We start from the raw sequence: 121,896 nt of genomic DNA on the forward strand, positions 1-121,896 counted from the left end.
TTTCTTCTCCCTCTCCCTGCTCCTCTCCATCCCTCCTCCCCACTCCTCTCCATACCTCCTCCCCACTCTTCTTTTTCTCTTTCAGCAAGGTCTCAGGTAACCCACAGTGGTTTGGGATTCACCATGAAGCCCGAGGTAGTTCTGCATCCTTGAGCCTCCTGTCTTAGCTTCCAAAGCTCTGGGCTCACAGATGTGAGCCACCACAGCAAGACTTCTCTTTTTCTGAATAATATTTTTTAAAGGAGCATGTCTTTAGTCTCAGCACTTGAGAGGCAGAGGCAGGTAGATCTCTAGGAGTTTGAGGCCAGTCTGGTGTACAGAGCAAGTTCTAGGACAGCCAAGGTCACACAGAGAAATTCTGTCTTGAAAAACAAAACAAAAAGATTGAATTTTTTAAAATGCTGTTGGATTTTTTTTAAGGGGGGGACAAGAGAGGGAGAATTTAGTACTTTACTTTTTTGTCCTTGATAACGTGTTACACTATAGGGATGGTCGCCGTAATACCCACCATGCAAATGCCTTCTGACCCGGCCTGTTGTAGATGGCAAAGCAATTCGACTATTTCCAGTGTGTCCATGGACACTGTGCCAGTGCTGTCACGTGTGTGGAAGTGTGCCTGTGGGAAGGCAGCAGACACTCAGAGGTAGGGCTGCTGGGCCAAAAGACAGATGCCTCTGTGAATGGGACGAACTTTGTCAAGTTTCTTTCCATTAAGCTTTCGACATGTGGAATTCTGAAATGAGATTTGAGGGATCCTGTTTTCTTATAGCTGTGCTCTTGAATGTCCCACAGACTACACGACTTCATCCAAAAATAGAAACTGTGACCCAGCAGGGAACATTCTTGACTTATCTGATTCCCAGAACCAGACCTGTTTCCCTAGACTTGCCAGAGCAGGCTAGCACAGTTACCATTTATTTAACAGGGACCCAATCATACGCTTAAAAAAAAATGTGTTCATTGACGCTAAGAACTTCCCAAGTTTTCTTGTTGGCCTGACTGATCTTATGTCAATTTGACACATAAACTAGAGTTATCAGAAAGGAGGGAATGTTAATTGAGACAATGTCTCCATAAGATCTGGCTGTAAGGTGATGTTCTCAATTAGTGATTGATATGGGCGGGCACAGCCCACTGTGGGAGGTACCATCCCCTAAGCAGGTGGCCCTGGGTTCTATAAGAAAGCAGGCTGAGCAAACCATGAGGAGCAAGCCAGTCAGCAGCACCCCTCCCTGACCTCTGCACCAGCTCCTGCCGCCACGCTCCTTCCCTGCTTGAGTTCCTGTTCTGACTTCCTTTGGTAATGAACAGCAATGCCACAGAAGTGTACGCTGAATTAACCCTTTCCTCCCCTTGTTGTTTTTCTGGTCATATTGTTTCTTTGCAGCAATACAAACCCTGACTAAGCCACCCATCTTTCCTTCCTTGGTGCCGAATAGTTCTTGATGGTATCTCCCAACCCCCCAGTTGCTACTAAGTACGGACACTTTTCGTTTTTGTTATTATTCTGGAGAACTGGACCTAGGGCCTTATACTTGAAGGGCAGACACGCTAGAACGGAGCTGCTACCCCAGCTAGTAAGACTTCATTACACTGACATTTGCATAAGGCTGTTCACATATGCGACATCACTGTCAAAATGTACACTGGGAGCGCAGCAAGTAGAGAGGGGGCACTAGGGAAGTACGGTCTTGGCTGTCATCACACGTTTCAAACCCTTCTGGCTAATGAGGTAGGATGAGATGATTGTCGACATCCTGTAGTTCAAGTGGCCCTGCTAGAATAAAGGAAATGAGCCCAATAGGATGGTAAAAGTCCCACAGTGTTATTTAGTGAATGAGTGGATATTATCTCTAAACGGGGTGCACGGTCAGCTTGCATCTGAATCATGGAAACAGGTGGATAATTTAGGATGCTCTTGATAACTGCTTGCTTGATTTCTCCTCCCATCTCTGTGTCACTGTTCTGGCTATCAACTTTGACTCTATGGGGAAAGAAAAGTGGAGAAAGCATGGCCTAGCCCATGTATTTCACTAGCCCAGTGAGGGGTCGTACCTGTTAACTTATTTGGTTTTACTATTATATTGGGTGCTGTTACCTCTACCTCCCTTCTAACCCTCATTCACCCTAACCCTTCCAAGCCTCCAATACTAGATAGGAGGGAAAGGTTAGAGGGAAAAGGGGACATAGACCTCTATAGGCTACTTCCTGCTGGTTAGGGCCATTGGGTTCTTTGGGGCAAGTCCAGTCTTCATCATCAGGATATCCAGCAGTCCAGCAAACCAGAAATAGCAAAGACAACACTAAACACAGCAGCAGGAGCCAGCAGGGACACGCAACAGCCACTTTCTTCTTTGGAGCACCTCCCGCCACTCTCTGGGTTCAGGCCTTTATTCCTAACTCTCCAAAGTCCCCAGGATTAAACTATCTGCAGCTGGTAAAAATCACACCCCTCCCAGAGCATGAGGCAATCATAGCCAATGGCTGTGGAGAAACAAAAGCAGCTCATTGTTTCATACCTGGGATTAAAACAAAAGCATATTCACATAATATAATTGGATTATTATTATTATTATTATTATTATTCACGTTGCATGTTGCATCCTGCATATGCTGGTGAGAATGTAAGAAAGAGGAACACTCCTCTATTGCTGGTGGGACTGCAAACTTGCACTGCCACTGTGGGAAATCAATTTGGCAGTTTCTCAGAAAATTAGGAATAGTTCCACCTCAAGACCCAGCTATACCACTCCTGGGCATATACCCAAAAGATGCTCCACCATGCCAAAAAGACACTTGCTCTGCTATGTTTCGTTGCAGCTTTATTTGTAATAGCCAGAAACTGGAAACCACCCAGATGTCCCTCAACTGCAGAATGGATAAAGAAAATGTGATACATCTACACAATGGAATACTACTCGGCTATGAAAAACAAAGACATCACGAATTTTGCCGGCAAATGGATGGATCTTGAGTATATCATCCTGAGTGAGGTAACTCAGTTCCAAAAAGACATAACTGAAATAAAATTCTCACCACAGGTACCTTCTAAGGTCTTTGTGTGCTTAACTATAGAAGGTGTCCTGTCTCTAAGGGGATGTTCCTATTGAGCAGTGCAAAGGCCACACAGGCAGGTCCTTCACTGGGACCATGCACTGACTTTGGAAGAAGATATCTGTGATGTGAACCCCTTTGAACAGATTTTTAGTACAAATGGATACTTTGTTACCCCTTGGATATTGTACTGGATTTTTCTAGTCTTTCACAATTTGGCTTCTTAATGCCATGGACCTTCTGTTCTGATTCCTCTGCCCCGTAGAGCACTTAAGTTCCAAGGAACCCCATCCCTTGACAGTCCTCATTAGCCACCCTGAATTGGAAGATCGTTCCTTTCTTCTTTATTAATTCACTGTACATGCTTTTAGATGCACTTCTGTGATGTGTGTGGGAGGTGTGGATGTATTGGCGTGTGTGTGTGTGTGTGTGTGTGTGTGTGTGTGTGTGTGTGTGAGTGTGTGTATTCCTGTGTATACAGAGGAAGGAGTATGTGAGTACCTGTTGATGAATGTGTGCCTTGCAAGCTGCTGACGGGGAAAAGCAAACCAAAGTCCTACTCAGCTGTGAAGCCTCAGAAACATTGACAAGATAGCCCCAAGGGTGCAATAGTGCTGCTTTCGTCATGAGGGTAACCAACAACTCTCTAAATGGACTTAAGGCCAACTCGCAAGGAGGGAGTCTATACCTGGTATTGTATATCTAGCTGACTACCCATGCCTCACGAGATTATGGACCCTAGAGCAGACCCTATTAGTGTTACTTTCCTAAGACCAGTGTGATTTCTAACTATATTATAAATGCTTATACCCACAGATAAGTGGGGCTCTCACCTCTGGTTTAAGAAGGCATCATTTTTGCAGCAGGAAAGAACCATTATAGAAAGCCATGACTGGTCAAAATGGAGAGGAAAATGCTGGCTGGACTATAGAATGTCCAGCCTTAATTGGTGTACCGACAGCACAACCCCTACACCTATGATGCAGGAATCATCATGAAGTAGGGGGCACAAAGACTGCAAAAGCCAGAGTATCAGGATGTCCACTGTGGAAAGTGTCTTCTGTATATGACAAGGAAACTGCATCCATGAAATCTCAAAATGAGGGTCACCTCAGCTGGACCTGCACAGTTACAACCCAAGCTGACATTCCAATGTGATGGGGGGAAATCTCATAGATCCTATCCTCCAGATGGAGAGCTACAGACAATTAATAACTACTAAGAGAGAATCAGTTGTCTCCAGGCAAGGACACCCTCCCTGATGGATTAGTTAGTCCCTCCCAATGGTCAGCTCTAAAAACATACATATAAAAAAACCCACCTAGTAGACTCAGCAAGATGTGATTATCAGTTTGTGTGTGTGTGTCTAAAACACCAAAGAACAGGTCATGGATTTGAGAGGGAGTATGAGGACATGGGAAGAGTTGGGGAAGAGAAGGAAAGGTGGATATAAACTTAGGTATAAAATTCTCAAAAATTTTAAATAAAGGTAAAAGAACTCTGTTCATGGCTCTCTCTCTCTCTCTCTCTCTCTCTCTCTCTCTCTCTCTCTCTCCAGAGATCAGCGATTTATCTCCACTTCCACTGGATTATAAGTTCACACCACAGTTCCCAGCACTATTAAGTGGTCCTGATGTCAAACTCAGGTCCTCCAGCTTAAGAGAAGCACTCTAGGAGCCCGCCCATCTCCATTTCTCTTACCTTTTAAAGATACAAATGGCTACATGCAATGTAACAATGTTGTTTTATGGAAAGAACACAAGCACTTTATTGTTATAAAATGGCACATCACCATTTTTAAAGTCACATTAAGAAGGAATCTTAATTGGAATCTTCTAACATCCAGACATCCTACAACCTGACTGCTACTGACCTAGCCAAGTGTTGGGGCAAACTTGACAATACTAAGAGCGAGGCATTTTGCCTGAGTAGGTGTGCTCATTACACGCATCTCACAAAGAGACCAAGAAGAAACCTCCAGCCATGGAAGAAAGCTATTCAGCATCACAGAGTCTGTTGTTCCAGATTGAAGATTACGCTCTTGAGTGATCTTTGGCCCAGGAATAGAGGGGGGCCTCTTGGTGTTGGAACTGCTGTTCATGAACTTGGCAATTGCGTAGTCTGATTTCTCCAGACTTGGTCTTCTTTCCAATATGTTCCATTAGCAAAGCCTTTCATCACTAGATGAACTCTGCCTATAGGAGATTGATTTCCTCAGGCTTAAGACACTGTGCTGTCTTGTGAAAGATCGTAGTTTCAAAGCAAGAAGGAAATTCTTGGGCCACAGAGCTCCCGTTTCTCAGCCTGGCCAGCATCTTGCTTTCTATGCACTTGGGTCTCTGACACTCCTGCCGTGCTGGTTAGGCTTTTGTCAAGTTGACACATGCTAGAGTTATTTGAGAAGAGTGATTCTCAATTGGGGAAAATCCTCCATGACACCTGCCTGCAGGGAAGTCCACCAGTGCATTCTCTTTCATGATTCGTATGGGTGGGCTCAGTTTATCGTGGGCAGTAAGCTTCATTCTTCCATGGCTTCCGCCTCAGCTCCTGCATCCCTGCCTTGAGCTCTTGCCCTGACTTCTCTCAGCGACGGAGTATTACCTAAAAGTTATGAGATGAGACAAATGCTTTCCTTCCCAGCAATAGAGAAACCCTAAGACACTTGCCGAACAGAATCAGGCATGGTAGAAGTAGAAGGTACCAAGGCAAAAAGAGACAATGGATTTATTTTCTCTTATTATGTGTTTTTTGTTGTTCATTTGTTTTATACTCTTGTTTTTTGAGACAGGCTCTTCCTACATACCCCAGGCTGACCTCAAACTTGAGAAGCACCTGTCTTAGCTTTCCAACTGTCAGGACTACAGTTGTGCAACACCCTTCCTGGCTTCTTGCTAGCTGCGTCTTTCAAAGCTTTACAGACTGGGGCACAATACATATGAGAAAAATGCAAGCAAAGAAATGTAAATTACAACCGTAACAAATTACTTTGCCACTCATACAGCTGATGAATCTTTCCTTTGGGAGGGTATAGTAGATGTTTTTCTTATTATTGTGACACACAAAAAAGATGAGTGATAAAAGCAAGTTAAAGGAGGAAGGGTTTATTTCCTTCACAATTGGAGAATTTGGGTCATAAGGGCAGGGCATCATAGACGCAGGAGTTTCCAGCAACAGGTCACTGCAACCACAATCAGGATGCAAAGAGGCATGAATGATGGTCACCCACTGGGATGTACCTTTTACTCATTTCAGGACCGCAACAGGTGTGTTTCCATTGTGGTTTAGGTAGGCGAGATCCAGTCTCATGACCTTCAATCACTCAACTCGTCCTTTTTCTCAAAAAATTGATTAACGTGATTCAACTAATTAGTTGATTCGGTATCGCATAGGTAGAATGTGGCCTCTGAATGGGGCACATTGAGACCAAAAGTCAGATCAAAGTCAGGGCGCCTGTGGTGGTTTGAGTGGGAATGGCCCCTGTAGGTTCATAGCTTTACATGCTTGGGATGGATTGGGGGGGGGGTGTGGCCTTGTTAGAGAAGATGTGTCACTGGGAGTGGGCTTTGAAGTTTCAAAGGCCTACACCAGGCTGGCTTGCTCTCTCTCTCTCTCCCCTTTGCTACCTGAAAATCAGAATACAGCTCTCATTTTCCTTTCCTGTTCCATGTCTACCTGTGTGCTGCCATGCCTCCCGCCATGAAGATAATGGACTAAACCTCTGAAACTGCATACAAGCCTGAATTTAAATGCTTTCCTTTGCCAGAGTTTCCTTGATCATTGTGTCTCTTCACAGTATTAGAGCAGTAACTAAGACAGAATCCCAACTATGGTTGTTATTTTAACAGAAAGAATTTGATATAGACTGCTAACCATGTAAATGAAGTAGTCTGTCTTCTATTACTGCAAAAACAAATTATCACAGATTTAGTGACTTAGACAACACAGATTTATTGAGCTCATTTTTAATCATTTCTATGTAATGTGGTAGAGGGGAGAGTCAGGGAGGGGTGTGAATGCAGGTTCCACAGAAGCCAGAGGGTATCAGACCCTCTGGTGCTGTCATTATAGGCAGTTGGGAGCTGCCTGACTCCGGTGTTGGGGACTGAACCCGGGTCCTCAGTAAGAGCAGTGCGTGCATTGAACTGCTGAGCCATCTCTCCAGCTCCCAACACAAATTTCTTACCTTAGAGCTCTGAAGTCAGAAGTCCAAAATAGCCTCACTGGGTTAAATCAGTCCTGACAGAGCTATGTTCCCTTTTGAAGCTAATCCCTAGGGACAAGCTGTTTCCTTGACTTTCCCAGCTCTGAGAAGCCATCTGCATGTCTTCTGTCAGCACCCCACCCCTCCCCGTTGCTCCAACCCATACTCTGTTCCTGCTTCTCTGCCCAACTTCCTTCCCCTCATGACGACCCTTGTGACCAGGCAGGTGAACTAGGAGCCTTCCCATCTCAGATCAACTAATCGTGTCTGCAAAGCACCTTTTGCCATGTCGGTTAACACAGTCACAGGTTTGGAGGATCAGGAGGTGGCTCTCTTTGGGAAAAGGTTATCCTAGAGAAACCCACAAGGCAAAGATAAAAACATTAACATCTTACACTTTATAGAGTAAATGAGCAACTTTGGGGAGCACCAAACTCCCCTAGGACAAGACTAATAGGTATTCTTACAAGCTTTGGATGGAATCCACAGGACAAAAACCCCAACCCTCTGAGGATGGGGTACCAGTGGCTGGTGTTTCTGAAGATGTACAGGGAGACAGGTTCTTCAAAGGGCAGAGGAGCTGCAGCCTTCTGCGCTGGAATAACATCAGCTACGGAGGGACAAAGAGAGGTTTCTGATACTGACCAAACACAGGAAGCCCCAGGGAAACCACACCAAAGGATAATTATCTCTCTCCTCCTCCACCAGATCTCCTGTAGTGATCCTCACTGGCACAGCCTAAGAGGGAACCAGCTGACAAAAAAGAGATGCACAGAAGGATCCCATGCCTTGCATCACCAGGCAGACGACAGAAGATGAGTTTGAACTGTGAGGAATACATAGTTTCAAACTTTCTGTAGGGAAAACTCTGAATTCGGATTAATTTTCTGATAAATTTCACCGGATGTTTAAGAATGAAATAATATTGCTTATACCTAAACTTTTCCAGAGAATAGAAAAAGTGGGATTATCTCTCATCTCTTTTTCTGAGGCCTCAGTTTACCTTCATAGCAAAAGCTAACAAGGCCATTATAAACAAGGAAAGCTACCGACCAGTATAGAATAGTGTTCTATCAGTTACTTTTATTATTGCAAAGAAATGCCTGGCAGAAACCATCGAAGGGAATAAAGGGTTTTGGGTCACGGCTTGAGAGAGCATCATGTTAGTAAGGCATGGCAGCAGGCTCCTGTGCAGTGGTGGGGGCATACAGTCACAGTAGTATCTGATGGAGGCCTGTTCCCCAGCTAGGGACCAAGCATTCAGATCATGAGCCTGTGGGGCCTTGCACAATCAACATGTGACCATGTAATGCATTGATGTAACAACAAAAAGAACCTTAAATCCATCTTACTGATAATGTCATTTAGGAAGCAAATACAGCAATAACTGCAGAAAGAGAATATGCTGTGTCAAAATGGGCCTACTTCAATATGCAAGAATGGTTTAAGATTTGAGCAATCATAAGACCCTTCTTTGTAATTCTACGTAGGGTAAACATGGCATAACCTAGGTAAATGTTTAAAAAGTAATTCGGTGGTGTTTGACACATATTCATGACTAGAATTTCTACAAATAACTAAAACTATTTGAATTTTACAAATGTACCTACAAGGCACATACACCTTGTGACTAAGTGCAGAAATTGTCCCTCTAGGAAGAAGGCGCAAAGAGGAGCAATGAGGGAGGGAGGAAGACAACGTCAAACACACATGGGCCGGAGAGATGGCTCAGCCTGTTGCTCTTGCACAGGACCCAGATTCAGTTTTCAGCACCCGAATGGGGCTCAGAACTATCCTTAAGTCCAGTTCCAGGAGATCCAAGGCCCTCTTCTGACCTCTGAGGACACTAGGTATTCACATGGTAAACATGCATGCAGGCAAATCTCTCATATCCACAAAACAAGATAAATACATCTAAACAATAAATAAAAGACAAATGTTATTTTGTCTTTTTTTTTCCAGAGCTGAGGACGGAACCCAGGGAAAAGACAAATGTTGCATAGTTGCATATCTCTCTGGATGGATGTATGGATGGTTGGATAGATGGATACATACATACATACATACATGATAGATACTACACAGATAGATAGATAGATAGATAGATAGATAGATAGATAGATAGATAGATAGACAGATAAGAAGATAGATGATAGTACTAAATAGAGATATAGATAGTAGATACATACATGATAAATAGATACATGATAGATAGATAGATAGATAGATAGATAGATAGATAGATAGATAGATGATATATAAATGGTAGAGATGATAGATACATGATAGATATATATACAGGATAGATAGATAGACAGACAGACAGACAGACAGACAGACAGATAGGTGATATATAAATGGTAGAGATGATAGATACATGATAGATATATATATACAGGATAGATAGATAGACAGACAGACAGACAGATAGATAGATAGATAGATCTATAGGATCAGAAGTCCAAGGTGAGTTTGAGGACAGCCCGGGCTACCAGAGTCCTGTCTTTAAAAACAACAGCAACAAAACCAAAACAACAAACCAACAAACAAGCACCAGTGGCTGGAGAGACGGCTTGGTGAGTAAGAATTCTTGCTGTGCAAGCAAGAGGAACTGAGCTGAGATCCCAAACCTATGCAAAAAGCTGGGTGTTCCTGCATGTACCTGTAATCCTAGCGTTTAGAGGGCAGAGACATGAGGGTTGCTGGTAGATCCGACGTGTCTACTGCCTTCACCATGCTTTCAACATGAATTCTAAGATGGGTGGATACATACATAAAGAGAGAATATCCTAACACTGTACAGCTCATTTAGGTCTGCTGACCTATTAAAAAACAGTATAAAAATGACGGCTGGAGAGACGACACAGCGGTTAAGAGAAGTCGCTGCTGTTTCAGAAAACCCAAGTTCAGTTCAGTTCCCAGCATCCACAAGGCAACCCACAACCATCTGCAACTGCAGTCTCAGGGAATCCAACACCTCCTGGTCCCCCACGGGCATCAGACATGCATGTGGTGCACATACATACGTGCAGGCAAAACACTCATACATATAAAAACTTGAAAAAATACTATAAAAATGATGTGCCCCATGAAGTAGCAGAAATCAATATTCATTTCTGGGTACCTGACACACATTCACAGCAGTTTTCAAGTGTGGATTCAGGGGCAAAAGGTATGTAGCTAGATAGCCTTAATTCATAGCTTAGTCTTTTGGCTATTTGAGCTTTGATCTTCTTCTTTATGAAAAAGCAAATACTAACCCCAATGGTTGCTGAGCCAAAGGAAGTATATAGGCCTATTAGAATTATATAACCATTTATATTATAATTAATTATATATACTATATATACTCTACAGCTATATAATTAGAATTATAGAATTATATAGCCATTCACAATTCCAGATGAGTTACAACAAACCTGTAAACCCTAAAGACAAAGAAAAGATTCGTCTGTAACGACATGACAGCAGAGGAAGAGACCTGTGCACTACTCAAATGCAGATGGGCTGCAGTTACTAGACCCCAGCCTGACCTAATCATACATACAATGTAATGCTCCCCATTTCTCACTGTGTCCTCTCCTCCCGTCCTCCCAATTGCCTGTCATCTGCCTCTCCCATTGTAAATTCCTCTCCTGTTAGAATCAGACCTGCTGTGTAGATACAAAAGGATATGTTTAAGGGAAATTGAGTAACTGATCTAATACAAGCTAAACCAACAAGAGAATGTTTTGTTCATCCATGGAGCTGGCAAGTGTTTCACCTGGCTTGCTCTGTCCCATGATGACAGTAGTCTATGCAGATGGTCAAATGATTAGGAACCTTCCCTTTGCAATGCCAGCTGCTCTGAATTCCTTAAGCTTGCCTTGCAGCAAGTCATGACTTCTGTAAGTCTCTTTGTGCCTCTGGGTATATTGTATGTGATGCTTATAAAATGTGCCTATGTGTAGGATATGTATGTGATGTATATATATATGTGTTTGTGTAGCTATTGTATGTGATGTATGTGTAATATGTCTGTGTGTAGTGTGTACATGTGTGTGAGATGTGTGTGTATGTGTTTATGTGTCTGAGTATATGTTGAATGTGTGGATATGCATTGTGTATATGTTTATGTGTCTGTATGTTATATGTGTATAATAACAAGTCTGTGTGTATGTATGTGATATGTATGTGTTTATGTGTCTATTTATATTGTATGTGTGTGATAACATGTGTGTTTGTGTATCTATTGTATGTGATGTATGTGTAATATGTCTGTGTGTAGTATGTGCATGTATGTGATGTGTGTGTGTGTATGTGTTGTGTCTCTGTATATGTTGTATGTGTGCAGTGTGTGTATGTATGTGATATGTGGATATGTATGTGTCTGTGTATATGACAGGGCAGGTGCACACATGCTTTGTGGCACATGAGGAGATCAGAGGACAACCTCATATGTTGGTCCATGCCATTTACCTTCTTGCTTGCTGCTGTGTATGCCAAGGTATCTGGGCTGGAAACTTCTGAGGATTCGCTTGTCTTTGCCTCCTGTCTCTCCATGGGAGTGTTAGGATTATGGATGCATACTGCTGCATCTAGCTGTTGTTGTGTTCTAGGGATTTCAATCCATGTCTTCATCTTTGCACAGCGTTTTACCCACTGGGCCATCTTTCTAGCCACCCACTACATTTTTGAAGACTCCCAAAATTTAACTAAAAATACCAGGCAGAGCTTAATGAAGGCACCCAATTCTGTATCTTCCCTCTAAGAAACTGCCAATGTTGGGCTCCTCTTACAGCATAGGAAAACTGAAAATGATTTTAGAATTTTGTAATGTAAGAAGTCCCCAGTGGCTCAGTTTCTACATACCCTCTCTAGCCCCAGATATTTGACACTAAGCGTTTGTTCACTTTTGTCTGATCTTGCCTAAGATTGTGAGTGGTGGGTAATCTGAGCTACTTGAACTAACTCTGCTATTTCTCTCTGTCTCTCTGTCTCTCTCTCTCTCTCATTTATTGTCTGTCTGTTTGTTTTGTTTTTATCCAGACAGGGTTTCTCTGTCTATCCCAGAAATCACTCTGTAGACCAGCCTGGCCCCAAATTCACAGAGATCTGTCTGTCTCTGCCTTCCAGGTGCTAAGATTAAAGGTATGTGCCACTAGCACTCAACTAACTCTGCTTTCTTCATAATGGTATTAAAGAAATCTCACAACTTCTCTGTTCCAAGACACAGAAACTGATTCAACACTGAAGTCCTGCCTGGTCTCTGTCAGTGTTGAACTTCCTGCTGAAAAGCTTTGTGCATTGAGATCCCAGCATCTGGGGCTGAAAGGCTCCGATGATTCCCTGGTCTGTGGCTTGAGGCTTCACTGTGAGAAGGCTCATTCATTATTGAACTAGATTCTGGAGGTGTGGGAACATCTGAAGTTTAGCCTGAGCTAAAATTAAACTAAACACGATAGCATGTTTAATTCAAACTATCCGATGAATTTTTCATTGACTAGAATATGATGAATGAGTAAAACCAGTTTGGATGCCTTCGTTTTAATCACAGTCTCAAGACAAGTTTTCCTCTTTAACTTTCACCATTAAAAAAAATGGATGCTAATTTTGTTGGTGTGCATTCATTTCCGTTCTTTTCATCTTATCTTCTTCCCCAGGTCTCCACCTGTCAGCTCTGCCTTTAGACGTTTCTGTGTCTTTCTTATTTCTTTGTTCATGGCTGAGCGTCTTCCCCTAAGAGACATCCATGCACTTGGTGCTTAAAAATGTTGGCTGCAAAGCTTAGATTCTAGTTCCAGGTCTTGATGGCTGAGACTTCTTTGTGCATCAGTGGCACCATCTGTCAATTGGGCTCATAATTATTTGGGGGAGAGGAACACGCTCATGGAGGATCAATGCCCATGCTTACAGTTCCTCTGCTGTTCTGTCTCCTGTCTGTCTGTCTGTCTATCTATCTATCTATCATCTATCTATTATCTATATATCTATCATCTATTATAATTTATCTTTCTATCTATCTTCTATCAATTATCTGTCAATTTATCATCAATCGATCATCTATCTATCATCTATCTATCTACTTACCTACCTACATCTATCTATAGTTCTACCTATCATCTATCAATATATTATCTCCCTATCTATCTATCTATCTATCTATCTATCTATCTATCATCTATCTATCATCTATCTATCTATCAATCTATCATCTATTTTAGTAACACTGGGGGTAGAGCCTAGGCCCTTGTATATTCCAGCCAAGTACTGTATCACTGAGCTACATATTCAGCCCCCATGTTTAAGAGGCTGTAACTTCCTTTGTCCCTTCTTATGCTTTGAAGGCATAGACACACTGTCAAGCCCAAGCAACCAATTCAGAGGATACTCTGGCATGTGTGGTAGCAACAGTGTTTTTATTTCTTCCAGCTAATCCACCTCTCAGGACCTGATCAATACTCAACTATCACATACCTGGTAGCATTGGAGAATGAACAACCAGCCCAGCCCAGCCCAGCCCAGCCCAGCCCAGCCCAGCCCAAGGGCCCAGGGTCTAATCATGACAGCTTGGCTGGGGTCTTTATATCAGGGGATTTGGCAACCCACATGTCCCCACCCTGGGAATATGAACCAACCCTGCACTGTCAGCTAATGCAATGGAAAGACCATCCTCTTGGGCTCTGCTCTTAAACCTTTGAAGGTTTCCTGAAACCCCTGTTCTCAGACCTTGCCAACTGGGTGCCAGGGTCCTTTCATTAGCTGCTCATGAATCTCTAGATCTTTATAGTGGCCCCACAAGCTCCCCCACTTCCTTCTTACCCCATCACCTCCCTTGTCAAAGTTCATATTTTGTATAAAAGTTGCTTTAGGACTGCAATCTCTTTTTGCCGTGTTTCAGCTGTGACATTGGGTAAATCATTTCAGCAATCTGAGTTAACATGGGCATTAAATTATATTATGTTGCCATGCTATAACATAATTCAAAGTAGGATTAAGGTGTCTTTTCTGAGACATGAACGTCCTGGCATGGGGGGGGGGGGGGCGACAACGAGGAAACAGGGTTATTTGGCCGTCATCATTCAGTGTTTAGGTTAAGTCTGTCTATCCTCAAGGTAGAGGGAAATTTTCTTTCCCACAAGTAAATGCCACAGCCCTTATTTCTAATTTATATCCCTGGTGCTATTAAGAATCACCCTTCTACTTATATAAGCTATGGGATATTGGTCATTTTCTCTTTTTAACCTTAAAATACACTTTTGCAGGAGAGATGGCTCAGTGGGGAAAGTGCTTGCCATACAAGCAGAAGGATCATGATTTGGATCCCCAGAACCCACTTAAATACCTACCAGGCAGGCTTTCCTGTACGTCTTTGTAATCCAGTCTTTATAAAGCAGGACAGGGAATCCCTGGGGCAGGCTGGCCAGCTGGGCCAACTGAGTCAGCGAGCTATAGGTTCCAGTGAGAGAGTAAGCTTCAACACAGAAGGTGAAGAGGGAAGACCATGCCCAAGGTCAACCTCTGGCCTTCATCGGCACGTGCACACACATGCACGCACCACATGGGAATATGCACCAAGGCACTCACACCACATATACATGGGCAAAAATAGACATGCAAACCAAATCAGCCAGGCATGATGGTGCACACCTTTAGTTTCAGCAGGAGCATCGCTTGTGAGTCTGAGGCCATCCTGGTTCACGTAGTAAGTTTAAAGCCACTTGGAATTATGAAATGAGAACCTGTATCTAACTAAATGGATAATAAATCAATACCACCTCTGTAAAGTCTACCACCCCCTCACTTTGTCTTTGTATATTATACCACTAGCTTGAAAGGCTGGATATTTTTCTTCAGTATAAAATGACCCGGAGACCAGAAAATGATGCAAATAGTTTTAAAAGGGAAATGTCACCCTTCAAAGTTTTGGAACTTTGAAGTCATTGAATTTCAACCGTGTCAAGGTTCTGTTTTCTTTGTCCCTCCTTGGATTCTTTGCTTGTCTAAGTGATTGGTTTCACGGCCCTTTCTCATGCTTGCTTCTTGCATTTTAGAGAGAGGAAAAAAGTTGTTTCTTTGGCAGCAGAATTAGTTGCCACCTCTGACTGGGATCTCCTCCCATTCTGGGCTCTAAGAAAAACCTCATAACCTCGGGGATGCGGTCATTTTATCCAGCAATGAGATCCTCTGTGCCCCCATTTATTCATATGCTTTTATGAGGAGAGGGAAGGAGAGAAGGAGAGAGGGAAAGAAGGAGAGGGAGGGAGAGAGATTATATTTGGAGGCTCTTTACAATATGAAGCATTAATATGAAAACATACTGGTGGGCAAATCAGTTGGTAGAGAAATATGAATCATTCCTGGGACATTTTTATCCAGCTGACTCACTGTGCGCTCGCTCCTCTTTTCCTGGAAACAGTCAAGTGAATTTCTCAGTCACTGTTGCCTCTGGCTGGGGCCATGTGACTCATTCTCTGCAGTGCAGTGCAGGGGAGATGAGACGTCCGCTCGAGGGCTAAGGATGCCCTCGTCCCTCTGCCTCCTTCTGCTCTCTGGATGGCATGGCAATGATCTGCAAGCCACACATTAGTGTCAGAAGTGCCTTAGAGTGAGCTCCGCCCTGAGTCTCATGCAGAAGGCCAGTGCTCAGGAGCTCTTCACAGGCCTGGGGGATTTTTCTTTTTAATTGAGCAAATCCGAGACCATTGTACCCACAGGATCTTTACTTGGTTAGACTTTAACCAAGCCTTGCTGTGTGACTTGGTTATAGCTAATGTGTTAGAGATGACCCACTCAGCTCTTATTTGGTAATCTTCCTTTACAGGTGACATAATACAACTGATATCTTCTCAGCTGGGTAAGAAAGGCAACAATACTGTCTCCCTTTCAAGTTATTTTTGCTCCTTGTCCATGGTCAACAGATCCCTCTCCCCCTCCCCTTCCCCCTCCCCCTCCCCTTCCCCCTCCCCCTCCCCCTCCCCTTCCCCCTCCCCGTCCCCTCCCCTTCCCCCTCCCCTTCCCCCTCCCCCTCCCCTCCCCTTCCCCCTCCCCTCCCTCTGTCTCGTCTCTGTCTCTGTCTCTATCTCTCTCTGTGTCTCTCTCTGTCTCTGTCTCTCTCTGCGTTACAGGAATATATTTCTAAAAATGAGCTCTCTTGTATGATTCAGTCTAAGAAACCCAAACAAAACATTTCTACCTAGCTTTCAGTTCTTTCTAATTTCTTACCAATCAGGTTTCTTTCTAAACAACATGGTTATCTGATTTTCTTTATTTGCAGTTTAGCAGTGCTTTATGTAACCCAATTCACTGGCCTCCTGAACTCAAGACTCCCCTTCCTCTGCTTAGAGCACCCACAAGCGCGCCTTTTTTTCTTGTAACCTGTGTCTCCTCTATTTCAACGTGTTCCTTATTTTCTTTTGTGTGGATTTGTTTGTTTGTTTGTTTGTTTTAGATTTCCTTTCCTTCATGTGTATGAGAGGTTTTTGCCTGCTCTGTATCTGTGCACCACATGCATGCCTGGTGCTCAAAGGTATGGAAGGTTCTATGGGTCCTGGGAACCAGACTCAGGTCCTCTGATTTGAGAATACAGATTCACGGCTTCATTTCCACCAGCCCACAGTACCTCTGTATCAATTTGTATTTACTTACTGTGAGTTGTCTCTTACACTGATGGTCCCGGAATGTTTCTAGCCAGCCTTTACCTCCTGGAGCTGTCCCTTCCTTAAGAGAAAGAATTGTGAGATATTATCTCAGTAATACAGAGGTCTGTTTCTCCTTTCCCATAAGAAACTGATACGGTCTCTTTTCCTGGTCTCCCCTCATGACTCGGTTCTATCCCTAGGTACTTTTAGCACATGCACATCATTTGTCAGCTGAAATAAAACAAAGTAATTTTCAATTTGCTCCTTTTCTCTGTCTCTCTAACTTGGCCTAATATTTAAATGTTCCCATCAACGACTAAGTGGATCACTCTTGGACTCTTTGTGAGGAGCTGTGAGGTTAAAAACAGAAAGATAATAACAGGGGAAACGTAAGTGAGCTTGTCAGTAACTCAGGAGACCTGTCTACCGGGAACCGGTAAAAACAGGATAATATGTAATATGGCTTGTCTATTGTTTGTAAAAATTGACTCAGAATTGCAGAGGGGAGTGACCGAATATGTGTTGTAATGTGGAAAGGGTTTTGATAAACGGGGGTGCACTTAAGAGCAGTTATACTGGAGAATTAAGGAATTCAAACATATCCTATGTGGGAAATACCATGAACAGAGCACAGAAGTCAGGGTGTTAGAGGAATCCCAGTGGCTCCTGTTGGTCACACATGCTTTCTAAGCCTGACTATGCCAGGCAAGGGATCCCCAAAGCGGATGCTTCTCTAATTCACAGAATGTTGTGGGGCAGTTGAGAAGGTACCACTCTGGAAAGTCGAGGTGCTGGATAATAGACATGTAAGCCTGGAGGATGTTGACCCAGACTATTATAGTTTGTCATAAGTAGCATGACAGACTTGGCAGTTGGACAAGATCTATCCTTGTGGCCTTACTTCATGGTTTCTGTGTGAGTCTAGAAACTATACTTAAACTTGCTGAGATTTGGTTTTCTTCTTGGTAATACGTGCTTAGCGGTGGCACCAACTTGCAAGGCTGAAAGGTTTAAATGAGATAAAGTCTTTAAGCCTTTTACTTAAGTGTGTGAGATACTGCTGTGACAGTGCCAGCCTGAAGAAAATCTATTTCTTAAAGAGAGTTAATGAGATGTCTTGGGACTCTCAGACTAAGGAGAGAGAAGTCAGGATAGATCTGTAGATGGGTAAAAAAGAAACTACAAGACATGGTGACTGATTAAAGAGCCAAAATAGGGAAAGTCCAGAGATTACACATTTAGGGGAATTTGAGAATAACAACATAACAGAAATCGAGAATGAGGAAGAAAGCTAGTTTGGGGGATATGATGGAGTGAGTTTGGATATTTTGGGTTTTGATCGATAACTATAATAAAGAAGTACATACTAGAAGCCTTGGCAAAAATGTCCAGAGTGAGTGGAAAAGAGGACTCAAACTGAGGTCAAAACTAACTGATAGAGTTGAACTAGAGTCTTGTGTCAAGAGATAAGGCAAGGGTTAGGACTGTCACGTAGGGGTGCGCATGGCTGGAGAACACGATGTGAAAAACAAGCTATTGAGAAAAGAGTGAGCAAGGGGCAAATGCAGATCACATGATCCAGAACAGATAAGGGATGCTCACAGGAGACAGGGCTGCTGTGCTCAGGGTGTAAGGCTGGGAGAAGACTGAGGACCCAGGAAAGACTTCTCTAGGCCACTAAGTGGCATTATGGAGCCCAAAGTGGGAGGAGCCAGGTGGAAATAAATGACAAGAGGTTCTCCCTTTGTTGTTGGAAATAAAGTTACACAATGACTTTTTGTCACTCTGACAAAAATATTTGTATTCAGCTGGACTCTCTAGAGGAACAAAACTGATAGAACAAACATCATAAAAGGAACATGTATTAGATTAGCTTACCCAAGAAAGGCTGGGTAGTCCAATGATGGCTGCCTGGGTACTTCAGAAATCTCAACCCAACAATGAAGACCTGGACGTTTTCTGGAAGAGACTCTGGTATTCATTCTATGTTGGGAGGCTGAAGAAGCTGGAGTCTGATAAGGATGGGCATTGTGAAACCTTCAGGTAAATGGATGGAACTAGAAAATATCATCCTGAGTGAGGTAACCCTGACCCTGAAAGACAAACATGGTATGTACTCACTTATAAGTGGACATTAGCCATAAATTACAGCTAGATAACAGGTAGGGCCCAAGGGAGGATACTTGAATTTCATTAAGAAGGGGAAATAAAATAGACATCTGGGGAGGAGGGAGGGAAAACTCCAATTGGTATGTTAAGTAATTACTTAATTAATTACTGAATTAATTAAATTGCTCCATAAAGAAGAAGGAGGAGAAAGAAAAGGAAGAGGGAGAGGAGGAGAAGAAGGAAGATGAAGAAGAAGAAGAGGGAAAGGAGGAGGAGGAGGCAGCAGGTGCCTTTAAATCTGGGCCACCTGTGGAATAGTGCCATTCATTCTAAGGGTGAGTCTGTATGCCTCCCCCTCCTCCTCCAGTTAATCCATTCTGGAAATGCCAGACATGGCAAATGGCATAACTCATCAGTGGTTCCAGATCCTATCAAGTTGACAGTGAAGATTCATTATCACAATATCCAAGAGAAACTGTATCAGAGGAGAAATTTATTTTGGCTCAGGGCCTCTGAGATTTCACTTCATGGCCAGCTGGCTGCACCGTTTCTGAGCTGGGCTGAAGCAGGAAGTTATGAGGCCATGGCTGAGCAGATTTGCTCATCTCATGGTGGCCAGGTTAGAGACAGAGACAAAAGGAAGGAAAGAGAGAGAAAGGATCCAGGAAAGAAAAGGCTCCTTTCAAAGGGTCTCCTATTTCCCCCAAGTATGCCTTACCTCTTTACAGTCCATTCAGTTATGAATTGATCACTGGGTTAACCTATTGATGAAGTGAGAGTATTATGATGTAATTAACCTTCAACAGTCACGCCAGATGGAAACCAAGCCTTCAACTCATGGGATGTGCATTCAGCCAGCCCTTCACCAGAGCATGACACACACTTGGTGACCATTTTCCATATGTGGACACTTTCTTTCTTTCCACCAAAATGGTCCCAAGCTCCCTAAAAGGAATGTGACCTTAGGTATCACCTCAAACATACTAGTGACTTCCTGAGAGGCAGGATGGGCGGGTGTTAAGGGGAGGAACATACAGGAAACCTCTGCTATATGGAAGTTTTGGTTCTTAAATTTTTCAAAGAGGAGCTGGTTCATGACTCTTGGGGGTGGAGTGGGGAAGACAGGAACTCACTGTGAAGCTCTGGCTGGCCTGAAGCTCACTACATAGACTAAGCTGGCCTCAAACTCTCTGAGATCCCCCCTGCCTCTCTCGGCTTCTTAAGTGTGGGGATTAAAGGTGTGTGCCTGTGTATTTAACCTCATGACTTTTTACACTTGATATTCGCCAAAAGGCCAAGAAGCGATCCTCATGAGTTTTTAAAGGCAGATATTGATTGAGCAGAAGATACTAACTAGAGCTGTAAATGTCTGAAAAATGCTAGAGGAAAGAAAATACCATCACACTTAACAGGATGAGTCTTGGATTTAGATTTACATGAATTCTTTACAGCTTGGTCCTCATGTGGATCCTAATGTTTAGTTCATCACTGGCCAGTTGGAAATAGAAATGGCCACGTAAAACTGTCAAAAACTTGTGCTGTGTTTGATAATAGTAGTAGTAGTAAAAATTACAATAATAATAATAATAATAATGAGAAGTTAACGAGTTTCAGTTAAAAAAAATGTGTTCTGATCAGAAAAGTGATTTACATGGCTTTATCTGACAGTAGCAAGGAGCAGAGCGACAGGGGCATGCTAGCCTTCGTTCAGTAGCTCAACAGTGTCTCAAGAATTTTCTTAGCGATTCCCTCATGCTTAGTCTAGGTCATGAGGTGGCTGTTGTCATGTGGGTGAGTTTAAAGACTCAAGGCACAAGAGAGTGGCACAGGTCATGGCTGTTTGCTTTATAAGTATCCTCAGCAGACATTTCATTGTTTAGAACTGTATCATACAGCCACTCATAGCTGCACAGAGATCAACACACCGGCTTTGCTCTGCCCTCATTGGACACTGCCAAAAATGGGGTTGAGTTTAGTGTTAAGAGATTTTCCTCATCTCTAAACCCCACAGAAACCCTGAAGGGTAGGCATCTCTTATACATACAGCTGTCAGAGTGTATAGCAGAGAGTCTTTAGAAGTTAAGTATATTTGAGGATAGCATTGTAATAAGAATGCATATGACGTAATACATTGTATGTATGCCTAAGAGGCTGAGACAACTTCTTAAAGGCAAAATGACAAAGATTACATAAGTTGTTTTGAACCTTCTTTGAGGGAAGAATCAATTAATAAGGGGTGTGTCAGACCAAGGTTGAATAGGCAGCTGCTAAACAGGTGTTTAAAGAAGTATCATCTGGATTGCACCTCAGTGATCATTGTGTGACATTATATTTCTGACAAAGCCTTTTAGGATAGTTTTGGATATCAGGCATATCTGCATGAACTCACCATCCTTATTCATTATTTCTTGTTAGGCATAGACACAAATGACTCCATATTCACTCTGACTATTCCCATAGATCCAACACTTTATTTATTTGATCTATATTCCCTGCAATAACCTTGCCTCTAACAACATAGTCCAGTTTTGCCTGTTTTCATAGAACTTCATATAAATAGAATTGTGTGAGTTATACAGTACACAGTCCATTGACTTGGCATTTTATAGGATCCGGATGGGAAGTTTATCTTAAGAATGGGATAGAGGTTTCTTATAAGAACTGAGTTAAAGACCTAATCCAGATCAAAATAGAATTGGGAGGTGACTTGCTGTTAAGTCTTGAAATTATAGCTTAACATTCCGAGTCTCTTCCCACTGGCTAAGATCATCTCAGACCATGAACAATGGCTCATTTTAAAAACCTGTAGGATCATCTTTCTATAGAAAAGCATGTAGGCACAAACTAACAAAATCTTGCTTGTCCATCAGGGAGCTCACAAACTCTCTAGGGTAAATCTTAGCATCCCAAAGGGACTTCAGAACATCCAAGTACAAGACTCCGACCTATAAACCTGGAACAGGGCTAAGAGTACGGAGAGATGTCACACTGCCCCAGTCATGGAAAGAGAGGCATAAACTATGCTAGCTAGCCATCTCTCTTTCTTCTTCTTAGAATTAGCTTAGAAGGGGAAGGAAAAGGAGGATGGAGAGGAAGAGAAGGAGAAACATTATACAAAAAAGTAACCTATGAACCCTATTAAAATGGGGTACAGAGCTAAACAAAGAATTCTCAACTGAGGAATACTGAAGGGCTGAGAAGCACTTGAAAAATGTTCAACATCCTTAATCATCAGGGAAATGCAAATCAAAACAACCCTGAGATTCTACCTCACACCAATCAGAATGGCTAGGATCAAAAATTCAGGTGACAGCAGATGCTGTCGAGGATGTGGAGAAAGAGAAACACTCCTCCATTGCTGGTGGGATTGCAAGCTTGTACAACCACTCTGGAAATCAGTCTGGCGGTTCCTCAGAAAATTGGACATAGTATTACTGGAAGATCCAGCAATATCTCTCCTGGGCATATACCCAGAAGATGTTCCAACTGGTAAGAAGGACACATGCTCCACTATGTTCATAGAAGCCTTATTTATAATAGCCAGAAGCTGGAAAGAACCCAGATGTCTCTCAACAGAGGAATGGATACAGAAAATGTGGAACATTTACACAATGGAGTACTACTCAGTTATTAAAAACAAGGAATTTCTGAAATTCTTAGGCAAATGGATATATCTGAAAGATATCATCCTGATTGAGGTAACCCAATCTCAAAAGAATTCACTTGATATGCACTCACTAATAAGTGGATATTAGCCTGGAAACCTATAATACCCAAGATCAATTTGCAAAACACAAGAAAATTAAGCAGAAGGAAGACTTCATTCCTCCCCTAGAACAGGGAACAAAATAGTGGAAGGAGTTACAGAGACAAAGTTTGGAGTTGAGACAAAAAGATGGACCATCCAGAGACTGCCCCAACCAGGGGTCCACCCCACAATCGGCCACCAAACACAGACTCTTGCATATGCCACCAGATTATGCTGAAAGGACCCTGATATAGCTATCTCTTGTGAGGCTATGCCAGGGCCTGGCAAATACAGAAATGGATGCTCACAGTCATCTATTGGATGGAACACAGGGCCCCCAATGGAGGAGCTAGAGAAAATACCCAAGGAGCTAAAGGGGTCTGCAACCATATAGGTGGAACAACAATAGGAACTAACGAGTACCCCCCAGAGCTTGTGTCTCTAGCTGCATATGTAGCAGAAGATGGTCTAGTCAGCCATCATTGGGAAGAGAGGCCCCTTGGTCTTGCAAACTTTATATGCCCCAGTACAGGGGAACGCCAGGGCCAAGAAGTGGGAGTGGGTGGGTAGGGAAGCAGGGTAGGGGGGGTATAGGGGACTTTTGGGATAACATTTGCAATGTAAATGAAGAAGATATCTAATAAAAAAAAATTAAAGAAAAGTAACCAATGATGCGAGCTATAGTCCCAGTATGGTTAAATCTAAAAATGCCCCTTGAAGGCTCGTGTATGAGAGGCTGGGTTGCCAGCTGAAGGGTTCTCAAGAAGCCGTTGGATCATGAGGGCTCTAGATGAACCCATCGATTCATCTGTTGATGACTTCATAACTGAATGGACTGTTGGAAGCTGGAGCCTGATCAAAGGGGTTAAGTAGAACCCTTCGGGTGCACCATGTCCACAGACCCTGTGCATCCCTCTGCTCCGTTGCTTTTGTGAAGCAAGCAGCTTCCTGACCCTATGCCCTTTCCTGGGATGTTCTAACTCACCCCAGTCCTGGACACACAGAGTCAGATGGCCATAAACTGAAATATTGAATTCAAATAAATCCCGCCGCTCTAAAGTTGGCATTCCCAGGTGTTTTGATGCAGTCGTGGGAAAGTAACAAAAGGAATCCCCTACAAAGTCCTGCCTCCTTAATACTGTCACACTTTCTCATGACAAAGGCCAGTTACTCTTTCCTTGTTCGTCCACCCAGAGGTGTTTTCAGACATAGAGTCGCCCTAGTTATTTTATTGGTTTCTATTTCCACCAAGTCATGCCAAAGTTGTTTTCCTGAAATATCCAGATTATAGCACTGCTCTACTTAGAAACATCCGACGGTTCCTTGTTACCAACGTTATAAAGTAAGTACAGACTCCATAATTTGGCAATGTTCTCCATCACAGAAACTTCACGAAACAGAAGAAAGAACGCATGCCATCAGACCCTGCGATCCTCAAGTACTCTGGAATTCCCGTTGAGACGGCTCTCACATCCCTTTCTTTCAAATCGTTCTGGCCTCCCTTTCCCCACAGCCTCTGACCTGAGCCGACTCACTTCAGTCGGGTGCAGGGCACGCCACGTGCTGTAACCATGGTTCCTGTAACCTTCTGAAATCACTCGAGGTCACTGCCTTTCCCTCACAAGTACCTCCAGTAAATCTCATTCAAGCTCTGTTCTCTAAAGAGCTGTGGCAGGGAACTAAGAGGTCAGACTAGAAATCAAAGGACAGCAGACAGAGTACTCTCTTCCAAGGACAGAACCATATCTGTGAACTTTATAATTGGCAGACTTGCTTTAAGAAAAAAAAAAAAAAGAAAGAAAAGAGCGTATTGGAGCTGGAGAGATGGCTCAGCAGTACTGACTGCTCTTCCAGAGGACCCAGGTTCAATTCCCGGCACCCACATGGCAGCTCACAACTGTCTGTACCTCCAGTTCCAGGGGCTCTGATCCCCTCACACACGCAGGCAAAACACCAATGCATGTAAAATAAAATAATAAATAATTTTTTTTAAAAAAAGAAAAGAGTATACACCTACAAATACAACATTAAACGGAATTGACAATTGTTTACAAATGAATTAAAAGCGAGCCTATATGACAAACATAATGCAGGAAAAAAATAACATAATGTTTGAAAATAAGCATCTATCTCAGACTCCTTAATTTTACTTTGACTACATGACAGTTATTTTATAGCATGTCAGGGAGTGTGTAGAAAGATGACTCGGCTTTGTTTCTAACGGGATTGACTAGTCTTATTGACACCAACTTATTGATTATTAATAGTTGGGGGGGTTGTTTGTTTTGGTTTTGGTTTTTCGAGACAGGGTCTCTCTGTATAGCCCTTGCTGTCCTGGAACTCACTCTGTAGACCAGGCTGGCCTCGAACTCAGAAATCCACTGCCTCTGCCTCCCAAGTGCTAGGATTAAAGGCGTGCACCACCACCGCCCTGCAATAGTTGTTTGGTTTTTATTTCAGCTTTATGATATCTTGTGGCTGCTTCTAGGGTGTTGTGAAACTTCAGCTATCTCTTATGTCTTCACAGGATTGAGGGCTCCCTTTTGTAGGGATTAATCTTAAATATTCAGAACTCAGTGCCCTCGTGAGCCAGCTTGCTGTCAGCTCCCTCATTGTGCTTAGTTTTCTGTTAAATTGGTTGGAGCCACCATTCACGATAAATCAAGAAAGCACTGAGATCATTTTTCCAATATATTCTTAAGAATCTTTTGTCTCCTCCACTCATGGGATCATGGCCTAAGCCAAAGACTTTCTAGTTATTTTTACTTAATGTATAATGTAAAATGAATTTCTGATTTTTATATAATCTCACTGTCTGTGTGTGGTGTGGGTCTCCTGTGTATTTGAGGCATATATGTATGTATATGTATGTGTGTGTATTTGCATGTGTACAGGCATGGATTCATGTGCAATGTGTGCATGTACACATGGATAGAAGAGCTCAACACCAGCTGTCTTTCTCAATCACTTTCCATGTGAATTTTTGAGACATGCTCATTCACTGAACCTGGAGTTCACCAATCCAGTTCGACTGGCTCACCAACAAGCCTGCAGGATTCTCCTCTCTCTGCCTTCTGAGAGCTGGGATGCTGGGATTATAGGCATGCAATGCCACATCAGGTTTTTTTTTTTTCTCTGTGAATGCCGAGGATCAAACCCATGGGTGAGAAACAAGTTTTATTTACTGAGCTGTCTCCCTAGCCTTTGACAATTCTTTTCTTGTAATATATACATCTGGAAACAATGGCAAGAATTTGTGTTGTAGGCTTCGTTTATAATTATGCTTTATGTATGATTATAACTATATTCCTGGCAAGAGAAAATTTCGCCCTTGGTTAGGCACTTTCCTCTGCTCACAAAACTCATCCCTGGAAAGGAGTTTTGAACACATGGAAAAATTATAAACATGACATAGCACATGCACATATACCCTTTGCCCCAAATTTACAATTTAAGAAAATTTGCTTAGTCTATTTTTGTTATGTTTTGTGAATGGTGTACGCACACTTATATCTTTTCCTGTATCATTTGAGACTATATTGTGTGTGCCACTTTATCTAAAGATGAGTTTGCATTTTCTAAAAGAAAAGCCTCATAACAGAGCATAACCATTAAATCCAGAAAAATTTTATACTGATATAATATTATCTAATCTAGAGCCTATAGTCCCATTCACCAACTGCACCAGTAATGTTTGCCATAGTAATTTCTTCTTATTATTTACTCTCTGTATTCCTTGTGCATCTGTGACCATCCTGCCTGACAGAAATACACTAAATGGGGAAATATTTACTTTGGTTCATGGTTACAGAGGTTTCCAATTCATCGCGGTAGGGAAGACATGGCAGGCCAGCTCAGTTCTAGGTGGCAGAAGTGTATGACAGAAGCATTTCCAGCACAATGTGTGTCTTAGATAGGGTTTTATTGCTGTGATGAGACACCATAACCAAGGCAAGTCTAATAAAAAAAAATTTAATTGGGGCTGGCTTACAGTTTCAGAGGTTTAGTCCCCTATCATTATCATGGTTTGAATATGCTTGGCCCAGGGAGTGGCACTATTAGAAGGTGTGGCCCTGTTGGAGTAGGTGTGTCATTGTGGGTATGGGCTTTAAGACCTTCATCCTAGCTACCTGGAAGTCAGTATTCTGTTAGCAGCCTTCAGATGAAGATGTAGAACTCTCAGCTCCTGTACCATGCCTGCCTGGAATTTGCCATGTTCCCGCCTTGATGTTAATAGACTGAACCTCTGAACCTGTATGCCAGCCCCAATTAAATGTTGTCCTTATAAGACTTGCCTTCATCATGGTGTCTGACACAGCAGTAAAACCCTAACTAAGACAATCATCATGGAAGGTAGCATGGTAGTATCCAGGCAGACATGGTGCTGGAGGAGGCGAGAGTTTTACATCTTGATCCAAAGGCAGCAGAAGGAGACTGTATATCATACTGTATGCAGTTTGAGCCCGCAAAGCTTGTGAGTCAGTCACACACTTTCTTTATCGAGGCCACACTCATACCTAACAATATCACTCCCCATTACCAAGCACTCAAACACATGAATCTATGGGGGTCATTCCTATTTAAACCATTAAAGTGGGGGGCAGGGGTGGAGAGATGGCTCAGTGGTTAAGAGTACTGACTGCTCTTCCAGAGGTCCTGAGTTCAATTCCCAGCAACCACATGATGGCTCACAACCATCTGTAATGGGATCTGAAGCCCTCTTCTGGTGTGTCTGAAGACAGCTACAGTGTACTCATATAAATAAAATAAATAAAGCCTTTTTTTAAAAAAACCCAAAAGCTTTGTGTTTTCTCATATGAGGCTATTTTTGTAGTATACTGGCTAGTTACCTTCTAGGATGGCCTTCAGTATTGGTTTATGTGACATTTCCTTATGAATATTTGGGTAATGAATTTGGGCAGGAACGATATAGATATTATGCTATGTCCTGAGCTCAGAACACTAGCTCGTGGCTTTTGGGGGCTAGCCTTATTTAAGAATGTGTTTCAAATAGCAAACAATCAGAAAGAGAAAGTGTCTGTGGATTCCCGGAGGATTTGTGGACATCCGGGTAAGAACCTTTGTCCTACAGAAGCACAAGAGGAAACACAAAATGTTGCCGTGTCTACTCCAGCCGTGTTGCCTTTGACCTCGCAGTGAATATGACCTTGGAGGTTCCTTCACATACCTTTGCTCCTAACCCACATCTTAGCTAATATGAGAAAGAATTTCTTCTCTTCCTCCCTTCCATTTTCACGTGTATACCTAACATGGTTGTTACACGTGGAACTGTGTTCACATTGTACCCCTTGACTTACAATCCATTTATGTCGTTATAATCTACAGGGCTCAAACTCACTCAGTGAAGTCCATTTCACTTAGCCCTAGATCCCTTTGGCATGTCTTCTTCTTCTTCTTCTTCTTCTTCTTCTTCTTCTTCTTCTTCTTCTTCTTCTTCTTCTTCTTCTTCTTCTTCTTCTTCCTCCTCCTCCTTTTGATTCTTCATTTCTTTCTTAACCAACACTATCACCTAGAAGTTCAAAGGCCTTCTTGTACTTCCCCCTTTCTGCTATCTCAGCGTTGTCTAGTTCTCTAAGACACATGTGTTCTCCTAGTGGGAAAACAGACTTAGAGACCAACATTGAGATGCTTGTGTACTTTGTGCTGCAGGAGTAGCATCATTTCCCGGGCCCTGCAGCATCCAGAGCTGGGTTACAGGAGCCTCCTGCAGCAGGTGGACACACAGTGTCCTCTCACATTCTCAGTTTAGACTCCTCTTCTACTCCCTTCAAATACTTTTACATTCATTAGTTTTCTGTCTGATAATACATTAGTATAGCTGCAGAATGTAGCAGGTTGTATTCATTATTTAGGTACACTCGTACACATGTGCACACATTTGCACAAGTGCCCATACACACACACACACACACACACACACAAACATACACACACACACTCCTATGTAATAATACTTAATGAAATGGAGTCCACGATTAGAAAGAGTGCAAGGCCAGACAAATGGAAATATTTGGAGAGAAAAAAAAAAGAGAGAAAGTGATTTTAATTTGGTTTGTTTTTGTTTTTCAAGACAGGATTTCTCTATGTAGCCCTAGCTGTCCTAGACTCTCCCTTTGTAGACCAGGCTGGCCTCAAACTCACAGAGATCCACGTGCCTCTGCCTCCTTCCCAAGTGCCAGGATTAAAAAGCAAGTGCCATCATGCCTGGCTTGATTTGATTATTTTATAATCTCAAAAATTACAAAAAGTGTGTTGTTTGTTTGTTTAATAAAAAAGCAAAAAGAAGGCTCAGCAGTTAAGAGCACTCACTGGTCTGTCAGATAACACCCAGGTTCAGCTCCCAGCATCCACATAGCAGCTCAGAACCATCCAAAAGTCCAGAGCCAGGGATCAAACACCCTCTTCTGATCTCTGAAGGCACCAGCCAGCATCTCTGTGGTCTACAGACATACATAAAAGCAAAATACTCCTATATATAAAATAAGCAAATATAAATTAAATGTTTTTAAAAAGTCATGAGGACCCTTTCACTTTACATCTTGAGTTTGTTTCCTAATTTGCAAAATAAGAATAGCATTTGGCATTTGCTTTGTCAAGTCTAGCAACATTTCGACAGAGAATGAAGTTCTAGGAGGACCTTTGTGCATTGATTTGGTAATACTAAGGATTGAACCCAGGCCTTTGCATATGCTTAGCAAACTCTCCTCCACTGAGCTACAATCCCCGGCCCAAATACTATGTGTGTTAAAAAAATGTTATTATTTAATGAACCATTACAGTTTATTCTCATTTACATTTGAGAGGATCGGTGATTTTTTTTTAACTTTCCTGTGTTTTGATGGGTTTGATGTGTAGCCCAAACTAACTTTGATATTGTCATCCTCCCAAGTGCTAGCATTACAGATATGTACCACTCTACCCGGTGCTGTGTGTACTTTCAAGAGTTCCCACAGGAGAATCTCCCTTCCCAATTCACCTTACAGTTATGGCTTCAACATTCAACCTCTGAGAGTTAGACCACCTCTCTTTAAATTTAAGGAGAGTCATGATCACAATGACTCCCAAACTCAGGTGACAAATACTGATATGTCTCTAACATGGGTCTCTTAAAACACTAGACACACATTTCTATGAGGAAGCACGGACTGTAGACAAGTCACATTAGAAGTCATGGCGGCTTCCAACTTCCAGCCCTGTCAGGAAGCTACTTTGAGTGTGGGTCTACACTGAGGGGAAACCAAAACAAGCTGTAAATCCATGAGCAAAGCAAAGAACAGTTGTTAAAGGCCTTTCGACTTTGGTGTGTTACACAGTGGAAGGTAACAGACACTCCATCCCTCTTCCCAACTAAGCCCCTCTCTGCTCGATCCAAACTGAACTTCTTGTTCATGAACACGCTCGGCAAAAATTCTACACAGCTCTATCTTTTCTTGTGTGTTTTTTTTTCTTCCACCAGAATGTCCTCTTACATTGACATTTTATCAGTCCTTTAAAGGGCTCACTCAGATGCCATTACTGCAATGCTCTCCATAATGGTCTTAATCAGTTTTGGTGTCTTCTTTCTCTAAAATGTTAGAGAGCATTGTTCTTGGCATTTGTGATACTTACTGCCGAGGCTGACATTCAATATATTTATCAACTGGCAACGACCAAAAATACTGATGCTCAAAAGAGAAGTTTCCTGGATGACCAGACCTACCCTCTGCCCCGAAGCTGAGCTGGTTTCAAACATTCTCAGCCACTCTGCTAACTCAGAAGCACCCCGGGGTGCTTCTCCAAGACATCTCCAATATTTTAGTGTCCACTTCTTTGGTGGAGATCACGTTGTTGTTTTTCTGAACATAAACTCAATCTATTATCTTATGAATAGTCTGTTGGGAGGCTAAGACAAGAAGATCATGAGTTCATCACTAGCCTGGTTTACATAGTAAATTTGAAGCCAAACCCTGTGGGAGGCAGAGGCAGGCAGATTTCTGAGTTCGAGGCCAGCCTGGTCTACAAAGTGAGTTCCAGGACAGCCAGGGCTACACAGAGAAACTCTGTCTCGAAAAACAAAAAGAAAGAAAGAAAGAAAGAAAGAAAGAAAGAAAGAAAGAAAGAAAGAAAGAAAGGAAGGAAGGAAGGAAGGAAGGAAGGAAGGAAGGAAGGAAGGAAGGAAGGAAGACAAAGAAAGAGCTGTAACTTTCCAAATTGCAGTGACTGAGAAAGATTTCCCGTGGTAGGATCACTGAGTCACAAGACAGCTCTTGGGTTATCTAGTTGCTCCTTACTGTTGTCTGCAAAAGAGTCAGAGAAGACTGGAAAGGAAGGAACACAGACTCTGGATTCCACTCTGGTACATTCTGAGTGAGTGGGTCTGGATGGGTTGATGGAATCTTGAAAGAAAAAAGGAAGGAAGGAAGGAAGGAAGGAAGGAAGGAAGGAAGGAAGGAAGGAAGGAAGGAAGGAAGGAAGGAAGGAAGAAAGGTTTTGTTTTGTGTTTCAGCCTCTCATTACAGGTCTTAGACTCATGGCGATCCTCTTGCCTCTACCTCCCAAGTAGATTGCACCTGAGAACATACACTGAGAATATTTTTGCATTTTTAATTGACAATATTTGCACATACTTAGGTACCACATGATCTTTCAGTGCATGTATATTTTATATAAAGATCAAATAGGTTCGACAGTTCTCTCTTTAAACATTTATTACTTCTTGGTGGTGAAAATATTTAAAGCCACCTTTCTTCTGGTTGTTTTGCAAAAACAAAAGCAAAAACATGTTCCGCTGTGACCTCCAGGCCACCCAACTGTGTTATAGAAAGAATACATCTTCTATTTTGTTTGGTTTTTGCAGTAGCTGGGGGTCCAGCCCAGGGCATCCTGTATATCAGTTGAGCCCTCCACCACTGGGCCACACCCATAACCCAGGGCACTTCCTTCTTACAAGGCTCTCTCAGTAACATTACCCTTTCAGAACCCCTGGGGCCCTGGTCACTGCTCAATTAGTGTCTCCTTTGTTCCTTCAGGCTGTAGACACATGCCCTTTGAACTGGCAAACAGATTGCTGTGGGGTGGTCAAAGTCACATTGCCAAAAGTAAAGAACAAAAGGGAAACCCCACAAATCTGAGGCTGGGAGTGAAGGAGAAATTCCTGCCGTTTCAATCCATGGGTGCTGTCAAAAAATAAATAAATAAATTAAACACTTCATAAGATCAAAAAGGGGGTGGTGTATCCTGGCTGGGCTGGCTTCTGTCTGGGGGGTGTGTCCTCTCAGATGGGGTGATGTATTTCCTCACCGGCAGGTTGTTAATGGTGTGACTCACTGATCTCTTGGGAGCCTCCGCCCTTATCTCCCTGGTTTCTTCTACCAGTGTGACATCTAATTTCTGATTGCATCCTCAGAGCCGCTCTGAGTTTCTAATGAAAGCTCATCTACTCGCCTCCCCTTTTTTTCTCAGCGTCGAATCAAGCCAGTTCTAACCACCTCCTCGGGCCGTTTAGAAATAACCCACAGAGCCATAGGTGCTTTGCTCTGCCAATCTTCTGGAATCTGTCCAGAGTGAGTGAGTCTGTCTGGGAGCTGGGTCTCTGAGGAGAGGCAGCATGGCCTGTTGCTCCCCCCACCCCCCAGGCTTATCCACTCTGCTGCGCTGCGCCTCTCAGCCTTCTGTAATTCCTTGAATAAATACCAAGGGGTGTCTCTGAGCAGAAGTCACCAGTGGCTCCCTTATCTTAGAAGCAGAAACTGCTGACTGGCCACACTGATCACCAGCTGGGACTTACGCACATTCTGCAGAATATGCCTCTTGTAAAGAATTTTAAGCCTTTCCGGAATAATCTTCATCTTCCCCCAATCTTTGTGAATTTTAAAAGTTTTATAAATATCTGCCAAGAGTGTAGTGGATACAGCAAGCAGTAGCTGGGTCACTGAGACCACTGTAGAGTTAGAATACTGAACTAGCTTGCTGGATTGATTGATGATTGATTGATTGATTGAAACAGGGTCTCACTATGTAGTCCTGACTGACCTAGAACCTGCTATATAAACTAGGCTGTCCTCAAACTCATTGAGATTTACCTGTCTCTGCCTTCCAAGTGCAGTGGAATTAAATGTGTGCCACCATGCCTGGCAGCATCAAGTACCGTATAAAACTATAAGGGCCAGGAGATGGGCACATCTCTGTCATTGTCATGGAGGCTCTGTCCTAGTTTGGTTTTAGTTGTTATGATAAACACCATGACCAAGACCAACTTAGGTAAGAAGGGGTTTATTTGGCTCACAGGTTATACTCTGTCATTAAGGGAAACTGAGGTAGGAACCCAAAGCAGGAACTTAAGCGGGAGCCACAGAGGAGTGCTGTGTAATGACGTGCTCTCCAGGGCTTGCTCAGCTTGCTTTCTTAAACAAGCCAATACCACCTGCCCAGGGGCGATCCTGCCCACAGTGGACTGTGGACCGACCCCAGTCAACCATTAATCAAGGAAATGTGGCACAAACAGGTCAGTCTGGTGGAGGTAATTCCTCCACTGAGGTTCTCTCATCGCAGGTGACTCTATTTTGTATTGTTAACAGATTTATAACCAGTAGAGCCTCTTTATAGCAACACACCATTGTCGTTTAATAATTTAATTCTGTCTCTAATAATTGTGCTTTGTGGTGCTGGGATGTAGCTCACTAATGGAGTGCTTACCTAACACTTTAAAGCTCCTGGGGTTGAAGCCTAGCATTAGGGGTAGGGGAAGTTTACATTGTATAAAACATTATTATATGAGGTCATTTCACTCTGCCCAACACTGTAAGACAATTACTGTTCTAAAATGAAGAGATGTAGGCTCAGAGATGTGGTGCAATGCGTTGAATGTGCCCACCAAGACACAGGCTGAAATTCAGCTCCCATCATATGCTAAGAGAGGATCCCAGGGGAGAGTTTGTAGATTGACCCATCAGTGGGTTACCTCAAGAACAGGTCTGTTGGAAATGCCAGGTGTTGACCTCCTGCCCTAGGAACCTGTGACTCCTGTGTGCCCTCATACCTACTGCCATGTCCAAACTGGACTGCAGTCCACAGGAACAGCTTCTTGACATACATGTGACGCCTTGTGCTTCTCTGCAAAGTTCCCACCAGCAAAAAGGTCCTCACCAGAACCAGCTCTCCTACCTCCCACCCTCCAGATGCATAGGCAGAATAAACTTTTGAATGTTGTGGGGTTTTTTGTTTGTTTGTTTGCTTGTTTTATAAATTGCCTAGCCTGTGGCATTCCATTATAGCAATAGAAAAACACATTCATTGGTTCATGTAAGATCATGTGACTATAAATTATCCTAGATCAAGGCTGGAAGCCAATTCCAGGGCATCTTCCACCATGGTGGGGAATGCTTGCACTATGCATGTGTGAAGGAAGGGAGAGCCATGCCACTTGTCTATGAGACAACCTGAGCGTGGGAAAATGGGCATCACTAAGGCGCTCTTTGACAGAGCTCCAATCCCTCCTGACAAGCAGGGGATTGCCACTTCATACATCAGATCTTCCCTACATAGCCATCTGAGGGAATCCCAACTGCCTCTAGTTCCCTAACAAACTTCTCAACTCTCACTCCTCAGAGCCTCCAGATGGGCACGTTCTGTCTTAGCCTGAGCTGTGGAGGTCCCTAAAGGGCATTATGGGCAGGCAGCCTTGGTGACAGGAGCGTTTGGACATTCCAGTGAAGCAGTAGGCAGATGAAGAAAACAAAGGGCAGAAAGTCCAGGCAGACTTCCACAGAGCATGCCAGGGCCGCCCTGAATCTAGCTTTGAACTTGGCAGGGGTAGCAAGGCAGGGAAAACGACTGTGCTATAGTCAGATGTGTATGAACAGTCTCTCGGAATGGACAAAGGAAGAGATGGCTCTTTCCTAATGGTGGGTCCCCGACACTGTACAAAGCATATCTCACCATGGAAAACATGTTCTTGCCTGGCCTTCTATATACACTTTAGGCTCCAAAAGCCAAAGTTCTAAGGTTCGTTTTGTTATTGCTTGGTCTGAGTGTGTGTGTTTATGTACTGGTGCATACAATCATGTGTGCACATGTGGAGCCCAGTGGTCTTCTCTTACCTCTTCTTACCTTATTGGTTGAGACAGCGTATGGCACTGGATCTTGCTGATTGACTAGACCAGCTGCCAGCAAATTCTTGGGATCTGGCTGTCTCTGCCCATTCCCGCAGTGTGGTTATAGATGAGTTCCAATGTGTGGGGCTTCAGTGTGGGTGCTGGGGATACCAAACTCAGATCCTTATGTCCGTGTGGCAAGGCCACCTCCCCACCTCCCCAACCCTGTTGTGGCCTGTTTTTGTTGACCTTTGAACTGTACTTTATGAGGAAGAGACAGCCTGCCATGTGACACTCTTATTAAACGCAGAAAAAAAAATGCTTGCAGATTCCTCCTGATAGGAAGACATCAGAGAAAGCATGGCTATGTGTCACTGGAGAAAGAGAGAATGCCGGAAGCACCACCCTACACGCTCCTCACCTGAGTCATGGTTCAAACCTACCATTTCTGTATTTCTTCATCTGCCAAACGCAGTCTGAGCCATACTACACCCAGACAGGGTGACTCTGAGAAATGCTGCCTAATGGAGTCACCACCAAGTGTCAAGGAAACATGACAAAAAGCATTGTACAAAGAGAGCAGGACTGAAACAGCTTTTTATCACAACACGATTTATTTTCCCATTGCCAACAAATACATTTAGTTAAGTGGCACAGTCCCAGGGTATCCCCCTGGTGGGTCACTAATTGGTTCAAGTGTGGCCAGGGAGAGCAGATAACAGTCTTTGTAATAGTGCCTCAGGTGCACCCAGACTGCCACTGTCGGGCCCTTCAGGGAGTGTGAACTCGTGACTTTGATCTGGGCTATGATCCTTGGGGTTCGACCGAAGTGTTTGACAGTGTTCTGTGGAAAGTGGATAATGAGAGTGCTCTGCAGCTTCAGCCTCCCAGTGGTGGAAGAAGAAAGCAATGTAGGCATGACAGAGCAAAGCTTCGAAGTCATCCAGATCTGTGCTCTGTCAGGGTCACAGGCGGCACTGAGTGTTGGACATGTGGCTGATACAAAAGGAGACATGTTACACGTTACATGTATAACATCCACAGAGAACTCTGAAAGTAGTGTGAGCCAAGAGAATACAAAGTATCCCAACAATAATGTTTATGCTGATTAAATGATGAAATAACACTAATTTGGGGACATATTAAGTGAACAAAATATTTGACTAAGTTCACCTCCTTGTATCATTTTAACGTTGTCATGTGGTTACAGAGAAGATGGCAATTTGCAGAGACTGAGAGATAGTTCTGTTAGCATTGTGCTTGCTATACACGCATGAGGGCCTGGGGTTTGATCCCAGAAGACAGGTGAAGACAGCCAGGTGTGGTAGCACATGATCATGACCCTAATGTTGAAGAGGTAGCAACAGGCAGATGATACCTAGGACTTGCAGAACAGCCAGCCCGGAGGACTTGGCAAATTCCAGGTGCGTTTCAGGCCAGTGAGGGACTCTGTCTAAAAAAAGAGTGGAAGATGCCTTAGAAATGATGGTCAAGGTTTTCTCTGACTTACACACACACACACACACACACACACACACACACACACACACACACACACAGGTGGACAGGAAGGCAGGCAGGCGGCAGTATGTGCACCTTCATACATACCAAAATAAATAAAAATTGTACTAAGTGTTGCAGCTTACAAATATAGTGTCTAGATGTCAGGCTCAATGAGACAGTGACTATCTGGTTTTGCTGATCTGGCTCCGGAATCTGGCATGCTCCCCAGGCCTGAGAAGCACCCTGTCATAGATCTCTGATGGATGAGTGGGAAAATGGATGAACAGATAGATGGAGAGGAGTTATCCATCTCTCTCGGGGACCAGTTCTACTCCTTCATCATATTGCCCTGAGGCCTGAGAGGGAAGCAGGAGGTGTGAAACAGCCTACTCACCTGAGAGTCTCCACCCCTGATCTCTTCCCTCTCTGCCCTCCTCCCCACATCTGTCCACTCGCCCTGCCCACTTCAGCGTGAGGAAGGACCTTACAGTCTCTAGCCCAGAATGCCTTTCCTTCCGCATAAGCTGGCAGCTGCCCAGGTCTTGTCATCTCACCTTTTCAGACAAAACACCTGGAAGGTTTTTTCCAAGCTTCTACTTTTATATTCCCTATCCCACTGCACTCGCTATCACCCCGAACCATCCAACCAAGAAGCAAGTCTACTGACGCCATATTGCAAAAGAGAGTCTGAAAGTCTGCATATTTTTCCACTGTCTCTGATCCCTCTGCCATATAAGCTACATACACATCTCACCTGACCCCCTTGTTCCTACTGGTCCAGCTACTGCTGACATAAGCATTGGATGTTGCATGAGCTGTTGTCATCCTAAGAAAGAAAAACCAAACGCCTGATGCAGTTTACTGTAAGAGGATATGGTGATTTTTATCTGTGTTGCACAAACGCCTCAATGCAGAGCACAGAGACTCTGAGATGGAGCTGGCTGGAGAGATGGTGACTCAGCAGGTGGAAAGCACTGGCCGCCTTTCCAAAGGACTCCAGTTCAATTCCCAGTACCCACATAGTGACTCAACTATATAGCTATGCAAGGCCAGCCTGGACTACAGAAGACAGGATCTTGAAAGAAAGAAAAAAAAATCCTGTTTAAAAGATTGGTTCTGTTGATGAAAGTTCCATACAAGGAAACTAGTCTGCTGTTTTACCAAACCATTGAATTCTCATATTTGATCTTTTAAGCATTTATTGAGAAGGTATCCCCCTCCCCGTGGGTTTCGAACACACAACACAACTTTATACACATCAGTAACAGTACTCCTATCAGACAGGGTGAGAATCGGGACAGCGCTGAGTGTGGAGAAGATGTGGATCACGCCCAACACATATCCCCCAGAATTCCTGTTGGCATGATTTGATAAACACTGGTATTTTCTCTCTGTTCATGCAATGAAGCTGTCCATGAGATCCACCACTATCACAGCTCAGTAAATTCCTCTAATTTTCTAATACTCAGACATGTGGAACTCATAATCATCTTTTGAGCTGTAGGAGACAAATCAATAGACGTGTTACTCGAGTGACAGGGTGCCAGGGGCATCTGGCTTGGTAGAAACATCCTCCTGCAGTGTGCCCATGTCCGATGGACAAAAGCCTACATATTTTCAATAATAAAAATTAGCAATCCCCTTAAAGAGAGTGTGTGAAGTGACGGAGAAGCAATATTTCTTTGCTTTAAAGTAAAATATAGGATAAAACAAAAGCCATCATATCGAAGCTGGACAAGACAAGCCTACAGAAAAATCAGAGCCCTGAGAGAAGGCACTCATTTACATACTCAGAAGTCCCATAAAACCATGAAACTAAAAGCTACACTATATACACAGGGGAGCTGGTGCAGGCCCCACTTTAACGCTTGCTGCTTTAGTCTAATGAAAAGCTATTTAATATCTATTCCCCACACTGAGAGTATTGTTTGCAGACTCTTAAGGACCCATGCTTAATGTCAGGGTAATTTGTTTTTAGTTAGTATGTACCGAGTACACACATTCCTGAAGTCAGGCTTTGATATTTTACCTTTTGTTATTATGCTTTGGACTGAATATGGCGTTGACTCAACAGCAAGTGTCTAAATTTTTTTTTTTAATGATTAAAGCATTTTCTAATACCTTTGTGGTTGATTTTCTTGCCTGGCTTCACTATTTCATGCCCAAAAGTGGAATGCTGTTCTTTAAAGGCTGCATCAGCAGTACCCAGACATGCTTGCTGCAGGGGGTTGGGGACTGGGGTAGGACCAATGAATGTGAGAGATACATGGAAGGGCTAGCTAGGGAGGGAGAAAGGGAAACAACAGATGGAAGAGTGGCATAAAGTGGCAGAGACTTCTATTGGCGGGACGTATTAGAGATTGCCTGCTGAATGTAGTGTTTGATCCGAATCCTGACAGCTAAGGAAGGTGCAGAGGAGTGGAATAATGCAAGAACAAGCTCCCAGAGCAAGCAAACATCCTGATCCCATAGCTTAGCGGGATAGAAGAGTTAGATGAGAGATGGCAAGATATGACGGAGCAATAGGAATACCACTGATGGCTGAAAATGTGTTTGACATTCTCCTGTGTCTAATAGAAGAATGATTAGCTCCATGGAGATGTGGCCAGTTCACGGTTGCATTTCTAGAGACCTGCATAGTGCTTGCAACTCTGAGGTAACTGGGGACAGCCCACATTGGAGGGCTAGCATCTTCTCCTACCCTTTTCTTAGGTACTCTATCTCGTTCTATTGGTGGTCTTGGTGTTTCTTAAATGTGACTCAGCTTTGCTCTTTGCTCTCCCACTTACCCAAGCCTTCTCTTTCTGTGCTTTCCCCTCACGGACCTTCCCTGTCTGCTTTAAACATTACCAACCTGAGACCTTGCACTCCACTCAACCTGAGAAGACCGCTGTTTACCTTCATGGAGCTCCATCCCTCCCTTCATCTAAACCTCTTGAATCATAGCTCAAAATGTCATTCTCTTTCCCTGAGAAGCTATCCCTGATGGCGGGTGTTGAAGGTCACTTTCCTTCTGTCACTATTAGTCCTTCTAAGCTTCTTTACTGTTCTACACACACCTGTCCACCTCTAGTGCTGGGCAAGACACCTAGGGTCTCACAATACTGAGCAAGCATTATGCCTCTGAGCCACACCCTCGGCCTAGACTGTCCTTTCTACACAATATGTGTTTGAGTTTGATTAAATAGGAGAATAGTGGAACTGCTGTGGCATGTGGTACTACAGTAAAAATAACTGAGGAAATGGAAACATAGGGGCATCCATACTATTTAATTTCTAAGAGGCTAGCTTCTGGGAACTCATCCCATTCTTCTGAGAGAAGAGCTCACAGAAGCAGATGAGATGTGAGTCCCAATGACCAGAACTCCGTTAGTTGTTTATGTTTTAAGTGGAGGACCATGTGAAAGGATGGCCCGACCAGCATATTGTCTATACAAAGAAATTTAAGACATCATAAAACAAAATCAGTGCCCCCCAACACATCTAAATACCCATTAGCTTCCCAGAGTGAATACCATAACCAACTTTATTCACTGAAATCATCAGTGCGAAGTGGGAATTTCTGGTTTCTTTGGAGGCTCAATGGTGTCATGGGATGTCTCTCTGGAAGCTGTCTTATGAGAGGATGTGTTGCTGAGGCAGACACATGGGAGGATGTTTTGCTGAGAACAGACATGTGGTGTTTTTCTAGAAGCTTGAGAGAACACTTGATGTTTGGGAAGGGTATAAGCCTAACCCAGCACACAGTGGATGACAGTGTGGCATTGGTTCGCCTTGCCACATTTGCTGGTCTTTGTTGGGCTTTGCTGACGATGCTGTGTGGCATTGGTTTGCCTTGCCACATTTGCTGGTCTTCGTTGGGCTTTGCTGACCATGCGGTGTGGCATTGATTACGCTTGCCTGCTTCACTGAGCATTGTTGGTTGCGACGTAGTAAACAGAAACGCATCATAGACATTCTCATGGTTTCTGGTGGCTTCTTGCTACTTCCTCAGACTTTGGCAGATTGGCAGAGCCTTCCCATTTCTTCCGGATCAAACATCAATTGCTGATTCGTGTGAACTGAACTGCCAATAACCTGACAAAGAAGATTGGAGTCACCCAAAAGAACTATTTCTAAACAAATCTGCATCCCCCTTTGCCCTACTAACCTTTCCTTTATATTACCTCTGGTAGATGGTGGGCTAGAAGGGAGGTTAGAGCATTTAAGAACCCTTATTAAAGAAGGATGTGAAAAATCTAAACCTACACCAATGTTTATCCATTGAACTAATTTTAAAATCAGTATAAAAAGTTAGATATATTAAGCCTAAATACAGTCTATTTACTTTTGACTATCCTTTATGAAGACTTGATTTTAATAGTCAAGGAAGAGGATGTTTGTTCAGAGATATGTAGGAGACAGACAAGGGCCAGACTTTGATCACATGGCCAGAGTAATGTAAGTATTAACAATGCCATATCTTGCTAGTGAGCTAATTAGGAAAAATGTTTGGTGCTAAAAAAAAAAATCTTAGGAGAGATTGCTCTGTTATGATGAATGGGCACTAAGCCATCACACTGTGAGCCTCTGGGTTCTTCTAGTGTATTCAGGACACTTTTCATGGCAAAGGCCAGGTGCTTAGACATATAAGCACATACCTTTGTATCACAGCATCTACCACTGTGGCTACCACATAGTAAATGCTTGATAAATATTTTTAAGTGAAGACAAAACATCCAAAATTTGAGATGTAGCTTTTTAACCCATTGCTGATTACAAGAAACTGTGGGTGATGATAGCATATCTGGGAGCCTGGGATGGAGAGGATACACCCAAGCATCTTATGTGGCAGGCACTTGACAACCCACAGTGACAGCTGTTATTATACGTCATTTCCAGATGTGAAAACCAAGGCTCAGAAAGATTAGTCAGAAGATGCAGAAGAGAAATGCAGTCTTGAACTTAGATCTTTATCAATATAGCAGCTCTCTGGCCTAGTCTAATTTACCAAGGGCCTTAACTAGGAACCCAAGAACCCCAAAGGTTCATATGTAAGTGCTTATGAGGAGAGGTTCGGTGTTGAGGTTTGGTCTTTTGCTATGTATTGAAATGCTTAAATACTGGCCCCCAAGGCCTGGTTGCCCTCAGGGATGAGAGAATCTACAGGTACACACGTGATGCTGTGACCTTGCCCTCTAACTTATTCCTGATTGGTGAATAAAGATGCCTACAGCCTATAGCTGGGCAGAGAAGAGATAGGAAGAATTTGGATTCCCAGGCTTGGGTCTGAGGAGAGACCACAGGAGGAAGGAAAGGAAGGAAAAGGAAAAACACTTAGGGTAAGGGGTTACAAGAACTGGCCATGTGGGCTGGCCAATTAGAGTAAGAACAGCCCACGCAAAACATGGCAAGTCATAATTTGGGTTATTGATTTATAGGGAGGTAAAAACTAATAGTGTACAAGATAGATATCTTCCCAGCTGTAGTGCTGTTTAAGACTTACTATAAATATTAAAGTTGTGTGTCTTTTATCTGGGAACTGAATGACCAAAGGTGGGGTAGAAACCCCCAACTGAGATTAAATACTTTCTACAATAGGTCTGAGTTTTTCTTCAGATTCTCGGGGAGGCTCACAAGTTTCAGAAGGTAAAGAAGATGTTGGCTGTGCCTAGTCCTAGTGCACTGTGTCCCAGTGCATTAAGAAGAAGAAGAAAAGAAGAGGAGGAGGAGGAGGAGGAGGAGGAGGAGGAGGAGGAGGAGGAGGAGGAGGAGGAGGAGGAGGAGGAGGAGGAGGAGGAAGGTGATGCATGTGGTGGTGAAGGAAGACAGCATGTGGCTCTGCTTGCCCTCAGTGCAGCATTCCTCCAAGCTGATATGTCAACTCCAGGGTACTCTAGTAGCCTACCCTCAGGGATTTAAAAAAAAAAAAAGGCATATCCCAAGTCCTACTCACTTTATTGTACTTATTATTGTATTTATTTATTTAGAGCCATATTGAACTGTGAGAAACTTGAAATATTAGTATGTGCAATCGTATATTGTTTTGGGGTGTGTGGTGTTAGATAGGTCACAGGGATAGAACTGGGCCTGATTGCAATCTCTGTAGCTTGGCAGTGAGCTGTGTTGTAATGTGGGGAGTGAAACCCATGAATCTGAGACTCCAGGAGCAGTGTCAGAAACATCACTGATGAATTAAGGACTATATCCACCTTTGATCTAGATTTCTAGGTCACCAGCCTTCCTGCATAGAAGATAGAGATCGAGAACGCTGGCTTTATTCATTTATACATTCACAGTATTTCTAGAATGTTCTCTGCTGCCAACTAGGTATGATGTTAGGGTAGCTCTGTGTAACAGAAATGAGGTAGATTCTATATGTGTGTGTGTTAGACACATATGTGATCACAACTCAAGTTCTGCTCTAACCCCATACTAAAGTGCTTTAGGGCACACCTACAGGCAAGAGAGCTTGTAATTGGGGGATGGGGTGAGAAGCAGTTTAATTGGAGGTGACTTGGCAGTTCAATTACATAAATGCCAGATGAAGCATCAGCCCTGCACGGGCTTGGGAGCAGAAAGTATCTAGACTGAGCCTATCACCAAAACATACTGTGAACAAACCCCACACTGAGCCTATAAGCCAGAGTAGCAACATGACAACCCACCATATGCAACTAAAGCGATGTGTCTGGAGTGCAGAGCAGCATAGCCCTGGAAATAAGCATGTTGTGAGGAAAGTGCCACACGATTTAGGGGTAGGAGGGGAAATAAGGAAGATGCAGAGTCAAAGTCCTCCCCAAAAGGAGCACTAGAACACAATATTTATAGAGCATCCTCTAGGAAGCAAGCACAGTTCTGGGTGCTTTGGAAACACCGTGTCACTGAGCAAGCCTTTGAGGGAAGCACTATTACTGTAGTCTGTATACTCTTGGATATGGATTTTTTCTGAGTTTAATATCCATGAGATCAGGATGTGTGGTTTGCAAAATGCCACTCTAATGCCTCTTTCTGGTAGCTATGTTTGCTTAGTCCTTTGCTATACAGATTTTGAATTGATCGTGTCATTTGGTTTGACCAACAGGGACATAGCAAAGGTTTGAAGATTGTATAATGACATTTGTCTTCTGTGCTCTAGTTGGAGCTCTGAGACGGTGGTTTGAGCATGCTTCGACCAGACTGTTGGAATGGCCATGTGGAGAACGGAAGGACTTCAGTAAATGGTCTGCTAACCATCAAACAGGTAGAGACCATTCCAGATCGTCTACCCCAGATAAGCCTATATCTGGTATCATCTGCTCAACTTAGTCCAGGAGAGACCAGTATGGAACCACTTGACCTGAGTATAGCCGAAGAACTAACTCTCAGAATGATAAAATAATAAATGACCATTGTTTTAAACTAAGTTTTGGTGTGATTTGTTACACAGCAACAGCTAACTGATATAGTGTGTGTCTTCTGGCTGATAATGTCTGGTAATTAAAGTGAGCAGCACCTATTTTCTTAGTCAGACTTGCGTAAAATAACAGTGCCTCTAATAATTTTGATTTAGAATTGATGCAATGCAGTTTTAGATCCACTTAGCTGATTAAAGAAAAACCTAGGGATCTGGATTTCTTAAGCCTATAAATAAGCCGTAGACGTTTATATATATATAAACAGTCTGACACTAAACTCTAGGCTCCTAAGCCCACATCTAATTACATCTAGCTGAGAAGGGAAACAACAGCCAAGACATTAGGGGTAGATAAGAATGCGTCCCTTAAATGACCTTGCAAAGGGTTGAAAAGATCAAGGATTTACAAGTTCTTTTTTCATGTTGACTAATTAAAATCTTCATGTCACCTCAAGATAAGGAAGTGGAGTACTGTGGGGTACGGGGCGAGAGGAGGGCAGCTGGGCCTAATGGACAGCTTTGTGCTAGGGCAGAGATGCAGTTCCTGAACAGTGAGGGAGGCTGGGAGAGTAGGTGGACTCTGACATAGGTGGAGAAGGGAGATATCCAGTGAGGTTATTGCCTAAGCAGCTGCAGTCTAGTTCTCCCATATAAAGCATGTGAAGACGGTTGGTCAAGTGCACTCAATGAACAAAAGGCTTGTAGATGAAGGCAGGACAATGGCTTGATTAGAGCCACAGAGGCCCGCCTGACAGCTATCAGTAGCTATAAAACAAGTGCAAGACACTTTTATGAGCATATCCAAACAGTGGCACAAAAATGGTAGAAGAGGAGTTGCCAACTGGAGGGACTATCACTCAGTGGGTAAAGGCATTTACTGCTAAGGCTCCCAACCGGAGTTCGATCCCTGGAACCCATACATTAGAAGGGGAGAATCCAGTTTCGCAAGTTATCTGCTAGCCTCTATATACATGTTGTGGTGTGTGTGTGTGTGTGTGTGTGTGTGTGTGTGTGTGTGCTTAGAGAGCCCATATCAGTTTTGGAACCCAGCTAAGGAGAACCAGCATTGCACACAAAGACTTATTTAGGTTTGAGGAGCTATATTTATGGGATTGGCATTAACAGGAATACCTTCAAGACTATTCCACCCACTCTATCCACTCATCTAAAGTCCTGGCAGGAGGTTACAGGTCAAAGGCTGTCCCTCCAGATTAACCTGTCATCTGGAAAGGCATCTGGAAGTGTGTGGTAAAAGAGAAACACAATGAAACGTGCATAGCCAGAAGCTATAACAGGGATAGGTCTCCCAACTGGCACCCATTAAAGACGGAAAAGAAATGATGTGGGTCTTACCCAATTCTAAGCAAAATTCTCAATGGGAAAATTCCAACCCAATACAATTGGCTTATCTCGTAAGGACATCTGCCTCCGAGCCTGACCAACTGAGTTCACTCCTGAAACCCGGGTGGTAGAAGTAGAGAAGTGAGTCTTGGAGCTTGTCCTCTGACTTCCAAACATGTGCCATGTCATTCTCCCTTCTTGCACACAAAAGTAAATGTAAACAAAGCAAAAAAACAAAAACAAAAACAAAAAACCCACACAAAACAGGGCTGGAGAGATGGCTCTGTGGTTAAAATCACTGACTGTTCTTCCAGAGGTCCTGAGTTCAATTCCCAGCAACCTCATGGTGGCTCAAAACCATCTGCAATGGGGTCTGATGCCCTCTTCTGGTGTGTCTGAAGAGAGCAATGGTGAATACATAAAATAAATAAATCTTTAAAAAGAAAAGACTGGAAAGATAACTCAGGCATAAGCACATCAAGTCATGAGTTTGTCCCAGTCACTATGACTCTTGTTCCCAGACATACACACAGGCACTCACGCACACATGCATACACTTTGACTGTAGGGAGGCAGGGGAGGAAATTATTGGCTTTCCTTTCAACATGTTAACAGTCTACCACCCTGATTGAATCATGAGCAAAGCATTAGGCAAATGTCCATAGAATGCTCTCTAAAATATCTGATGAGTGTCCTTCAAAGTTAAAGATTATAAGCAAGAAAATCTCAACAAGCATGGTGTTACATGCCTTTTTTAGTCTCAGCACTGGGGAGGCAGAGGAAGGTTCACCTGCCTCTGGTCTGTAGACAAAATAATACGTTTCAGATTGGTCAAAGCTACATAGCAAAACTATGTCTCTAAAGCAAAACAAAATCAGACAACAAAAATCCAAGAGTCTGTCACAGCCTGAAAGAGGCAAAAAGGACATAACTAGATAGAATATGGTGTCATGGTTGGTATCCTATGACCCAAGAAGGATGTAAGGAAAGACTGAGGACATCTGAACACTGGATAAAATTTATATATATTTTGAAACTAGTTTCCTAATAGCAATAAGTATGTTGTACCTGTGTACAGACTCAGATTGGAGAGTGGGTTAGGCGTTGACATTAGGCAAATGTCAACAGAATGTTCTATAGAACACCTGACTCTGCATTTTTTCTATAAACTGAAAACTTTTCTAAGAAAAAAAAAATCATTAAAAACCACCTAAAGAAGAAATTGATGAACATGCAAAAGGGAAACTTAATATTCAGGTAGGGAAAGATTTTTTTTTTTAATTTAGGTTTTTTTCTTAATTTTGTGAAATTTTTGGGACAATCATGTGAAAATGTTTCTTTGCCTCCATTCCCACTGCTGTGGCCCTAAAGGACACAGATGTTCTAAATTTGTATCATACTGTGATTTCTTCTCTCATTCAAAAGAAGTATTCAGCCCACCCGGGAGGGCGTTGCCAGAGCATCTGAGGGAACCATCTTCGTTCCCTTATTCCGCCAATACTAGTCTGCACAGGTGAGAGTGTGGACTACAGAAGCTAATAGCTTCTGGGTTGGGCCCTGTTTCGGGCCTTCATCTTCTGCCAGGAGGCAAGTCCGAACAACGGATATCTGTGCACCTTCTCTGCAAGAGGAGAGCTTGCCTGCAGAGAGTGCGCTGACCACTGAAACTCAGGAGAGACTAGTCTCCCAGGTCTGCTGATAGAGGCTAACAGAATCACAAAAGGAACAAGCTCTAACCAGAGACAACTATAACAACTGACTCCAGAGATTACCACATGGCGAAAGGCAGACAAGAATCTTACTAACAGAAACCAAGACCACTCACCATCATCAGAACCCAGCACTCCCACCTCAGCCAGTCCTGGGTACCCCAACACACCCGAAAAGCTAGACCTAGATTTAAAGGCATATCACATGATGGTAGAGGACATCAAGAAGGACTTTAATAACTCACTTAAAGAAATACAGGAGAACACTGCTAAAGAGTTATGAGTCCTTGAAGAAAAAACAGGAAAACACATCCAAACAGGTGATGGAAACGAACAAAACGATACTAGACCTAAAAAGAGAAGTGGACACAATAAAGAAAACCCAAACTGAGGCAATGCTGAAGATAGAAACCCTAGGAATGAAATCTGGAACCATAGATGAGAGCATCAACAACAGAATACAAGAGATGGAAGAGAGAATCTCAGGTGCAGAAGATTCCATACAGAATATTGGCACATAAATCAAAGGAAATGCAAAATGCAAAAAGATCCTAACTCAAAACGTCCAGGAAATCCAGGATACAATGAGAAGACCAAACCTATGGATAATAGGAGTAGATGAGAATAAAGATTTTCAACTTAAAGGACCAGCAAATATCTTCAACAAAATTATAGAAGAAAACTTCCCAAACCTAAAGAAAGAGATGCCCATGAACATACAAGAAGCCTACAGAACTCCAAATAGACTGGACCTGAAAAGAAATTCCTGCCAACACATAATAATCAGAACAACAAATGCACTAAATAAAGATAGAATATTAAAAGCAGTAAGAGAAAAAGATCAAGTAACATATAAAGACAGGCCTATCAGAATTACATCAGATTTTTCACCAGAGACTATGAAAGCCAGAAGATCCTGGACAGATGTTATACAGACATTAAGAGAATACAAATGCCAGCCCAGGCTACTATACCCAGCCAAACTTTTAATTACCATAGATGGAGAAACCAAAGTATTCCACGACAAAAGCAAATTCACACATTATTTATCTTTCCACAAATCCAGCCCTTCAAAGGATAATAACAGAAAAGAAAAAAAAACCAATACAAGGACGGAAACCACGTCCTAGAAAAAGCAAGAAAGTAATCCTTCAACAAACTTAAAAGAAGACAGCCACAAGAACAGAATGCCAACTTTAACAACAAAAATAATAGGAGGCAACAATTACTTTTCCTTAGTATCTCTCAATATCAATGGACTCAATTCCCCAATATAAAGACATAGACTAACAGACTGGCTACACAAACAGGACCCAACATTCTGCTGCTTACAGGAAACCCATCTCAGGGAAATAGACAGACACTACCTCAGAATGAAGGCTGGAAAACAATTTTCCAAGCAAATGGTCTGAAGTAACAAGCTGGAGTAGCCATTCTAATATCTAATAAAATCGACTTCCAACCCAAAGTCATCAAAATAGGCAAGGGGCACTTCATACTAACCAAAGGTAAACTCTTCCAAGAGGAACTCTCAATTCTGAATATCTATGCGCCAAATACAAGGGCAGCCACATTTATTAAAGAAACTTTAGTAAAGCTCAAAGCACACATTGCACCTCATACAATAATAGTGGGAGACTTCAACACAGCACTTTCATCAGTGGACAGATCATGGAAACAGAAACTAAACAGGGACACAGGAAACTAAGAGAAGTTATGAAACAAATGGATCTAACAGATATCTACAGAACATTTTATCCTAAAACAAAAGGATATACCTTCTTCTCAGCACCTCACGGTACATTTTCCAAAATTGACCATATAATTGGTCACAAAACAGGCCTCAACAGATATAAAGATATTGAAATTGTCCCATGCATCCTATCAGATCACCATGGACTAAGGCTGACCTTCAATAACAACAGAAATAATAGAAAGCCAACATTCACGTGGAAAGTGAACAACACTCTTCTCAATGAAACCTTGGTCAAGGAAGGAATAAAGAAAGAAATTAAGGACTTTTTAGAGTTTAATGAAAATGAAGCCACAACATACCCAAACTTTTGGGACACAATGAAAGCATTTCTAAGAGGAAAACTCATAGCTCTGAGTGCCTCCAAAAAGAAACTAGAGAGAGCATACACTAGCAGCTTGACAACACACCTAAAACCTCTAGAACAAAAGGAAGCAAATTCACCCAAGAGGAGTAGACAGCAGGTAATAATCGAACTCAGGGGTGAAATCAACCAAGTGGAAACAAGAAGAACTATTCAAAGAATCAACCAATCGAGGAGCTGGTTCTTTGAGAAAATCAACAAGATAGATAAACCCTTAGCCAAACTCACTAAAGGGCACAGGGACAGCATTCTAATTAACAAAATCAGAAATGAAAAGGGAGACATAACAACAGATCCTGAAGAAATCCAAAACACCATCAGATCCTTCTACAAAAGGCTATACTCAACAAAACTGGAGAACCTGGATGAAATGGACAAATATCTAGACAGATAACAGGTACCAAAGTTAAATCAGTATCAGGTTAATGACCTAAACAGTCCTATATCCCCTAAAGAAATAGAAGCAGTCATTAATAGTCTCCCAACCAAAGAAAGCCCAGGACCAGATGGGTTTAGTGCAGAGTTCTATCAGACCTTCAAAGAAGATCTAATTCCAGTTCTTCACAAACTATTCCACAAAATAGAAGCAGAATGTACTCTACCCAACTCATTCTATGAAGCCACAATTACTCTGATACCTAAACCACAAAAAGACCCAACAAAGATAGAGAACTTCAGACCAATTTTGCTTATGAATATCAGTGCAAAAATACTCAATAAAATTCTCGCTAATCGAATCCAAGAACACATCAAAACAATCATCCATCCTGACTAAGTAGGTTTCATTCCAGGGATGCAGGGGTGGTTTAATATACGGAAATCCATCAACGTAATCCATTATATAAACAAACTCAAAGACAAAAACCACATGATCATCTCGTTAGATGCTGAGAAAGCATTTGACAAAATCCAACATGCATTCATGATAAAAGTCTTGGAAAGATCAGGAATTCAAGGCCCATATATAAACATGATAAAAGCAATCTACAGCAAACCAGTAGCCAACATCAAAGTAAATGGTGAGAAGCTGAAAGCAGTCCCACTAAAATCAGGGACTAGACAAGGATGCCCACTTTCTCCCTACCTATTCAACAATGTACTTGAAGTCCTAGCCAGAGCAATTCGACAACAAAAGGAGATCAAGGGGATACCAATTGGAAAGGAAGAAGTCAAAATATCACTTTTTGCAGATGATATGATAGTATATAAGTGACCCTAAAAATTCCACCTGAGAATTCCTAAACCTGATAAACAGGTTCAGTGAAGAATGTGGATATAAAATTAACTCAGACAAGTCAATGGCCTTTCTCTACACAAAGGATAAACAGGCTGAGAAACAAATTAGGGAAACAACACCCTTCTCAATAGCCACAAATAATATAAAATACCTTGGCGTGACTCTAACTAAGGAAGTAAAAGATCTGTATGATAACTTCAAGTCTCTAAAGAAAGAAATTAAAGAAGATCTCAGAAGATGGAAAAATCTCCCATGCTCATGGATGGGCAGGACCAATACAGTAAAAATGGCTATCTTGCCAAAAGCAATCTACAGATTCAATGCAATCCCCATCAAAATTCCAACTCAATTCTTCAACGAATTGGAAAGGGCAATCTCCAAATTCATCTGGAATAACAAAAAACCAAGGATAGCAAAAACTCTTCTCAAGGATAAAAGAACCTCTGGTGGAATCACCATGCCTGATCTAAAGCTGCACTACAGAGCAATTGTGATTAAAAAAAAAAAACAAAACTGCATGGTACTGGTATAGCAACAGACAAGTAGACCAATGGAATAGAATTGAAGACCTAGAAATGAACCCATACACCTATGGTCACTTGATCTTCGACAAGCTAAAACCATCCAGTGGAAAAAAGACAGCATTGTCAACAAATGGTGCTGGCACAACTGGCCGTTATCATGCAGAAGAATGTGAATTGATCAATTCCTATCTCCTTGTACTAAGGTCAAATCTAAGTGGATTAAGGAACTCCACATAAAACCAGAGACACTGAAACTTATAGAGGAGAAAGTGAAGAAAAGCCTCGAAGATATGGGCACAGGGGAAAAATTCCTGAATAGAACAGCAATGGCTTGTGCTGTAAGATCGAGAATCGACAAATGGGACCTCACAACATTGCAAAGCTTCTGTAAGGCTAAAGACACCGTCAATAAGACAAAAAGGCCACCAACAGATTGGGAAAGGAGCTTTACCTATCCTAAATTAGATAGGGGACTAATATCCAATATATATAAAGAACTCAAGAAGGTGGACTCCAGAAAATCAAATAACCCCAATAAAAAATGGGGCTCAGAGCTAAACAAAGAATTCTCACGTGAGGAATACCGAATGGCTGAGAAGCACCTGGAAAAATGTTCAGCATCCTTAATCATCAGGGAAATGCAAATCAAAATAACCCTGAGATTCCACCTCACACCAGTCAGAATGGCTAAGATCAAAAATTCAGATGACAGCAGATGCTGGTAAGGATGTGGAGAAAGAGGAACACTCCTCCATTGTTGGTGGGATTGCAAGCTTGTACAACTTCTCTGGAAATCAGTCTGGTGGTTCCTCAGAAAATTGGACATAGTACTACCAGAGGATCCCGCAATACCTCTCCTGGGCATATATCCAGAAGTTGTTCCAACCGGTAAGAAGGAAACATGCTCCACTATCTTCATAGCAGCCTTATTTATAATAGCCAGAAGCTGGAAAGAACCCAGATGCCCCTCAACAGAGGAATGGATACAGAAAATGTGGTACATTTACACAATGGAGTACTACTCAGCTATTAAAAAGGATGAATTTATGAAATTCCTAGGCAAATGGATGTACCTGGAGGGCATCATCCTGAGTGAGATAACTCAATCACAAAAGAACTCACATGATATGTACTCACTGATAAGTGGATATTAGCCCAGAAACTTAGAATACCCAAGATATAAGATACAATTTGTGAAACACCTGAAGCTCGGGAAGAACGAAGACCAAGGTGTGGATATTTTGCTCCTTCTTGGAATTGGGAGCAAGGCACACATGGAAGGAGCTACAGAGACAGAGTTTGGAGCTGAGATGAAAGGATGGACCATCTAGAAACTGCCATACCCAGGGATCCATCCCATAATCAGCCTCCAAATGCTGACACCATTGCATATACTAGCAAGATTTTGCTGAAAAGACCCTGATATAGCTGTCTCTTGTGACACTATGCCGGGGCCTAGCAAACACAGAAGTGGATGCTCACAGTCAGCTATTGGATGGATCACAGGGCCCCCAATGGAGGAGGTAGAGGAAGTACCCAGGGAGCTGGGGGGATCTGCAACCCTATAGGTGGAACAACAATATGAACTAACCAGTACCCCCCAGATCTCGTGTCTCTAGCTGCATATGTATCAGAGGATGGCCTGGTCGGCCATCAGTGGAAAGAGAGGCCCATTGGTGATGCAGACCTTGTATGCCTCAGTACAGGGGAATGCCAGGGGCAAGAGGTGGGAGTGGGTGGGTGGGGGAGTGGGTGTCAGAGGGTGTGGGGGTCTTTTGGGATAGCATTGGAAACGTAAATGAAATAAATAATAATAAATAAAAAAGTATTCACTTTTGATTGATTTTTAAAAAATTTTTGTTTGGTATGAGACAGGGGTCCCAGTATGTAGCTTTGGCTGACCTAGAACTTGCTTTGGAGGCTAGGCCTCAACTCATATTCACTTGTTGCGCCCCTTTAAATGTGTGGTCTCCATGCAAATATTCAGTTTTATGTCCAACTTTATATTTGCAATTTTCTTAAAGGGGCTTCCAGAACTCTTCCAAAACTGTATGTGCTTCTTATTCTCAACCCCCCCCCCCCACACACACACCACTAATTGGCATTGATCACACATGAATGGCTAGAAATATCCAATTAAGCAACTGACTACCACCAAGTACAAATACTATGCCATATCTTAATAGAGACATGAGAAGAGTTGGGACAGCTTCCGAGGATTTATGAATGTGCTGAATCGTTTTCTGTCAACTTGACACAAGCTAGTGTTAGACAAAAGGAGGAAACATCAGTTGAGAAGAATTCTTCTGTGAGATCCATCTGATTTTTCATGACTGATTGATGGGCGAGGGCCCAGCCCATTGTGGGTGGTGCCATGCCAAAGCCGTTGATCCGTGTGTATGGAGCGTCATTGCAGTTGATGACTGTAATGAAACTTTAGACGTGAGGCCACTGCCAACCTGCCAGTCAGTCTTTTTTCACCCAGAGAACTTAATCTCTGCCTAGTTTTTCTAGAAGACTGATCAGTTGATTTTTTTAGACAGATACAGATTTGAGTATAGCTGGAGTTAGCCACATTTTTTAAAAAATCAGGTCAAATGGAACAGAGGCTAAGCAACAGAGAAGAGACTCTAGCTTCCATAGAGAAATCTCCCAATTGACTCCTCTATGCTTGGCTCTACAAAATGTAATATCCCTGCATCAGGATCTAAATAGGTCTAAATAGGAATGCCCCTATGGGCTCAAGCCATGCCCAGTGGATCTCTCTCTTCTTGCTGCCTACTGATCCAGAACTCTCAGCTACCTCTCCGGCACCACGTCTGCCTTCCTGCCTCTATGTTTCCTGCCATGATGACAATGGACTAAACCTCTGAACCTATAAGCCAGCCCCAGTTAAATGATTTCCTTTCTAAAAGTTGCCATGGTGATGGTGTCTCTTCACACCAATAGAACACTGATGACGATACAGGGCTTGGATCCAACTTGAGATATCTAACTTGGGGATGAATGTCTTACCGTGGGATGTGATGAGGCAAGAGGCTCCCTGTCAACTGCCAACAGGTAACCCTTCCTGTGTTGGAGAATGACATCTTAATGGAGACTATCAAGTTAAAATTTAGGGCCTTAGGTTGGGCACTCATGCATATGACTGTGCCCCTTAGAGATTTAGACCACACACTGGAAAGGACGGTTGGGGGAGGAGACACTGGGAGTATGGCATAGAAAGGCAAGGGGCCAAGACAGATGTTTGCAAGTCCAAGAGAGACCTGGAAGAGTCCTTTCCTTTGCAGACCTCAGGAACAAATCTTGACACCTCACTCTTGTAAGTCACCCAAACAGTGGGACTACATATTTCTTTTCTTGAAATCACCTCATTTCTGGTGTGTGGTTGCATGGTACTAGAAAAGGATTGTACTACAGAACCTAGAAAATGCCTAAGGTAGCCCTGGGCTGAAGATTAGATAAGGCATGGGCTTAGCTTCCAGTGACATGGCTAAATGCACAGAGATATATGGGACCCACCATAGCGCCTTCCTCCTGAAAATGAGGAAGCATGCCAAACACACTTGCTCCTTCTGTGGCAAGACCAAGGTGAAAAGATAAGCCATTGGCACCTGGCATCGTGGTTTGTCCATGTAAACAGTGGCTGGCAGGGGGCCTGGGTTTTACAATATATCTTCTGTCTCAGTCAGGTCTGCCATCTGAAGACTGAAGGGACTAACTCAAAGACCAGTAGGAGCATTACTGTTCAAGATTTACCTAACCTGCAATAAATGAATTTATGTTAACAAAAAAATAAAAAGGAGAGGAGAAAAATGAGTAATATTGCAGGTGAAGAGAGACTCAAAGAAGCCAAGATGTAGTCAACTGAAAATGAATGGAGTCTCTTTCTCCTTATAGACAATAAAGTCTTATAGACCTGGAAGATAGTAATCTCAAGGACCTAGAAGACTCGGTTGCTATAGTGTTTTTCAACCTTCCTAATGCTGCCATGCTTTAATATAGCTCCTCATATTGTGGTGGTCCCCAACCATAAAATTTTCATTGCTGTGTCATAACTACAATTTTGCTACTGCTATGAATTGTAAATATCTGTTTTTCCAATGGTCTTAGGCGGCCCCTGAGAAAGGGTCATTCAATCCCTCCCCCGCCTCCCCAAAGGGGTTGTGACCCCCCTAGATTAAGCAGCGCTGATATGGCAGCTGTTTGTGTGAGGATTGCCTCACCAACATTGGACAAGGAGCCTCAGACTCCACAGGAGGAAGGCCAGAGACACCCAGGAAAAGTCCTTATTCCTTGATGAGTCAGCTTGAGTATACTTGTGACTAGAGGGAATGAATCATCTCCCAAGAGGGTAGGGGAGGCCTCTGTGGTTATAAAGGCCATGGTTTAGAAGCAGATGATCTTGAATTCTAAGAATGGTCCCCCCCACCCCCTTTTCTTTCCCCCGAGACAGGGCTTCTCTGTGTAGCCCTGGCTGTCCTGGAACTCACTCTGTAGACCAGGTTGGCCTCAAACTCAGAAATCTGCCTGCCTCTGCCTCCAAGTGCTGGGATTAAAGGCGTGCGCCACCACTGCCCGGCGGCCATGCCCTTTCTTATACCTGACTCTGCCCTTCAGTTTCCTGTTCTACAGAAGAGGACCAAAGGTGGTACCACCTCATAGGGTTATGGACATTATAGTTGATTAACAGTGTCACCTAGTAAATGATATGTTATTAGAGGTGTTCTGGCAATAATTGTCCCTCAAATTTAAGGCAATATTAGAAAGACTTCCATCTAATGCTGGGAGCAAACCCTCCTGTACCTGGATGACTGTCTTCATGCAATAGCATGAGGTGAACCTGGCAACAATTATATTGACCTTTTTTTTTTCCCATTCAAAATGTTAGCATGATCTACATCTTACCTTAACCACACTGACCAGTTCTGGACACTGAGCAACAGTGATGGCTCTAGTATTTAACCTTTTAAAAGATTATCTTAAAGCTTTGGGGTATCTTTAAGATTTTTTAAAATGACGTTTGAAGAAGGGTTACATGCGCACATGGTAACTCACAGTCCTGAGGATTGAGAATTGCACTTCAGGCTTTGTGACAGGCATGGGCTTTAACCCAGTGAGCCATCCTACTGGCCTTGCATTGGCCGTTGGTAGCCCTTAAAAGGTTTTCCCAAGGGATTTGTCAAGTCTACAGAGCCAAGGCTGAGCAGGGCAGACAAGCCTTTAAAACTTGGCAGGTGGACACCGTCCTTGAGCAACGACTAAGTCTGCTTTTCACTTGAACCACACAGGGGCCTGGGTTGTCCAGAGATGCCTCATGGCCAGGATATTGCGGAAGTCCTGTATTCCTAGCCAAGGACTGTGGCGAAACTTGGTGTGGGGACCGTGGTGAAACTGGATTAAAGGGGTTCGTGTATATCTGTGCTAAAGAAAGATGGGACTTCTTCAGCTACCGTGGTCCCTCCAAGCAGAGAAGCAAGCAGAGAGGCTATGCCAAGGTGTCAGCTGTGGAAGAATGTTAAGGATGGAAGAGCTAAAGGGCACCTGCAACATTCCATAGCATCACATTATCAGGGTTCAGGAGACTTCCAGATTTACCCTTTGCCCTACCTCAGATTCGTTGTGAAACTAGAGGGCAGTTTGGGTGACCTTAGTGGCTTTTGCTTGCTGACAGCCATGCTCATGGACCTGAGGGAGGCCACGCCCACCTTGCGGCTTTGGAGGGAGAGGCGGAGTCAGCAGGACTGGGCGGGACCTGAAGGAGGACTGGGCCTTAAGGGGCGGGGCAAAAGACCGAGGAGGCGCGGCCGGAGGGGAAGGACTGGAGCTGGTGGGCGTGGCCTGAGAGGCACCGCGGGTCTGAGGGGCTTGGATCAGCCCAGATAGGGCGGGGCTTGGGAGGCGGGAATGGCGCCGATGGGGCGGGACCTGAGAGGAGCGGTGGGTGTGATGGGGCGGGACAGCCTCGACCTGTGCGACAGGAGGGGAGGAGCTGGCGAGGGGGAGTGGGCGCGCTAAGAGATGGGGCGGGGAGGAGCCTGCGGACGGGGCGGGGCGGCGTGGCACGGCACGCGCACTACCAGCCGCCCGGCCCTGCTGCTGCTGCTGCAACGCCGGTGGCGCAGCCAAGAGAGCAGCTGCGGCCGCGACTCCTTAAATAGCATCGCAACCCGGCGCGGGGCAGTTCGTGGATTGCAGTGACAGCCGCCTGTGGAGCAGCCCGGGCAGCGGAGGAGGTGAGTGCGCCAGCCGCGAAGGGCCGCGAGTCGGCCAAGGCGACCCTAGCCGGGCCGAGACGGGAGAACCTCCCCGCGGCTCTGCGGGACGTTCCGCTTTTCCGGCCTGGGCTCCACGGCCTCGTTTCCCTCGGCTTCGGGAGGCTCTGGGGCCGCTCCGGCGGCCGCCGCTTCCGGTGCCGGAGCCCGGGTTCCCCCGCGGGCCGTGCGCGCGCGGGGCTGGTGCACCGCGGAGTCAAGAGGTTCCTCTCTGCACGGTCCCTGGCTGGTGTGGCGGCTGGGACCTTCCCTCCCCGGCTCAGGTGCCGAGAGGTGGTCCTGCTTGCTGGGGACCCTGGCGTCTCCGCCACCGCATCCCTCGTACCCCCAGAGGCGGGGATTGTGAGGCGCGCACTCACCGCGCGTGGACACGGACTGTCCCGGTGCCGCTCTGTGACGTGCCCCTGCGCCGAGCGTTCGAGGAGGGTCAGAAGCAGCGCTCAGAGCCCGATGTCATAAGTAGAAATTCTCGCGGTGTCTCCAAGAGGAGCTCCCAGAGCCACTACACACAGTGGTGATGGAGTCATTGATTTAAGGCAATCTGGCTTTTAATTTTTTTTTAAATTAGGGAGCAAAAATGATATTTATCACCTTGAAACGTAGACCCCGAGTGCTGATACAGGACTTAAAAGATCACATGGATTAGAATCTAGAGAAGGCAGCTCCATCTAATCACTGCACTATGCCCGAGCTTACAGACCATCTTGCCACACCGCTCAAGCTCATGGTTATGGAACCTAGTTAAGAATGGCCGTTATGAAAATGCTTCCTCTTGGAACTGTGAGTATCCATCTCTAGTCTTCCCTTTAAGGACTTGACATTTGATTATGTTTCTGGGATACACGTTTCAAAACGTAATCTGTGGTTAGCCCAATGAAAATTATTAGCGTAACTCAGAAATCATCCAAACCCTTCTAGTTCACCAAAGTTAAGAACTGAAGGTCTGCAATGGGCAAGGTTAAGAATGGGAGCAACGGAAAGGAACCATCGGTTTGGAGCAATGTGGTGAGGTGTGACAACAGAAAACAGACAGGGCCGGATCCTGGGAGATGTTTTTTCTTGTAGTTCAGCTGAAGGAAATCCCTTTGTGGTGGGAGGCTGGTTCTTTGTAAAAGGTCTGCATTGAGATCTTGAGCTAAAATTATATGACTGGAGAAGGTAAAAAAAAAAAAAAGAAAAAAAGCAACACACCTTATTCACTTACCTCTTCTAAATTTACAGTAAACAGACAAAACTTAAAACAAAAACAAAAAACCCCTCCCCATTCGTGATTCTAAGCATTTTCACATGTTTCCTTCCTGTCTCTGTTATTTATATTTTATCAGTGTTTTATTATTATTACAGCCTGACTGAAATCATGAGGCCTTGGAAATTTTGACATTTAACATGCGTGGCATCTGGCACAGTGGGGACAGGTTATCTATTTATACCATACAGGTACTTTTCAGCTACTCAGTTCCTGAGTTAAATGTGAAGTCACCAAATGCAAGCCAACATGTCACAGTGTTGTGAATTAATGTCTTTAGCACATCTTTAGTTTGGATATGGCTATCTAGAACTGTGGAATTCCATGTTTGGAGTAAGATCTGGTGGTTGAGTCATTTACCTGTAGAGATTGTGTCTTTCTCCCTACGGCCTTGCTGGCCTTGCTGTTGTTCTTAGACTGTGGGATGCCTACCCTAACTTCTAGACGTTTATCCTCATTCTTTTTAGAGTCATTTAGTTTGTAAGCTCAGTTTCATTTGATGGGTAAGCTTGCCATGCACTGTTTCTTACAACTAAATTCAACTTGAGTCACACTGTTAGAAATGTTTTACGGGCAGGCTTGTTTACACGATGCAGTGTGCACAGCATTCCTGCTGCAAAATGGAAAGAATGGGCTTTAAGGCAGCCCCCAGCTGTGAGTCTCTTGAACCCTCTTTAAGCCTGACTGTTCTGCCCAGATAGCTTAAGGTGCCCGAGTCCCTTAGTGAAGGTCTTCAGTCCAATTTAGTGGTTAGACACGCACTTGAGGGTCTTGATGTACCTTTGGCACTGGTGCCTGGAGGGCCGTTCTCAGTGCACAGAGGCGTTCCAAAGCTGCTCTGTGCTTGAGTTTAGGTTTCCGCATCCTGGTACTCTGAGGGGCTTCTGAGAGCTTGAAAGACATGCAAGGCCTAAAGTAGTAGCTGAACTGAAGAGAAAGGCAGTTTGAGCAGTGTTTGTGGTGGTGCACTGCGATTCTCCTCTTCACAAAACTCCAAGAGTGTCGGCTCCCGAGGAATCTCAGTTTGTGAAACCCCAGGGTAACCAGTAATATGGCCAAGGGAAAGAAAATTACCACATGAATAAGTTAATTTTTGTGCTTTGTCCATCCTGATGTTTATAATTTCTTAACCTTTGGAGGCAGTCCTATTTGTCAGTTGTAAACTTGGAGGAGTGAAGGTAAGGAGGAAAGCTAGAGATTACAGTCGAGTGGTCCTTTCCTTGTGTCTTGACTGGCTAGGAGGGGTGCCACTTTAGCCTAGAGGTTTGTAAGGGCTGTATTCCCTTAGGATAGTGGGAGCCTGCTGGGTGGGGAACAGCATGTGCCCCATATCTTAAGTCTAAAATCTCAAACCCAGTGGTTTAATGCACATAGAAGCCAGGGTAGTTCTCTTTCTGAATTATTTGCTAGTCTTCAAATTGTAAGCAAAAAAATATGAAAGCTGTCTAAATATCTAAATTATAATTTTCCTTTTTCATATTATAAAAGTAATATATACTTGTCATAAAAAACCAGGACACATAGACGTGAAATATCTTCAAGAGATTACATTTGAGTTTATTTTCTTCCAGTTGTTTTATAAGCAAATTGAAAAATAATTTTAAGGCGTATAATATCATTTGAAGTTGAACATTTTGACAATTCATTTTTTAAAATTAACCTTTATTTTTATTTTATATGTCTGGATATTCTGTCTTCATATATGTCTGTATACCACATGCATGCAGTGGCTTCAGAGTCTTAGAAGAGGGGCTTTGAATCCTTTGGGACTGGAATTACTGATGGTTGGGGGCTGCCTTGTGGATGCTGGGAATTGAACTCAGGTCCTCTGGAAGAGCAACTGATCGATGCTCTTACCTGCTGAGCCATCTCTCCAGACTGACGATTCATTTTTAATCACCTCAGTTATGTAGGTGATCTCCTCAGATTTGTTAACATATTTTGAAGATGACTACTTTTAATTTATTCATTACTCTCTGTTTGTTGTTTATTTCAGAACAGTTTACCAAGCTCTCTTCTCTAATTAAGACAAAACATGTTTAAAATTAAACATATCTTTTTTTTAAAAAAGCTCTCATGATTTTGTAAGTTACTTAAAAATTACTGAGTTGGTTTTACTGGACTTTTGGGTCCGTGTATTTTAGTGAAAAGCTGTTGAAATAACGATTTCATGGTTTGGAACGATACATGGAAAGAAGTTAGAGCATCAGAAAAGTGTGGTTTGCCTCTTAGAACATTTCCACATTTGGGGTGCGACTTCTGATAAATGCATTATCTATGCATTTGCAGGGTTTTGGCTGCTGTAGAAACTTGGCTCTCTGCACTCAGGTTTGTTGGAGGCGAAATGTCTGTAGGCAGGAGGTTAGAACACCGTTGATTAAGCAGAATGAAGAGGAAGCTGCAACAGGATTACATTGTCACCTGTCCCTCATCTCAGGGATGCAGTAGAGGTTCTGTTCTGGGAGCTTTCACATGGTCCCTCAGGAGCCCTGTGAGGCAGGTCTTACTTTTAGACTATGACAGTGGCTCTCAGCCTTCCTGATGCTGCCACCCTTTAATACAGCTCCTCATGTTGTGGGGATCCCCCTCCCCCACCAAGCATAAAAGTGTTTGCATTGCTACTGCATAACTGTAATTCTGCTACTGTTATAAATTATAATGTAGATGTCTGTGTTTTCTGTGGTCTTAGGCGACCCCTGTGAAAGGGTAGTTTGACCCTAAGAGGGGGGTCCTGGTCCATAGGTTGAGAACCACTTCTCAGTGCCATTTGGCAATTAAGTCACCCAAGGCAGGATTTGAGTCTTGGCTGCCTGGTGTCGGGGCCTGTGCTTTTTCAAGTGCTCCTCTTATGTCCCTCTGGAGTAGATTTCTCAGGCTTGGAAAGTTCCTTGACTTTTTCTTTGTCTCATTTATACTCAGCCATGAATTTTCTCTCCATAACACCTGAGTTCCGAGAGATAAGAGCTTGATTGATTCAGCATAGGTCAGTGTGAGAATTAAAAAGTAAGAGGCCTCGGTCCGCCCTTGAACTGCCTCGTTTTGGAAGCCTGGAGCACAGTTGGGGTGAATGCATCTAGTGCTGAAGAGACCATGGGCGGGAACAGGGCCCTAACTTGGTACAGACTCGGGAGCCAAAGCACGTTAGTAGGAGATTCGCCTCACTGTGACACATGGATTCGGGATTTTCTCTGCTGTGGATTTGGGAAGCACTCTGACCTCCTTCCAGGCGTGGTGTAGTGATACTCTTGAGACCATCCAGTAGACCAGAGGACGGACTCCTCTGTTCTCAGCTTGCAGGCACTGTGGTATTGCCCAGTGATTCTGACTGAGTTGTTTGCCTGGTAAAAGTACAGAACTAGAAGCCATGGGCTAAGTGCGACAGGGCTGCTGTGGGTTAAGTAAGGTGGATTGAGCGCAGGTGGGATCCACACACAGTCACGTCAATGTCTCGGTACCTTAGAGTCCTGTCAGACAAACCCCAACCTCTGAAATAGCCCAGCTCCCTCTTCTCACTGATGGAGTAGCTGTAGTAGAGGGAGAGGGTATGGCTAGTCAAGCTTACACAACCTGCCTTCCCTCTGGCCATCTTACACACACACACACACACACACACACACACACACGGAGTTGGTTCCTGTGGTTCCTGGACCCTGTGCCTATTGGATGACTGTCTGGTCCCCAGTGTTGTCCTTGACTTAATGTCCTAAGACTCAGGTAGTCAGAAGGTTTCTGCTTACTGTAATCTACTCTCTGCCCAACATTTCCCAGCATGCACCTGTTACTTCCTTGCATTCTTAGTGTTTAAGTTAACAGTCTGTTATCTCCAGTTTAGACAGCAGAAGCCCTTGTTAAAAAAAAACAAAACAAAACAAATCCAGGAATGATAGCATCTGTGATCCCAGCACATAGGAGGCTGAAGCAGGAGAGTCACCTTGAGTTTCGGGTTAGTCTGGGCTACATATTATGTTTCAGGCTAGTACTGGAGACAAGACTACCCTCTCTCAAAAGTGGAAGAAAAAAAAAGGCGGGGTGGGCGCGGGAGGGGTGATGATGTTGGCTAAGAAAGAAGAGGATAACTTTTTTCTAAGCAGAACTTGAGGGCAGAAACCCTCCGAGTCATAAGTCTTCCTTTAGTTAGCCTATCCAGGGCTTCTGCAGCCTGGCTCCAGTGTGCTTTCTTGTGTTTCCTTGCCCATTGCAAAGCTCCGTGAATGGGAACAGCAGGACGTGCGACCATAGGGCTAAAGGTTCTCTGCACCCTAAGACTCTGAGCTGTCCAGGGACCTGAGTTGCTGGTGTGCATCCTGGAAGAGGGCTAGACCTCCATGCACGTGTTGACATGGGTCTTGCCCTAATGCTGATCATTTCCTCAGCCTCCTCCCTTATACACTGGAGCCTTGGGTTCTCTGACACTCAGCTAGGATGCACCAGCGACCAAACTAATGGCTGAAAATTTGAAGTACACCTATACCAGTTAAAAAATGGTTGTGGTCTCAAATGTCCTAACCGCTAATTCTGATACTAGAATCTTTTTCACTGGTCACTTGATATTTTGGTGAGCATCCCTGCCTCTGACCGGTGTGTGTCTTAGTGTGTGTGTATATACATTTCTTCCTCTTAGGAGCACTTCAACCATACGGTAAGCTCCAGGTAAGAGGGAGACCTAGTTATTGTCATTTCCATATTTTCAGAAATGCTCCTGGGCCCTGGACTGGTCCAAAGATGACTGACATTAGGTATTATCCTTGACTTGTGTCCCCAAACTCATTCAGTGGGCAGAGTCTGTTTATTCTCGTGTACTTGCTGAATATCACCAGTGGGCACCTGCTCCTGACTTGGATTCACAGTACCACCAACCAAGTCTAGAGTCTGTCACCTCCGCATAGACTGTGGCTCATAGTTAAGATGCCATGGTGTGGGTGCTGAGAGGAAGGGATAATGGCTTTTCTGGAAATGAAGCTCTGACCAGATCCTTCCTGAGCAGAAACGGTCAGGGACTTCCACTGTCGGGCCCCAGGTTCAAGCTTGTCTGTTAGAGGCATCCGTCCCTTCTTGTATAGCATGGCCTCACCCGCACCCCCCCCCCCAACATTTCATACAATGCCTTACCCTTAGTTGGCCCTTCATGGTGTCTATATGACTGGCTGAAGCTGGGAGACATTAAGGCAACATCCCCTGACAATAAAATATAGTGTCTACTCTGCTAGGCTAGATCTTAGCAGTTAGGATCAAGGGGTTGAAAATCTTCAGACCAAAACATGTGCCTCCTGGAGGTGAGCCTTGGGTCTAAGAGTGGTTCACTGTGGATGGGACACAGCTGGTTCCGGGTTTCTCAGGGTGTGGGAGGGGTGATTAGTGTCGAATTCTAGCTAATCTTATGTAACTGTACTAGAGTCAACTTACCTGGTATTCCTACTTTAAAGGTGTGTCTTGTTTCTGTGCCAGGAGTTCACCGGTCTAAAAGGTCTTTGTTCCTTCCGTCACACAGTCACCCACATTGTGCCTCAGACGAGCTGTGAGGCATCCTAGCATGTAGAGCCAACAGGAACCTTATGTGACACCAGTCTAGCGAGGCACCCCTTAAAGGACAGATCCCAAATCCAGAGCCCTCCAAAGCCCTGGCTTAGCCTCTGAGGACAGTGACAGTCTGTTGTTGTTTCTTGGCATGACTTGGAGGCGGATTGGGGGTTGCAGAGTGTAACATACTTGCCCACTGGAGGTAGGGACTAAGGCAGGACTCCTGGCCCAGGACACATTTCCCCATACATGGCCAGCCTCTGAGGCAACTCTGGCAGAAACAGAGGAGCCTCAACAGGCAGGTGCCAGAGAGGCCGCTGAAGGCTGTTTAGAGACTAAGGGTGCTTTCTGATAGTGGTTACATTCACCGTTGGTTGGTTGTTGGGGTGTGGGGGATGATGGACAGTGCAGCTAGACCACAAGTTAGGATTCACAGTGTAAATATTAGAACTATTAGAGATATCTTCTTCTTTAAGTCTATTTGTTTCCTTCATTGGCCACAAACACACTTTGGAGTGTGTAGGTAGTGCTTATGAACGAAAGCATGAACATAGAACAGGTGTGTTTATTCGTCACCAGTTGGGGTGTGTTAGAGGTGTAGCGAACCAGAGTGTGATCCCCTTCTCTGCTGTCAGCACAGCAGTAGATCTCTCTACTTTTTAAAAGGTGAACCAGTTTGTCGGGGGAGGTGGGGGAATATGTACTAAAACTGCTTTAAAAATAGGTTCTGATCCTCGTCAGATTAATGCGACTGACTTCAGTCAGGCGAGTTAGTAAAAGTCAGAGTGTGTTTTGGTTTTGTTCTGCAGATTTTTTTTCAATGTGGAAGCCTTAGTCAGGCCCTTTATTTTCTCTCTGGTTCATGGCCATGTCTCCCAAGGCGTGGGCTGACTTGGGACATAGTGGGTACGCAGTGACTATTTGCCAACCGAGTACATGGAAATTAGATGTGCGGGACTGGCTGCTCGGAGTCAACATTTACCTTGGCACCCTTTGCTTAGATCTTTGGGCTGTTGGCAGGATACACTACATGCACGGGTTAGGCTCGCTGCGGTCTCACAAACGGCTTCCTAATGTATAGAGTCAGAACTGTTGGCACCTTGGAGTAGCTCCTGATTGACAGGATGTGTGGGATTTGCTTTAAAATCCATTAAAAAAAAGAGAGAAAGAGAGCATGATAAAATAATATTAGTAAAATGCTAGCTGCAACTGAAGCTGACAGAAGGGTCAAGGATATATGGTAATTAATTGTACTTTGTAGACTATTGAATAGATCTGGAGACCTTTGTGGCAAGAATTTAAACTAAATATAATGGAAGTATAAAGATCCCCAAACTAAGGTAACTTGGTTATTTCAAGTACATAACAACCCAACTTGGCATTTATTTTTGTTGTTGTCGTTGTTGTTGTTTTTTCTGTCCTTTATAAAGTAGGTCATTGTTCTGTAACCTTCCGTAACTAAGATTTGTTTTGGTTTTAGCTTCCCTAAGCAAGTCACCTCTTCTTATGGTTACCTGAACTGGACGTAATTTTAGCTAGTGTCCCGTGGTGTCACGGATACCTCCTTTGCCACCTCAGACAATGAGCAGACTCTTGCTTCACCTGCCCTCTTTCCCCCTGTTGATTTCTTTGACCTCACTGCCTTCCGCGGAGGTACAGGGCCCCGTGTTCTTTAAAGGTTCCTCTCCATTCTGAAGAGCCCTACAACTTACAAACATTTTAAAAGAGTCCATTTGTTTCTGCTTTCTAAGTTACCTGTTGAGGTCTGGCAGGACTAAAGGGTGACTTCTCTAACCTTGTGTGTGTGTGTGTGTGTGTGGTGTGTGTTGTATTCAGCCCGAGACTCACACAGTGTAAGGCTAAGCCATTTCTCTAGTTGACAGTTACTCTGAAGCCTTTTTCTATTTTAAGAGGTGTAAGTAACCCTACCCAACCTGTGCCCTCTTGAGCCTTCTTATCCAGGTCACTGCTATTTGATAGCTGCGACCTCTGAGTCACTGGGCCCTGTGGGCTCCTTGAGGACAAGGCTAGAGTCTGTTCTCTCTTCCGCACTGACCTAGGCTCCCTGCAAGGGCGAGGCTGACTCTTTAAGTATTCTGGAGTGAAGATGAGCCTTCAGCATCTATTCTATAACCTGCTGACAGGAATAATGTGCTAGGAGAGAGAACCTGCCTCCTGCAAGGCTCCTGCCCACTTCCCTTGCTCCCCAAATGATCTGTTTTTCACAGGGATTTCCCCCCACCCCGCCCCCGACCCTGTCTTTGACTGTTTAGATTTGGCCCAGTTCCACTTCGGCCTCTGCACAGCCCTCTGGGGGCCTCCAGTGCACACACAGAATTTCTCTCCCCTCCATATGCTTGCAGCAGCATGGCTCTACCACTTTCCTGCTAGAGGCTGTCATCCCCAGGTGTCTTGGGATACTGGGTTAGCTCCCCCAGGTGTGTGTGCCTTCATTGTTCCCCTGAACTTGTGGAAGGTGGAGAGAGCATTGCTAGGGGCTTCATCCTCCTGGCGATGACCTTCTGTTTGCAGAGGCCCAATGAAAAGTTTTATTTCCCTCCAGTGTACAGAGTACCGTTTGGTTTGCAGCGAGGTCCTCTCTGAAAGAACACGTATGTGGAAGTTGCTCCCAGGGCTGCTGAGGCCCGCACCAGGGCCCAGCTCAGGACAGGCAGTGAAGGCTTAACTGGGTTTTCTGGGAGAGGTTTACAGCCCATCTGTCATTCCTTAATAAGGGCAGGTTACCACCCTAAATCCTCTGAGTAGCAGGTGGAAAATACATAAATACAAAAGAACATTAACCAACTTGAATCCGGTTATATCTTGTTTATTGAAAATATAGTTAGTGGTTGGTATGGCAGATTTTGTTATGCATTTACCACAATTAAAAAGCTGAGGGGGTGGGGGAGCCCAATGTAAAGCATAATAAAATAAAAATAAACCCAGGCCTGCTACCATAGGGCTGATGGGCTTTATGATTTATTTTTATTCTTAAGTTGTGTGGTATGGAAGTGTCTGTGTGTATGTGTAGGTGAGTGTCTGTCTGTATCTCTGTGTGAGTATGTGCAGGCGACTGCCGATGTCCACAGAGGGCAGAGGTGTGTGTCTCTGTGTGTGTGTGTGTGTGTCTGTGTGTGTCTGTGTGTGTGTCTGTGTGTGTGTGTATGTGTGTGTGTCTGTGTGTGTGTGTGTGTGTGTGTGTCTGTGTGTGTGTGTGTCTGTGTGTGTGTGTGTGTGTCTGTGTGTGTGTGTGTGTGTGTCTCTGTGTGTGTGTGTGTGTATGTGTGTGTGTCTGTGTGTGTGTGTGTGTGTGTGTCTGTGTGTGTGTGTGTCTGTGTGTGTGTGTGTGTGTCTGTGTGTGTGTGTGTGTGTCTGTGTGTGTGTGTGTGTGTCTGTGTGTGTGTGTGTGTGTGTGTGTCTGTGTGTGTGTGTGTCTGTGTGTGTGTCTGTGTGTGTGTGTGTGTGTGTGTGTCTGTGTGTGTGTGTCTGTGTGTGTGTCTGTGTGTGTGTGTGTGTGTGTCTGTGTGTGTGTGTGTCTGTGTGTGTGTCTGTGTGTGTGTGTGTGTGTGTGTCTGTGTGTGTGTGTGTGTGTCTGTGTGTGTGTGTGTGTGTCTGTGTGTGTGTGTGTGTGTGTCTGTGTGTGTGTGTGTCTGTGTGTGTGTGTATGTGTGTCTGTGTGTCTCTGTGTGTGTCTGTGTGTGTGTGTGTCTGTGTGTGTGTGTGTGTGTGTGTGTGTGTGTGTGTGTGTGGAGGTGACTGTTGATATCTGCAGAGGTCAGAAGCCTTGACTCTTCCTGGTGCTGGAGTTACAGGCAGTTGTGAGCTGTCCTACGTAGGTGCTGTGAACAGAACTCAGGTTTTCTGTAGAACTGTCCTGTTCTTAGCCACAGATCCCTGTCTCCAGCCCAGAATTGGTGATTTTCAATGGTTTCCTCCTGTGCCTTTCCCAGGGTTTCGAGGTGTGGGTGGAATCCTGTTGATTTGGTCTGATGATAGGCTGACCCCACCATCTTCTTGTCTTGGAGAGGCCAGCTTGGCTTTGCTTTTCCACTGTTCTTGCTCCCTTTGCACCTCTGAGGCCCACACAGGCAGAAGCCTGGCTCATGCTTGTGCGGCCCATCTGGACACAGCCAGTACCTGGAATGGACACAGCCAGTACCTGGAATGGACACAGCCAGTACCTGGGATGGACACAGCCAGTACCTGGGATGGACACAGCCAGTACCTGGGATGGACACAGCCAGTACCTGGGATGGACACAGCCAGTACCTGGGATGGACACAGCCAGTACCTGGGATGGACACAGCCAGTACCTGGGATGGACACAGCCAGTACCTGGAATGGACACAGCCAGTACCAGGGATGGACACAGCCAGTACCTGGGATGGACACAGCCAGTACCAGGGATGGACACAGCCAGTACCTGGGATGGACACAGCCAGTACCTGGGATGGACACAGCCAGTACCTGGGATGGACACAGCCAGTACCTGGGATGGACACAGCCAGTACCAGGGATGGACACAGCCAGTACCTGGGATGGACACAGCCAGTACCTGGGATGGACACAGCCAGTACCTGGGATGGACACAGCCAGTACCTGGGATGGACACAGCCAGTACCAGGGATGGACACAGCCAGTACCTGGGATGGACACAGCCAGTACCAGGGATGGACACAGCCAGTACCTGGAATGGACACAGCCAGTACCTGGAATGGACACAGCCAGTACCTGGAATGGAAGGAACCTTTTGCATTTAAGTCCAGTATTCTTTCCATGGTTCTCTTCTGTGCAATTTCCACAGTCATTGCTCTGAAATAGGGGCTTCAGACAGAACACCTGAGGGGACCTCAAGAATGGGGCCCCCTCTCAAACACAGAAACCCTGTTTCCTCCTCCCTGCAGGCCCTCAGTAAAGGCCTTCACATACACTGCCTGTGTTGCCCAACACCTTGAGACCATGGTGTCATCCTCTCGTGTCCTGTCAGGTATCATCAGATGAAAGCTTCCTTAGGCAGAGTTGGGTCAGACTACCCACTCCATCCACTGAAGCTGATTGATTGAAGCGTCCCTTTCCGTCCAGACCCACTTCCTTCTGTAGCCTTTCTCAGTAAGCGCCCCTGCTTTGTTGTGAAATCTATCCAGAAATGGAGCAGTGTTAAATCAACTAATAGTTTAATATCTCATTAGCCTGTGTTTTATATATAAGGGTTCCATTTAAAATGTCACTTAATGGATTTTGTTATGATATTCTTATGTATATAATATCTCCTTATCACTCCTGTTAATCCCCTTCTTCTTCCCACCTAGCACCCCTCCCCCTCCACTTGCCTGCCTGTTCCTGACCCAGTGAGGTCCATTAGTATGTGCACGAATGTGTGTTTGTTTACAGGCGTGTGAGCACCTTAGCAGCCGTCACACCTCTCTCCCCACCATGTCTGACGTTATTCATATACACAGTAAATAAATATTTGAGGACAAATGGAGTAATCTTGCTTCCCTCAGGGCTGTTGTTTGAATAGGAAGTTTCTTAAATATATCTGGCTCAGGTTTAACCTTGGTGTCCTCTGTGAAGGCCTTTCACTTGGCCTTAGAAATCTCCAAACACACAGACCCCCTCTGTGGCTGTGTGGAAAGGAAGGGGCGGAGAGCTCACTGCTGGGTTGACTTTGTGACTGTCCTGTGCTCTGTCCTGTTGAGCAGGCCCTATAGGCAGCTTCCTTTACCCCTCAGAGGACCACCCACCCAGCTCTCTCAGTCTGGGGAACATTGTCCTCATCTGAGTCCTCTGCTGTGCCAGCTCCAGGCCTAGGAGCCCACTGTGTTTCTCTGGTTTGCAGGATTCAATTTTGAAATAGAAAAGTCACCTAGAGTGTCACAGTGGGACCCTCCCTTCTTTCATTTGCTCATGGAACCTGGGTCCCTGTGTGCAGCCTTAAACTGATGAGGTGTGATCCCATCCCAAAATACCTGAGGCCTGTGTCTGTTAGTGTTGACAAACTCCCCAGGAAGTAAAAGCCTTGGAGAAATACAAGGCATCATGGGGACTGGGCCAGGGGACACCTTTAGATAGAAAGTCATGCTCTAGCTTCTCAGCCAGTCCACATCACCTGACCATGGAGTTTACTCTCTGCCCCCAGCTCCGTGGCCTTGAGACTCTGCAGGTAGGAGCCAGGATGCAGAGGACTGCTGAAATGTGAGGACACCCTGAATAGCTCTTTCCTCTCCGGACTCACCCTGGTGTAAATGTGGAGCTTAATAAAACAATAGTGGGAATCCCAGCGGGCCCCTCCCTCCTCAGTAAACACTGAGGACCTCTGTTGGCCTGGGCACTGTGTTAAGCACCAGAGTAGGAGGAGTCAGAAGGAGCTACATAGGTACTAGTACTTCCTGAGTGCCACAGACCTCGTGTCTAGCAGGAGGCACAGAGGCTACAAAGTAAGGTCAACTGGAGGCCGAGCAGCTTGTCAGTAAGGAGATCTATAAGAATTCGTTAGAGAGTGGCCTCTGGCCTGTTTGGTGGGCTTTGCACATCGTAAAGTAGGTCTCAAGAGATGCAGGGAGAGGGAGGTGCAGAGCCATGGACTAGAGGGGAAGATTTTCTTTAGGAAAGCCTGGGAGGGAGGAAGTGTGAGGGGCAGGTCCATCTGCCTAGGTAGGGAGCGGAGGCAGCATTCTACTGTGAAGCCTGTTCCTGGAGCTCTTCTGGGTCAGAGATGCAACAGGGGATCCTCTCTGGGAAGCGTGGCTACCTCAAAACCTTTGAGCTTGCCCATGGAGGAAGGCTTTAGGGACCTGGAAAGTTAGGGCGATAGCTAGATCACAGATCACCTTCTTGTCTCAAACCCTGGGTTGGATTATTGCTGTTCCTGCCAGTCATTCTCCCAGGCCCCAGAACCCAGCTCCCCAATGCCTAGTTTGTTGTCGCCAGTTATTTACCGAATCTCTGCCTTTGGTAGATTGTTTGGAATTTTCTTTTTGTGGTAAAGCACATCTAAATGTGAAGGTTACCATTTGAACTGTCTTGAAGCATACACTTGCCCAATGGTGCTGAGTGAGTTGTGTAAGCATCACTACTGTCCAGCCCCACAGTTTTCATCACTCCAAACAAAACCCTTGCAGCTGTTGGGCAATGCCTCCCATGCCTCTCTCCCCTGCCCCCAGCCCCTGGTAACCTCTGCTCTATTTTCTGTCCGTGAATTTGCTGATTCCGGCAAACCTCATAGAGATAAGATTGTGCCCTTCCCTTTGTCTTGTTTCACTTAGCTTGGTGTTTTCTACGTTCATTCATATCACCTATGTTGTTACGTGTGTAACTGTGTAGTCTAGGACCTGACATGCTCTAAGGACTCACCTGACGCTAACTCTTAAGAACATTAGAACTATGGCATGGGGAGATGGCTCAGTGCTTAAGAGCGCTGGCTGCTCTTCCAGAGGATCCAGGTTTGGTTGCCAGCACCCACATGATGGCTTACAACTGTCTATGACTCCAGTTCTAGGGGTTATAACATCCTCTTATGGCCTCCAAAGGCTCCGGGCATGCACATGATACACACACATATATGCATGCAGGCAAAACACTCATACAGGTAAAATAAAAATAAGCAAATTAAAAAAAAAATCATGTTTTGGCAGGTGGTGTTGGTGCACACCATTAATCCCAGGCCTCAGGAGGCAAAGGCAAGCAGATCTCTGAGTTCAAGGCCAACTTGGTCTCTAGGACTAATTCCAGGACAGCTACATAGAGCTACATAGAGAAACACTGTCTCGAAAAGCTAAAGCAAAGAAACAAAAATTCATGACTTGGGGCTGAAGAGATAGATGGCTCAGTGGTTAAGAGCACTGACTACTCTTCCAGAGGTCCTGAGTTCAGTTCCCTGCAACCACATGGTGGCTCACAACCATCTGTAATGGGATTAGGTGCCCTCTTCTGATGTGTCTGAAAAGAGTTAAAGTGTACTCACATAAAATAAATAAATCTTAAAAAAAAAAATCATGGGGCTGGAGAGATGGCTCAGTGGTTAAGAGCACTGACTGCTCTTCCAGAGGTCCTGGGTTCAATTCCCTGCAACCATGTGGTGGCTCACAACCATCTGTAATGGGATCTGATGCCCTCTTCTGGTGTGTCTGAAGAGAGCAGTTGCTGTACTCATATACTTAAAGTAAATAAATCTTAAAAAAAAAACTTAAAAAGAAATGGTTTCCCTGAATATCATCCTTCTCCTCTTATCCACTTTAACTTTGTTGGTTTGTTCCTGGTTTATTTTTTGACAGTGTTAGACCTAAGTGAGGAGCTGCCTCTTCTTATCTTGTCTCTGTCCCTGCCTTTTGATGGCCAGCTTAGACTTTTTACCATGCAGCTCCCCTTAAGATCCTTGTCACTGTGTCTTGTATTGCTCCCTTGCTATGCCCTTTCTTATGTTTGTGTTTCAAGCCCCAAGACCAGGGCTAAGTTTTTCTTAGTTGTCCTTCCTCTACATGGGAAAGAATTCTTGTATATCACTAGACGGACAGGCTTTCTCCAGTCCCTGACTCAGTCTTCATATTACAAGTCTCACCAATGTTGTATTGTGTACTCTCGGCCACTTTGAGCATCATCATGTAGGGCAAGCACCTAGTCCTGGAACACCTCTCCTGAACCCACTCTCGGGTCCCTGTAAAAGAACTGATGGACTTTTTATAATACAAAGAGGAATAGGTAGGTAATTACTTCTTCATGTTGGATCTTCCAAGGCAAATTGCTGAATATTGTTCTAAGAAAAACACTTTAAAAAGCCATCAAGGATATAAATATGGATCCATAATTAAATGTGTCTCTTTAATGGTGGGAGATGTTGCCTTTAGTGATAGATGCATGTTTTCAAAAATGATCGAACTTAAATAAGTTAAATGAAAGAGAAAAACATCAAGATACTTCACAGAAAACTGTAGAGCCTGAAAAGGTGGTCTAGAAGATGCTCCCGAGCCAAGCATGGTGGTATATTTCTTAAGTCCCAGAACTCTGCTAGGGAGACTAGGCAGGAGGATTGAGGCCAGCCTGGGCCATGTAGCAAGATCTTCAATAGATTGATTGGTGGGTGGATAGATAGATAGGCAAGCCTAAACAATATTCCTTAAGTAATTTAGTTTATCATTTGGCTTATCTGTATATGAGTTTAATGAATATGGAGATCATTATGAACAGATATTTGAACCAATGCCACATGTGTCCCTAAATTTCAGGTTGATGTACTATGTTTGGGATATTCTGTTGTGGGTGTTGCATGTATGAGAGCTGTGATCTATAACCACTGTTAACTCTTACTGGATAAAAATAGTAGCGCATTATATTTGGCTTTAAATGTGTTGTGTGTTCAGTTCTTCCTCTAAGGGAAGTGCAGGCATACTCAACTTGACTCCAGTATTTCACAAAATAAATCAAGTTTTTAAAAAGACATCTTCGCTTTGTGTTGTAGTTACACCCTGGTTCCTCCTCCCAGCCCCATGTTCCCAGAAATAAGACTCAGACTCAAAATATATTTACAGATACCTTAGCCATATAGCTAGGCTCTACCCTGACTAGATCATAACTAAAATAACCCAATTATTTTAATCTACTTTTTGCCCCATGGCTGGTTGGTTACCATGCATCCAGGTTTCTCTCCCACCTCTGGCTCTGTCCCCAGATTTTTTCTCCTCCAAGATGTCCCACCTCTGTTTCTTGCCTAAGCCATAGGCCACGGGCTTTTTGATTGATGGGTCATGTATCCATACAATGCACAAGATACTCGTGGACATTAACTTGGTAATCCACAGGATCAGGCACCTTAATGAAAATGAAAACCCCATTGGGCAAAGGTATTGTTATAGTTGATTGACTGGAGAAGCCCCAAAGTGGTGGGTGGCAGTAATGGATTCTCTGTGGAGACACGTGTATCTTTGTGCAGAGAATCCCAGAATCACCTAAGTTGTCCCCTGGGTTAATGAGATGGGCCACAGGTATGGGAGAGTCCCGTGGCATGGAGTGTGGTCAGCAGCCCCTGCCTCCTCTCACCCTGGCAACTCCCATCTGTTTGATAGTCAGTACTTCCTATTCTCTAGGGGACAGCCCCTGTGTTCTTTGGTTCCTAGGCTATGGCTTAAACAAATCTAGCTTTAGGTAGCTTGCCAGCCCGGGTTAGGGAGCATGGCTCCAGTGACTCTGGAGTGGCAGACTGAAAGAGCAGCAAATGGCCTAGCTGCCCCTCTCTTGTTCCTCCTGGGGCCTGAGCTCTGCTCAGCTAGTACAGGACAAAAGGGGCACTTTCAGCCTTGTAAATAGCTTCTTGTGTCAGGGGAGGAGGTGGGGCAGGGAAAGGCAGCACCGTGCCAGCTTGGCTTGCTGCATTAAGGAAAGATGTCAGGACTTCTCAATTTGCTGCTGTCGGGCAAGCGTGCAATTTGTGTGGGTTTGTTTGAGGTCTGCATTCCTAGTGGAACATTCCATCAAACTGCTGTGATTCGGCTTAATGGAAGCTCGAGGAACGTCAGAAGGAGGAAAGCATCTAGATCGCAAGGAGAGACTAAAATGCTACTGTGAGTAAAAGAATATTACTTTGCGGAACTTGAGTCACGTGTGTGCGTGCGTGTGTGCGTGCGTGCGGGCGCCCATCTTCCGGGGTCCTTAGGGAGAACAGTGCCCTTGTGGCTCACCTCTGGCTTGGAGCTATTTTTTTTTTTTTTTTTTTTTTTTGGTTTTAGTAATGCAGACACAGTAGTAAGAGGTGAACCTTTGTGTACAGCCAACATTGAATCCATGTGTGCAGAGGCCAGGGAGACGGGGTCAGTGGTAGCATTTCTGTAGGATGTTGAGAGTTCAAATGGATTTCCGGTTTGGGTCTCCTGTCACCAAGCAGTATCACTGGTGGAAGAAAGGGGGCTTGCTGTTCGTGTGCAACAAGAATCCCTGGGTTTTGACAGTCATGCTATCGAGAGCTTGCTTCATTTTCCCTTGTTTGCTGTTTCTGCGCATGCCCTGTGCGTGCCCAGCGGCACCCCCTGTTCTTGTTCTTCGCTGAGCTTGGGACACTCTCCTTTACTGCTGTCACTCTCCTCATCGCCGTGTGGTTTCTGACTCTAGTGTTGGAGGATTTCAGACAGGCCAGCTGAGAAAACACTTTTTAAAAATGTCTGCGTTTGTATTTTTGTATACTGCATGTACATGGGTGCCCACAGGTCACAGGAAGGTGAGATCTCCTGGAGCTGGAGATACAGGTGGTCCTGAGCTGGGACCTGAACTTCTGTCCTCTAGAAGAGCAGCAAGTGCTGAGCCATCTCTCCATCCCCCTAGACACATTCTGTAAGCAGGGGAAGACAGATTCTGCAGTAGTGGCTGTAGCAGAAGGAGCAGCTGGCTGCCAGCAAGCTTCTATGTCCCACACCGAGACACATGTCTTCCTAAGATTTTAAGTCAACTGAATCCCATTATTAGCAGTTAACAGTGTAATATATGTGCCTGAGCTACAAGCTCTGCTAGATGTAGATATGGAAATTTGCTTTTGAAAAAAAAAATCCCAGAAAATTTCCAACAGAACACCATTGACTGAAGAACAAGTGTGTCTCTTCGTTTTAACGATTTATTAGCAAGGTCTCAAATCCTTTCAGGACTTGATCTTAAGTGTGGTCTCTGTCTTCACACAGAGCACATTTCACAGGGCTGTTTACAGTGCATCATTTCGTTTGACTGTAAGCCCATCTCTATTTTTTAAATATCTGGTTGCCTTTTCCTTAGCAGCATTCAAGTAGAACTAAGTGATGATGTCTTCTCTTCTTCATGCATACGTTCTGGTGTAAGTCTTACCAAGTTACACAGTAGAGTTGCTCTACAGTTTGGTACCTGGCTCCTAGCATGGATTAAATGGCTATCGCTTGTCCTTATCACCCATTAGACATAGGGATTTAGCTGGATTTAAATGCTTAGCATTACAGATTAGCATCTAATAACATGTTCTTGCATGTATGCTATGAATATATGATTCTCAGACGGTTTTAAAAACATTTTTCTTCCTAGCCTTATTAAACTTTCTTTGCATAATGCACTCTATATCTTATCTGCCACTGCTTAAAATAGGTGAGTTGACCCCCTGTGTGTGACTGTCTGTTTAGGTGGTTTGACAGCCTCACCCAAGGATGTAAATCTGCTATACTCAATTCCCGTAAATCCACACAATCTCGATGCTGTGGAAATGACTCCCCAGACACCGAGGGAAGAAGGGACCATGGTGTGTGTGCAAGGGTGGGCAGTGCCCCTTCAGACTCAGAATGATGAAGGACAGCGAAGATAAGTGGAACAGAATGATTGCAGGCCAAGGCAAATTTGCATGTTAGATCTTGAAGATGGTACGCATGCCAAGTTGTAATACTATTTGCGAAGTCTCAGTGGCCGGTGCCAATAGGACTTGGGCCTGATTTTATTTGCTTATCCTTGAAAGTCTCAGTGTCGGCTTCTGTTTCTCAGAAGTTCTTGATGCTTAGTAGGCTTGCTCGTGCCATTTCATTCCTCGTGAGGTGGCTAACCCATTGAAAAGATGGCTTGATCATTAGCACAGTGCTTGGTACACCCTAGGCACTCAGATATGCAGGATGATAGGAAGAGCTATGAATACACCTAGAACAAATACGCTCTGAGTGTATTTTGGTGGTTTTCTTTCCGAGTTGTCTTGTGGCGGCTAGATATCCCACCTGATATATCCTATCCTTCATCTCAGTGGTTGGGAAAAAAAAACCTATCCATTGTTCGTTCTTATTGGGAAGCTGAGCAAAATGAAAACAGTGTCTGTTTGAAGAACTGCCCCTGACAGCCACACTCACTGATGCTGGTCCCTGCCCATGGGTGGAGCGGTGGGGTGACTCTACTCTCAGCTGCTCATTGGCCCATCCTCCACCCTCTGTTTCCCTAAGAAGTCAAGTATGGATTGTGTCTGCTAGTTACCTTTAGCCCAGTGGGCAGCGGTGTAGGACTCGGCATGTGACAAATGCCCTGAAAGACCTTGGCAGGCCTGGTAAGCACCCGCTGAGCTGCCCTGGCCCCCACCCCACCCCCAGCCTCACTGCCCTTTTCTGATTCTGCTGCGGTGTGTCACCTAGCAGTCAGCTGTCGGATGGCACAGATGGTGAGTGCTTTTGTAGGCATGAGCACTTTCTTTCTAGAATTAAGATCTGAAGAGACTTGTTTATCTGTTCTTTATCTGTTAGCGTTGTTAACTTTGTGATTCTGTGTATGTGTGTGCACCCACACGCGCACGCATGTGTGTATGCTTACTTTTCATTTGAGCCGTAGTGCAAGCTTGAACAAGTTGAGTGAATCTATCCTTATGTTGGGTCCTGTCATATTGTTTGTGATGAAAAGCAGCTTGCTATTCTGATACTCTGTGGGGGAAAATTATATAATAGTAGGAATTTGGTCTAAAAGGATGATTTCTATATTTCAAAAAAATACTTTCAGTCTTGTGAGCTAGCTTTCAAAGGAATGTATGCTGTCTGAGCTTGGAGTAGCAGAGCGAGCACTTGTTGCGTTGCTGTGGAGGTTAGCGCAGTCTCTGGGCTCTTTCCTGTTTCTTCCTTTGCTGTGAGCCAGCCTTGAGGGCAGTTATTCATCAATAAGCTTGTGAATTAGAACTGATCTTACTCTCTCCCTAGTGCGCGCTTAATTATTCTAGACTAGTCTCTATATAAATTGCTTATAAGATGCAATTTAGGGCTTTGATATAAATTAGTATTTACCTAGTTTTCTTCTGTGTATCTTGCTTTCTCATTTTGGATCTGTAAACTAGAGGTAAGCATTTTTATTATCATGGGAACCTAGTATTCTGAGCTCAGTACTAGTCAGAGAGCTGTGGCATGGGACATGATCACAATGTGTAGCATTTATTGAACAATTTCATGTGTGAGGTGCCATCCTTGGCTGTTGATGGGAATCCTTTTGTAGCACTGAAAGCTCACTAGCATTGCTACTGTCTTCATCTCCATGTTGAGAGACACAGACCAACATTCAGCAGGGCAGAGTAAGCTATTCACACTTGACAGTAGGCATAAAGGCAGACCCTTGTTCCAGAGTGTGGTCTTCAATGCTGCCTTCTTACAAATGCAATTCCATAACACCTCTCTACATTTCTGGCATTCATTTTAAATTCTCATTGAATGCACACCTATTTATTTATTTTTTCATTTTATTTATAATACCTTTGGGAATATAAAAGAAGGTAATCTAATTAGAACAGCCAATCGTGTGATCTTCTGACACGTATAGCCAGCCACTCCTGTTGGGAAGCTAGAGACATGTTGAAATTTAGGCTGGTCTGTTTTACCAGTTGGGAAACTTGTTCTGGAGCCTTGGCAGATGCAGCACCTGATGGCCCTTGGGTGGTTTGGGCTTGTCTGTGCTTCTGCACTTGCATTATCCCTGTTAGCCTTGATAATGACGGTGAGTGTGTTTGATTAGGTGGGAGAGGACAAAGGTGTAATTTCTTTTTCTGAACATATGAGTATCTTATGGCAAGAAGTCTTTGAGTAAAATCCTCTTAATGTGGTTAATAAAAACTTTTTTTTTACACCATATAATATAGAAATGGAACAAAACTAGAAGATTAAAATGTTACCAGAAAAAGAAAGGGTTTTTTTTTTTTTTTTTTTCCTGCGGGGGGGAAAGACCTGGACTACTTGACTGGGGACTAATGTCTTGATTGGCCAGCAAGCCATAGTACTAGTGAGTGGCCTGCGTGAATGAACACAGCCCCTTTCTCTTCTAACAGAATTCTGCATAGAGAACCACCAACCCAGAACCATGGAAGTCCATGAATTGTTCCGGTATTTTCGAATGCCAGAGCTGATTGACATTCGGCAGTACGTGCGCACCCTTCCAACCAACACCCTCATGGGGTTTGGGGCTTTTGCAGCGCTCACCACCTTCTGGTATGCCACCAGGCCTAAGGCCCTGAAGCCACCATGTGACCTCTCCATGCAGTCAGTGGAAATAGCGGTAAGTGCCCCCAGCACCTGCCTTGGAGGCTTTCTCCTCATGGTCCCCAATTAGTTTAACCTCACTGATTGGCTCGTGAGGACAGTTTATGAAGAGACGTTGGTGGTGGTAGGTAGTAAACACATGCAGAAGCCAAATTACAGGGCCCAGGGACAGATAAGGTGAGGTAGGTTAGGTGTCTCTCCACAGTTACACTGTAGACTGCTCCTGAACTCACACTGAGCCTCCACTGTGCTAGGCTCCCTGTGGGAATAAGAAATTCCACATCCCACCAGGAGAAAAAGAACACGGAGCCTGGTCCAGCAGGGAAGACTCACCAGGTGGCACAGGGAATATTTTCTGTGGCACGTGTGATCTGTAGAACTCTTTCTCACACTGTTAAAAGGGACTCTGGTTTCAGCCAGGGTAAGGCTCATCTGCGCTTGGTCTTGAGTGTCATGTTGTCTGTGGCCTGGACAAACTGAAGATCAGGAAATAGCATGCACCTGAAAGCCCACCGTTTGTGATTAGGGACAGTGGGTGAGACAGCACGAGACGCCTCACGACCCCAGTATTAATAGTCTTCCTGAGCACTCCTGTCTCCTCTTCCTTGCCTTTCTAGTCCAAAGTTCACAAACAGGGGGCTGGAGAGATGGCTCAGCAGTTAAGAGGACTGGTGGCTCCTCCTGAGGTCCCTGAGTTCAGTTCCCAGCACCCACACGGGTAGCGTACAGCCATCTGTAGTGGGGTGCAATGCCCTCTTAGACTCATTATACTAAGTAAATAAAACGTTTTTAAAAAACAAGAACAAACCCATAAGCATTGAAGCCCTCACCGGCCCCTGCCCACAGCTGCCCTCTTGCCTGTGCTCTGGTCAGCATTGCCCTTCAGCATTGTTTCTCCCACCCAGAGGGAGGTTGTGAGCCACAGACCCACTTTATTTGCTACTCTTAGACGGCGAGGTTAAAGGTCTCCCAGCTTTCCCCAGACTGGGTGCTGTAGCAGGCCCGGATAGCAGTCCACAGAAAGCCCTGGCTACAGGAATAGCTTTGAGCAGCTACTGGGGTTTTAGTTCTTTGGGTTTTTTTGTTTTTTCTTTAAAAAAAAAAAAAAACAAGTTCTTGGATTTGCTAATATGAAATTCTTAAAATATACCCAATGTGTGAGTAATTTGTGGCAGATTTAGGCAGGGACTGTGTGCTTGAGAAAGCTGGGCCCTCTGCTTCATTCTCCCTGGGTAGGTAGTGGCCTCCTGCCTAGCTTACCCACCGGGAAGGATTTCAGTTTTTCTTGAGTTGGTATGCCTCTGCCTCTGTGCAATTCCAACTTGTCTACATAGCACCTGGTGTTCCAAGTAGCACCGTTGTCCCTATTAAAGGGCAGGCGACAAGCACAGAGTTTAGACACTAATAATTCAGCAGTAACCGTGGGAAATGCCCAGTTCTCACTAGATGAGATGTTGTCGGGATGTGTGCAGAAAGATTTCTTTATGCTTCTGTTACGTGTATGAGCATCTGTACGTGTGTACATGTACAGTGTTGCACGCAGATGTTCTCAAAGGCCGAAAGACGATGTCATCATATCTTGGACTCAAGTTGCAGATGGTTGTGAGCTGCCATGTGGGTGTGGGAACTGAACTTGAGTCCCCTACAAGAACAGGAAATGTTCTTAGCCACCGATCCACCTCTCCAGCCCCCAGTATGTGTGGTTTTTGAAGTCCATCTTAGTATGAAGTGGTTGCTTCTTATTAAAATAATTACATAAGTTCCCTGAAAAACAGTTTAAAATTACAGATAAACAGAACACTGAAATAATTTTACTGTTCAGTATATAGGAATTCTGACCTTTTTCCCCTTTGTTTATAATGGGTTTACATCTGAGTTTCAGAACTCAGAGATCTTATGAATAGATCTCTGAAAGAACATGCTTTGCTTTTTTAAAAACTGAAATGTGAAACTTTAAGTTTAAACATAGTCAGAGTCTGGGAACCCAGTAGTTCTAGACACGTTGTTACACAAAGCATTGTTCTGTGGGCCTCTGTTGGCCAGAGAGACAAACCCTGCTCCTTTCCTGAGGTGTGCTGACACCTGGCAACAGTTTGGGGCGCTGACTGACAGGGCGAGTGCTGCTGTGCTCTTTCCACTTGGGAAGCAAGCGAGTACTGCTTGCTGGTGACCTGCCGTGCAGTCCTGCTCCTCCCGGCTCACCTGCTCCATCCTATCAGCTTCACATAGATGCTGAGCTGCAGGAGTCCACACTCTGGTACTGATGCTGCTCGTCCCCACTCACTCTGTCTCCTAGCTCTGACCGTTCAGCACCAACACGGGGCTTCTGCCTAAGTTACATCTTTAAGTTTTCTATGACCGCTCAGGGTGGCAGGGAGGATGTGAGTACACCCACTGTGGACCCATCAGGAAAGGCACTACAGCCCTGGCAAGTGGTTCTACTGAGGATGGCTTAATCAGGCTCTCTTTCAAGAGCCCTGTCCCTGAATGTGTGGTTGCAGCTCACTCATGAGCCTTGGTGACATAAAGGCCAATCTCTCCCTTGGGGCCTGGAGAAACACCCACCCACCTGTTGCAGATTGCTGCTTCTGCCGTTCAGTTACTGTGAACAGACATTAAAAACAAAAAGGTTTTATGAGGGTGAGTTGTTTTAAACCACTTTCCTACTTGATATACAAGATCTCTTATTTTCCTCATCTGTCCTTACTAAGTTTGAGTTCCCTTTAGCCACTGATACAGGAAATGGTTTTTTAGAGGGAGCCAACTTCATAAGTTCCTGAGGAATGTTGACAGTCAGTTTGAAGACATGGAGTTTCCTCTGGACTTGACAAGAAGGACCTGGAAGATAGAGACCTCCACATTTTATAACTGAAAAACCATAAATATCGTCCCTGTCAAGCCCTGCTCAGAAGCTATCTGTCGGCCTGGCCTGTGGTGTTCAGTGTTGGCTGGTTGTGTTAAGCCCTGGGGAGGAGAGTGGGTTGCTATGGAGAGGAAGGTTGGGTGGCTCCAGGTGGATCAGAAGGGTCAGTGCCTGGAGCCTTGGGACTCAGCTGGAAGTTCTTCTGAAAATGAATAGGCTAGACCTGTGCATTTAGCACTCAAGAGGCTGAGATAGGAGAATCACAAGTCTGAGGGCAGCCTGGGCTACAAATTGTAGCAAGATCTGGTCAAAGCAAAAAGAAGCAAAGAAAGATAAACGGTGGCTAGATTCTGAGGATGCAGATTGAGAAACTTCAGAATCCAGAGGCTGTGTGTGTGTGTGTGTGTGTGTGTGTGTGTGTGTGTAGGTGAGCTGAGGAAGGCACAGAGTTGTGAAACACCAGTGCTTCTGTCTGTCCTGAACCTACCCTCAACCCAGACTGGACACATATGGCTGGAGGGAAAGTTGGCCCACCAGTGAGGCTCAAAGGATTGGGGACAAAATCTGCTGCAGAGTGCCAATGAGGACTCTGTGGGAACCCCTGAGTCACTGCAGAGAGCCGTGGAAGAAGAGAGGTTGGCTAGTGCTGAGTGCATTGCCTGTCAAGTTAGGCTAGGCAGCCTGGGACTACCACCAGCCATAAAGCACTTCAGGGGAAACTCGGGTTTGTTTTTTCTCCAGTTATTAAAATGTATAAATTGGAACAAATAAAATTTTATGCTTATAGGTCTTTAGACTATCGGAACTTTAAGTAGAATTTGCTTCTGGTGACCAAACCACAGGCCACAGCAGACTCAGTGTCTAAGTTTGCTACTAGGTGGTGGTTCAGGTTTGGATTCAAAGCTGCTAATAGCAGAGCCGGCTCCTTGGGTATATATAACTCAGGTTGGATGACTTAGCTCCACAGTAAATGATATGAAATTTGGGGTGCATGCTAGCTGATCACCCTCATACATGATAGATCAAAACTTAGACATTCATACCTTGGGCTGTGTGTGGCTAATGACTCTTCTTTGCATGCTAATCGTATGTTCCAGAAAGTCTCATGCAGAGGGTGTGGCTTTTCCTGCAGTCCCCACTCCACCCACTGAATCCAGTTGTCAAACTTGCATTCATCCAACAAGTACTTAAGCTTCTGCCACATGTACACAGTACCGGGGCAGGACTAGCTTCTATCAGTGTGAAGCCTCCGTCCAGTGAGAGGAAGTGTGCAGGGTGTTCTGTCTGTGACAGAGGTCAAGTGCCATTGTTAAAGTAGGTGCTCCTGTACACACTGCAACAAGGAGCAGCCGACCTGGTCCGTATTTAGACAATTCCGTGGAACATGTTACTCGGTGAGATTTCTCCATGTGGTTGGTGGGAGCACTCTTTCCCATACTCCGTCTTCCCCCATGTATACATGGAACAGCCCACTTACAAACTGCACCAGCACTTTCTTCAGCACAAGAGAGCAGGTCATGGACTTGTACATTTTTATGAAAACATACTTACACCACACTTGCAGCAATAACACAAGTCCAGACCTGTGCAGGTAACGAGGCAAGATCCCAAAGACTGGCCATGCCCGTCTGAACCAGGAAGCCAGTGACAAGCTCTGAGCCAGGGAGCCCTGGCCGAGGAGGACAGCATTCAACAGTGATGAGAGGCAGACGGCCAGGCTCAACCATGAGTGGAAGGTGTTGTGGAAGGAGATGGGGGTTGGGTCTTGGTGTCTCTGGCTATCTCCGACGCAAGCCTGAAGGTCTGCAGAAATGTCAGAGCCACTTAGTTGTAAGATGAGGACAAGTGATTTTTAACTGAAGGGGAAGTAGCAGTTGTGTACTGAGCGAAATGGAGCGGTATTAGGAACCACGGCAGCATGTGGTTATTTCTGCAGCTATTTATAAATATGACATAATAAATACTGCCCGGCAGTCGTTTGTAGATGTAAACTAATTCTCACCTCTATGGAGTGTTGGGACAGAGAGCAGTTAGTGGATATGTACAGGCTGGAGGTCTCAGGAGGACACGAGGTTTCAGAAGAACCCCTTGGTACGATGAGACTCTGGTTTTCTCTCTGTCATTGTCTGCGAGCCCTCTTCTCAGGTCACCACTTTCATTGGCTTACCATTTGTCACTGTGGGGTCCTTCTCAGAGTTTCCCATGGCCTGTTTTCCCCTGTCTTGATCGCAAAATAATTGTGTAAGTGGTGAAATAAAGACGAGCTAAGGTTTGCCCTCACACCTACCCAGAGAATTTGTGACCACATTTTCCTGAAGGGTGTTTTGGCATCTGGTAGTGTCTACAGCAGGCAGTCTTCATGAGCCAGGTGGGATAGGAGGGAGAGGAAGTGCTCAGGGTGCTCTGATCGCAGAGGTGCTTCTGCAAGCATGTAGACATCACTATTTTCATACCTTTAGGTAGCTTTAGCACCTTTCAAAACTTAGCAGGCTTCTTAATAAATTATGAGAACCTTTCTGAATACTGTCTTCTCATACCCACCCTACTGAGGGTATGAGAGCCTGAGGCTAGGTGTTTGTTCGAGCAGTCTGCTGACTTCAGAGTACACGCAGCAGACGCCTGGGGCTTTGACTTAGGAGGGAGGAGGAAGGGTCCGGCTGGTAATGGGCAGTGGCAGTGGGCTGGGGTTCTGTGGGGATGCCTGGGACTCAGGACAGATCTCCTGACCTTCACACAGTGCTGGGCTGCAGAGGGATTGGGAAAGAAAGCAGTTGAGTTTATTTTTTTTAAGATTTATTTATTATATGTAAGTACACTGTAGCTATCTTCAGACACCCCAGAAGAGGCCATCAGATCTCATTACAGATGGTTGTGAGCCACCGTGTGGTTGCTGGGATTTGAACTCAGGACCTTCAGAAGAGCAGTCAGTGCTCTTAACTGCTGAGCCATCTCTCCAGTCTGAAAGCAGTTGATTATTAGTGTTAAAAAACAAACAAACAAACAAACAAACAAAAAACCCTTTCTTTCAAGTTGGGCCTGGGAAGATGGCCCAGTGGTTAGGAGTGCTTGCTGTTCCTACAGAGGTCTGAGTTTCAGTTCCCAGCAACCATATGGTGGCTCACAGCCATATGTAGATACACTCGTACACATAAAAATAAATAAACCCAAAATAACAATGTATATAAAATATATACATGTGTATGTACATATTATATGTATGTATTCATCCCTACATATGGCAATGAATGTTGCTGAGTTCTCCATAACCAAGAAAAGTGAGAGTGACTTGCATGGGAACATGATAAGCTGTGTCTGAAACCATGTGATTTTTGTATGCCACCTGCTATAGGTTTCATTAGACAAGAAACATATGTACATTGAAGTGGCAGAAAATAATTTCTATACTATTTAAGTTTTAAAATAGCGCTCCCCCCCCCCACACACACACACACCAGCGAGGCTAACAGGTGCCAAATGAAAAAGTGACAGTTGTCACCATTCTGTGCTTCCTGACGAAAACTCCTAGTGTGCACCAACATCTGAGTAGTGGAGTCACGTGGGGTGGGACTTGACGCTGTGGTCCCGTTTGGCCAGGCAGGGTGAAGCCGAGCGCCTTGTGTGCTCTGCGTGGCTAGACCGAGTTCTTTCGCCAGAGCGGTGTGTGCTGAGTTCTCTTCTGGTGATACTTGTGCTTGTGCTGGCTCCACCCCCAGTTTCTCCTAATCGGATCCTCTGACTGGGATAGCGGGCTGCACAGGAAATTAGCCAGTAGAGAATTAACGAGGTCTGAAAAGCACCCAGGGCTTTTGAGGACTAGAGGGTGGTGTTTGTCTGGTCCCTGTCTGCTCAAGCATAAAGGGAACCGTGTGGCCAAGTCTGGAGGAGCCTGCCCGCAGAGCCCTACCCCAGGCTGGCTGGATCTGATGCTCTGCTTCACTGCCTTGTGAACAGGAAGGGAGAAGGGAGAGGGGGCATCAGCAAGCCTATCCTTCCTGAGAGGAGGCGGCCTGTGAGAGGCTCCATCCATACTACGTACTTTCTCAGCTAATGGGAATCTAGCACTGACCGTGGGTGTCACTTCTGACCTGCATGGGTTGTTTTCTAGTTAAACAGTAAGCGTGACCACTGACCCTGGCCCTGCAGCCTCTGTCCCTCACCTGGAGAGACAGTTTAGGCATATTGTTGAAATACTTTGTCCACGATCGGTCAGAGGCCACTGGAGTGTGGGGTTCCTCCCACAGACTGGCCTTAAGAGACCTCATGAGTGTCAGGACCTGGTGTTGCTGAAAATCAGTTTGATCCTAAAAAGACGTACATGTTGGTGGATTGAACAGGGAAGCCACGTGTCAAGTGGCAAATGTCAGGTGTAATGTTGGGAGGATTGGACCCCAGGGAAGGGAGCAGAGGTGCAACCCTACGCAGCCAGGACTGTGTTCCCGTTCACTGCCATTCTCATGGGATGGATTGAGCATTAAAATCCAAGCCTTCTTCTGAGTTTTCTGAGAAGTTACTTAGCTCCCCCATCCTTCCTTCTCCTTTTCTCTCTTCCCTCTGGTTTCCCTCTCTCCCTAAGTTGCTCTTTATTTAATGGTCCTGTAGATAAATACCCATTTTATAGATTGAGATGAGTGAGGCCGAATTGCAAAGCTGGAGAATTTCTACTAATAAGAAATCCTCAGAGACATATCAGGGTAGGTTAGAATAACTTGCTAATTTGGGGTGAGTTTGTCAACCTTGTCAAACACTGGCAAGAGCTCTAGTCTCCAGAACCCCAAGACATAGATGCCCCCTGCTTTCCTGACCCTGCCTTCCCTCATTCCTGACCTCATGGCTAGTTTGAGCTTTTCCTTTCTAATTTAGCCTGGTTCAACCACAACTGTATTTACTAAGTCAGTGTGTGGGAAGACTGCTCTCAAAAGGGATCTTGTTCCCCTATAGATGCTGGAGAATTTCCTGCATCCACGTTGAAGCAGACCCGTCATTCCCCTGCTTTCCAGTCTTGGTGGATTAGGCTCTGCATAATGGCCGTGTTCTTGAGCACGGCCCAGTTCTCCTACCTTCTGACAGAAAGCAGGTTCTGTTAGAAGGGCCACACTTAAGAATTTCTCATTTCAGTAGCAGCTCTTCCTAGAAATATTTACGTCGACTTGGATAATCCTGTAATTAAAGACTGTGTTCTAGCACATGTGGGCTCCAGCTCTTAGCCCCGGAGTGCCGTCCTTCTTGCCGTAAGTTTGTATTTGTATGACTGAGCTGAGGCATCCCAGTGCTTACATGCAGCGTTCCTAGTCAGTAAGAAAGGGAGCACTTCCGCCTATCCAAGATAACCATCTTTTCAGGGGAACTGAGATCATCCATAGAATGTATTTTAAAACTCAGTGCTTCCTGTTGTCTAGTCCATCCTCCTGCATACACACACACACACACACACACACACACTTCACTCCCTCTTCTCCAGATTATAGCCCCTCCCTTACAACTGAAGGGCAGTGGGGCCTTTGCCCGGCTTCACCTGCACCTTAATACTCTGTGTCTCTTCTTTGGCATCTGCTTCCTGCTTCATTATCAAGCCTTTGCTAATTAGTTTAATTGCTAATAATTAGGATACTATAAACATCTTATCCTTGGGATATGTTGTCAAGATGATGGCATTATTAGGAGCTCAATCAGCTTCTCCCAGTTTGCTTTGGTGGTTTTACCTCCATCTTTCCTCAAGACCTGCAGACTAAGTAACGCGAAAGCTTAAGAGTACCTAAAGGTCTGTTATTCGGTGACCCTCTAACACAGTGGTTCTCAGCCTTCCTAATGCTGCGACCCTCTAACACAGCTCCTTCTATTGTGCTGACCCCCAAACATAAAATTATTTCATTGCTACTTCATAACTGTAATTTTGCTAGTGTTCTGACTCGTGTGTAAATATCTGACCTGCAGGATATCTGACATGCTGAGAAAGGGCCGTTTGACTCCCAAAGGAGTCCCAACCTGCAGGTTGAGAACCGCTGCTCTAGAGCAGTTTTTGGAGAGTTGGGAAGTAGACGGAGTTCCTCTGACTGGATGGGCACGCTCGTCACTAGCTAGCCAGACGCCCTGCCCTCTGTTACTCAGACCTGTGATTCTCTATGCTTCCAACCTTCCCTTTCCTTGTTAGATAGCAGATCTCATGTCGATCATGACTCTCCCCTCCCCACATAAACCCTTTTCTCTCTGTCATCCCTTCCTACGGCGTTTCCTCCTCACTGTGGATACCTGTGCTGGCTTTCTTTCTGTAGTGCTGGCCTGGTCTCCTGCTCCCCTGCTTGGGACTTGCCTCTAGGATCCTGCTTCTCAGACTGTGGGGCTGGGCTTGGGTCCCCTGACCTAAGTTTCGGGTTCAGCCTTCATGATCCCTTTCCCAACAAATGTCAGTTGCTCCCCCAGTTTATATTTTGTAGACCTGGGCTCTAAGATGTAAGAAATATTAAATATGAAACATTATAAAATTTTTTATTTTCTTCACCTTTTAAGACTTTTATGCAAATTTCTTAATCACCTCCCCCACCCGATAAAACCTTTGTTTACCCAGAGACCTCCTGCTGCACTCCAGGAATCTTATGACGGAAATACAGACTAGCTAATCAAATAAGGCTATGAGGTTATCTCCCACCAATGGGGTAAGGACAAGACACCACCACCAAGTGCCTTTCCTGTCTCCGTGTTCCCCCTTAGGAGTGTGGCCACTTGCCAGGTGTGAAGTTAGTCTGTCATTTGGAATGGTGGTCTCTTTCTTTGAGAGCCAGAAATATTTCTAACAAACACAAACCTGTTGAACCTGCCGCTCAGGGTCCACACCTACCTTGTGTGCCCTTGTCTTTCCTTGTATTGTTTAAATTCACTAGGATTCCTTGGGGGCCCGTCTGGTCCACTCAAGGACAAGATGCATTCATTACTCTGCACAGCAGTGGCCGCAGCATCTGACGCAGCTGTTTAGGGGAAGAAATACAAACGGCTCCGCCCGCAGTCTCAAAAGCTCGCCTTCACCACAGCGGGGGAGGCAGTGGGGGACAGTCAGCTCACTGCGACTGCAGAAGCTGGCCATGTTCCCACATACAGGAAAACAGAGAGCCGGCCAGAAACCGGAACGGATACACCTTAAAACGCGGACACCTGGTCATCCACCTCTGTCTGCTAGGCTCCACCTTTTAAAGGTTCCACGCCTCTCTTAGAGTGACTGCCTGGAGAACCCATCATCAAAGCATGAGTCTGTGGGCTAACGGTCCAGATTCAAACCATTGCGTTCTAAACCTCCCAAAGGCTATTGACCATCTCATAACAAAATACATTTAGTCTAACTTAGTCCCATAGCCCACAGTTTGGCCACTGCCCAAAAGTCCGTATCCAGAGTCTTTGCTGAGACTTCACGCAGTCTTTTAGCTATGAGCTCCTAGAAAATACAGACACTGTGCTTCCAGTGTACGATGGAGGACACAGAGTCAACAGCCCAACTGTGACATGGGGCGGGGGGGGGGGGGGGGAGGCAGGCCCAAAGCCAGCATTGCAACAAACATCAAATCCTGTAGCTCCAAGCCCATCATGAGAGGCACGTGTTGCCGTGATGCACGCGGCAGTGGGCTTGGAAAGCCCTTGGCTTACTTGGCCTCTGTCCTAGGATGGCTCTCTTCTGTGCTTAAAGCGCTCCTTGACAAACAGGCTGTGTTCTTGCTATCCCCAACAGCCTTGAACTCTACTGGAACTTTGTCTCTACCTTCATACCTTCATCTACAGGCCGGGTTGGCAGGGGTGGGGGTGGGGGATCCTTGCAGCAATGTTGACCCTTGTGAGCCTTGGCTGCAGTGGCCTCTTGGTTCTAAGGTGGGCGAACCTGGAAAAATGCTTTCATATGGCGCTCTGTGCAGGCAAAACACCCAGGGAAACTCTCCCTTATTGTTCCCAGCAGCCTTCCCAACCGGCAGCCCTGGCTAGGGAACAGGCATTGACAGCACGAGGCCCCGGGAACTCTTCTGATCAAACCACAGCACAAATCTCGGGCTCCTGGGCCTTGGCTGTGTCCTCCCCACTACTCCACTGACAGCTGAGGCGCTGCTCTGTGGAATGCGCAGCTCATCGCTGCTTTTACAGAGATGATATTGTGTTGAGAGATGCTGTGAAGGGTTCCACATCACCGTGACACTCTTGAGCTGAGGTCCTCGTGGGCAGCATGGACAGCCAGACCGCTTGCCCTTCACTTGGTGGGGAAAGTGGATTGGCCTAGGGCAGACAAGGCAGTACTGTATGGCACATGGCCCTTCTGCTCCCCCATGCCCTGCAGCCTCACCCCCTCTCATCTCCTTACCATTTCCCTATTTCTCTGACCTCTGTCCTCTCCTTGGTCCATTGTGTTTTGTTTTTGTTTGTTTTTGTTTTTGTTTTTGTTTGTTTGTTTGTTTTTTGGTCCTTACTTATGTAGACTTCTCACTAGGAAGCCTCAGTATTGTCTCTTTCCCTGAGCCCGCCAACTCTCACTGCTCTTTGACCTCACTAGTTAGGGGCGGTTTCCTGTTTTCTTTGATCAAACTTCAAGCCAGAGTGACCGCTTCCACTTTTTGGACAATCCTTTCCTGTGGTGCTGGAAGGTCTCATCTCATGGTCTAATTTCCCTCAAGGGTTTTCCCAGTGTTGTAAATGTGAAGAGCCCTCTTTGAAATGTGAAATAAGCAGGCTCTAACCTAGTAGTTGAATACTTACCTACCAGTGTAGTAAGAGTGTTTGAGGGGTTCCTGCGGCTGCCTGGACCTCCCGTATGGTCCCGTATGGTCCCGTATAGTCACATATGGTCTTAGCTCAGCTCCTTCTGCTGTTTTAGGCCCCAGCAGGTGGAGACAACTTAGCAGAAGGTGTTCAGCAGCAGGTATGCACACCTGCCCAAGCCACAAATAAACGCCTGGAAGAACCTACATCTGCTCAGACTTACTATATTCAGTCGCCAATGACATTAACCCTGAGATGCCACTTAAGGAGCCTCAGGTCCTAATGGATTGTATTCAGTTTGTAATGAGAGAGCCTCAAGTGTGGGTGACTCGTGGAAGTAAAATTGAATGGTCTCTTTATTTCCTCCCAAGCTATGTTCTGTCGGTTGATGCTTTGAGAACTAAAAAGTATGTGTGGTGGGAACATTTTTCTGTTGTCCCTTGCTCTCTTTGACTTTGTCTGGCAGGACAGGTATTTAGAAATTGATGAACAGCAGCAGTGGGCTCCTCCTCCCTCTCATTTTCTTCCTCATCTTCTTCCTCTTCCTCTCTCTCCTCTCCCTGTCCTCTCCCCTCCTCCTTCTTTTCTTTCCTCTCAGTTTTCTTTCCGTAAGACTCTGTTCACGGCCATGTTGTCTTAGCCTCGCTTCTCCTGAGCCACCGCGGCTGGCTTACATTATTTACATTATTAGCACATCAGCACTCCTTCATTCAGCTGCTAGTCACTGCACAGCAGTCTGTATTTATTTTACACCTAACTGACAAATAGAGATGGCAGCAGGTATTGATGGTGTTACGGTGAGTAAAATAGGCACAGGGAATCAGTGTTACAATATCACAACCATCATTCATTACGGTGTACTTGTTATTTACCTGAGAATTGCTAGGATGGAAGATTTTAGGTATGTGTGTGACAAAAATGTGACAAGCCTAGGGAAATACTGGCATGTCAGTTAGCATCATTTGGCCACAAAATGCACCTCTCTAAAAGCATCATGTTGTGGGCTTCTTGTTAACATCCTGCTCGCCCCTGTCCTCCTTCTTCCCAACAGGGTACCACTGATGGTATTCGAAGATCAGCAGTCCTTGAAGATGACAAGCTCTTGGTGTACTACTACGACGATGTCAGAACCATGTACGATGGCTTCCAGAGGGGGATTCAGGTGTCAAGTAAGCGCATAGCTGCATTGCTGTCACTGACAGACACTTCACGGCTGCTTCTCATGGGACGAGCAGCCTTCCTTTCAGAAAGGCACCTCTGCCAGTGTTTCACATACCCAGTGCTGTTGGTGTTCCATCTCCCGTAATGTGTCCGGAAACAATCTCAAAGTTTATAGGACGTTCCAGATGTTCTGTGTCGCCAAAAGTGATATAGGGGCAATACATCCTTTATTTACTGGAGAGTCACGTATGCTGGCCTTTGTGTTTCCTGTAGTTGAAAGTAAAATGATTAATTGGCTCTGAACCATCCGTTACTTACTGGGCCTCTCTCCAGACACCCCCCCCCACACACACACACACACATACACCTTGAATCAGCCCTCAAGCCGGTCCCCCTATACATCTTCATACACTCCCCCGCATCATAATTCTGCCCTGGCCACCCCCCACTCAGTGGTCTTTTAACCCTGTTGGTTTCATGTCTTTACTTTCTAGTCTGTCATTCCACTCCTGTCTCCAGTGGGGCATCGTCCCCTTTTCCTCTCAGCATCGAACCTCTGCTTCTGCAACAACCCCTTCACACGCAGAGCTGTTGGCCTGGCATGGTCTGTCTTTGCCCTCTCTGCAGCACTGACATAGGACCTGTCCACACTGTGTACTCAATATATTGTCCCGGAACTCATTCCTAGTAGACCAGGCTGACCTGAAACTCAGAGATCCACCTGCCTCTGCCTTCCAAATGCTGGGATTAAAGGCGTGCACCACCATTGCCCATCTTAGAAATAGATCTGAAAATCCATGGTAGTACAATTGTAATCTTACAGTCAGGAAGATTGCTTGCGCTCTGCCCCATAATACACTGCAAGTGGTGTGTGTGCACTCGAAGTACCTGCCATTCAGTGCCTGGCAGTAGTACAGTCTGATTATTGAGCCCATTGTGTTCAGACAAATATTCCTATAAAAGACTCATTCGCCGACTGTAAAGAGAAGCAACTTCCTTGTCTGTCAGCTCATACATGAACTTTCTGAAGTTGCGATCAAGGTCTGTTTATCTGTGACCGTAAGTCTTCCTGAGGAGAACAAGTCAGCCAGCAGCAAGCCACATGAAGGCATGTGTGGGAATGTCTCCTCAGCCTCTCCTCCGGAAGCAGAGAATGGGCTTATCCAGGCTTACACTGTACTTGTGACAGACAACCTCCTGCTCTGTTGTCACATGTCTGTCTGATGGGAAAATGAGTGGTCCTCAATAGATCACAGAGGGAAGCTTACGCTTTCTTGACACGCATTGATTAAAGGCAGCCGTTTCTAAGTCAGTGTTTTTTGTTTTTTTTTTTTTCCTTCAAGAAGCATTTAATCCTAAACTTTATTCTTTAAACTTTGTTCGTAGGCTATCTATCTCAGGATTGGAATAGTATAGGTGAGCAGAGCCCAGCATTTTGAATGGACGGTCAGAAGTTTGCTCAGTAGCAGAAGTTAGCCAACAGCTCTTTAAATCTAATTTTAAAATTTTTAAATTAATCTTATGAGCACATTTTGCCTGTGTATCATTTACACAAAGTACCCACAGAAGCCAGAAGAGGGAGGATATCAGACTCACTTGAACTGGAGATACATATGAGTCACCATGTGGGTGCTGGGAACTGAACCCAGGTCTTCTGGAAGAGCAGCCAGTGTTTTTAACCATTGAGCTAGCTCTCTAGCCCCCTTAAACCTAGTATTTTTAAGATGCACCTCGCTGTACATTAGTGGTACCTGGGAACAGTTTTTAAAAATTACTGAAACTCTTGCTTACATTACTCAACTCCATCACTTCTGAAAAGCCTGTCCAGTGGCACCTATGTCCCCCACTTCCCCCAACACATGACCTGTAGGTGATTGCTTGAAGGTTCCTTAGAAATCCTGCTGGCTGCCTCCTCTAAAAACCCACAGTAGTATCTCTGCAGTCAGCCACTGGCATAAAAGAAAAAGTCACACGTTAAACATTCTTAAAAATCCTGTTAGCTGGGTGTGGTGGCGCACACATTTAGTCCCAAGCACTTGAGGCAGAGGCAGGTAGGTCTCTGTGAGTTCTAGGCCAGCAAGAGCCACATAACAGAGAGGCCTGGTCTCAAACCAAAACCACCGACAAAAAATCCAGTCATTAATATTTGCCTTTCTCCTGTATTCATCACACCTCCTTCTGTTTAAGAAACAGAACAAGGGGGCTGAAGAGTGGCTCAGAGGTCCTGAGTTCAATTCCCAGCAACCACATGGTGGCTCACAAACATGGGATCCAGTGCCCTCCTCTGATGTGTCTAAAGGCAGCTACAGTGTACTCATATTCATAAGATAAACAAATAAATTTTTTTAAAAGAGAAGAAAGAAAAAGAAACAACAAATAAACAAACAAACATAAAACCCACTTCAAACTCCAGGGGAATGAACCATTTTTAATCTGAACTCAACATTTCTAGTCTGAAGAGTAGAATCTTCCTGATACCTTGAGGAATGAGGAGAGGAAGGAGTAAGTGATACAGGAGTAGGATAAAGGTCAAGGCCATCTTTTGCCTCATCTCTGTCTTTTCTTTCTTTGTAGATAATGGTCCTTGTTTAGGTTCTCGGAAGCCAAACCAGCCCTATGAGTGGATTTCCTACAAAGAGGTGAGTCCCCTGACTCCGATGGCTCTCCTCTTGTCTGTGACCAAAATCTCAGTGCAAGCTACTAACTGGACGGGAGGTTGGTTTGGACTCGGGTTTCTGGGTGTGTAGTCCTGAAAGCCACACTGGGTCCGAAGCAGGACCAGTCTAAGCCCTGTGACTCTATCTCTACCTTTTCCCGAGGCTCTGCCAGTGGCTAGGGGCTGAGGGTTTAAACACATGAGCCCTCAGGAGCCATTTCAGACTCAGACCACAAGACTGCCTCTGTAGATTGGAGCAGCACACTAGTGAATGATTGCTGGCTGGGCTGGCACTTGGCACTCCCTTTGCCACTTCCTCATCGGTGGCTGTGACTTGAAGTCACAGTTTGTGAGTAGTGGATCTCAGAGCAGGAAGGTGTCCCCTTTTCTCTTCATTATGATCACAGAGAATCAAAGCTGGCGTTGCTTTTCCGTCCTGACCTCAGGATGGGCAGGCGCAGCTGCAAGTGCAGCTTAGCTGCCTTCCTTTTCCTACGCAGCTGTCCAGGAAATGGTTTTCTATCCCCAGCCTCCCCTGAACGCTTGTTCTGGGGCCAGGTAATCCCGTGACACCCATGAACACAAACTGACTTTCTCCCTCTGTGTTCTCAGTAGCTGGCTTGTCTGTGGGATGTGGCGGGAGATGTCCTTTGGAGCCACAAACCCATCCTGGGAGTAGCTCCTGTCCTAGCTCCTTGGCCTGAGGCCCTGTAGTTTTCCTTTTCCTGCCTCAGAGTACACCAGAGTGCCCAGTGCTTTGCTTGGGTAGTAGTAGTCTGTCTCTCAAGAGAGACAAGGGAGATGGGCTTGTAATCCCTCGCCTGTGGAAGGAGCCAGGAGCTCACGTGACCAGAGAGGGATTTCCCTTCCTGTTTGGCTTTACCAAAGCCCAAACCAGTTTCTATCTGTTTTTTTCCATCAGTCAGTGCTAGCTCACACCTGTGCTCCCAGCACTGGGGAAACTGGGCCGAGACGATCCTCCGGAGTCCCTGGCTGATTAGAAACATATTGAAGCAGAGTCCAGATCTGGCCTACAGAACGAGACCACCTCCAAACACCAAGGCCGTGGCTTCTGGAGACTCTATAGCAAGGCTGTGTTGGGCACAGGGCAGTATGTGACAGGACCCCACAGCCTCCCCTAGAGCTCTCTGCATTATTTTTAATAGATTCGTTGGCCAGAAACAAGAAAGTATCTGTTGTGGATTGGTGCTCCAGGCACATTGAGAACCCCTGAGGTTTTCTGAAGGTGGTGCCCAGTGATTGGCACAGCTCAGCCCGAGGCTCCTTGGAGGCTTGGCAGAGGGCACAGAGCTGGTTTTAACTGAAGCCAGCTTTGGCTTTGTGGAGATCTTTATCTTGATTTACTTTTTTATTCACCTAACCAGACTGACTTTTAGGAAAGTCAGAGTCTCTTTGCCATTTTTCTTAAAGAGCAAAATGGACCACCTTTCTAGAAACATAAGTGTATGTGCATTGCTCCAGCAAGCCCAGCAAACAGTTTCAGACACGTCTCAATTTCCAGACCTGTGCATTAGTCAGGACTAGAAGGTGCTTTGCCACTCTGTGGTCACCTGGCCTGTGACAGTACTGCTTCCCTTAGGTAGGGCTGGGATGGCAGCTTGTACCGAAACCAATGGCATTGCTGGGAAGGAGAGGCGGTTTCCTGGTTTCCTGGTTTCCTGGTTTCCTGGTGGTGTGGATATGTGTTAGAAGTGCTGTTGCGAGGAATGAACTCCAGGGTTTAAGTTTTACATTCCAAAGCAATTAATGAAGAGGAGGGACAAGAGGGTAGCTACGGATATATATTCCTAAGTTTTGTGACTTATTTTTCCTTGGGTATCATAATGTTGGTTTTCATCTACACATTACTGATTGCCATCATTACCCTAAGCTTGGTGCAGTTCTCATAGTTGTAGTATTTGCCAGCTACCTAGCTGTCCTTTTTGGGTATTCTTGTCATTTTTTTTTTGAAATTTTTATATTTGCGCATAAGACCTCTAAAAATCTCCTCCAAATATTGTATTATTTACCAAAAAGAAATTCTCAAAAATGGAATTGTAGAGTCCAATAATAAAAACTTAGTCTTAGCTGGGCTTGGTGACACACATCTTTAATCCTAGCACTTGGGAGGAAGGCAGGTAGATCTCTGTGTTCGAGGCCAGCCTGGCCTACAGAGAGAGTTCCAGGACAGCCAGTGCTACACAGAGAAACCGTATCTCACAAAGAAGCAAACAAATAGAAAAAAAAAAAACCACCTTAGTCTTGTTTTGTTTTTTTAAAAAGCTGTTTCTATATTTATACAAATGACAGGTTTTGAGGTGTTTGGTCACTTTTCTAGTCTTTTATAAATGATAAAAGAACGATCTAGCCAGGCCTGGTGATAGCTGTCATCCCAAGCAGCTGGAGTGGTAGGATGGTGAGTTTGCAGTTGGTCTGCACCAGTTGAAGAAGTCAAGAAGTGGGGACAAGGTCTGTGTTAGAATGCTTGTCTAGGGTGCATAAAACCCTGATTCTTCCAAGGCACTACAAACAGGTAATAATCTCCACCCCAAAGAACACAGGACCTCTGTCACTTGGTAACACTAAAATAGAAACACATATGTAGGAAGCCCTGTATCCATGTCTGTGACCTGCAAACCCGGAATAATTTGCTTTATAGAAGGAATCCTAGAGCCAGGTCCTAAACAAAGCCTGAGCTGTGGTGAGTAAAACCTTATGCTGTGCAAGCAGTTGTTTAAGGAGGCGCAGGTCTCCTTCTCTGTATAGCTCTGTTGCTGGCAGCGGAAAGGACGCCAGATTGTCACCCAGTGAGATTGTCACCCAGTGAGATTGTCACCCAGTGAGATTGTCACCCAGTGAGATTGTCACCCAGTGAGCTTTTAAGGTTCTTACAATAAGAATTGTTGCTTTTTCCTAACTGGCGCCTCTGCCTCCCTTTGTTGCAGGTGGCAGAACTGGCTGAGTGCATAGGCTCCGGGCTGATCCAGAAGGGGTTCAAGCCTTGCTCCGAGCAGTTCATCGGCCTCTTCTCTCAAAACAGACCCGAGGTATTAACCAGGAGCCGGCAGAGCCGCTCACTGTGCTGGGTCTCCAGGGCCCTTCGTGGTTCCCCCTGCAGCTGCTGGGGACTAGGCTTTGTTCTCTGGTTTAGGCTGAGTATAAGGCTTTGCGGTTTGTCTTAGAAAGTTCCAGGTATGAAAATGAGAACTGAGAATTTCTCTTCAACTTTCAAGAGAAAAAAAAAATCATCTCCCCTTAATTTTTTGTTTTGTTTGTTTTGAGTTTTCTTAATTCAGGTCATGAAACAAAATTCTTAGAAAAAAAGTGTCAAATCAGAAGTTTCTTACCTTCAAGGGCTACCTCTGAGACTGGATAAACAGGGTTAGTAAATTGTTAATAATAAATTACAGCAGAGAAGCTCGGATACATTTTTGTTAGTAGCAAACTCTTCCTCCTGAGAGGTCTGAGCCTTCCTTCCTTTCGATCAAATTTCCAAACCTAAGATACTGTGAAATATGCGCTATGAGCTGCTCTCCTTATAGATTTACAGCTGTTGATTGGATATGGAGGCTCACACGTAGTACTTAAGAAAAGAGACTTGAGGGGCTAGAGAGAAGGCTCAGTAGTTCAGAGCAGACACACACTGCTCCTCCAGAGACCAGAGTTTCCGTCCCAGAACCTACATCAGGTGGCTCACAAGTACTCAAAGCTCCAACTCCTCTGGTCTTATGGGTACCTACACACACACACACACACACACACACACACACACACACACACACACTTAAAAATAATTTTAGAAAAAAAAGACTTAAAATGGGGTGTTACTTTTAAAGTACTGCTAACAAGTTATATCAGCAATAACTATCTTGGAAAAATTCAAGCATCATTTTTTTTTTATTGCTGCTTATGTCCAGAAAAGTGTCTTGGTTTTCCTGTCCCTGTGTTGTGTCTGGTTTTATAAGTTCTTCTATCCATGGGTCTCATGTTCCTTGAAGAATCGTCACTGTCTATGGCTGGCCCATGCTTAGTCTTAAGGGGTGACTTGGTTTTCTTTTGAATCTCAGGGACAGATCCAAGCTTTTTCCATCAATAGAATTGTTATCATCTACCTAAACCACAAAACAGATCCTTCGTTTTAAGGGATAGATTACTGATGGTTTCTCTGAAATGTGATACGTGTGGATACAGGAAAGGACTGTGGGAGCCCAGCCAAGGAGAGATCCTGAGTAGAGTCTTGGAGGAAATCTTAAAACAAAGCAAAAACCACAGGCACAGCGCCGAGTCCACACCACATGCCTGTGACGGATCGGTCCTCTCCCACGGCAGCTGCTCCCTTTTCTGTGCTGTGATCAGCATCCTGTATGCCATTTGAAAAGTGCAGCTGAGATAAGGGCGTGTCTTGCAGTTGAAGAGGGACAGTGCCACATGTGCCTGGGAGATCAGTCAGTTCTAGGCAGCTGAGGTTAGTGGTAAGGTGACCCAGTTACTGTATCACTGCTGTCCCTGGTCACTTTACTAAGGGGATTTTTTTTTTCAAGACCACTTTCCGCTGTCTTAGCCTGTAATGATCGTTTCCTCAAACGCTTACATCAGTACAGCTTGATTTTAAGGAAGGGCAGATTGTTGTATGCAAACTTAAAGATTAATTTTTAAAGGGATATAAGGAGAAGATTTCAAGAATATGAAAAAGTTTAAAAGGAGGAGCAAGTCTTCTTGTTTGCTTTGAACTCTCCTGGAACCTGGCACACGGTGGGAGACAGACGTTAAGTTTGCTGCAGTGGATGCTTCTAATTTGACTCTCTGAGCATTGCCCTTGGCAGTGAGTGATTCTGGGGAGCCATCTCATTCTCTCTCTGTGACTTTTACCATTCAGTGGGTGATCGTCGAGCAAGGATGCTTCTCTTACTCAATGGTGGTCGTCCCGCTCTATGACACCCTTGGAGCTGACGCCATCACCTACATAGTGAACAAAGGTATGTCTTTGTCTTTGTGCCACCATAGCCCTAGGTATAGGCTTGATTCGATGACTTTACATTTATATATCTGCTTGGAAGGGGATATTACGTTTCAGTGTGCATCACTCTGGCATGCTAGTGTTTGTGTGTCAAGCTTTTAGCATCCTAGGGCTCACTCCTTATCACCTCTTCATTTACAGCTGAACTCTCTGTGATTTTTGCTGACAAGCCAGAAAAAGCCAAACTCTTATTAGAAGGTGTAGAAAACAAGTTAACACCATGCCTTAAAATCATAGTCATCATGGACTCCTACGGCAGTGATCTGGTGGAACGAGGCAAGAAGTGTGGGGTGGAAATCATCAGCCTCAAAGCTCTGGAGGTGAGTCCTTCCATACGGCCTTGTCTCTGAAGGGCTGGGTATGGTACCCAATGCCACTGTCATCCCAGTGCTGCTCAGCCACCTAAAGATACGGGACAAAATTCCCACCTGCCTATTGGACCAGGGTTAGGCCTGCGTGCTAAGAGTTGCTTCTGGGTTTTGTTTTGCTTGGCCTCGTTTTTTTAAGATGGTCCACCTCTGTAGTTGAGGCTGGTCTAGAGCCCACTGTGGAGCTCAGGGTAGCCTTGAACTTGCAGCAGTCTTTTCTTACCTTGGTCTCCCAAATGCTGGGATCACAGGAATGAGTTCACTTGTCCTAGTTAAGTTTCTGCTGCTATGTTAAAAATCATGGGCAAAAGCAACTGGGGGAGGAAAGGGTTTACGTGTGTGGCCTCATGTCCCCATCACAGTTTATCATGACAGGACATCAGGGCAGGAGGGTCATGGAGGAATTGTCAACCAGCTTGCTCCCCATAGTTTGCTCAGTTTGTTTGCTTATACAACCTACCCAGAGTTGCTACCACCACAGGGAACCAGGTCCTCTCATCAATCATTAATCAAGAGAATTCCCTCATAGACAGTCTGATAGAAGCCTTTTCTCAATTGAAGTTCCCTCTTCCCACATGGCCCCAGTTTGTGTCAAGTTGGCTTATGTTAAGCTCACCACCATACCATGCCCAGTTCCCAGTATTAGTTTAATATGTCACTTGTAGAAGCCTCAGGAAGGGAACTGTCGTCCTCATATTTTTCCTTGGTACCAGTAGACACTGGGACCTTCAACATCACACAAGTGGATGTGTCTAGTTTGTATGCTCTATTGAGTCTTTACTGCCTTTGCCTCTGAAACCAAGCCAGACACAGAAGTCTGTCTCATCATTTGCCTGTCCCTCTGTTGACTCTCCCTTCCCCACCCCCCTCTGTGTGTGTGTGTGTGTGTGTGTGTGTGTGTGTGTGTGTGTGTGTTATGGTACAGGTGTGGATATCAGAGGACAGGTTGGTGGCGTTGATGCTCTCCTTTCTCCACTTGGGTGCCGTCCGTCAGTCTTGAATGGCAAGTGCCTCCACAGAGCCATCATGCCCCCTCATCATTTCTTTCCCCAGGTTTCTTCTATAGGTCTTAGTGAATTTCAATCATGGATTCCTGATTAGTTTCCATCCTAGTCAGGCTTCTTATTGCAGTGATGAAACACTGTAACCAAAAGCAAGATGGGGAAGAAAGAGTTTATTTGGCTAATACTTCCACATCACTACTCATCATTGAAGGAAGTCAGGCAGGCACCTGGAGGCAGGAGCTGATGTAGAGTCCATAGAGGGGTGCAGCTTACTGGCTTTCACCTCATGACTTGCTCAGTCTGGTTTCTTCCAGAACCCAGGACCGCCAGCCAGGGATGGCACCCCCACCATGGGCTGGACTCTTCCCCGATTGATCACTAATTTAAAACATTCTCATAGGCTTGCCTGCAGGCAGACTTTATGGAGGCATTTTCTTAATTGTGGCTCCCTTCTCTCAGATGGCTTTAGCTTGTGTCAAGTTGACAAAACTATCTGGTACAACTTATTTATGGATCTCTCTGTTTTTATTTTTGATAATGGTTTATTTTCAGTTTAAGCTTAACTGTTCTAGAACCAGTGGGGTGCATATGATCTGACCCCAACACTGGCTGGCCTTCGGTTAGGAGGCAAGGAAGCCAGTGGAAGACCCTTTCACAGGGGCATCGTAGGTGATAGGGTCACATCATATAGAAGAAGCTGCGCTGTCATGGAAGGTGTACATCTTTTTGTGAAAACCATTAGAAATATGGTTTTACTTTTTATTAGTTCTCCTTCTACAGAGAGTGAGAGGCTGCAGAGCAGGGCCTGTGGAGCCTTTGCTAAGGAACCAGTAGTCAGGGCAACTCATTATTCCAACGCTGACATGCACGTGTGTGTATGTCCACACGCATGCACATGGTGCACAGAGGACAACTCCACATGTGTTTTTGCCTAGGCCTCACTTTTAGAGTGCAGCTAGCTTTTTACCTAGACGTTCATACTGGAGTGGGTTTGGTTTTTATTTTTGTTTTTTTACTTGTAGTCTTTCGTGCTATTGAAATCTTTTCCCCTGACTGCCTTTTGGTCCCCTCTTCTGAGAGGCACACATGACCTGTTCTTTCCTCTTGCCTTTTTTAACGACTGAATGAAAATTAAAACAGGAATGAATGAATGAATGAAGATTGTAGTGCAGAGTTTATACTGAAATCCTGTTTTACACTTAGCTGCTTAATGTAATTTATGCATTTTAGACATTTTTATAAATCAAAAGTGAGAAGAAAAGAATGTAAATTATAGTTGATCCTGGGGGTCATTTACATTAATCTATATTTACAATAATACCTATATTTGTAGCATCAAGGCAGAACATAAGTGTTTTGGAATATTTGCACCTTTATATCCTAATTATGAACATTTCTGACATACATACTGTTGAGTACTACAGCATACAGTCATGTTCCCACCTTCCTACTAAAGAGTCTATGGTTAAAGTTTTAACACATCTGCTTCGTCTGACTTTACTCCTATATGCATCTACCCAGCCATATATTTTATTTTCATTTTATGCATTTTCATTCGGCTACAAATTAAATCACTCATGGATTCTCCAGTGTGCTTGCCACTCACTAGAACTCAGCTTTATTAATTTTTAACCTAAAATGACCACTTTTTAAAGTAATCATTTTTTTTCTAATTAATAACAAGACAAACTTAAGGCTCTGAAGCCCTTGCTGCAAATAGTGGAGGTTATGTTTGTTCCCCTACATTAAAAGCAAATTGTATGAGACCATGGCTTTATATCCTATTGGCCATCAACTGAAGAATCTAGAAGTCGTTTAGGATTAGCTGGGCATAGTGGTGCATGACTGCGGCTCCAGCACTTGGGAAGTGGAAGTCGGAGGGATTATTTCGAAGTCATTAGCTGCCTAGCTATTTTGAGATCCACATGGCCTACAGGAGTGAGCTCCTACCTCAACAACAAAATGGAGACAATTTTGAATAGATGAGCAGCAACTTGAAGTCAGAAAAGAACATATGGAAAATACTTTGCAGAAGTCCCGTGCTTTGGTTCCTTGTTGACTGTGGCATGGTTTTTGGTGTTTTGTTTTGAGTTGGTGGCTTTGAATGTTGCTCAGGCTGATCTGGAACTCCTGGGCCCAAGCCATCCTCTTGCCACAGCTTATAGGTGTGTGCATAAGTGCCCAACCCTAGCTGACTTCTAATTCAGTATTGTTAGTAACCCGTAGTCTATGTAAATTAAATTGATTAAAAGTGTGTTGGGTGGAGCTCTGTGAGCCCTGGACATGCCCACCTAATTTGCATTTTTGATAGGTGCCAATGTATTCTCAAGTTCTCCAACTTTACTAGGAAGAGAATATAAGTGTAATTTTTGTTGTTGTTGTTGCTTGCTTGCTTGCTTGCTTGTTTTACTGAGTGGATATGAAGGCTACTTAATGCAGTAAACTGAAGCACATACCTGATGCAGAAGTCTGCACAGGAGCAGCTGCTTCTAGAGACAAAGCTTAGCTCCATCCTCCTTCCCACTGCAGAGCGCCTCCCGCCTCCTTGCGGCCTGTTTCAGCTCAGAGTACACGAATCCTCCTCCCTGGGTATGGAGCGTGGCTATCTGATCCTCGATAACAATCAATCAGGAAGAGGGTTATTCTCCCACGGGTGGGAAGAGCTCATTGAGGCCGAGCCAGGCCCAGGCGGTCAGGGAGCACATCTCTGATGGCAGAGGGTGCTGAGGACCAGCAGGGTTACGTTCAAGAGCGAGGCTTTGTTAACAGCCATCGGAGGAAGAGGGAGGGGGCCGGAACCCAGTGCAAAGGCCTGTGCTGTCTTTGGAATCAATCCTATTTCCAAGGCCATTTATGTGGTTTTGTGTAAGAGACAGACAACTGGCCAGGTGGTGGTGGCCAATGCCTTTAATCCCAGCACTTGGGAGGCAGAGGCAGGTGGATTTCTGAGTTCGACAGCCAGGACTACACAGAGAAACCCTGTCTCGAAAAAACCAAAAAAAAAAAAAAAAAAAAAAAGAGAGAGAGAGAGAGAGAGAGAGACGGACGACTGGAAAACGACTTCCCAGAACAATAGATACTGTGGCTTCCATTACTTAACATTGCTCAAATTCATTTAATTTGAAAATGGTGTTTTAGCCAGCTATGAGAGTAATCTGCAGTAATGGCAGTAACTTGAGGGGGGCTTCCTTTTATTTTTTAATGTGTATGGGTGTTTTGCCAGCATGCATTTGAAGCACATGTGGGCGCCTCCTAACTGAGTTCAGGAAATGGCAATCAGATTCCCTAGAACTGGGGTCACAGATGGGGTTTGCCATGTGGGTGCTAGGAATGGAACCTGGGTCCCCTGGAAGACCAGCCAGTGCTCTTACCTGCCAAGCCATCTCCACAGCCCTGACTCTGTACTCTTTATAGTTAGAAAATCTTAATACTGAAGGTTTTTTCCTCTCTGTCTTCTAATTCAGGACCTTGGAAGAGTGAACAGAGTGAAGCCCAAGGTAAGCACTGTTTTATGGCCTTCTATAGCACTGTTCTTTGCAACATCCAGTCATACTGGAGACTGTTGGAAGTGCAGATGCTAGGTACCTTGTGGATTGATATATTCTAGTCTGACTCATACCCTCTCTTTGAAAATGTTTTCTTCAGCCTCCAGAACCCGAAGATCTTGCGATAATTTGTTTCACAAGTGGAACTACAGGTATACTTTGATATGTACTTGCTTCAAAGCAGTATTTGGAAACCCATGATCTCTGAATCCCTTTTAGATAATGTATTAACTAATTATAGGTGGGAATAAGAAAACAAGCGATAGACATGGACCTAGAAAGGTTGCTCCGTGAGACAGTCTCGGGATCTGAGGGTGCCATCTAGTTAGCTCAGGTTACTGAGAGTGACCTCAGATGTACTCTACCAGTATCTCTGCAGAGTAAGAGTCCCAGCTTTCTTCCCCTGTTGATACACATGAAGATTTTAGTGAATATTTAAGGTAATTTCATGATAGTGGGTTTCCTTTCAAAGGTCTCAGAAATTTAGTATTACTCAGTTTGGCTATCCAGAGGGTATCAACAGTAGAGCTAGTCAAGGCCCTGATGATAGAGGGTTTCTGCCATTCTTGGCTGGAATATCTAACCTTGTTCTCCTTCCTGTGTGCTCTGTAGGCAACCCCAAAGGAGCAATGATCACTCACCAAAACATTATAAACGACTGCTCAGGTTTTATAAAAGCAACAGAGGTAAGTCTTGAGACTGTTGTCATGGCTCTTCACATTCATTGATTGGCTTTAGGCCGAGAGAGAGAGAGAGAGAGAGAGAGAGAGAGAGAGAGAGAGAGAGCAGTAAATCTCTCTTTCTCCTCCTCCATCAGGTCCACATTATATATAAGTGCTCTGAGGTATAAATGAGACCTACACTGTAGTGTGGCCAGACTCCCCCTTCTCTCAGATGCTTGCCCTGTGGACCTAAGCCCATAAGCCTTACTGTGACATTAGGATGGATCCCTGGCTGGAACTCTCGGTGGCTTTCATGTAGGGGAATATTTGAATGTCACCGTGTACTTTTAGGGAAACACAAAGAAGAAACCTCTCAGTGACTTTACTAAAATGTTAGGAACCGAATTTTCTTTAAGTTATCAATGAATGTTAGAAATGGCTAGCTGAAGGCTTTAAATCATTGTTCTGTTCTATGGTAAGTTTGACTCCCATTGTATGAGAAAAATTAACATCTGAAACTCTAGTTAATTGCCTGTCCTCTTAAGGTTTTCTGTCCACAGGTTGTAGTCTGCACGGGTTGCCATTAACAAAGCACTATAGCCCATGTGGCTTAAACAACAGATGTTCATTTCCCTCAGTTTAGGAGGCTGAAAGTCCAGGACCAGCTGCCAGCAAGTTTGGTTCCTGGTGAGGGCTCTCTTTAGGGCTTGCAGACGGCTACCTCTTTCTGGGTCCTCTGGTGTCCCTTTCTCTTCTAGAGAGACACCAGGCTGCTGGGTCAGAGTCTACTTACTCCCAAATCTAATCATTATCAGAACCCTGGGGCTTAGGACTGTCCTGTGTGAATTTGGGAGGTGGCCAGAGTTCAGTCCCTAACTCCAAAGATAGCTTGCATGCCTATCTTTGCCAAGGTACCATCCTTTAAAAGCATACATTTAGCAGTATGCTTTTGCAAGCTTGTGGGAGTATTCTGTAGCCCTGCTCGTGGCAGGGGACTGTCTGCATCTAATGGTTTAGAGACGTGGACGTCTTTCTGAGGTGGATGCTGGGCTGAGTTTTGAGAATGCTTCCACTTGGTTTTACTCCACTCTCACGTTTCTTATTCTTAACCCTTACTTTGTGGGGGTGGGGTGTATGCTGTATTGTCACTTAAAGTGAAATTTGAATCTCCTAGTAGACCTTCAGGGTCTTCAAGATGACAGAAATTCCCTGAAAAATAGTTACTCTATCAAGAAGCACTGCCAACTTCTAACACTTCTAGCCATGACACCAGTGTGATTTCTGTGGTTTAACAGAAAATTTAAAACTATGGGTGCCAGGAATGAACCTCAGCAGTAGAAAGCATGCTTTCTGTGTTTGAGACCCTGGCTTTAGTCCGCATGTGTGTGTGCCCACACACACACACACACACACACACACACACACACACACACCAGCTTACACTCTCCTCACGTCTGATGGGCGTGACAGTAAGTGTGTGGGTGAGCCTTCTTTGTGTTAATAACATGCACTTACACACAAGCCCTTTCTGTGTCCACCCATCCCTAAGAAGACCCGCTCTGAGGACAACCAGGCGCCCACACTTATTCTGCCTGTGGACTCCTCTTGGTCAGGATCTTATAAGAGAGCCAATCTCTGCAGGCCAGATCTGAGGTTGCAGTAAACACTTTTGAGTTCTCCTGAGATGAAGGGAGGCTCGGAGATAAGCCTGGTGTTCCAGCTCACCTGCTAGAACCGTTTATACCATCAATTTAAGGTCCTGGGAAACCTCTTCCTGCTTCCCTTTGCACTATAACAGAGCTGTCCTGTCAGGGAGTGGACCCAATGTTGCTTAAGGGGCAGTGGAACCTGCCTAGTTCTGGGATGTCATAACTGAAAGAGGAAGCACGCGGAGCACACGGTCTCTCAACACTCCAGTTTGGGCAAGATTTTCTCTATGGGGAGATGGGTAATAGTTCCGAAGTGGCTATGCTTGGTCATCAGGAATGATTTCCACTCTGCTTGACAGAGTGTTGCTTTGGGACAGGGGATGCCCTGTGGTAGAGCACTTCTTAACATGTGCACTGCCCTAGTGCCATTCCCAATAACACTAAAAAAAAAAAAATTACTTTGTATTGTTTGGTGCAAAGAAATAAAAGAAATGCAGATGGCAGAGGCCGCGCTGAGTGTTGAGGGGCCGTGTACCCTGCTCTGAGGGAAACGGGAGGCATCCTGGAAGTCTTAACTTTTCTCTTCTTGCTGGTGTCCTTGCTTTCAGAGTGCATTCATCGCTTCCACAGATGATGTGCTGATATCTTTCTTGCCTCTCGCCCATATGTTTGAGACCGTTGTAGAGGTAGGCGACTGCTGTGTCCCCCTCCTTGTCTGCGTGCGCCCCCCTAAGTTTTTTTGTCTTCCAGAGTGCACTGACCTTGAATGCCAGTGACACACAGATTTCCTACTTACCACTGGCACACATGTATGAGCAGCAGCTCCAGGTAAGTGGGGGTACAGCCTAGACACACACGCACACATGTGTACACACACACACACACACCCACACATACACACGGTTCTTCACTCGGCCCCACTGCTGCAGCAGCACAGGTTGTTGGAAAGAATATGAATTCTTGTTGTAGGTAAATACTGGGTATTTGAACTTTAATCCTGCAGTTTAGAATCCAGAGTTTGAACATTCAAAGAATGCCCATAAGGACACAGTTACAGGTGAACAATTAGAGGAAGATTTTTTTTCTTCTTTCTTTTTTTTTAATTGAAAATAACTTTTCATACAGTATATTCTGCACTCGTTCCCTTTCCTCATCTCCCAGGCCCTCACTCCCTGCCTCCCAGCCATCCAACTCTGGCCTTCTTTCTCTCTCTTTAGAAAACAGACAGGCCAGTAAAAACCACAAACAAAAACAGAACAAAACAAATCCAAGCAAACCAAAAAAACAAAGCAAATAGACAAATAGACAGACACAGATACACAGAGAGAGAGAGAGAGCATGTGCACAAAAAACACATATACAAGCACACACACAAGCATACAAAACCCATTAAAACACAAAATCAGAAATCATAATAGATAAACAAAAGACCAGTAAAGTTTTTTTTTTAAGAAAAGCATTGTGAGACAACAGTTCCAAAATTGCCTTTGGTTTTATTGTGTGTTGGTCACTTACTGGACAAGGGGTGTCCCTTTTGTGTGATTTGTATATAGAGAAAACTCATTTTTCCCTGGGAATGGTTGTCATTCGAACATAGCTTCTAAGTTAGGGCAGGGGCTTGTGTTCAATTCCCCTCAGTGCTAGGCCTTCGTCTGGCTTAGCTGCAGGCCCTGCGCATGCTACCACAGTCTGTGCGAGTTCATCCCTGTGTCAGTCCTGTTGTGTCTAGAAGGCCTTGTTCTGTCCCCATTGGCTCTTACAGTTTTCCATCTCTTTTTCCGTAGAGTTCCCTGAACTGAGGGGAGGGTTTGGTGGAGACATCCCATATGGGACTGAGTGCTCAAGGTCTCTCTCTCACTCTTGGCACATTGTCCAGCTGCAGGTCTCTGTATTAGTCCCCATCTCTAAAGGAAGTATTTTGCATTCGTTGACTTTGATACGTCTCAGAGGCATCCATTGTGGAAGAAGCCTCTTTTGTGTGTGTGCTTCTCACTGATGCACAAATTGGCTGAGTCTTTTCACGAATATCCTGTATGCCCTGGGGAAGAAGGGTGGTTTAACTGACCGACCGTTACCTGGGTTCTCTGTACATATCTGTGCCCCTGGTTTACAACTTGACCAAGGGCAGGGAGATAACTGAGTTGGTAAGTGATTGTCCTACAAGTGTGAAGACTCGAGGTCTGTCCCCAGAACCCATGCAAAGGCCAGTTGTGGTAGCAACTTGTCAGCCTAGCACTGGTGAGGTGGAAGATCTCTGGAGCTCACTAGTCAACCAGCTTAGCCTAATCAGTGAATCCCAGGTCTCAGAGAGAGACCTTGCCTCACAACAGGGCAGATAGTCTCCTGAGGAACACCACTGAGGGTATCCTCTGACCTACATGTGCATGCATGTACACACACACACACACACACACACACACAGGGTCCTTCTCTTTCTCGGACAATTTTAGTTCTTTTACTAGAGGAAAAACAGTGGGCAACATGTATTCCTTGTTGAACATTTCCTGAGAACCAACTGTGTGCCAGAACTCAGGTAGATGTGGGACACCGTAGTCTGATGGCCAGAGGACACTTTGATTGACTGCTGCCCTGTAGGCTTTGTGTCTTTCAAAAGGATGGAGGTGCACCAGGTTCCGTCCTCCATCTTTTCCTCCTTGCACATCACAGGATGTTATGAAGTGCACACACAATTACTATATGGTCCATGGTCCAGCAGTTCCCCTTCCAGGTACACACACAAGTGTGGAAAGCGGGGACTCACACAGGTGTCTGGACACCAGGGCTCACACAGTTTTATTCACAGCAGATAGCAGGTAGGAACCTCTCAAGTGACTATCAGTAGTCAAATGGGCCAAATATTCTACAAACAGTGGAATACCGGGAGAAGCTGGGGGTGGTGGCACAGACTTTTAATCCTAGCACCCAGGAGGCAGAGGCCGGCAGATCTCTCTGAATGCAAGGCCGTACTAATCTGCATAGTCTAGTTAGGGCCACATAGTGAGCCTCTGTCTCAAAAAAAAAAAAAGTGCTGTGATCTCCAGTGAGTCCCTAGTGAGCCACAGGTTCTGCTTGTGGCTCTAGAGGTGCAGCAGGGAACACAAGCCTGCTGCCTTCAGTGCTCAACAGGGAACCGCTGTACTTTTCTTTCTTTTGTTCACCTTCCAAGGAGGAGGCAGGGGTGGGGGGGGGGAGGGAGGGTGGAGCAGAGACAGAGGGTGTTCGTGTGTAGGGGCACAGATTTGCACACACTATCATACGCATGCAGAGGTCAGAGGACAGCCTTCAGATGGTGGTTCCTGCCTTTCCCCCTTGTTTTAGAACAAGGTCTCTCTGCCACTTTGTGAACCTGATTGCCTGGCCCCTGACCTTCCAGAGTCTCCTGTCTCTTCTGCACTTCCCTGTACACTGTACAAGCTGTATGTGGCTCTTTCCTGTTTGTGTGTTTGTTTTGTGTGTGCACACATGGGTAAACATGGAAGTCAAAGAATAACTTGTAGGCATGGGTTCTGTTCTCCCACTATGTGGAGCCAGGGGATCAAACTCAGGTCCCAGGGCGTGGCTAGCCAGCACCTTTACCTACTAAGCCATTTCACCATCCTTCCTTGTATGCTATTTGGTTTCTACCTTAAAACTATTGCCTTTCTGTCATCTTCTGAATTTTTTTTTTAAATTTTTAGCTTAATTTAGGCAGGTGATTTGTCTAGTCTGTTTAGGTGGCCATTACAGTTTGCAGGAGACAGGGAGAGCCGCACGTGGTATAACCTTGTAGATGCCCACTTAGAGTCCTGACTCCAGCTAATTCAGAGTGTTTTCAGACAGTTTTACATTTTCAGAAAAGGAAATGAGATTTTAATAAGTCTGATTTGGAGGCAGTGGGTTTTTATTTTGAGAATAAGTTCTCAAGTTCCTGGAAGGCTAAAAATATTTGGGATTTATAACACATAACCCATCCAGCAGCTGTTGCTTGTTAGCCCCAGATAGCACTTCTCTTTACTATTAGGAAGAGCCTCCCCTGGGTTTACACTAACTCCTGTATCACTGGGATGGTGGAAATACTAAATTTCCATGTTTGTACAGAGGAAAGTAAATGCAAACTGAGAGAGGGAGAGGGAGGGAGAAGGAGAGGGAGAGGGAGAGAGGGAGAGAGAGAGAGAGATTGATTGAGAGAGAAAGCCTCCATATTTAGGAAGTTTAAGACTTGTGGAGCTGGTTTGAAACACTAACCCTGCAGGCTCCCCTGCCCCTTGCAGTGCTGACAGTGTGTGGTCTGTGTTCACTCCTAGTGTGTAATGCTGTGTCATGGAGCTAAGATAGGATTTTTCCAAGGAGATATCAGGCTGCTTATGGACGACCTCAAGGTGCTTCAGCCCACCATCTTCCCTGTGGTTCCCAGGCTGCTGAACCGGATGTTCGACAGAGTGAGTCCCAGGCAATGAAGGGTAGGGGACAGAAGGTGGGGCTGTGAGTCCTGGTGCCAATCTGACGAGGGGTCAGCCCCGTACCCTCTGTGGCCATCAACAGTCCGCTCATTTCCATAGAATGTCAGCGTCCGCCTCCATAGATGTGGAACTGAGTTACTGCACAGAGCTGTGGGTAAGAAGAGACACAGCCATTGTAGGGTCTTAGCTGTAAGGGGCAGGGTCAGCTTCTCTGCCACCTCTCATCTATAGGGCAGCCTGTTCCTCCCTGCTTCATCCAGGAGGACACAGATAGTTGTGAGATGCTTTTATTAATTGTGCCCCCCCAACCCTTGCGTGCCGGAACTGTCAGGTCACCGCATTGAGAGAAGTGCCAAGGCTTCTGCCACCTCGGTCTAGACTGCTCAGCCGGGCAAAACCAGCCCATGGCGTGGTCAGTCTGCAGTCGGCACTGTTGGTGCTTTTCTCTCCTCCTCCTGGAGGCTTCTGTCGTCTCTAGGAACCTTGGTAGTCCTTAAACCCCCTCTTTCAAAAAGCCTTGGAAACACTGAGATGTAATTTTACATAGCATACAGTTTGCCCTCTTGCGCTGTGCGATGTGCGCCCTGGGGGTGGAGCTCCACAGTGAAGTCGCGCAGATGGCTCCAGGAGCCATCCGGGCAGTCAGCATGAGCAGTTAGTCCAGCGGTCCTTAAGGATGTCAGTTTAAAAACGCTTCCAACACCCCAGGAATGACCGCTTTACCTACTCTTTGTCATCTCCACCCTCCTGCCTGCTAGACTCCTAAGCAACCAATATCATACCTTCAAAATATGCATTTCAGTATTTTATAACTTTTTATAACCAAATACTATTACAGTGTATGGTTAGAACTCACCGCATCTAGCCAGTCCTTCATTAATGGCCATTTAGTAGCTTTTGGCTACTGTAACTATCCCTGCTTGTAGACACTTGCAGGCAGGTTTTCAGGTTTTCATTTGTAGAGTTGGGCCACAGGGCAGATTTATACTTAATAGCTAGAGGGTCTGGTCAGTAGCTTTCCAGAGCAGTGTCTACCCCTCCGGCAGCCACGAGGCTCCTGGGTGCTGTATCCAGTGTGCTGTTGTCTGCTCCTTTGGTTTTGGCTGTCTTGGAAGATGTGAGAACCTTACTTCTTGCCTCATTAGATTTTTGGACAAGCAAACACTTCCTTGAAGCGATGGCTGTTGGACTTTGCCTCCAAAAGGAAAGAGGCGGAGCTTCGCAGTGGCATCGTCAGAAACAACAGCCTGTGGGATAAACTCATCTTCCACAAGATACAGGTAGCAGATACACTCCCCACGCAGATCTCCCGTGGAAAATGTGTGTGTGGAGTGGGGGGAGAGGGAGGGAGGGAGGGAGGGAAATGATGCAGGTCTGTAACCCCAGTTAGGTGGCTTAGGTAGGAAGATTGCAAGTTCAAGGCTAGCCTAGGCAACTTAATGAAACCCTCTTGCAAAACTTAGTGAAACTTACTTGCAAAGTAAAAAGAGGGGTGGAGACACAGCTGGCTCAGTGGTAGATTGCTTGCCTAGTGTGCCCACAGCCTTGAGGGATCAATCACACACACACACACACACACACACACACACACACACACACACAGAGGCATACAAGCCAAGAGAAAATAACACGTTTTGTGCTCTTGTCTCAAAATTAGAGATAAGGCTGTTTCGTGAACTCTGTTCTCCAGCTACAGCCAAACAAAGCTATAGCTGATCTAGGTGGAAGGATTTGGGATACTCAGCCTTTCTTCAGCTTTTCTGGAACAAGTATGCCACTCCCAACGTAATGTTTTAAGCCTGGGATTAAGAATGTGTAATGCAGGTGCTGTCCCATACGCCAGAATGTGGGAGTTGCCACAAATCTGATCTCTATGCCACCCAGCAGCAGAGTTGCTGGCTTAGCGCCAAGTCCGCCGGATGGAAATGTGCAACTCTGGGAGGGCTGAGCTTGGTTGGTCCTGGGTCCTGATGTGAACTCTGTCCCAAGCTGCCCATGCCGTCTGCACGGAGGCTGGTTGGCTGTGACACGGGGTCCCAAGCAAGTGTCTGACTTCTCATGTGTAACCCCAACTTGTCTCTGTCTTCCAAGTCGAGCCTGGGTGGGAAAGTCCGGCTGATGATCACAGGAGCAGCCCCGGTGTCTGCCACAGTGCTGACGTTTCTGAGGACAGCGCTCGGCTGCCAGGTGAGGCTCATCTATCACCTGATTGTCCCAGGCTTCCTAATGCTATAGGCTGACCACTGATTGACAAAAATGTACATGTGTTTTCTTTCATAACGTGGTGTGTGAATCCATCGAGTAACGACTAAATTACTCTGGTTAAATAACTGAATTACCTCACATACTTGTCAGTTTTGTGTGTGGTGAGAACACTTAGAAACAAAGCAGCTATTTGCCAGTAGAGGGTACGGTGTATTTTACTCTATGGTCCACTCTGAGCTCACTCGAGTCTGCACAGTACATCACTTGCTGCTCGGTCCTTCTCCACACAAGTGTGTTCACCCAGCATCTCCCAAGGCCCTCATCTGAACATGGCTTAGTTTGCTTGGAAGGTAGGTTAGCTCTAGAGGAATAAATCTTTATGTGTTTGACTCTAGATAAAATAATTTTTCCAGCCTGGCGGTGGTGGCGCACACCTTTAATCCCAGCACTTGGGAGGCAGAGGCAGGCAGTATTCTGAGTTCGAGGCCAGCCTGGTCTACAGAGTGAGTTCCAGGACAGCCAGGGCTACAGAGAGAAACCCTGTCTCGAAAAAACCAAACTAAATAAACTAAATAAAATAAAATAAAAATAATTTTTTCCTAGGGTAAGGCTTTGAGCCATGGCTCTAGAGTGTGGCTTCCGGGATGGGATGGGTCATCAGAGATAAGCCTACCACACACTCTGCTGAGAGGCAGTTAGAAAAGAGGCTGGGGCTTGTGGTAACCCTCAGGACAGGTGTGACCTGAGTAGCAGGGCTACCACCAAGTGGATAGTGACCTGGCCAATGGAGACTCCCCCTTCCCTGGCACAGGAAGTTGAATAGGAAGGAAAACATGGAAGATGTTCAGAGTGCGTGTTATTTATACTATCCACCTATCGGGGTGGATAATAAAAATAACACGCACCCTGAGGGGCTATCAGGGTGTGTGGTTTGGGTTTTTTTTTGTTGTTGTTTTTTGTTTGTTTTTGTTTTTGTTTTTTCGAGACAGGGTTTCTCTGTGTAGCCCTGGCTGTCCTGGAACTCACTCTGTAGACCAAGCTGGCCTCAAACTCAGAAATCCACCTGCCTCTGCCTCCTGAGTGCTGGGATTGAAGGCGTGCGCCACCACGCCCAACATGGGGTGTATGTTGTCTATACTATTGAGTGTACTTATTAAACTGAAAGTTAAAACATTCAGAATCTAGAATCCTCAGGAGTTAGTAAGACTTGATTTCTCGTGCGTGTCCTATAAAGATGTGGCTGTCCCACACTAGTAATGTCTTGTTTCTCGCTCAGTTCTATGAAGGCTACGGACAGACCGAGTGCACTGCTGGTTGCTGCCTGAGCTTGCCCGGAGACTGGACGGCAGGTATGGTTGGCAGGAGAGCCATTTCCAGACTCTTTCATTGGAGTTTGAGGTTGGGATGACTGGAAACTGATTGGTTATTGATTAGGTCATTAACCTCCTTGCATAGCAATGTGTCTCAAGAAATTAGGTCCCCAACCAATAGTCCTGAGCTGGGTAGAAAATGGTTGCAGTACCCAGGGTGCTTAGGCTGTGATACACCCTAGCCGAGGCCTCCTCCAGCAGATTTGCTAGTGATTGAGCAGGCTCTCATCATTTGCTGGTGCTTTTAATTGTTACAGCAGTATATGTACCAAGCCAGTTTGTTGAATCCTCTGATAGAAATGAACACAAGCCCTTTGTCTCAAAGAAAACATAGTAGATGATACCCACAGAGGTTGTTGGGCCTCTACAGTGGATAAGGTCTGTAGGAAGGGTGTGTGATGAACGCCATATGAGTGTTAACCCGGAGACACTTTGAGAATGTTATGCATTATAGATGTTGCTTAAGTAGCATTGTGCTGTGGGGTGAAGGGGCACACTGCAAAGCTTTGGGCTTCTCTGTAGCCCTTCCGTAGGCTCTTCTGCACAGCAGTTAATAAACACCCCTGACCATTTGGTACATGGTAAATCTAGTGACTGTCTACTAACATAGACCCTAGAATCTATGCCACAGGATGAATTCTACAGGAATCAATTTAGACACTCTGGAAACAGCTTTATGCCTTCAGTTTTTAGCATCAGGTTCCTTAACAGCCAGCAAATTTAGAATAACAATCTCTGTATGTTGAGATTATTAAAACATAGGTATTATGAATGTTATCTGTTATTTTTATATTAGGAAAAGACACTGCTTTGCTTAGCTGCTATGATCAATCACCATGGTCAAAAGCAGCTTGGGAAGGAAGGGAGTCATTTCATCTTACTGCTCTCGGGTCATAATCTGTCACTGAGCAGAGTCAGGACAGGAGCCCAGGGCAGGGCTGGAAGCAGAGGCCACAGAGGAATCCTGCTGCCTTGCTATCCATGGCTTGGTCAGCTGGGCCCTCCCCACACCACTCATCTGACAGTTGCGCCACAGGGATGCCTGCAAGGTCCCCCATTCCAGGTGACCTAGTGTGTCTAGTTGTCAAACAGTAACCAGCATTCACCCAATCCCTCCTCCTCTGATACAACAGAGTTCAGTCGACTGTGGTAATAATAGACGTCATTGTAAAAACATGCTCATCTAAAAACAATGGCTGTGTCAGAGAAGAACCAGGGTGTACAGGGCTACCTGTAACTTTCTTAGAGAGTGGGGACAGTAAGAAGTTTGCCATTGATGTGGTAGTGCAAGCCTGTCCCAGCACTAGCGAGGGAGAGGCAAGAGGATCAGCGCACCCAGGCCATCCTGACCCATAGAAGGAGTTGCAGAGAATGGAGAGGGCGGAGCTAATCCAGTCGTGGAACTGAGGTAACAGTTTTATTTGAAGGCATGGCTCCAGGCGTCTACAACCTTCAGATGAGTGGCCATAGTTTAAATGTTGAAAATGCAATCAAAGTCTCAGAAATGGAGGGGTCCTGAGTAGACTTTTGGGTGTTCTTCCCTCTCTTTGTGAAAGAAGCTCTCTTAAATTATTTTACCAGAGGAGGGGGGCTGTAATACAAAAGCCAGAAATCTACCGCAGCTGTTCCTATGAGGGAGCGTGGCTGTTGTAAACGTGTGCTGGCCTCAGACCATTGTTGTGTGCTTCAAATGATTCTCCCGTTTACCTGTAGGCCATGTTGGAGCCCCCATGCCTTGCAATTATGTAAAGCTTGTGGATGTGGAAGAAATGAATTACCTGGCATCCAAGGGCGAGGGTGAGGTGAGTGAAGGCCTGTCTGTCGCTGGGGAGTAGCAGCTCCTGTAATAGCTGCTGTTAGGAACCCAGTTCCCGTAGCACTCAGGACAGCTATCAAGCCTGATTCTATTGGAGAGCCTGGAGTCCAGGAGGTCAATTCAGAGGGACATTTATGCTTGGCTCCCTCGGGGTTGGAGGCAGGATACTTTAGTCCTTCCTAGGGACCAAGAATATGACACACAAGCCCCAGTGAGACTTGTCTCCAGCCTGCTAATGGCCCTGCCTTGTGCTGGTTAGAAAGCCTAATTATGCAAGTGCTGTCATCCGATCTGAGACATTACCCCTGCTCCTGAGAGGTCAGTAGGAAAGGAAGTGGGGGCACTGGAAGTGTCCCTCGGGATCCTAATGGGACTTTGGTAATTCCCAATAGAGCAGAGGACTGAAGGCTTCCAGATAAAGCACACATACTTTTCTTGGAAATTCCTGGTAAATGTTGTGAACAGACCATCTCTTCTTAGGTGTGTGTGAAAGGGGCAAATGTGTTCAAAGGCTACTTGAAAGACCCAGCAAGAACAGCTGAAGCCCTGGATAAAGATGGCTGGTTACACACGGGGGACATTGGAAAATGGCTGCCAGTAAGTCACCACCTCTCCTCTTTGCAGATGATTTTGTCTGGATGCAGGGGAGGAACATGTCCCTCCTGCTGCATGCACAGCCTGTGACTTTAGCAGCCCACCCGTCTCCTTTGTGTCCTGCAGGAGATAGGCTTATATCCTCCTCACACTTAGCAGCCCACCCGCCTCCTTTGTGTCCTGCAGGAGATAGGCTTATATCCTCCTCACACTTGGTTAAAATGTTGACTTAGTGTAGCACATTGCTGCTTCCTCTTTAGCATCCAAAAAAAAAAAAAAAGGTGTGGATTTTTTACATCTAGTAGTGCTTGATTTAAGTGCTTACAAGTATTCTCACAGTTGTATCTGTGTTGGGACTGACTCCGCCCAAAGTACTGAAACACCTGCCTTTCCCTGAAGAATGGTAAAGGCAGAGTCAATCCGGCCTTCGTCTGTGGAGTGCTGTGAAAAGGTTATGCTATGTCCTGGCTGTCAGGGAACACACCTCATTCGGTGGGCAGATATGTGTGTCCCCACTTCAGACAGGAGGCTAAATAATAAGCAAGTCTGATGCTAAGTGGGGAAGCAGACATCACAATATGGGCTCTGGAATCTCTTTCGACCTGGCCAAGTGGCCCTAGGCAACTTCTAATACCTTGTACTGTGACCGATGCTGGGAGACCAGCTTGGAGCTCACGCATTGCCCCTCCCTCTCTGGAACACAGAATGGCACCTTGAAGATTATCGACAGGAAAAAGCACATATTTAAACTAGCCCAAGGAGAGTACATAGCACCAGAAAAGATTGAAAATATCTACCTGCGGAGTGAAGCCGTGGCCCAGGTGTTTGTCCACGGAGAAAGCTTGCAGGTAGGTTCTTCCAAGGTCAGAACTGTTGTTGGGAACTGCACAGCGCCATGAACCACAGGGCCTTTGAAAGTGATGGACAGCTAGGCGAGGTGGAACACACCCACATCCCAGCCCTTGGGAGCATGAGGGGGCATGAGCTGGAGGCCAGCCTGGCTACTTACGGAGACCTTGTCTCAAGAGTTAAAGCAGAGAAGTGATTAACAGTTTGAGTCAGTGCCCATTGACCTCCATGTCTGATAGACTGGACTAGCACTGACCCACTATTGGGTTTTACTGCAGTGGCCTTTCCTACCCTCCAAAGTTGTTCTCTCTTCAGTTTCTGGAATTTTGTTTTGTTTTGTTTTTTTGAGACAGGGTTTCTCTATGTAGCCCTGGCTGTCCTGGAACTCACTCTGTAGACCAGGCTGCCCTCAAACTCGGAAATCTGCCTGCCTCTGCCTCTCAAGTGCTGGGATTAAAGGCATATGCCACCATGCCCGGCTCTAGTTTCTGGATTTTTGATTCTAGTTAATTGATCTGGAGTACTAATAGAAATGGGGTAAAGACACTAGGGGTTTGATAGTATATTTCTACTTTAACTAGGATTAAAATTATTAATATTTATGGAGTCTTACACAGTTTTACATTTTTAAAGATGATTTTCATTTTATTGTGTGAATGAGTGTATGTCTGTACCACGTAGTACCTGTGTCAGCCAGAGGAGATGGACTCCCTGGCACTGGAGCTATGGATGGGTGTGAGCCCGTGAGGGAGCAGAGAACTGAACCCGATCCTCTGCAGGAGCAGCAGGTGTTCTTAACTACTGAGTCCTCTCTCCACCCCCGAGTTTGACATTTTTCTTTTGAGACAGAATTTCTGTTTGTTATCCTGGCTGTCCTGGAACTGATTCTGTAGACCAGGCTCGAACTTGCAGAGATCCTCCTGCCTCAGCCTCCCACATGCTGGGATATTCATCCTAAATCATTCTTTTGAGAAAATTATGTTGTAAGTCAAGCGTATTCAATGTTGAAAACCAAAATTAGTATTCTAATTGAATATAAATTTTCCAGAAATATACACAGTCTCACATGGTGGCACACACTTGTAATCCTACTACTTGGGAGGTAGAAATGAGAGGATCAGGAGTGTAAGGCCTGTCTCAGCCATGTAGCTAGTTCAAGGCTAGCCTGGGCTGCAAGAGACCCTGGTCTCAAAGCAAAAATCAAAACCAAGTTTAAAAAAAATATGGATTGAAGTAAATGGAAATTAGATTTCTTGTTAGCTTTTGATTTTCAGTGACTGACTGTATCTGACCTTCAGGGAAGATAGCTCCTCAACTGGGCTCAGGCAGCCCTGGAAAGGAATAACGTTCTGGGAGACAACCTATAGTATTACCAGATAATCCCACAGGCCTGCGGTGCAGGGAAAGTAATGAGCCACTTGTCTGCATTGTAGGCCTTTCTCATAGCAGTTGTGGTACCCGACGTTGAGAGCCTACCGTCCTGGGCACAGAAGAGAGGCTTACAAGGGTCCTTCGAAGAACTGTGCAGGAACAAGGTGAGCCTCAGAAGGGCCGCAGCCACCTTCCGGCTCTCCACTCGGTCCTCAGAACCTGTAGATGGGAGAGAAAATAATCTGATTTTTTTCCTATTAGGATATCAATAAAGCTATCCTGGACGACTTGTTGAAACTTGGGAAGGAAGCCGGTCTGAAGCCATTTGAACAGGTATGGCTTTGATCATGTGCACGAATTCAGTATAGGACAGAGTCTGACTTGAAGATTTTTTAAGATATTTGCTTATGTATTTTATGCATTTGCATGGGTGCGTGCATGACAGAAGAGGGCATCAGATCCCATTATAGATGGTTATGAGCCACCGTGTGATTGCTGGAAATTGAACTCAGAACTCAGGAAGACCAGCCAGTGTTCTTAACCCCTGAGCTATCTCTACAGCCCTGACTTGAAGATTTTTAACGAGTAGATTTTAGAGGTTGAAGAGTGGACCTAAAGAAATACTAGGAATAGTTTGATGTAAAGGGATTTCTTTTAAAGATTTATTTGTGTGTGTGTGTGTGTGTGTGTGTGTGTGTGTGTGTACATATGTGTACAAGAATACAGGTGCCAAAGGGAACCTCGTGTTCTGGAGGAGCAGGAAGTGCTCCTGACCGCTGACCATCTCTCCAGGGCCCGGGTTCTTACTCAATAAGCCACTTCTCTCTTCCCTGGGGTTACCACACCGTCCTGAAGTCTGTCCCAATAGGACCCACATCCACTGCTTGAGAAAACATGGTGAAGTGTGAGGGTGGGCTGGCGCCTTAAAGGTTGTCATCTCCTTTGAGAACTTCCTTTCTGTTTAGACTTCTTAGACAACGTCTGTGTGTCTGACCTTGTGTGTCCCTTCCACGTTAACAGCCATGTTTATTCGCAGGTCAAAGGCATTGCTGTGCACCCGGAATTATTTTCTATTGACAACGGCCTTCTGACTCCAACACTGAAGGCGAAGAGGCCAGAGCTACGGAACTATTTCAGGTCGCAGATAGATGAACTGTACGCCACCATCAAGATCTAACGTGAGGAAGGATACTTAGAAGAAATGGCGCATCTCCACAATCCTCCTCGTACCAATGGCCTTCGAGTTGGTAACTTTGCCTGCAGCGAGTGTGGGAAAGGAAATGCCCTGCCGCCGGACTTGTCCACGGGGTCTTACCATAGGGATAGTCGAGGGCACGGAACACTGCCTTACTTACAGTCACCTGTGTTGCAGCCCATGATCCCGGGGACACACAATTTCCAAAACGAGCCTTAAACATTGTAAAGGGGAACCCATAAAAGTGCTAAGTTATTTAAGACTTCTTCAACCAATAAGGTGGATGCTACAAGTTCTGTCTCCTGTTTTTCTAACTGAGGGGTTAGGACTTATTCTTTCTGATATGTCTGCTGCTTGCTGCGCGTTTTGCAGCTGTCTGCTGCTCTGAAGAGCACCGTACACTGGAGGAAAGCTGTCCCTTTAAGAACAACTGTCCAGGCTGAAGAAAGTCACAGTGGACCAGAGGTTTTCCTTTTGAACCCCTCCTCCCCCTTGCCCCTTTCCCTCACCACCTCACATACAGTACACTCACATGACCTTTCTGGTTTGTAAGGGTTCCACACGGTCCCTGTTTGCGCCTGCTGGAACATGAGGTTTTCAGTAAACTAAAGAGCAGACCCTCTTCAGAACATGTGGGTGTCCAGTCTCAGAAAGAAAAAAAAAATGGCGGCTCACTCAAACGTTCTCAGACTCCTCTCCAAATCTGGTCTCCTGCCTCCCTCCCCCTCGTCCCAGGGGTTATAAGAAATCCTGCCTTAGACTCTGCAATGAAGATGGTATTTCAAAGAACGCCCTGGAGCGGCCATGCTCAACTGTGACATCTCCACCGCTCTCCACCTGCTCCCTCGTGGAAGCAGCCCATGTTGGTAATGGCCACTGGGCTCCCTCGTGGAAGCAGCCCATGTTGGTAACGGCCACTGGGCTCCCTCGTGGTTTTCCTGGCAAATGATAATGCGGTGATTACCTTGCTTTTTTTCCCCTCCCAGTTAAACTCAGGCAAAGCATGTCTTCAAAACTATGTAGGGAGCTGATATACATGGGTACTTATTAAAATGGACAGTAACAAGTAAATATCCTTATTATACAACTACCTGATTTATGTGAAATGCATTTGACAAGCCAAAAATCTGGGATGAAGAAATCTGAGGGGAATAAAATCATACCCTGGGATTCACTTCCCAAGGTATATATATTTTTTAAGTTAATTTGGGAAATTAACAGCATTTCACTTTACTGCAAGTCTTTGCCACATCCGACCTATCCAAGCTGTTGTTTATACATTTGAAGCCACTGTTGTTGGCTGTGTGACAGTGCGTGTGTTATTGAAGCACAACTGGGTTTGCACTAAAGAATCATCATTGTAATAACACTATTTGGTAGCCTAACTTCATACTCGTATTCTTAATTGCACAGGAAGTCGCTAATTTGTCACAACGGGGTTTTGAATGTTTGCTTTCAGTGTTGGCTATTTCTATGTTTTATAAACCAAAACAGAATTTCCAAAAACAATGAAGGAAACCAAAATAAATATTTCTGCATTTGGAGTGAGTGGAGAATGTCTTTCAAGTGCCTTGTGATGTTTGGGACAGCCAAAGTGTGCGCCCTGAGGAACAGCAGCCTCCTGGGGACTCTGCATGGCTTCTTTCCTGTTCCTGATCTCTCTGCAGCCCAGTCTTTCTATGACCCTTCAGACACTGTACATTACCACTTCACCAGCTCATCTAGTCACAGCCTCCCAGGCCTCTATGAAGAGCATCATGGT

The 121,896-nt window shown here is 44.9% G+C and overlaps 1 protein-coding gene and 1 long non-coding RNA gene across 9 annotated transcripts; one reads left to right on the forward strand and one right to left on the reverse strand.

Annotated features, from left to right (window-relative positions):
• Positions 1–55,626: 55,626 nt before the first annotated feature.
• On the reverse strand, positions 55,627–56,686 carry Gm31050. The gene is made up of 2 exons (XR_378936.3): positions 56,241–56,686; positions 55,627–56,135 (listed from the first exon to the last, which is right to left on the reverse strand). It is a non-coding gene; the product is annotated as a predicted gene, 31050 (long non-coding RNA).
• Acsl1 (acyl-CoA synthetase long-chain family member 1) lies at positions 56,673–121,687 on the forward strand. 8 transcript variants are annotated; one of them, NM_007981.4, is made up of 21 exons: positions 56,673–56,866; positions 78,436–78,662; positions 91,285–91,402; positions 93,969–94,033; positions 96,996–97,097; positions 98,927–99,026; positions 99,209–99,387; positions 103,904–103,936; positions 104,085–104,136; positions 104,597–104,670; positions 106,904–106,981; positions 110,579–110,713; positions 111,880–112,014; positions 112,826–112,921; positions 114,216–114,288; positions 116,023–116,111; positions 116,606–116,722; positions 117,424–117,567; positions 119,002–119,103; positions 119,201–119,272; positions 119,976–121,687. In NM_007981.4, the coding sequence occupies exons 2-21, from the start codon at positions 78,468–78,470 to the stop codon at positions 120,114–120,116; spliced, it is 2,100 nt and encodes a 699-aa protein (NP_032007.2). In that variant the 5' UTR covers positions 56,673–56,866; positions 78,436–78,467; the 3' UTR covers positions 120,117–121,687. The 8 variants fall into 8 exon arrangements, with proteins under 8 accessions (NP_032007.2, XP_006509327.1, XP_017168052.1 ...); XM_006509264.4 differs by lacking the exon at positions 56,673–56,866 and adding an exon at positions 57,371–57,685; XM_017312563.2 differs by lacking the exon at positions 56,673–56,866 and adding an exon at positions 73,982–73,988.
• The last annotated feature ends 209 nt before the right edge of the window (positions 121,688–121,896 follow it).

The sequence above is a fragment of the Mus musculus genome, chromosome 8, assembly GCF_000001635.26.
Source record: "Mus musculus strain C57BL/6J chromosome 8, GRCm38.p6 C57BL/6J".
Taxonomy (NCBI): domain Eukaryota; kingdom Metazoa; phylum Chordata; class Mammalia; order Rodentia; family Muridae; genus Mus; species Mus musculus.

What these genes read in the sequence shown, in the direction of transcription:
- Acsl1 (NM_007981.4), top strand. Translation starts at nt 78,468, where the DNA reads ATGGAAGTCCATGAATTGTTCCGGTATTTTCGAATGCCAGAGCTGATT. An exon ending in TCCACGGAGAAAGCTTGCAG is followed by an intron (nt 117,568 to 119,001) that starts GTAGGTTCTTCC and finishes TCTGCATTGTAG; the next exon opens with GCCTTTCTCATAGCAGTTGT. An exon ending in AAGAACTGTGCAGGAACAAG is followed by an intron (nt 119,104 to 119,200) that starts GTGAGCCTCAGA and finishes TTTTCCTATTAG; the next exon opens with GATATCAATAAAGCTATCCT.